General features: G+C 49.7%; 2 protein-coding genes and 1 pseudogene across 10 annotated transcripts; 1 reads left to right on the top strand and 2 right to left on the bottom strand.

Annotated features, from left to right (window-relative positions):
* Positions 1–2,650: 2,650 nt before the first annotated feature.
* ABCC6 (ATP binding cassette subfamily C member 6) lies at positions 2,651–50,457 on the bottom strand. Of its 9 annotated transcripts, none has more exons than XM_053672145.1 (32): positions 50,346–50,457; positions 48,770–48,952; positions 48,471–48,614; positions 47,263–47,388; positions 46,999–47,127; positions 45,432–45,557; positions 44,162–44,223; positions 41,306–41,437; positions 37,020–37,229; positions 36,121–36,298; positions 32,925–33,086; positions 29,686–29,778; positions 27,934–28,137; positions 26,702–26,848; positions 25,921–26,020; positions 23,622–23,697; positions 21,950–22,076; positions 21,574–21,750; positions 19,323–19,490; positions 18,706–18,880; positions 17,343–17,418; positions 16,250–16,370; positions 14,522–14,729; positions 12,526–12,836; positions 10,537–10,736; positions 8,679–8,805; positions 7,468–7,569; positions 6,525–6,671; positions 5,863–6,060; positions 5,619–5,785; positions 3,614–3,808; positions 2,651–3,338 (listed from the first exon to the last, which is right to left on the bottom strand). In XM_053672145.1, exons 1-32 carry the CDS (start codon positions 50,394–50,396, stop codon positions 3,230–3,232), a joined length of 4,731 nt encoding a protein of 1,576 aa, XP_053528120.1. In that variant the 5' UTR covers positions 50,397–50,457; the 3' UTR covers positions 2,651–3,229. The 9 variants fall into 9 exon arrangements, with proteins under 9 accessions (XP_053528120.1, XP_053528124.1, XP_053528121.1 ...); XM_053672149.1 differs by having other exon boundaries at positions 5,863–6,021; XM_053672146.1 differs by having other exon boundaries at positions 25,933–26,020.
* On the bottom strand, positions 31,302–31,385 carry LOC119037068 (uncharacterized; annotated as a pseudogene).
* A 2,600-nt stretch (positions 50,458–53,057) lies between the features above and the next one.
* On the top strand, positions 53,058–103,228 carry LOC119037059 (nodal modulator 1). Its single transcript, XM_037129090.2, has 31 exons — positions 53,058–53,332; positions 56,982–57,071; positions 58,671–58,716; positions 61,765–61,865; positions 62,542–62,648; positions 64,516–64,588; positions 66,972–67,124; positions 67,641–67,778; positions 68,098–68,187; positions 70,847–70,952; positions 71,149–71,299; positions 75,826–76,000; positions 77,568–77,709; positions 78,926–79,057; positions 80,194–80,330; positions 81,878–81,965; positions 84,139–84,202; positions 85,204–85,299; positions 87,035–87,253; positions 87,354–87,436; positions 88,301–88,460; positions 88,587–88,713; positions 90,197–90,310; positions 91,200–91,327; positions 92,257–92,398; positions 94,562–94,645; positions 95,854–95,964; positions 98,206–98,307; positions 99,724–99,843; positions 100,891–100,983; positions 102,614–103,228. The coding sequence occupies exons 1-31, from the start codon at positions 53,168–53,170 to the stop codon at positions 102,743–102,745; spliced, it is 3,669 nt and encodes a 1,222-aa protein (XP_036984985.2). The 5' UTR covers positions 53,058–53,167; the 3' UTR covers positions 102,746–103,228.
* Positions 103,229–113,882: the final 10,654 nt, after the last annotated feature.

Genomic DNA, 113,882 nt, shown 5'->3' with positions numbered 1-113,882 from the left:
ATGAATCTGTTTATTCTCTGTGGAATCCCCACTTGGGAGCAAAGGCACATAGCATGTGCTCAGTGACTGCACTTTCTAGTCCAGGACTGAGCCCTCTGTGCCAGGCCTTGGTCACTGGGGCTGTAGAACTTGACCGTCAGGAGGTGCAGCTTCCTCACTGGTATGACTGAGACCATCACATTCACCTGGCCGGGTAGTTGTGAGGATGAAAGCATCCAGATCTGGGGAAAGCACCCAGCACCATGTCCCGCCCTCAGGGCACCTTCAAATGTAGTGATGCCATTCGCTCATGTTTTTGACCATCTATGCATCCTTTCATTCATTTAGTCAGGCATTTGGCATTTGTCTTGTCCTGCATGCTCTGCACTGGGCTGGAGAGAAGGCACAAATTCCCTCGGCTCAGTTATGGGAGCCCTTCTCTTCTGATGGAGTTCTAGAAAGTTCTGTCTTTATCAGAGACCTGGTGTTTAACTGAAAGGGTGTGAGAGGCAGCATGGCCCAGTAACTGGGATGTGTGCTCTGGAGCTGGACCACCTGGCTTAATCCCTACTTAACCTCTCAGCTTTCTCTCTGTGAAAGGGGCCCAATGATAGCACGTCCTCACCAAAGCATCCTAGTGGCTGCGGAATGATAGCCCCGCCCTCCTCTGGGGTGAGGATTACCCGGAGGCATTTAGAGCAGGGCTTTGTGCGGGTTCACAGTGAGCAGTGGGACGCGGCTGAGGTGAAGGGCCTACTGACCAGGGAGGTCTGTGGGTGGCTTTCCTGGATCTGTGTCTCACTCCCCAGCCTGCTGGCAGCAGCCCACGGCGGGGGGATTAATGGCCTGGATGGCGTGCGGGCTGGTCTCTCAGGAGCGCTGGTGTGGGCCAACAGCAGCCTCGTTAGCAGGCTCTCGAGGGAGCTGGTTCCTGTGGCCCACACTCTGCTCCCCGGCAAACCACCTCCCTCCGTGAAAGTAGATTTTGTGACCCTGGAGCGATCCTAAGTGAGTTTGCCAAATACGCAGCTGCTGCTGCCTTTGCCTGCGGTCTCTGCCGGGATGTCGGGTGGCTCAGCTCCTGTCCGAGAAATGAGAAGTGCTGTGTCTGGTCCCTCTCTGCGCCTCCAAGTTGGACAGACAACCGCCACGGGCTGAGTTGGACTTCGGTGTTGGATGGCTCCAGGGGCACATCCCCACTCTGCCACTCACTAACTGGGTGACCTTGGCAGGTCACATCAACCATCTGAGCCTCAGTTCCCTCATCTGCAAATGGAGCTAGTAATGGTGGGGCCAGCACTTTGTAGACAGGACGGGGGACCAGCAAGACATGCAGATGCCCTGTCCGAATGTGACAAATCAAAATGTGCTTCTGGCCACATCTTGGCACAGGGAGGTAAAAGCTGCAATTAAATCTAGATTACTCTGGGCTGAAAACCTGTGTCAGGACTTTCCATTAGAAAGTCCCTGTGATCTGACTGAGACAGAGCAGGCTCTGTGTCCCGGCAGGCAGGTGGGGGTCCACGGGCCCCTCCTGACCCACACAGCTGTCACCCGAGCATCAGTGGATCATCGGTGGCAGTGGATCCGGTTTGCCCAGTGACTCTCAGCGGGTGACTTGCCAGGGTCTGGAGGTGTTTTTGTACATGACTGGAGGCATCTAGAGGGTGGAGGCCAGAGATGCTGCTAAACACCCTGCAGGGCCAGGACGGCCCCACAACAGAACCATCTACCCCGCACGTCGCTGGTGACAGTTAAAGAAAATCCTGGTGCACATACTGCTCCCTGCTGCCCATGCAGGCTCACAAATGCAACAGTAGTGATAACAGTGAACGTTTGTTGAGCACTTACTTTGTGCCCACCTTAGCTCTGAACATGCTTCCACATACTTACTTTATCCCTGTAGCAACACCATGGGGTCTATGAAGGACCTGGGGTGGTCCCTGTCTTGGTGCCTGAGGCCTGTCTCCTGAGCCTCACATTAGAATCATGATCACTGTCAGAAGTAGGACTGGATGTGCGCGCTGTGCACTGTCCTGCATGGAAGCAAGTGCCAGACCTTCACCACCCCTGACCTCTGACCTCCAACAGCATCTCCCACACGGCCTCCTCAGGAACAGACGTGTGCACAGAAATGCCCTGGGTATTCCAACTGCTTCTGGGGCTCCCTGCAGACGCTGGAATTTGGTCTTTAGCAAACAAATGCATGACACGTGCCTAGTCCTGAACAGATTCTTCCACTGGGGGCCGAGTCCCAGCTCCTCCACTCTCCCCTTGGTAACGACACCTGCTGGTGTGTGCTTGTGCCTGGAGGGACCCGTTCCTGGTGTGGGTCGTGGCTTGTGTGTCCAATTCAAGCAAGATGCCCCTTGGAGCTCACATGCAAGGGTTGGAGGAGCAGCAGGAGGCATGGAATTCAGTCCCAGGGCATGTTGGGATCTTACGGGGAGCTCTAAAAATACACGGTATATTGAAAGGGAGAACTCATCAGGGTTGTGGGGGTGGGAGGGAGGGGTGCAGTGACAAAATAGCGAGCCCGGGGGTCACTGTGGTGATGGAAGTGTTCAGCATCCCAGCTGTGGTGAATGCCACCTATGCACGTGACATAGCTGTGCAGAAGTCACACACACACACACACACACACACACACACACACACACACGAGTACAAGTGAAATGGGAAATCTGAGCCAGATCAGTAAATTGTACCAATGTCCACATCCTGGTGTGATATTGTACTAGCGTTTTTCAAGGTGTTGCTTTTTGGGGGGAACAGGGAAAGGGTACACAGGCATTCTGTGGATAATTCCTTACAACTGCTTGTCAGCCTGCAGACAGTCATCTCAAAATAAGGGTTAATTTGGAAAAGTACACACACCATTGCCCCAGCCCCAAGGATAACGATTTCACCGGTCCACAGTCAATCCTGGGTGTGAGCAGGTCCTTTGGTCCGAGAGTGAGCCCAGCGGGCAGCCAGGGCTGAGAGTTGCTGTCCACTTTGACTCCAGGATGGACAAGGCTGGATGGGCTCTGGTCAGGCCAGCCTTGGGGGTTGCTGCAACCTCCCAGGTCTGTGATGATTGAGCCTCCACCTTCCCTGCGATTCTCCCCTGCCCCTGCCCCCAGAGAGCAGAGAGGGGTCTGGACCGAACACCACAGTGCTGCCGATGACCCCTGGTCACTGGCACTGTATCTCCAGGGCATTGCACGTCTCTCCGGGTTGGCCTGGCAGGAGGACGGAGGGGTCCGGCTCAGACCAGGCCCGACTCCTGTGCCAGCCTGTAAAACAGGCCCCTCTGGGCCAGCAGCTGGGCGGGGCTGCCACTCTCCGCCACCTGCCCCTTGTCCATGACCAGCACCCTGCAGGGGAGAGGGAGATAGGATACACCCTGGGTACCCGGCCGCTCTGAGAGCCCAGCATGCCTGCCCTGAGGTTTGCTAACCTCCCTGAGGTTAGCCTTGGCCTTCTGAGCAGTTTCCTGGCCCCGACAGCTGGTGGGAGGTATCTGTGGGGTGTGTCCTTGGGCTCATCCCTCCCACTTTGGGCTTCAGTCCTGCCCCCTGTCCAGTGTCCATTCCAGCGCCTCTCTTCACCACTGCAGGGGCCCCTGGGGCCAGCTGCGTGGGGGACCTACCTGGCACAGCCCATCACGGAGCGCAGGCGGTGGGCAATGAGCAGCACTGTGCACCGGGCAAACCAGCTCCCCAGGGCTGCCTGCATCTGGAGCTCCGTCCCCGGGTCCACGGCGGCTGTGGCCTCGTCCAGGATGAGGATCTGGGTTTTCCGGAGAAGGGCCCGTGCCAGACACAGGAGCTGCTTCTGGCCCAGACTGGGAACGAGTGGGACAGTCAGGCCAGGTGTTTGGGTGCCCGCACATCAGGGTTTGCAGGGTGTGCCCCCGGATGGGCCCCCACAACAGCGCAGACGTGGCGGGGGGTGTGCACGTGTGTCCCCGCATACGGGTGCCCTGTCCACAGAGCTGGTAGGAGTCCCTGCCCTGCCATTTTGGCCTGAGTAACTTTAGGCAAGCCATTCAAACCCACCGTGCCTCCGTTTCCCCATCTGTGCAACAGCTCTCCGTGTGCCAGACACGTGCATCCTGTGTGCTGTGTATATACCGGCCCCACCTTCACAAAAACCACAGAGCTGGGTAGTGCACTGATGGTCTCTCTCTTCTGGGTTGTGAGGATGAGATAAACCACAAAAGTGCCTGCCACAGGGAAGGCCTTCAGCATGCAGTAGCTTCTCTTCCTCTAACTGCAAAGGGAGAAGTTGCGGCTCAAAGCCACGTGGCCGGTGACCCCAGGGTGTCCGCTCCCTGCCCTGCTCAGCCTCCCTCACAGTAAACACCAGCAAACCAGAACCTGCCACGGCTGTGCAGGCGCCGGGTGCCGGGGCCTTGCTGCAGCCTCAGCCCTGGACCAAGCCCTGGGTGCGTCTCCGGCCCCAGATGCTAACTTTGTGGAATGGGGTTAGTGTGAGAGCGCAGCTCCCAAGACTAAAACGAATGTGTATGGTTCTTACGTGCCAGACATGTCTCAACAACTTTACACATAAAACCCAATCCTCGTACAGGCGGGTAGGTACTAGTAGTCTCATTTTACAGATGAGGAAACTCAGGCCCAGGAGACTAAGTAGATCGCCCAAGGGCCTACCACTGGTAGGTGGGGGAGCCCGGATTTGAGGCCTGTCCATGCTCTGGGCCACCAAGCTGCCCTGCGTCTCCATCGCGTGGAAACCACCGCCACTCACGGCCCTGCACCCTCACGCCTTCGGGGGCAGGTGGGTTCTAGAACGTCCCTGTTTTTTAAAAAAAGGCACACACCTGTACCCCGTATCCACGACAGCAACATTGACAATCGTCAAAAAATGGAAGCAACCTAAGTGATCGTCTACAGGTGAATAAATAAGCAAAATGTGGCATAGGAATGCAGTGGAATATTGCTCAGCCTTAAAAAGGAAGGTACTCTGACACCTGCTACCGCCTGGGTGAACCTTGAGGGCATTGTGCTGAGTGAAACAAGACAGTCACAAAAAAGACAGAGAAGGTAACGTTCTTCACAGGGAAGTACCTAGAGCAGGCAGACTCATAGAACGTGGTTGCCAGGGGCTGGGAGGAGGGGAATCGGTTCTGTAAGGAGTCCTAAGTCTTAGTTTGACGAGATGGAGGAAGTTCTGGAGACGGGTGGCAGTGATGTGGACGTGCTCAGTGCTGCTCAACACTGAAGAGTGGGTAGGATGGTAAATTAATGGTGTGTGTTTTACTACATTAAAAAAAGGCTTTTTTAGGGTATGCTGGACACCCCCAGGGAGCGTGGGGTCAGCGCCCGATATCCTCCGTGTTGCTTCTCCAGGAAAACAAGTGCCGAGCGGGGCAGCTAAAGACCGTAAGTAGCCTCGCATCAGCAGAGGTAGGGTTTTGTCCCCAAATATATTTGGAAGCCGAGTTTAGGGAAAGAAAATGGGATATTCAGAGACTGTGTTGGAGTTTGGGACTACTGATAAGGAGTGGGAATCCACTGTGATTACTGACGGAATGGGGTTGATTATCTACGGGGAAAGGCACATTTCCAGGGCAGACGGCCCCTGAGGGGGGCTTTGGCCACGCTCAGGCCCTGGCCGTGGTGGGGCGACCCTACCTGAGGTCATCGCCTTGGTCGGCACACTGGTACTGCAGCTGGCCGGGCAGGCTGGCCACCAGGGCTCGGAGCTGCACGGTCTCCAAGGCCTCCCAGATGGCTTCGTCTGTGTGCTCCTGCAGCATGTCCAGGTTCATCCTCAGAGAGCCGGGGAACAGGATGGGGTCCTGGCAGGAGGGGCGGCGGGTCAGAGCTGGGCCCGGCTGTGCTCCCGCCTCCGCCCGCCCTGCGCCCCAGGCCTCACCTGGGGGATGACGGTGATCCTGGACCGCAGCACGTGCAGCCCCACTTGAACGATGGGGACCCCATCGATCCAGACCCCGCCCTCGGCTGCCTCCAGGAGCCGCAGCAGGCCCCCGGCCAGGGAGGACTTCCCGGCCCCCGTCCTGCCAACGATGCCCACCTGCCAGGGGATGGGAGGGCGAGGCCGCTGTGACCAGGCCTGGCCAGGGGAAGGCAGGTCAAAGCCTAGAGGGCTCCTGGGCGTCTCCGCGAGATGCCTCTCCAGCACCTAAGATCCATCTGTCCGTCCAGCCATCATCCTTTTGAGCATCCGCCCTTCCATCTATCCACCTTTCCTTGTATTTGTCCGTCTGTCCGCCCAGCTTCTGCCTGCATATTCTTCTTTATCTCCCCCTCCCCCCTCCCCCCTCTCCATCTTCCCATCTACTCCCCCAACCCTCCTTCCACACCCCTGCCCTCCTGTTTCTTCACTCTCCCCACCCTCCCGTGCACAGCCCTCCACCATCCTTCACCCTTCCTTCCTCCCCCTGTTGTCCTCTGCACGTCCCTTTCCGGAGACGAGGGGCCCTGAGGTGGGGATGTGGAGGGGGCCCCAAGGCCCCGAGCACCAGCTTCCTCATTGCCTGGCTCCCATGAGGAAGACGGTGTGGAAAAGCTGCCCACCTTCTCTCCCGCGTGGACCTTGAAGGACACACCCCGCACAGCCAGTGGGAGCTCAGGTCGGTGCCTCAGCCCCAAGTTCCGGAACTCGATTTGCCCCCCATGAGGCCAGGGGGGCTGGGCTGGACAGGTGGGCAGTGTCCAGGGTGCCTGTGGCAGGAAGGGACACCGGGTTAGAGGAGCCCTTCCCCCAGGTTTCTCACAGAAAGGTCTAGTCTTTAAGCCTCGTTTTCCTCTTCTGTACAATGGGCATATGTACTGCTATTTTATAGGGACCTGGAACAGAGCAAAGCTGAAAACAAGAAATAGCTGGTATCATAAAAATAACGATGGTGTTGGCTACTCTTTATCTTTTTAAATTATTACCAGCCACTATTGTCCAATAACATCCTCTATTCCTCTGGTAGGGCCAGGACCTCTTTTTTGTCTTGGTGAAGAGAGACTCCAACACAGAACAGTAGGGAGTCCAATGGTGCCATGGCCTTTCCCGTGACCTTGAATGGGTCACTCCGCCCCTTGAGCCTCAGCTGTGAAATGGGGTAACAAGAGTGGTGGCATGCATCGAGTGTTGTGTAAGGAGCCAGACACCGCACGAAGTTCTTTATTGTGGGATCTCATCTGACCCTCGCAGGACACCCAGCATTGCTAGTGGCCGTGTTGCCCTTCTGTTCCTGTTATGTTGCTCCCATGTTGCTGTTACATGGCTGTGACTCCATCCCCTGTCACTCAGAAGAATGACCTGCTGGCCCAATTGAGGAAGCAAAGAACCCAGGGTCTGACCTGGCTCCACACCCACGCTCTCAGCCATTACTGCAGCCCTGGCCCAGACTCTGGCCTGCAGTGGTGGGGGCTCCAGAGCCCCTGGCAGATGTCCACCTCGGCCCACTGCCCCCTGCTGTAAGTCCCAGGTGGGGCAGACCCTCCACCCCCAGCCGCTACCCCTCACCTCCTTGGGTGTCCGAGCGTAGTCCTCCATCCGCTCCACTGACACGATGCTGCTCTCCAGGTCTGTCCAGCTGCGAACAGCCCACTGCAGCGTCTGGGTCACCTGGTGTGAGAAGACACCTCAGGCTGGCTTGAGCAAAACCGCCCCACAGGCTTGCTCAGCTCCCCTGAGGCAGGGCCTGGGAGGCAGGGCCTGGGGCAGAGGAGGGGCTGGACTTGGCTGCAGATACCAGGACGCCTCTCCTTTCAGTACAACCAGAGTAAGCAGAGCAGACAGGAGCCCTGGGACACCAGCTTGTCCAACCTGTCTTGCCACAGGTGGGGAGACAGGACCAGAGAGCGTGCATGGCTCTCCCAAGGGCACCCAGCAGGAACAGGCCCGCTGACTTCTGTTCTGAGAGGTCTCCCTCCACTGACTGCTCTTCACATGTGGAACCGTGCCCGCCTCCTCACCAGGAGACACGTGTCCTCCCTCCTCTCCCCAAACTCACTTCCCTCCACCCTCTCCAGCCATACCGCCTGCTTGCTGTTCTTCCAATACACTGGCCGCGCCCCTCTCTCCCTTCCAGGGCCTCTTCTCCTGCTGTTCCCTCCCCAGAAAAGCTCCCCACCCTGCCTCCCCCCCTCACTTCCTCCAGGCCACCGCTCACAGCCCCTTCCTGAGAGACGCCTTCTGGGCCACGCACTAGAGTAGTGCCCACCCCGCATCATGCTTTGACCTTTCACCTTGCTGGATCCTTAAGCTTCATTGTCTCAACGGTAAAATGGGATAATAATAGTACCCCTGATAGGGTTGGGGGCAGGACTAAATGAGTTAATGTTTATAAAGCTTATAGAACAATGTCTCATTCATAATGAATGTTACTTACATGTATATTTTTTTCTTCGTAGATTTCATGACCTGACATCAAATATTGCTATTAATAGATAATGATAATTTAACAATGCCCTGGAAATGTACTCTGTCTACTTCATCTCAGCTAGTGAAGTGGAGGGATCACTACCCCATTTTTCAGATGAGCACACTGAGGCTCAGGGCCCGCAGACTCCTGCTCAGGGGCCAGCACTGTCACCTCAGCTAAGCTCTTGTAAGAGCTGCATTTTCCTCACTGGTTGTGGCTTGGACTCAGACCCTGGAAGGTCCTGCTGGCAGGACTCTGTCTGTCTTGGTTCTGCCTGCACCCAGAAGTTGGGTTGGGGTGTCGGGAGTACCTGAAGGGCGGCAGAGACAGAGAAGCCCACGAGGCCGGCGCTGAGATGGGCCTTGCTCAGCACAGCGCACACGGCAGCGGCAAACACCAGCCCGTTCCCCAGGAGCTCCAGATTGGCAGCCAGCCACCTGCGGGGAGGGGCAGGTGACAGCAGGGTCAGCAGGAGCCTTGTCTGTGGGACCTGCCCCTTTGGGCACAAGGACTGGTCACAGTGCCACCATGGGAGCCCACAAGGCTCTCCTCCACTCCCCAGGCCCCACCAATGCTCAGTGGGTGGGGGAAGTTACTGTCCTCTCTCACCTGTGCCCAACTCTGGGCTTAGTACATAGTAGGTGCTCTGGTAAAACTCTGCCATTCTGCCGGTGTTCTGTGCTTGGGGTATGCCAAGCCATATACCCTTGTGCTTCTCGACCAAACCCAACCTCCATGTTCACATGGCCAACATCTTATGTTTGTGCACAGTCAGCTCCAACATCACCTCCTCACAGAGCCCTCCTGGGTTGCTCCTCCCTTTCTCTCCAACACATCGCTGATTACTTCCTTCATGACAGTTATCGGTCTTTATAATGGAACCATTTAATCAGTCCTTGACTCTCAGTCTCCATCAGTAGATTGTGAGTTTGCTAAGGGCAGTGACTTTGTCTCGTTCAGGGCTCTGCCTCCACTACCTTGCATAGACCCAGCCCAGAGTAGGGCTCAACGAATACATGCTGAGTGGATGAATAAATGCTCACCCCATTGTACTGAATGTCTACTCTACCATTCATTCATTCATTCATCCATTCAACGGATACATATTGAGCATCTACTATGTACCATACCTATTGGAGGTGCTGGAGACATAGCCATGAATCAAACATTACAATCTCTGTCTTTAGGAAACTCTGGGCTTTACTACACATAACAGCTGGTCCTCCTGACAACCCTACAAAGGGGGACATTCCTGTCCCCATGTGACAGCTGAGAATGCTGAGGCTCAGAAGAGTTAGGTATTGGTTTAAGTCCAGACACATAACAAGCAAGCAGGCTTTGAAGCCACCACTGTCTGAATGATACCAGAAAGCACATACCCTTGCCAGCAGGTCATGCTTCCTTTCCATGAACCAGCTAACAAATGAGTAAATGAAGACCCACCTGGGGTCTCCCACTTCCTAGACAGCTGACCTTGGGGGAGTCCCTTTGCTTCTTTGAACCCAAATTTACCCATCTGTGGAATGAAGTAACATCTGATTCATCACAGTTGAGAGGTTTAAATGAGATGCCATATATAGCATAGAAATCACTGAGCCTTGCACATAGTAGGTACTTTCTAATTGTTTGCAAGGTTCCTCCTCCCTAGGCTTGGACTCCAGGAAGGGACAGGGCAGGTTACTCAGAAGGCATATGGCATTGAGACACTGTTCACAGATACGAGGCCTGAGAGCCCCAGCTGACTAGGGACCTGGGCAGAAAGGAGAAAATAATCCACATTTATTGAGTACCTACTGTGTGCATTACCCTCTCCATACTCTGGCATCAGACTCCCTGGGTGCAAATCTGGATTCCATATATTCACTGGATGCTTATGTAGCTGCCTTGTCACCAAAGCAAGAGAGGCTGGTCCAGTGGCCTAGCAACTTCCTTCCTTTCGTAGACATCTGTGCCTCCTTGCCCACCAGCAGTAGGCACAGTTGAGGACCCCTCAGGCCAGGTTCTGTCTGCTCACAGTGTCAGCCAAGTGCACCCAAGGGATCTAGCCTCAGCTTTATCCCCAACTCGCTGCATGACCTTGGGCAGGCCACATGACCTCTCTGGCCACACAGCATGATACTCTCTGGGGACCCAGAGGAATTGCAAGGCCTTCTCTGCCCCCTTCCTACCTGTCAGCCACCAGCCGTGGGAAACTGACTCGCTGGCTTTCATTCACGTGGGCATTGTTCTGAGCCACGAAGGAGCTCTGGGCCCGGAAGGCTCTGACCACTGCGCCGCCCTGGAATGTCTCTGCCACGTGGGAACACACGAAGGAGTGTCTGGCTGACTCCAGGCGTTTGAGCTGGCAGGAGGTGGCCACGTACAGGCTCTGAAGTGGGGCAGGTGAGGGAGGGAGAAGTCACAGGCACAGAGAGGTAGTTCGAGAAGCACAGGAAGCCCTACGTACAGGGTCCCAGACCAGGCTCTGTGGCTAGCTTACTGTGAGACCTAGGACCAGTTGCCTCCCCTCTCTGAGCTCCAATTTCCTTGCAAAATCAGAGTTCCATGGTCCTTTTAAAAATCATCTGGGAAGCTTCAAACATCTCCAATATCTCAATGCAGAACTATTCAATCATAATCTCTGGTGTTGCCACATTGGCCTTGATATTTTTAAATCACCTTCTGGGTAATTCTAGGGTACGGATCGGGTTGGGAAACCATTGATCAGTGTAAATGTCTCATTCCCAGCTCTAAGGCCAACTGCCTCCCTTAGGGCCAGTTACCATGGGAACAAAACTGTAAAGGGCAAGGAAAGTAGTCAGCCAAGTCAAATTCATTTATTTGACTTGAGGGTCACATGCCAGGTGCTGGGAACATAATGAAGCATGGGTAGTATATGTTGTTTTTTGAATTGAGATTACAAGTGTGTATAGCTGGCAGGCAGCGGGGAATGTGCATTTGCTGAACACCCAGGCCGCATGCCAGGCTCTTTACAAACATAACAATGGCATTCACAGTTGACAGGTGAGAACACCTGAGGCTCAGAGGGAGCTGGTCCAAGCAGCAGCTGGTTCAAGCCTCTGTCTCCAGTAAGTGGCAGGGCCTGGATTAACACCCACCTCTGCCTGACTCCCAAGCTCTCAATGGAGAAGCAGTCCCTCCCCAAGTCCAGAGGACCTAAAGAAGACCTGGGATACTTGTGGAGAACTGTGGTGGCCATGATTTTTGTCTGATCACCAAGGTTGTTCTACTCTACTCCTGATTCCAGGGGTGGGGCTGTCAATTGTGATTAGATGGTCACAGGACACAGCCCAACCAGTCAGAGTAGACTATCCCTTCAGTCCCAGTGATTGGCTCAGGGATGAGTATGTGCTCTCTAAAGGGCCAATCAGAATCTTCCCTGGGATTGATATACTCATAGGAATGCTGACCTGGAGAAAAGGTTTCTTTGTGTTGGGGTTGCTAAGGTGGGGTGCTGTGGGTATAGGGTTGCCAGAGGCTACCAGAGCTTCCCCCTGAAAAGAGAATGTGTGCACAACTGGGCCAAACAGAGCTAAGCCAGTGGTTCTTAAACATTAGAATGTATCAGAATTACCTGGAGGCTTTATTAAAACCCAGATTTCTGGGCCCAACTCCTATAGTGTCTGAGTCAGTAGGTAGTGGGCGGGGCCTGAGAATGTGCATTTCTAACCACCTCTTGGGTGATCCTCTGCTGGTCCAAGGCCACACTTTGAGAACCACTGAGCAGAGAGAGTGCCTGCATCTTGGTGACAGCTGGCCACTGCACCTACTGTACACAAGCCATTAAATTCTGTTCTCCTGTGTAAGCTAATTCAAGTTGGTCTCTGGCTTGGGCAACTGAAAGAGTCTAGCCTAATACCCAGTCTTTGAGACTCTGCAATGCCTTCTTGGCTTCCAGATAACTGGAGAGAGGAAGCTCATTTCAGCAGCAATAGGACAGAGGGTTAGATACCCAAAACTTGGACGTGAACCTCTGGGACACACAGACGGTAGAGGTGTTACAGACAGGCTGTGGAGTCTCTGCCTCTGGGGACTCTTCTCACGGTGCCCCCGACTGCCCCGCTGGGCAGAACCTCTTACACTGATTCCTGCCCAGGGACAGGGGGCTGGCTGAGGCGACCCCAGTGGCCCCAGGAGCCTCCCCGGCCTCTCCTTACCTGAAACCCAGTGTAGAGGAGCAGCAGTGGCAGGATGGCCACCATGGCCATTGGGGTGGCCACTGTCACCACCAGGGTGACCTCCAGGAGTCCAAAGGTGTAAGTCAGCAAGGACCGGAGTTTGTCTGGGATGTCCACATCTACTATGTCCGTCTCTTTGGAGAAGCGGTTCAGCAGGTTCCCGATGGGTGTCTGCTCAAAGAAGCCAATGGGAGACCGTGCCACGTCCCACAGGAGCCTCTGGAAGAGCAGGCTGGATGCCCGGATGCCCCCGAGGACCACTGTGGCCATGGAGGCAAGCAGCCCTGCAGCTGGGGGGGAGAGGGGGTCAGAGCGTGAGGGCTGGAGACCTCCCCCACCCCGTGGTGGCCATCTTGTGATCTGGTCACTCTCATTAGCCCTTGATGGAATCACCCTGTCCACTGGGAACCTCAGAGTGTGATCTTATTTGGAAAGAGCATCCTTGCAGACGTTATTAGTGAAAGATATTGAGACAATATTCTGGATTTAGGGGGGCTTCTAAGTCCAATGACTCGTGTCCTTTTAGGAAGAGGAGAAGCCACAGAGAGACACAGAGCATGTGTCGTGAGGACAGAGGCAGAGTCCGGAGTGACATGCCACAGGCTAAGGAGTGCCAGGACTGCCGGCAACTGGCGGGAGCTAAGACAGAGGCATGGGATGGATTCTCCTTCGGAGCCTTTGAGAGGAACCAGTCCTGCCAACACCTTGATTTTGGACTTCTGGCTTCAGAACTGTGAGAGAATAAATACCTGTTGGTCTAAGCTGGCAGTCCCCAACCTTTTTGGGACCAGGGATTAGTTTCATGGAAGATAATTTTTCCATGGACCTGGGAGCCAGGAGGAAGGTTTGGGGATAATTCAAGTGCATTACATTCAAGTTCACCTCCTGCTGTGCTGCCCTGTTCCTAACAGGCCCGGATGCGTAACAGTCCACAGCCTGGAGGTTGGGAACCCCTGGGTTAAGCTACCCAGTTTGTGGTCCTTTAGTTTATGGTAGCCCTAGGGAATGAATATATCTACTTCCTCCCAGTGCCAATCTATGTGCTTAGGATGGGTCTAACTTCACTCCCTGTTTCTGGGTGGGGGAAAATTTTATCCCTGGCCAACTCAAACCATTGCAGTTGGCTCAGCAATGAATACATGACCCAGGTCAGGCCAATGAGAGTGAGACCTGGACTTTGCTAGGGCTTTTGGGCAAGAGGTGCTTGCTGTTTTGAGGTAGCCAAACCGGAGCTGTGGGATACCATCTTATAACTAGGGGGAGAAGGCTGCCTGGAAAGGAAGCTATTACAGGAAGAAAATGGAGCCATTCTGATGGCCTCATTGGACCCCTGGGTCCAGCCGTACCTGAAGCTAGTTATCTATGGATTCCAGTCCTATAAGCTAATAAATTCTCTTGCTGCTTAAACAAGTTTGAGGTATATAGGTATGTAGTTGGTATATTAGAACTATGTAGTTAGTATCTTTATTAATTTCAAATGGAGCAGACTTCAGATTAAGGGAAATTATCAGGGAAAAAGAGGGGGCATCACCTAATGATAAATGGGCCAATTTTCCCAGAAGACTTCACAAGTTTGTCCCTAACAACAGGACATCAAAATACACAGGGCTTATCTGGATGTTTGGGCTGGGGGTGCTGAAAGTCACCAGCAGTCGGACCTTGGGTTTGCCCTCTGTGCAGGGGAGAGGAAGAGCCAGCTGCACTGCCGTGTCTGTCCCCACGTGAGTCTGGGGGCCAGTTATCTGCATTTGCCAACAAGTCTGGTGCAGACTCCGAGGATTCCAGAAAGGGAGGGATGTGTTGTGTCCCCCACGCCTCCCATCTTAAGGATGTAGGTCTGGGCTTGGACCGAGGACACTGGCCCAGGCCCTGAGGGGGGAGAGTGGATGCCAGGGATGGGTGGGCTGGGGAGCCCTGAGCACCACGGGGGAGAGGGATGGAAGGACGGAGGCTGAGGGCGGCCAGTGAGGGGTACCTTGGAGGCACCCCAGGAGCCCAAAGACCCAGCCACGCAGAGCCGCCTGTGTCTGCCGCCCGCCCACGGTGGGGTCGTCCGCCCACAGGCTGAGCCAGTAGCCGCGGCAGAAGGAGGCCACTTGCTGGCAGAAGAAGAGAAAAAGTGCGTAGAGGCAGAGTGGGGTGCCCACAGCCCGTACGTAGGTCAGGTACATGGCGGCCTTCACCTGTAACACACGTAGGGAGGATGGGGGCGGAGGGGGAGGAGGGTCCGGGGAAGGGGAGAGAGGAAAAGCAGGTCAGGCTCCCAAAACACACCCACGGGGCAGATGGAGCCACCGTGCAGACGGCACAGGCCCTCCCTCAGTACCTCCCAACAGGAGCACCTCTCTGCTACAGGCCCCACCTAGTCTCAGGACGCCCTACCCCTACGGAAGCCCCAGAGGGCCAGTGGGAGCCTTAAAGGTGATGGGCTGTGGCAGTTTCTGGCTTTGGAATGATTTATTGAACACCTACTATGAGACAGGCATGTGTCTTTATTCCCCTCTGATGGATAAGAAACGGAGGCGCACACAGGTCAAGCCACTTGCTGAAGTCCCGCCTCCTACCAACCTGCAATTCTCCTCACAGCTGCAGCCAGAGTGAAGTTTAAAAGCCCCCACCCAACCCCCATCCTGCTGTTGCCGGCCTGCATGTGGCTTTCTCTTGCTCTCAGAAGAAATTCCCCACTTCTCATTCATCTCTCTCATCTTACCCTCCCTTGCTATCTGCCAGCCTCTTGGGGTCCCTTCCTTTGCTCCTTCCCACCTCAGAGTCTTTGTACCTGCTGTTCCTTCTGCCCAGATGCCCTTCCCCCCGCCCCGATCAGGGCTCCTTCCTTTGCTTCCCTTAGGGCTCAGCTCAGAGGTCACTCCTCAGAGCATCCTATCCAAGCAGGCCCCCGACCCTCCGTTGGCTGCCATCTCTCTGTCCTTCTCTGTTTTCTTACAGCATTTATCATTATCTGATATTGCTTTGCTTGTTCATTGTTAGCTGTCTCTCCCCACTAGCTAGCAATCTCCACCAGGACGGAGACTTTACCTGGCACGTGATGGGCACTCTGTAAAGGCTTGCTGGGTGGAGGATGGGTGGGATGATGGGCGGTTGGGCAGATGGGTATATGAATGAATAAGGGGATGGGTCTGTGGGTGGGTGGGTGGATAGATGTGCGGATGGGTGGATGGAAGGGTGGGTGGGTGAGAGGATGGGTACGTAAGTGGGTAGATGGAAGATGGGTAAGTAAGCGACCGGGTGTATGGGGAGCATGGCTGGGTGAGAGGGATAGATGAGTGAACAGATGATGGGTAGGTGGCTGGATGGGTCCATGGATGAGTAGGTAACTGGGTGGGTAAGTGGAGAAACTTAGCAGAGAAGGACTAGTACAAGCTCCAAATTAGGACTGACCTAGACTCGAGGCCCAAGTTGGTCACTTGGTAACTCCGAGGACACAGGGAAGCCCCTCAACTCTTCGAGACCTCAGTTTCTTCGTCTCTAAAATGGAGCCGTCACAGTCTACTTTTAGGGTAGTTGTGACATTAAGGAAGAGAAAGTGTCTAGAATCTTACATTGCACATAGTAGGTGCTCGAGCTTACTTGCACATAGTAGGTGTTCAATAAAGGTGACTGCCTGCCCCCTGTGCTGTATCTGGTGGCAAGCCTGGCCCCTGAGGGCAGCAGTGGGTGCGCAGGGGAGGGGCAGCTGTGTTACCCTGCCGTGCTGCGCGCCGTCCTTCCCGGCTGGCAGGCCTGCCCTCTCAGGGTCACCTACGGGAGCCCTTGTCTGGGCCTCTGCGGCGGTGCTGTCCTTCTCAGGGATTAACTTCATGGACCTGTTATTTACAGGAAATGAGGACAAATCAGTGTCTCTCCACAGGGTGTGTGTGCCCAATCTTCATGGCCGCTGGCAGCCACGGAGCTCTGAGGGATGCTCTTCATTCACTCGTTCACTCCTTCACGTACTCATTCAGTCAGCGTGCTGAGCACCAGCCAGGTGCCATGCTGTGTCCTCCCTCCGTGGTGCCCCGCTAAATGCCACTTCTTACCCCAGGTCCAGCAAGTCAGTTCTTCCAGTGCCATCCTGCTGAGAGAGCTCATTTGCTCTTTAGAACTTGTTTTTCAGAATTTTCATTTTGCCCTAAGTTTTGCTGCAATCATTTCATCCCCACTGTTTACCCTCAGATTTGTCAGTCTAGGTTGGCAGAATGCCAGTTTTGCACAATTCACTCGTTGCAGACTTCTTGTATGTTCCTTACATCTGTGAACCAGTGTGCTGACTTAACCTCAAATGTGAATTGGCATCTACTAACTGTGAAACCATGACCTGGTTTCTGGCAGCTGACCTGACCTCTCTGTGCCTCAGTTTCCCCAGCTGTAAAAGGGAATAATCTACGTCTGTCTGTCTATCTATCACTTACTAACCTATCTATCATCTATTCACCCATCAATCTAACATCTATTTATATCTAGCATCTATCCATCCACTTCTATCTATTTCTATTTCTATTTATCCATCTATAGTGACAAACCAATCTATGTACCATCTATCCATCCTTCATATATCTATCTACCTACCTATCTACACTGGAGGCCTAAATGGTCATTCTGTTAACTGGGCATTTGGGGGCTTAATAATTTTGATGGTCAAACAGTTTTTGGTGAAGTATCCCACACTGCGCACCACGGTGGGTAGTGAGCAGGGTTCAGTCCAGGATCGTCCTGGCTGCCCCCGACCTGCCTGAGCTGCAGGTGGACTTCAGCCTCGGTCTGTGCCCTCCCCGTGCTCAGGAACACAGTGAACTCACCTCTCTAGTCCACCCATGGGCCTCCCGCTTCCAACAGAGCCTCTGGGGTCCTCGGTGCTGGAATCGAGTTCTGTTTCTGCAAGGTAAGGGGGTCCTGTCACACGGTGGGGGTCAAGACCTCAGGGTCCGGGTGCTGCCTTTGACACCCGCTGGCTAGTTGGCTGTGTGGCCTGAGCTTGTCGGAGCATCCGACTTTCCTGCTTGGGCTCCTGCAACCGCTCACAATCCTCCCAGGGTTTTTCCAGGGACATTATCCATTTGATGACTCATTCCTTCATTTATTCACTCAGCAAATATAATTGAGGACCTTCTATGAGCTTGGGGGTGGAAAACAGCAGTAAACATGAACATAATCACACTTCTGCGGCTTCCCCTGACACCCTTGCACAAGCAGCTCACTGGGGCTGGAACGTTCTTTTCACGCTTTTACTCAAGCTCAGGTGTGACCACCCCCGGGAAGGATGCTGGCCCCCGGCCGTCTCCGTAGGCTGGGCAGCTTCCATGTCCAGGCTCCAGGACCCGGACCCTGTGAGTCACCACTTCGGGGGCCCGGAACTCCACGGATACTTTCAGAAGAGGCGGAGCCTGGGGCTGGGGGGCAGCTGGCTGTGGGTCCTTGCCTCGCCCTGGAGGGGGCAGTGCAGAGCCTAGTGATGAAAAACCACACACTCTGGGCTCGAGTTGCTTGTGTTCAAATCCCAGCACTGCCACTTGTAAGCCACATAACTTCTGGCCGGTTCCCTATTCTGGGCCTCAGTTTCCTCATATGTAAAATGGAAGTAATTAAGGTGCTGACCTCACGGGGGCATAGCGATGAGTAAATGAGTTATTGCAGCGAGGTGCCAAGGGCAGTTCATCTTCACTCGCTGTGGGCAAGCTTGGGTTGGTGACTTCCCTTCTAGAACATCATCATTTTCCCAGCAGGCACTGTGTTCTCTGGATCATCAGAAGCCCCAGCTAACATGGCTTGGGTCTCCTGGCCTCTAGGCACCAAATGACCTTGTTCAGTCTCTGTAGCAGTGACAAGCATAAACTCAAATTCTAATCTTGCAACCTGGGGCAAATTATTTAACTCTCTGTGCCCCAATTTGCTCATCTGTAAAACTACAGCAGTAACTGCATGTGCGTCAAAGGGGTATCGTGAAGATCCAGTGAAATAATGTGTGTTTATAGATGCCTTTAGCACAGGCCCTGGCTCATGGGCAGTGCACTGGCTCTCACCAGGGGCACAGGTGGCCTCCCAGGAGAGCCGTCTGCCTCAGGCCTGGGCCTGCAGGGAGGGTGTGGCCAGAGCAGTCCCCTCAGGCCAGCGGGATCCTGGGCAGGAACCAGGGACGGAGAACCAGCAAAGCCCAGCCAGTACCTTCTTCTTCTCTACCTCCTGGCTGTCTGGCTCGATCCAGAAGGGCCACCAGAGCCCCTTTTCTGTTCAGAAGCTCCTGGTAGGAGCCCATCTCTGCAATGGCCCCATCTTCCAACACCACGATCCAATCAGCCTGCGGCAGGACGTGGAGGGCGTGGGTCACGAGAATCCGGGTCTGGGTGGGGAAGGGGCAGAAGTTACACTCAGGTGTTCACACACCTTCCAGAGCCGGGGGGTGGGGGCAGGAAGTACCTGGGGCTCAGAGCGGGGCAAGTTCGTCTCCCTGTGCTCATGCACTCTTTATTGAAAACAGCATGTCACAACAGAGAAATAGAGGGCCTCCTTCAGCCTGTGTCTCAAAACAAGGAGTTCGCCTGAACCCAGTGACCTGGGTGAGGCAGAGCTGCAGCAGTTTAACAGACTCCGTAAGCAAAAAAATAACTGCTATTGTAAGCCACTGAGGTTTGGGGGTTGTTTATTATGTAGCATTGCCACAGCAAAAGCTGACTGTTACAAAGAGGAACATTGGACTCAAGGAGGGTGGTGGTGAGCTAGACGTGGGTTAAAACTTTCTCTGCCCTTGCCCTGTGCCCTCTGATACATTTTCCCAAACTCACCGTTCCCCGGAGCAGCCCACTGGGCCCAATGACCTGGCTGAAGACGTGCTGGCCGACATGGGCATCCAGGGCCGCCAGGGGGTCATCCAGCAGGTATACGGCGGCCTTCCTGTACACCGCCCGGGCCAGGCTCAGCCGCTGCTTCTGGCCCCCAGAGAGATTCATGCCCTGTGGCCACAAGGGAGGGACAGAGCGGAGTCTGCATGCTGGGGAGGCTGGTATGACGCGGCCGCATCTGCTCATCGGAGCGAAGTACGGCTCCCTGTGGCTGTCCTCCGGGCTACCTCCCAGCTGTACACAGCTGCTCTCAAGCTGACACCCTCCCCAGGCTGTACCCAGCCTCCCGCCTCCCCTCCTCAGACAAGCCTCCTGGAGACTCCTTCCCTGGCTGCTCTCCTCCCACTCACTTCTTCCTCCACCGAACTCTGGCTTCTGTTCCCATTTCTCCACTGATAGCACCTTCCTCAAGGACGCCAGGCTTCGTTTACCCGTTGTCTAGTCCAGCAGCAGCTTTTCAGTCCGTATTTTCATCCATCCATCCATCCATCCATCCATTCCACGCATATTTACCACATGGCTATTTTACACCAGCAGCGTTCTAGGCTCTGGCAACACAGCGCTGAACAAAACCCCGTCCTTGCACTCACGAATGTTCCACTCAAATGAGGGTGGGGTTGGGAGACAGATATTCAATAAGCAAACAAGTAAAATATATCACCTATTGGCTGCTGTTATGTGCTATGAAGCAGGGGAAGGGTGCAGGCAGGGTGTACCAGTGTGAGCAGGGGTGCTGTGCTGGGTAAGGTGGTCAGGGAAGGTCCCTGCACTAAGAGGGGATGGACCATGTGGACTCCTGAGAAGGAGCTTTAGAAGCAGAGGGAACAGTAGGTGCAAAGGCCCTGCGGTGAGAGCATGCTTGGGGTGTTCAAAGAAGACCCCACAGAGCCGTGTGACGGGAGTGGAGCATGATGGGAGATGGGATCAGAGAGATGACTGGGGCCAGATGGAGGGCAGCCTTGTCAGTGATGGTCAGGGCTTTGGCTCTGACTCTGAGGGGGGCTGCTCTGGAGGATCTGTGCAGAGAAGGGACATGATCTGACCTACATTCGAACAGACTGCCTTTAGCTGCTGCCCTGGGATTAAGCCGGTCAGGGTGGAGGACAGAAACCGGGAGGGCAGCCAGGGCTGCGGTGGCAGTGTGAGGGGGAGTGGGCTGTGGATGGGACGAGGACACCCTGGCTCTGCTTCCACAGTGGCCCCGACAGGGTTGACTGATGATTAGATGTGGGGGTAAAAAAAGGAGTGGCTTCAACACCAGGGTTTGACACCAGGGCTTTGGAGCTCGCTCTGGAAGGGCGGAGCTTCCGTCACCAGGGGCGGGCGTGCTGGGGGGCGGGGAAGAGGGTCCTGAAAGCAGGTGTTTGGTTTGGGGTGGGGCGCAGCTGGACAGGCCCCAAGGACAGCGAGCACCCCCTTGCCATGAAGTGGCCTTCCCTTGGCCTCCGCAACCTTGTCCTCTGCTCTGGACACTCCTCTCATACAAGGGTCCCTCTCCCCTTCTTTCCAGAAAATCCACCCATTTTCTTAACTTTAACTCCTACTTTTCCACTCTCAATTCCCTAATCCAAGGGTCAGTAACCTTTTTCTATAAAGGGCCTGACAGTAACCATTTTAAGCTTTGCTGGGGGGGGGCCCAGTATCCATCACAACTGCTCATCTATCTCTGCCCTTGTTTTGCAAAAGCAGCCATGGCCCATGGGTACATAATTGGGCATGACTGTGTCCCGATAAAACTTTATTTACAAAAACAGATGGTAGGCCCGATTTGACCTGTGGGTCACAGTTTGCCAATCCTGCCCAATTCATAGCTCCAGGTGCAGAGAGTATCCTGTTCATTGGATATCTCTGCCCAGACCTTTTACTCAGGTCCAAAGAGGGGGAGCAATTGGACCAATGTCACCCAAAAATGCAGGACAGGACAGGTGTCAGGGTGTCCTCACTCCCAGATGGAGAGCCCATCTCCGCCAATCCCTGTCATGCCTTTCTGCCTCTCCCTGGTCTCTATTTTCATTCACTCATTAATAACAATTTATTGAGCACCTAGTATGTGCTTGGCCCTAAGCTGGGCCGCTTTTCCCCCCGACTTCCCTAGTCCCCCCTTCATCTCTCTCGCCACATGGCCCACAGCTCAGGGAAGCAAATGGCCCCAACCATAGCACCTCCCTGTCCCAGGAAGGCCCGAGCCCCTCACCTGCTCCCCAATTTGGGTGTGGACCCCTGCAGGAAAGCTGCCCACATCCGGCCACAGAGCACAGGCCTCCAGGACTCTCTCCAGCCACAGTGGGTCCAGCTCCTGCCTGAAGCACACGTTCTCCACCACAGACGAGTTCTGGACCCAGGCTTCCTGGGGCACGTAAGCCACAGGACCCTAAAACACAACTCACTTTGGCAACGTGGAGGCCACCGGGGATGGAGGTAGGAGTGATTATGGAGGGGTAGTAGGTGCCGGGCTCTTGCTGGTGGTGGAAGGCGGAGAGGGAATGGAGAGGAGGGGGAGGAGCAGGGAGGTATGGCAAGGGCTCTGGGATGGGGGACAATCTATCAGAAAGGCAGGGGTGCGGCCTCACCTTGATGTTCACAGACCCCTCCACCTTTGACAGCTCCCCAAGGAGGGCAGAGAGCAGGGAGGACTTCCCAGCCCCCACGGGACCAACGACAGCCAACAGACAGCCCTGCGGCACGGTGAGGTTTATCCTGGAGGGGAGACGCATTCCTGGGTAGGGCCCCGCCTGAGTCTGTGCAGAACCTCAGACACAACTAGCCCTTCCCACTGGTGATTCATCCAGCAGGTTGCTAAGAGGACGTTCCGTGGCAGTCCTTCCTTCTTCCAGTCCTTGGCTGGCTAGCAAGTGGCCATCATGTCCCACACACATGCATGGGAACACCTGTATGCATGCCCCACACTCGAATACACACAAGTGCACACAGAACACCACAATGTGTGCACACACCATGCACATGCTCACATGGATACACAGCACATGTACGTGCATACAATGTATGCACACAAGTGCACACGCTGGCAAACAAACATGCTCTTACATGTGCACACACACATGTACCACCAGGAGTTTATTTGGCAGGAGGATTTAATCAGCATTGTCTCTTGCCTCAGTCGTTGCAGTAGGCTCCTCACTGCTCCTCCTGCTTGCGCCCTTGGTAACTGTCCCAGTTCTTCTCCATCCAGAGCCAGAGGGACCTGAGTTAATCACGACACTCCCTTGCTGAAGCCCTCAGGCGCTTCTCACGTCACTCAGGGTTCTCACAGCCTTAAAAGATGCCAGCTTCCTCCTGCTCTGCATCAGCCACACTGACCTGGCATTTCTCAAGCACAGCTGCGGGAGACTGTGCCTCCAGGGGCCATTTGGCAATGCATGAAGATATTTTGGGCTGTCATGACTGGTGGGAGCTGTTGCTAGAATCTAGAGGGTGTATAATGGGGGTCCTGCCAAACATCCTACAATACACAGGACAGCCCCACAACAAAGAATTGTCCAACCCCAGGGTCAATAATGATGAGGTAGAGAAGCTGGGTCTAGGCATACCCCTGCCCCAGGGCCTTTGTACATGCTGTTTCTACTGCCTACGAAGCTCTGCTCTCAGACGTGTGCAAGGCTCAGCCTGTCTCCACCTTACGACCTCAGCTTAAATAACCAGAGTCCTCTTACCACACCTGACCGGGTCAATATCACACTGTCACTTTCCCCTCATTTCGCACTTATGTGTCCCTCATCACACTGTCAGCCCCAGTGTCCGAAACAGGGCCTGGCATATATAGCAAGTGCCACTGACAGACCCTGGCCAGGGTACTGTAGTTCCCTTCATAGGGTGTTTTGGGATTGACTGGGGGTCTTCTGGTGCAAAGACCCACCACAGAGTTGAAGGCTCGAGGTGACAGTGATGTAGGGATTGACACGGGGGGAGAGCAGCAGGAATGGCTGACGGCGCTGGGCTTCTTCCTGGCCAGGCCCCTCTTGTTGCGCCTTGACTGGTCTGGGGAGCAGAGACTGTCTTCTGCCTGACAGGGAGGCTCAGATGCCCTGTGCCCCGTCTTGTTCTCCCAAGACTCCCTCTGCCAGACCAGGTCCTGGGAGTCTCCCTGGTAGAATGCCTGCCCAGGCTCCCCCACCCTCCAGCCCAGCCTGCAAACAGCACCACCTCTCACCCAGCAAGCAGCACGAGTCTCTGGCATTTTCTCCCTGTTAAGGGGAAGGGAGTACCAGGGAAGCCCTACTGTACCTGTGCAGGCAGGGTGGGCTCTCCTGGGACCAAGCAAAGGTACCTTCTTGCACACTGATGCAGTCCTCCTTGGCACCTGCAGGCAAAAAAGACCAGTTACACCAGAACTTCCTAGTCCCACACACCCCCAGGCACTGTCTGCCCTCCCTACCCCAAGGCAGCAGGAAATCTCTCCCACTGAACAAATTGTCCTGCTACTGACCGCCCTGAGCGTGACCCTGTGGGATGGTTAAATAACTCACAGGTCCACAGACCACAGCCCAGGGGCCAGATCCTACCTGCTATTCATTGTTATAAAGTTTTATGGGAATACAGCCATGTCCATTTATTTATTTTTAATGGATCCTTTCATGTTGCAACAGCAGACGTGAGCAATTGCGACCTAGGCCAAATGGCCTGCAAAGCCTGAAACAAGTACAAACTAGTCCTTTACAGAAAAGTTACTGGGTTTCTGACATAATTTATCATCTGGCCAGGCACTCTGGAAAGTAAAGGGAGTTATTTATTTTACTGGGACAATGGTCCCAGGTGTGACAATGGTCGCTTTAGGAACCGGACCAATGGTTTGGGACCCTGAATGCACTTTAGAATAGCCCAGAAAGGTTAAAAGCAAAGCAAAACACAAATCTCTCCATGGCTCAGCCCAAACCCCCAAAGCAGAATCTCCACGGGGGGCGAGGCCTGAGCATCTATCTTCCGTCTATCGAGCTGTCGGCCCCTGACACCCGCTGGACCGCATGGTCTCTAGGGAAGCGTTGTAGATAAAAGGCACGGTGCCCAGTTTACTGTTAATTTCAGACAAGCACGTGCTCTTTTGGTATAAATATGCCCCACATGTGACATGGGATATACATATACTCAGAAGAATTATTCTCTGTGAACCTGAAATTCAAATTTCACTAGGAGTCTTGTGTGTCTATTTGTGAATCTGTCTACCCTGCTCTGGGGGTTGGTCCCTTCTCAACAGTCTGGGGTGTGGGAATTATCCCCCGTTCTCCATCTATAATATGGGTGGTGAGGAGATGAGGTCATCCCTATCTGGAGCAGTTTCAGTGTATACGTGGTGAGTCCCCATTAGGTGCTGGTGTTTGTACCAATCTCACCGCGTATACCTCTGTATACGGGGGGGGGGGTATACAGGGGAGAGTGGGGCTCTGGTCGCAGGCAAAGTGAGCAGGTGTGTCAAATGTGTGGCTCAAAAAAGACCCAGGGGTTTCTGGTGCAGGGTCCACTGGGCCCTCCAGTGGGGACAGAGGCACAGTAATCATGGACCCAAAGCTACTTATGGAGCAGCTCCTGAGAACTGCGGGCTTGCTGACTCTTGGTGGCCCTCAGGATATCCTGCCAGAGGTGGGGCGCAGCAGCAGGGAGCTGGAGGAGTTACTACTGGGGCCACCCAGCCAGAACGGCAGACCAGGCTCTGAACCAGGGCCTGCCCAGCTCTGACCGCCCGCATCACACGGGTTCAGCTGGACGAAGCTGTGCCCACCTAAAAACAAGCCAGAGCTTTGAGGAAGCCTCCGATACACCAACGTGGGGTTATTTAAAGGGCTCTTTGCCAACTTTCATGGTTCTTTTTCTCTACTAACATTTACAATGATAACCAAAATGCACTGGATGCTGACCTCATGCAGGGCCCTGCTCTCGGTATGGTACTTAAACTTATGTCATTTTACCCCAACTATGTCCCTATGCCAAGGTGCCATAAAGGTCATCATGCCCATTTTGCAGATGGGGACAGTGAGGCTCAGAGACTAAATTTTGGCTGGGGCAGCCCGACGCCACAAGGTGCACTTTTAACCACCATGTGGGTGTTTTCTAGGTAAGCAGGTTGGTGACGTCTGAGTCACAAGGAGGGGAGGGTCTCAACCCTGAGAGGGGTGGCCTCTCTCTGCGGCAGTGCAGCCAGTGCCCCTCGGCCTGTTGGTGCCAGGGTAGAAATGGGTGGGCCAGGCCAGGAGAGCCCAGCCAACCTGCACGTCCCATCCCACAGCGGCCCTGCGGATCTCTCCGGTTTCTTTTTCCAGCTTGGCGAACAAGCTGCCACGCTCACCTGCCTGACCTTGCACGTGAGGGCAAGGCCTGGGCAGTTAGGTGGTCACTGCTGCACAGAGTGCACAGCTGGCGGGCACTGAGTGACTGACAGGCAGCGGCATGGTGGTGCTAGTTTACGAGTCACGTGGTTGGTAGTGTGGCCGGCACGTGCCATCTTGCGCCAGGAGACGCCCCTCCCCCGACCCCTCTGGGACCCCGGGCCTCCTGCTGGACCCCTCATCCCTCCCACACCGCTCCTGCGGACCTCGGCACTCACAGCATCTGGAGGGACTTGAGTCCACAGCTTCAGGGTCAACCTCTTCCAGGCAGAGGAAGGCGGCCAGACGGTCAAAGGACACCCGGGCCTGGAGGAACCAAAGTCCCAGGTCACCCGTGCAGGAAGAGCAGAAAAAGAACTCAGGCTTCGGGTGTCGGGTGCCTCAAGATGGTTGGGAAGTCTCACAAGGCAATAGTGCAAAGCTTTTTAGGTGACAGAAAAGTGATGCACTTGAAGGTGGTGACAAGGATGGTGGTGGTGCCCTATTTCCTCCTCGCTCCTAATTAGCATAACTGGTACAGTGGAGCTGCCACTCTGCAGACCCTGCCCTGGGAGAGCATGGCGGCCTTTCCGATAGCATCATCCAGCCATTATCAGGAAGGATTCTAAACTTTGTCCACCGGGGGGCGCCCTCTGCTCCTGACCCCAAACCCAGCTTAGGTGCTGAAAAAGGGAGCCATTTAAACACGGATTGCTATCCCCTTTTCATCAGGCCCAAAGAGGCAGCAAAGGCACAGAAATAGGATAAAATTACTTTGTATAAAAAAAGAAGAGGAATGAATACTTGCACGTGGAATTGCTGGCCAGGTGAGGCTGTGTATCTTGTGGACGTTTGCTAACAACCTCCCTGGTAGCCTCTGCCCCCTCCCTCCGGTCTGCTGCTCTGTTTCATCCCCTTTCCCACCCCCTTTTTCCTCTGCCTCTGCCTGGACTGACCGTGGGTGGGTGGAGACTGGAAAGGCTCCTCCGGGCTGGCCTCTCGCCTCACCTGGACAACGGAGTGGATGGAAAAGGGCAGGAAAGCCTGCGCCTTGTTGAGGATGTTGAGAACCGTGAGGGTCACAAAGGCTTTCTCGGCGTCCATGGCATTCTCCTCAGTCACCAGAGTATGGACAGTAAACACAACCAGCGCCACCTGGGTGAGACAGGGGTGAATGAGCGGCCCTGAGCGGGGGGCGGGGCCAGGGCTGCCTGGGCGGGCTGCGCTCTCTCCAGGGCTCCGTGGGAGCCTCCGCCCAGGTCTGCCCTCGAATTGCATTGTGGGTGAAGGGAGCACACAACGGCCCGTGTCAGTGGGTACTGGACACTCGGTTCCAGGCACTGCAGGAACCACAGGTCTCCACCTTGGTAGCTTTTCTGTGGTTCTGGACGGGGCTGGGACTTGTGATTCGAGAATCCCTTGACAACACCAAGTACCAGCAGCACTTGAGGGCTCTAGGTATTGGTGGTGTTTGTGGTTGTAAATGTCACTCGGTGTGATGGCCACACTATGTGATGGTCCTCAGTGTGATGGTCACTTCTGGTCACTTGTTGTCATGGTGCATCAGGCATCTTTGCCGGGGAGCCCTCAGGTTGTAAGGGATGGTACATGCAGTTCTGAGTGGTAACTGTGTTGGTGAGAGCTGGTGTCATGGCAGACGGCCTCTGTGATTCTAGATCCTTCTGGAAACAGTGGTTCTGGCCTGCTTGTCGCCAGCCTGGATTGTTCTATGAAGAGTTTTGAGTTTTATCCTGGACATGGCGGCAAGTCATGGCAGGTGTGTTTGCAATGGCAAGACTGAAGTCAGAGTCATGATTCAGAAAGCTAACGTGGCGGGGATTTGTGAAATCAACTGGGAAAGGACAGGACAGGCACCATGCCCAGGGAGGGGCCCCGGCAGGGTGAGCGCAGGGCTCCACCTCTGCAGCCCCTGCACCTGTGCCACCTCCATGGCGGTGGAAGCAGCAGCTCCGCAAGCCTGGCCTTTCACAAGGAGAACGACAGACCTCGCCAGACACTGCTGCCCTCAGAGGGCAGATCTGGCCCCTTTGCTAACCAGCAAGGCGCAGGGACCCTGAGTGAGAGCAGGGTGCAGGAAGGCGCGTTTGGGTGGACAGGGGGCTCTGCAGAGAGAGGCTCCAGGTTCCAGAGGCCCCGCCGACCTCATCCCCCCACCCTCCTGGCCCTGCAGCACTCCCTCCCCAAGTCCACACTCTGCAGGGAGACCAGGGTGACGTCACCAGAAATGTGGACACTTGGAAGGACACCAGAGACACAGAGAAGAGGAGTCCAGAGGTCCTCAGGGCACCCAGCTCCTGGCCCCGGATGCGCAGGACTCTGTCCAGAAAGGCCCCTTCCCAGCCGTGGCACTTGACTGTCCTTATGTTTCGGAAGATGCAGCTGGTAAGCCGTGCCCGAGAGTCCTTCTGCCTCATCTGCTCTTCCTGGGACCAGAGGGAAGAGAGCGGGGAGGACAGGGTCAAGTCCAGCACTCTCCCTCCCTGCATCCACCACTCCACACCCTCAGCAAATCCCGCTGATTCAAATCAGGCCCCAGGCTGTCTGCCTCTCAGTCCTGTCCGCACAGTCCTGGCCCAGCCACCGTCATCTCCTCCTGGACCATGTCACCTCCCTTTGTCCCCTCTCCTGCCTTCATCACAGCAGATGATGCACCATAGCAAAGGGAGGCCCCCAGTGCACCGGAAACAGAGGCAGGGCCCTGACCCAGCTGAACGTGGTGCCATTAGGAGGGCTTCCTGGAGGAGGGGGTGACACATGAGCTAGGTCAGAAGTGATGTGGAGGTGCCAAGCACACGGAGAATGGTATGGGGTGGGCAGGGGACGATGGGGGGGCAGGGTGGCTCAGAGGACATCCAGTCTGGTCAGAGGAGGGTGTGTGCGGGGACTGAGAAGCAGAAGTGGCCTGGGTCATGGTGGCACATGGAGGTCAGGCAGAGGGGTTGGGGCTGCTCTGTTGCACCTTTGAGGGGCATCGTCGGAGGGGTGGCTGTGCAGACGGCATCTTTGAGGCCAGACCAGAGGCTGGAGAAACAGTCTACACGGCTCCTCCCTCCCTCCCAAGTGTTTATTGAGCACTATCCAGGACAAGCACTATTCTAAAAAGCTGAGGCTGCATCCATCCACAAGCATTTCCTACTCCTGGGACGCTCTCATTCTAACAACAGAGAGAAGACTATGGAAGAACTAGGTGTGTCCTATGGCAGGTTAGCAGGTGAAAGCCCTGCAGAACGAAGCAGCACAGGCCAAGGAGCTCAGCTGCGGGAGGTGGAGGGGAGGCCGTGCTAGGCTGTAACCAGAGACAGGAGGACAGGAGAGGCCGGTGCAGACTTGGGGAGGCGAAGGGGAGGGAGACAGACCTGACGTCTGGGGGGTGAGGGTGATCCGGGTAGACGGAACAGCTGGCACAAAGGCCCTGTGGTGGGAGCTGGGCCGGTTTGAGGACCCCAGGGAGGGCAGCCGGGCCGTGGAGTGAGCAAGGAGTAGGAGATGAGGAGGCCACGTCACAGTGGGCAGGTGGCCACAGCAGAGTCTCAGCTTTGACTCTGAGGGAAATGGGGCAGAGGCACTGTTTTGTTTTCCCAGGTGCCCCCTATTGTGTGGAGAGGCCTGGGTGGGGGTGAGGACAGAAGTGGGGGCTCAGCCGGGGGTCCTTGTAGGGACCCCGGTGAGAGACAGTGAGGTTTGGAGGGCCCGGGTAGGAAGGAGAGCAGTCTGGAAACAGTTTGAAGGTGAGGCCAATCAAAATAGCTGACTCATGAGACGTGAGAAAATGAGAGGCATTGATACTGACACCTAGTTATTCTGTGGCCTGAATGCTGGAGGGACAGAGCTGCCATCCACCGAGAGGGGGCCGTGGGGCCACCTGCTTGAGCGATTGAAAAGGCTCACGCCACTGCCGGCCAAGCCACCCCCCCCCCCCCCGCAGGCTCTTCCCCCTTTGCCCCAGGTGTCCCTGCTGGCAGATGCCGAACCTGATGGTGGTTCCTCTTCTTGGTGATGAAGAAATTCAGAGGGAGGAGGCTCAGGAAGACAGCGATGGCCGTGAGGGCAGAGGGCCCTAGGAGCTGGAGACAGAGGGGAGGGTGTCACGAGATACCCAGAGACACTGGGGGAGTGGGTCAGGACCAGGGGTCGGGGTTGGGGTCAGGGGTTCAGACTTGGTTCCGACGGCAGGGCGGTGTCAGGGAGTCTGCTGAGGGCAGCTCCCGGGTCATGGAGACCAGGACTCACGGGGCAGAGACCTAGAAGGAGACGCCTCCCGCATCAGGGAGTGGAAATGACACACTTCACATGACACGGGGCATATACCCAGCACAGATGTGCATCTGGATGGGCAGGACAAGGGAGTCGGTCAACGCAGTGAGGTCAGATCCCTGGATTCAGAACATGGGTTCAAATCCTGCCTGACTCGGACACTCCCTCTGTGGCCTTGGGCAAGTGACTTCCCCAAGGAAACGAAGCCGCAGTTCCCTCAGCTGTTAAGTGGAAATAGAGCTGTCCCCACAGCCCACGGTGAGTCTCACATCAGACATCCCATTGTCCCCTAGTCTTCCTTTCACCCCTGACAAGGGTGCCGCGTTCAGCAAATGGACACTCAGGACACCTGCCTGGTTAAACCAGGGTTTCAGATGGACAGTGAGTAAGTTTTCAGTACACGTATGTCCCATGGACACTGGGACATACCTATACTAAGGAATTATTAAATGTTTCTAAAATTCATATTTAACTGGACACCCTGTGTTGTGTGGCAGACCCCTCAGCTTTGTGACTTTGGGACAGTTGTATTCCTCTTAGCTCTGCTTTTTTTATATGGAAAATGTGGCCCTGGCTGGTGTGGCTCAGTGGTTTGGGCTTCGGCCTGTGGACCAAAATGTTGCGTTGCCAGTTCGATTCCCAGTCAGAGCACATGTCTGCGTTGCAGGCAAAGTCCCCATTGCGGGGGTGTGCAAGAGGCAACCAATTGATGTATCTCTTGCACATTGATGTTTCTCTCCCTCTCTTTCTCCCTTTCTTACTCTCTCTCTAAATGTAAATTTAAAAACCTTTTAAAAAAAGAAAATATGGAGGTAAGGGGCAGAATAAAGGATTTTTAAGTGGCTTTACTTTCTGAGATTCCTGCTGAGGTCATTCGGGCCCCTGCTCTAGAAGCCTCACCCTCTCTCCAGTCTGTGCTTTGGTTTCTTCTATTAGCCAAGAACAATTTTTGAAATTTCCTCCAGTACCCGGGAAGCCAGTTTGTTCCATTTATATAGCAATAGTGCCACTCAGTGGTAGAATAGAGAAATGCCCAGAAGGCAAATACCGGCCATCTCGACAGTCAAGGTTCTGAAGATACTCAAAGGTATGTTGGTAGAAGGTTAAATGTTACACATGCTAACAACAGCAATGTCATTGGTATTGTAATATGGGTTGCGCTGCATCTATAAATTGCTTCGGTATGGACATTTTGATGATGTTAATTCTTCTAATCCGTGACCACGGTGTATGCTTCCATTTATTTGTGTGTCTTCCTTAATTTCTTTCTTCAGGGTTGTGTTGTTCTCTGAGTATAGGTCCTTTACTTCCTTGGTTAGGTTTATTCCTGGGTACTTCATTTTTCTTGTTGCTCTACAGGTTCAGAGAAACTTCTCTAGTAATGAACTATAGAAATGACCCCTGAAAGTACAGGCTTCTAACTATAGCAACCTTGATGCCCCCCTCTCCTTAACCAGGGTCTCGGGGGTGATCCTCTGATGGTAGGAACCAGAGGCCAGGAAAGTGACGGTGTGCTGTCTGCTGACTCACTCGGGCTGTGGGTCGGCCCATGCAATTGCCCTGCGTTTTCCCAGGTCCATCCTCCCCCCCCCCCCATCATAAGAGCTGACATCTACGAACTGCACGTCAGCAACTGCTTGAAGTGCCCTGTGTGGACTTGCTGAGCGCTGACTGTGTGCCAGGCCCTGGAATACAAAGTACCGAGTCAGGAAGTTTCTCTTCCCCTGCGCTGCAGGCGTGAGGAAGCAGCAGCAGAGGGCCGGTGATGACGCCACCGCGCAGTGGGAGGCCCTCGGGAGCTTTCCGCACTCACTCGCAATCAGGAGGCCGCTGAGACCTCCGTCTGGGGCCTCCGAGCTATGGCGCATAGGCCAGGTCCCTCCTCCTGCTTTTGTACAGCCTGGAAGCTGCACAAACAATTTTAGTGGTTTTTTACATTTTTAACAAGTGGAAGAAAATTTAAAAAAGAAGACTACTTGGGGGCACATGAAAATTATGCAGAATTCAAGTTTCAGTGTTCATAGATTGTTCCCGTGGAACACACCACCTCGTCTACCTGCTTAGTGTTGTGTGTGGTCACTTTTGCATTAGAAGGGCAGGGTCGAATAGTTTTGAGAGAGAGCATATGGCCCCAGCATCTAAAATATTTACAGTTTCGTCCTTTACAGAAAAGTGTGTGAACCTTGCACCTGCACCTGGAGCAGAGCTGGAGTAAGACCTTCTGATGAACTGCCCCACCTTGGTGCACAATTAATAATATCAGCAAAAGCATCCAGAGCACTGCTGTGTGCCAGACACTGCTGTCAGTGGGCACAGGTGTCAGCTCACCGCGCACCTTAACATCAAGGGCGGGGACACTGTTGTCAGTTACGGGTCTCACCCTAGAGACGAGGAAATAGCACAGACCAGCTGCTACTTGGACAAGGCTTTGGAGCTAGCAAGTTGTGACAGCAGGGTGTGAGCCCAGGTAGTCCCACTCCAAAGTCTGTGATTTTAATTTAAAAAAAAAAGTCCTGCGCCACAAACTAGATGAACGGAGGTTTTTAAAATTGGTTTGGCTTTTGTTTTTTGCCACGTGGCCACTTTATGCTTTTCAAACACTAGGTAGCCAGTTCTTTTCCCTGAGATGTTTTGTCTTTTTGGTCGATGGTGCTGGGGCCCCAGTGTTACAGGCTTAATGTATCTCCTTGGTACCCCGAGAGCAGAGCGTACCCAAGGCATCATTGTCGTCATTATCATCCACATTTTACAGATGAAGAAACTGGAGCCCAGAGAGAAAGAGCATCCTGCCCAAGGTCACGTGAAGGCCATCCTTGTCTAAGACTTTGCCCATTACACCAGCAAACTGTGCAGATGGAGAGAGGCGTAAGGGAAGAAGAGGACGAGATGGAGGAGGGGGAGGGGGAGGAGGGGGATGGAATTCAGCTCAAATCCCAGCTCCCTCTGCCCAGCACACCTGCCACAGATACACAAAGCAGACGATGATCCAAACGAGTGGCAGCCACAGCCCGTTGAGATTGAGGATGTTCTCGGTCAGCCTCGGCACATCCACAGACACCAGGTTGACCACGTCCCCAATGGCGGTGGTCTTTTTGGAGCCGCTGGACAGAGCCAGGACCTGGGTAGAACCGGAGGAACGAGACCTGAATCTGAGGGAGGATCCAGGCGATCGGGGATGGGGAGGGCAGGGAGGCCCACGGCGCAGAGGGAGCGAGAGCACAGCCGCACTGTCCTAGCTGAATGAGGCGGGCTTCTTTACCACCCTGAGCCTCCCTCGCCTTGAAAGTGGGTTAACGAAAAACCCCTCAGCCAAAATCTCAGGGCCTTTGTGAGAATCCAGGGAGATGACAAAAATGGAAATACTCTGAGATCCCAAAGCATTGGAGCAATAATCGCCAATCACATAATACATGAAAATCTTGGATTTGTGATGACAGTTAGTGGTGGCCGTGTGCCAAGAGCCAGTGTCACAGTCACTGTGTTCGATAAATGGTGACGTCATTTTCTGTGATGAGCACACCACATAGCTGTAGGGAGCAGGCTCTGCCATATTTCACTCGATTTAAAACACCGTGAATAAAACTTTCTCTATTTTTGCATCATTAAAGAAAAATATTCCAATTAAATGAAGACAGAAAGCATCTTGATTTCAGAAGTGTTAAAAAAGTGAGACTAGAATCAGTCACCTGCAGAATTACTAACCCATTTTACAGCTAAGGAAACTGAGACATGGAGGGCTTGTACTGGGCTGGCCAAGAAAGCTTGTTTAGTTTTTTCTGTGCTCTGGCAGTGCTTGGTTGTCTTTAACTCAGTCAAATGATTTTGTTGGAATGTATTGTGAGAGCTGTCATATCAGCGTGCATTTAAAAACAACCATCAAAATCGGTGAATTTTTGTGCAGCCATTTTGATATTGAAGAGGGAAGAAATTATGCAACATGTTTGGTATGTTATGCTTTATTATTTCAAGAAAAGTAAAAGTGCAACTAAAATGCAAAAGATTGGTGCAGTGTATGCAGAAGGTGTTGTGACCAACTGAATGTGTCAAAAGTGGTTTTCAGTGTCTCTTGGTACAATTATTGGCATTTTGGCCAAATAATTCTTTGCTGTGGGGCTGTCTCGTGCATTGGAAGATGGTTAGCAGCTCCCCTGGCCTTTGCCCACAAGAAGCCAATAGCAGGAGAGAAGCAACATACTCAAAATATTCAAATGGATAAAGTTACTTGGTAAAAATGGAAAATATGTCTGTTATTTTATGGAAAAAACTAAAAAGACATTTTTGGCCAACCCAACAAGTGACTAGCGCAGGACTGGGATCGAGGACACCTGAGGCATGCCCCAGGCCCAGCAGGGTGTTAGGTGGGCCCCTGAAGGCATTCGATGTGTCTCTCAAGTACCAACCTGATTCTCTGGCAGCCCCGAATCTGCCCTAACCCTTGGTTCCTGGGGGGAGGGACCCCTTCCAGCCTGTTGAATGCTAAGTTTGACTTGCAGTCCTCTCTCTATTGAGTGTAAGGGGGAAAAAGTGAGGGGGTGAAGGAAGAAGCCCAACTAAACGAGTGCAGAAATTCTCCAAGGAATCTCTGAATCTCTGTGCCTCACCCGAGCTGAGAACTGAGAACACAGTTGTGGACACTGAGGCAGGGGGCTTGCTCCCCAGGGAGTGGGGTTTGAGTGGGGAACCAAATTAAATGAAGACTTACATAGCTCGTTCTTTAATGGCAGTTATGACGAGTGCCATGACGAAGTGATAGAAAATATGGGGCTTATTATTCAGATACGGCAAGGCCCACAGATCAGGAGATGGCCGTCACTGACAGGAGAGCTTTTGTACTTATAAATCTCAACAGGGGAGAGCGCTCCCTGCCCAGTCAGGCACACACCGGGGTTGGGCAGAGGGAGGCTCAGGAAGCTGGGGGCAAAAGCCTGCACTGTGGTCTTCACAGGAAGGAAGGCCGGGCAGGATTAGGTTGGCGTCTTTCAATACTTCCAGCTGGCTCTTGGGCCTGGGGGCTGTCTCTAGTTGTCTGGCCCTGGAGTGATTAGGGCAGGGTGGTGTGGATAGTGGAGCAGAAAGTGCGAACCCCGTCCATGGGGGGTGGGGGTGAGGGGTGGGCTCTGGATTGAGTGGTGTGCATATGAAAAGTATGCTCTCAGCTGAGTCATTTACCATCTCTAGGAACTGGCTAGCCAGGGAGGCACGGTCCCTCCCTCCTGGGTCAGTAAAACACCAGATGTCAAAACATAAGCTGTGTAAAATAAGAAGACAGTTCACAGAGAAGCAGCCCAGAGAGGACAGTGAGGAGCCTGGCCTCATCAGGAGATGAAGAAGGCTTCTCTAAGGGTGTGAGGGGGACGAGTGATGCCCTTAGGCCGTTGTCTAACCAGCCTCAACTTAACAGGCGGACTCACAGGACGGGGCAGGACACATAGACAAAGCTCCAGTGTGCTCAGGGGACAGGGGCCCGGAACACAGCGGGCAGACAGGGCAGCAAAGGGAGCCATTCTTGAGGCCACTGAGGAGCTGCTCCCTTGGCCCCCCTCCTTCACCAGGTGACAGCTCAGGTGTGAGAGGAGACTCACGGGGGACAGAGCCACCCTGGCTTGGATGCTCCAGACCCAATGGAGCCAATGTCTCCTGTGGCAACAGTCCCATGGGTTTCCCTTCCAGGGCTCCCCAAGGGGACGAGTCCCGACACAGGGAGGAGCCCAGAGCTCTGGCTCCCACTAGGTATCCCCAGTTCCTTGACAGAGCTTCCAGTCCAGAGGCAGTTTTCCAAAGGGTCAGGGGACATCTTTACCACAAGCGGTGTTGCCTGGTAATGTAGCTGACAGTCCACTTTTATCTGGTTTCTGCACAGCCCAAAGGTTAGTTCTTTCTCCTCATGGGGGTGCGTGGGAGCCGACTACATGCAGGGCTGTGAAAAGGGTGTCCAGGCACATGCACAGGCCCTGAGGTAAGGGGTGCTCAGTGTGTTTGGGGAAATGACCAAGAACATAAGCAACTATTAGTGAATTAGTGAATGAGCGTGTTTTCAGTCACAGATTATATGAATGGTTCAATGAGGTGACCCTGCCTGGCCAGAGCATTTGCATGTAAACCAGGACAGGGTGGAGAGAAGGGAAAAGCCCACGCCTGTCCCTGGGGCTCACCTTCCGGTAGACCAGGCCCGTGATGGCCGTTCGAAGCCTTATCTGCAGCACCTTGAGTCTGTACATGTGCTGCTGCTCGAACAGCGTCTGCAGGCAGGCGGCGATGAACATCAGCACCGCGATCAGGTAGCCCTTCCAGGCCGGAGCCTCGGGATTGCCAATAAACTCCAGAAAAAGGCTTGTGGAAGAGGAAGGGAGAAGGTACAGCTCGTGAGAAAAGGTGCTCGAGATGTTGCCCTTGCCCAAACCTGCCCCAGTCTGGAGGACCAGCCAGTGTAGCAGACTTTCCTCCCTCAAATGACCGTAATTATTTTCTCCACTGTCCATGCTCATTTTCAAAGTGACCTGCAGCAGCACTGGTCAAGAGGTGACGTTCTTATTCCCTCCTGTTATGGGCTGAGTTGTACTCCACAAGAGTCTTAGGTTGAAGTCTGAACCACTAGTACCTCTGAATGCAGCTGCACTTGGAGATGAGGTCTTTCAAGAGGCAAAGAAGTTAAAATGAGGCTGTTTGGGTGGGCCTTAATCCAATGTGTCTGGTGTTCGTCACGAGGGATATTTGGACAGACGAAGAGACATGGTGCACGCTCACAAACCACATTGCTGACCCACGTTATCGTAAGTAAATTGGTGGTTTAAAGCCCCTCCTTTTTGGGGTGTTTTGTTATACAGCAAAAGCTAACTGATACAGTCAGGGTAGAGGTCACCCATTTTCTTTTCCCCAAGGTCAGTCACCTTCTCATTTATTTTTGCCCTTGTCACTGTCCTTTCTCCCACCATCCTGTTCCCTGAGCACCAGGGGTCGAGGCAGAGGCAGGAGAGCGGAACCCCTGCTGGCCCTGGAATGGCACCAGTGTGGGACCACCGGTCTTAGCAAGGCACCCAAGGCCTGAACCCACCTGAGGAGCTTGGGGACAGTGAACCTGAAGACGTCACTGATGACAAGGCTGAGGGTCCCCAGGAGGAAGGTGGAGCGGGAGACCTGCCAGATGGCCCTCAGCAGCGGGCCCCTCCTGCTCTCTTTCTGCGGCAGGAAGGCCTGGGTCTCGGAGGCATCCCGGCCGCGATGGAGGCTTCCTTTCCTTTCCAGCGCTGCCCTCTCGGTGTGCCTTCGGGGAGAGAAGACACTAGTCTCCTCACTGACGCAGGAGGAGACAGTCCTTGCAATAGACTAAACGCGTTTCCCCAAATTTCTAAGATGCAATCCTAATCCCCAATGCAATGGCACTTGGGGGTGTGGCGTTTTAAGAGATGACGGAGTTGTGAGGGTGGACCACTCCTAAGTGGGATTAGTGACCTTGTAAAAGCTGCTTTACTCCTTGGGCCATGGAAGGACCCAGAGAGGGGACAGTGTCTGTGAATCAGGAAGCGGGCCCTCACCAGACAACGAGTCTGCTGGTGCCTTGATCTTGGACTTTCCAGCCTCCAGAACTGTGGGAGATAGAGTTGTTGCTTATAAACCACTCCGTCTATGCGACTCTGTTACAGCTCCCAATGGACTAAGACAACCTTTTTAATATTCTCAGAGGTGGCAGCTGAGCTGTCAGCAGCAGCACCCAGCATTTCAGGGTTCATCCTCAACAGGGGGGTGGGTGGGCGAGCATGCATCCAGCCTCACCTCCTCACCTCTTCTTCCTCATCCCCCAGATCACCCATGTATGAGAAATGAGGCCGGGTAGGGGTGGGCCGGGCAGGAGGGCAGCCCCAAGCCCTCCTGAATGGTGATGGGTATGTACATGCTTTCAGCACCTACTATGTACCAGGCACTCTGTAGCCCTCCGAAGAACCTGGTGAGCCAGGTCTTACCCCATTTTGCAGATGAGGAAACTAAGTCACAGAGGGTGAACCTGTCCAAGGACATGCAGCTGAGGAGTAAAAGAACCCAACTCTGCCTTGAGGCTCTTTTGTTCCAATGTGCAGCCTTCCCTTCTTCCACAACTGGCCGGCCCTCGCGTTGTTTAGAACTGGTTTGGAACGGGTTTAGAATCCTGCTGTTGCCCTGGCCCTAGCCCCTGGCCATAACCGGGGGCCACAGGGAGAGCCAGGGTGACGGAGGATGAGGAGGGAGAAGCCAGAGGACCCCTCCTGAGATAGGAGGTCCTGCGCCATCGGGAGCAGCTGCTGACAGCCGGGTTGTTGTGTGGCCTGGGGCAGGCTGCTTCCCTCTGTGTCTCTGTGACCTCGAGTGTGACAGGACGGAGCTGGTCTCACTCTGTGTCCCGTCCAGTTCTGACGGCTGGTGGGGTTATCATTAATGTCAATGCCCAGCCACAGAGCTGGGACTGGGACCAGGCGCGGGGGTCAGCCCCTCACATGCACGACTGCGCTGATGCCTCTCAACCTGTCTGCCTGGCAGGTGTCACAGGCCCCCCACTTGACTTAAGACAAGACTGAGGCTCAGAGAGGTGGTAACTCTGCCCGAGGTCACACAGCAAGGACAGAGCAGGGATCTGAGCTCAGCTCTCCATTCACAGTTCACACAGTGCCTCTTTGTGGCCTTCACCACCCAGCAAAAAGGAAAAGAAAAAAACCTTGGGTGGCCAGACTCACTGACAAGATCAAAGGTCTTGCCCCTCATTCCTGGCCTGGCTTGTTGTCTGGTTTCGTGTCTCAGAGGGCTGCGGATTGGTCTTTGTCACTGAGCTGTGCATGGCCTGATGCTCACAAACATTTTGGTATTTGGGTCTCGAAAACCATAAGGATGTCACCTCCTTGCAGATGCCACCCTGACCGCCCTTCCCCGTGGGACCCCATCACTGAATTATTTGCCTTCACAGCCATGCTCACTCGCTCCAGCTCTCCCTTTACTTACTTATCTTGTTAGAACTCCAGGTGGGGACGCTTTTTACTTATATTTCCCCCAGCACCTAGTTGAGCTCCCGAAGGCAGTAGGCCCTCAGTTAATACTTGCCAAACGATGGGGGAAATAGGTGTGATGTGGACAAAGGGCCTAACAGGAGTGCCTGGTGCATAGTGTTATGAAGATTTGTGGAAGCAAGGAAGCAAACAAGCAAGCAGCTTGGTTTGGTGGACTGAAGCTGGCCTTGGAGCCAGAAGACTGAGGTTCAACTGCCAGCTCTGTCCCTTCCCCTCGAAGCCTCAGTGTTTCCATCTGTCAAATGGGGCGGGTGAAGAGGTGACTGTGAGGACTTCTTTTCAGCTAGATGCATTGCTCGGTTCTGTTCTAGCCGCCTGCCCCAGAACTCTCAGTCATCGAGGTCAACCTACAGGCTCTGTAGCAAATGTTCTCCTTTCCAGTGGGTTTCACTTTTCTTCAAGACAAGTCTCTAGATTGGGGTCTAATCTTTCTTCTCTGGGCCACAGGCCTTTTGTGCAGGACTTGCCTGTGACCACAGCGTGAGGCAGGGGTGTGAGTGAGTGGCCAGGTGTAACTTGGGGAATACAAAAGGGAGTGGTGGAGGCTGTGGCAAGCTGGCGAGCATCTGCCTTGTCCGATGGGGCAGCTGCCACCCAGGTCCACTCTCCCGTTGCCCTGTGGGGGGCTGTGACCCAGTCTACATTAAGAGAAATCAGAATGCCAGACTTTTAAGTGATATCTCCAAGTTTTCAATGTTGGCAACTTATTAAAAACAAAAACAAAACAAAAAATCCTAAAGAGAAAGAAGAACATTACACCCTGTGGGCCAAGCGTACCTTGGGAACCTGAGCTCTCAGGATGACATCCTCTCCCTTCCTCCCAAAGTTGCAAAATAAAGATATTTCAGAAACAGAAGCAAAGTTCCCTGTGTGAATAATCAGTCATCTCAGAAAACGACTGAGCTGGACCTTTGTATAACCGTGCCTTCCTCCTTTCTTTCTGTCCACTCTTCATGGATCCTCAGTCTCCTCTGAAAAGCACCTTTCTATCCACTAGCTCCAGTGTTCTCATGTGGGCAGGGGAACCCAGAGCTGGAAGACAGTGGGTGAGACCTCCAGGGCTTTTCTGAATGAATTCTGTCACTCGAAAATCATTTAAAAGTGGAGAGGAAGCTCAACAAGATATGTCTGGGGTGAGAGAGGGCTGTTGTATTTGCTCAGACTACCCCTTTTGGAGCAACACACCCCCTTGTCTGGGGTGTAGCCCCTCCTCTACCCCCTCCTCTACCCCTTCTTCTCTTTGTGACTCTGAAGGAACCAATCATGAGGCCTGGCCCCTGGCTCTGGGAGTGGCCCCTGATGGGCACATGACTTGAGCCAACCAATCAGAGATTTTCCTTTGAATTTTCTGTATGGAGCTAGGAGTGATGGCTCTATGGACAGACCAATACACAGATAACAGCTGAGCTGAGAGATGGAGGGAAAAAATTGGGACACCATGTGAATCTCTGGATCCAGCCAGACTCAGCTGTGTGAGCCAATAGACTCTGCGTCTGTCTCTCACTTCTGCTAATCTGTGGGATTCAGCCATCTGCAGCTACCACCACAAAATCCTAGAGTTTGCAGGGGTACCTTGTAATTCTTCCCACAGAGCTAAGTTACTTTCATCTGTCCCCTGAGACACCAAGGTCCAGTGAGGTCAAGTGACTTGTCCAAAATCATCAACTACTTGATGGCAAGTCTGCATTTGACCCCAGGTTTAATTAATGTTGTCTGCTCATTTCTCTATAAAAACGGTTCTCAAAATGGTTCTTCGGATGGCAAGGGTCCCCCAGAATTTTCCAGAGATGCCACAGAGGACAAAAGGGAGGCAGAGTGGACAGGACTAGAAAGAACATGAAATCCTCTGGGTAACTGGTTTTGCTCGAGCTTTTGCCATTTTCGAGGAATTCGCTAAGTTCTTTTCTAAAATCATTTTTTTATCATCTATAAGTTATGAGTTAATGACATGCCCATTGAACAGGTAAGAAAACCAAGGCCCAGGAAACTAATCACTCAGGTGACATAGTAAGTGACTAGTTGCTTGCATTTATGACTCACCACCAAACTCTGCACGCCCCACCTTGCCTGCCATTTCACCACTCGAGCTTCCCTCCGAGGAGCTGGTGGAGCTGGCAGAGCTGCCACTTTGTCCATCTCCTTTGGAAACCTGCGGAGCACTCTGGGAGGAAATACACCTTGAGCCTGACCAGTCGATGCCTAGTGAGATCAGCTGGCAAGAAGGGGACTGTGGAGGTGGAGCCCAGGGTAGGGTTGGAGGCTGTGTTTGGGCTGCTGCTGAGCTCTCTCTCCACTTCCACACACTCACCGCTGGGCTGCGCTGCGGTTCCTCGTCCAGGCCCTTTCCAGCTGGGAAACGAGTTCTTCTGAGGAGTTCTCTCTTCCAAGTGACCACAGGTCTTTTGGTCCCAGTGGCCTCTTGTAGCCCCTCCAGACCAGCCTGTAAAAGAGGGTCACTAGGGCAAGCTCCTTCTGCCTCTGCCCCTTCAACAAAGTCCTGGTCTGGTAGCTGTGTGACCCTGGGTGAGTTGCTTTACCCCTCAGTACCTCTGCGGGCCCCTCGCTAAAATGAAAGCCATTAACTGTACCTAATATTTGCTGGGCACTTTTCAGTTTACAAAGGTCATGTCATTTAATTCTCACATGAGCCTACAGGATAGATTACTATTGGCCCATTTTACAGATGAGGCAGCACAGGCTCAGAAAGATTAAGTGATTTAACCAAGAGACACCCTGTGTAGAAGGGCAAGTAAACCTCCCTAGGACTCAGAAGTTTAGAATTAAAAACTATCGCTGAGGAGCCCTGGCTGGTGTGGCTCAGTGGGTTGGCTGTCGTCCAGCAGAGTGAAAGGCTGCAGGTTCGGTCCCTGGTCAGGGCATGTGTGGGAGGGGGCTGGTCAATGCTTCTCTCACACGTTGATGTTTCTCTCTCTCTCTTTTCCTCTCTCTCCCTCCCTCCCTTCCCCTGTCTCTAAAATAAGAATCAATAAGCAAACCTGTCATTGGGGGAGAGTTTTTAAAAATTAAAATAAAAACTACCACTGTTGAGAAAACCTGAACTCTTCTTTCAATGTTAGATGTTCCCACTCTCCTCCTCACTCACTGCTTCAGCCACCTGGCCTCAGGACCTTTGCACATGCATGCCACTCTGCTCAAAACTCTTTTCCTATACTTCTCACTTGTCCTTCCCCGTGGCTCAGGCAGGATTTCTTTAGAAGCCCACCTGATGACACCCCATCCAGGTAGATTCCCCCATTATAAGATCCCATAATCCTGAGCTTTTTTTTCTGTTCAAGAATTGGTTTTGGAAGCTCCATGGGGGCAAAGACAGTCCTTGTCTTTGTCCTCACCTCCTGGCACAGGGCACAAGGTTTGTCACCTGAGGCTACTTATCAACTCTGTGATTTGGGCATGTCACTTCTCATCAGTGGGCCTCCATTTCCTCACCTTAAAATGACAGTGTTTCTCAACACGTGGGACTGGTATATGAGACAACTGCAGGAGGTCGTTGAGAGGATGTGACCACTGGTTGACCCAAGAGCTAGACCTGGGCAACTGGAGGCTCCTCCCCCTCCCTTGTGCCTGGGTTGTGCACGCTGCCCACTCTTCCTGCACTAGGAGCTGTTGCAAGGAGCCTTGAGAGAGTGAGATGTTGTTGAGACCATCTGGATGGTACCCGTGACTGAGCCCCAGTAAGGCCTCCGTAAAAACTGTTAAGATTCTGACCAGCGGGGGTGGGGGTCTCCTTGTCCAGCCGTGCACAAGGGGAGCCTTGCAGGTAACTTCTCTTGCTTGTTGAAACCGCCCCCTACCGTTCTGGAGCCTGTCTCTCCCCTCTCCCTTTGCCCTCTGGGTGCAGGGCCAGGATGAGAACCAACACGCTTACTCAAGACAGTAATTAATACAGACTTCCGCAGCAGGAGCGCTGCTTTCTTTTCGGGTCTCCGTAATCTTTCTAGTGGCACCAAGGAGAAGGTCTTGTTTGGTGCTGCTCTTGTGCTCCTCTCCGAGATTTTTCCAGTTCCCTTTCTTAACACAGAGCAAACTCAGGCAAGCAACACTTCTGGTTTAGAAAGTATTCATATCGCTTGCTTTTTCACTGAAATTACGTTTGGAGTTCTACATGGAAAGTGACTCTGTAGATTTTTCCCATTTGGCAATGATAGAAAGTTTCCTTTTTTAAAAAGGCTGTTAGAGTGGAAAAAACTGAATTGCGTTAAAGAAAAACACCAGATAAATAGTGTATGAATGTTATCCTAATGAGGAAGAAGGGTTGAAGGAAGCCATGTTTGGGAGACAGAGGGCTAGGTCTGTTTTCTTCTAGCACTTCTATGCTCTTTCCACCAATTCCATATCCCCAGAGCATTCTATTCTGCATTTAATTGGTAGCTATTTTATATAATACTCATTATGGGCCAGACCTTGTTCTAAGCACGCCACAAACTTTATCTCATCTAATTCTCACAACCCTATGAGGTAGATGCTATTCTTACCCTCATTTCACAGGTGCAGAGACTGAGGCACAGAGAGGCTAAGGAGCCTTCCGAGGTCACACAGCTAGGAAGTGGTGGGTCTAGGATTCAAATGTAGGTACTGTGAAATCTGACCATAGTGTGGTCAGGAGGGGGCCCAGCAGGCAGGGACATCCTCGGTGCCCAGCACGCTGACCCTGGAGAAACATCTGTCTTCTCTACCAGCCTGGGAGTTTCCAGGGGACAAAGATTGGTCTTCACCTTCTCACCCTTGGTGCTTAGCACATAGTAAGTGCTTATGAAGTGTTAATGGAATGAATGAAGCCAAGTAAGAGATGAGTTTTATGGAGCACCTGCTATATATAAGCACTAAGCTCTCCACATTCAATGAAGGTAGAGTTGTTCCCATTTTACAGAGTGGAAAATTAAGACTCCCAATATTTTTGACATGGCTGGCTAAGAGACAGAGCCAGGGTTCAAACCCAGATGTCACTCCAGCGAGGGAGTAGGAGTGGGATGTGTGTGACGGGCGCACTGAGAGGGATGCACTGAGGCTGGAACGGAGAAAGCCCGCGGACCTTGGCAAGATTGGGTGGAACCCCGGGTAGGGGAGAGTTGCGGTGACAAATCAGGGCAGCAAATGCAAGTAGGTGGAGGCACCACCCCAGCCCCCTCCCAGCTACTTTACTCACCCAGAAACCCACCAGAACATGGCCTTGGAGGGAAAGGACGCCCCAGCCTCTGGACATGGATTCTGTACGGACAAAAGATGGGGCAGAAGGGAAACAGTCTCACATTCCATGGTCAGTATGTGGCAAGGGGAACCAGGGACAGGAAGACGCGGTGAAGTGACCGTCAGCTTAGTACTAAAAGTGCACACTAGTGTGCACTGCCTACTAGTCAGAGATAGACACGAATGGGCTCAGTGCTTCCTAGCAGGCAAGGCAAAAAGGGATTGGGCCATAGGACTGAGAGCATCCACGAGGCAAGACCCAACAGTTTCCCAGGACAACTGTCATTAATACAGAGCCCAGACGGTTCTCAAAGCAAGGACCGTGAATGACATAGACAGCACTCTGAGCCGTATCCCTCGGTGAACGTGGTGAGGAAGTGGGGAGTGATCTGTCCTGAGATTTTGCCACCTGCTCTGGGAAAACTGCACAGGCCTGTGTCCTTCCTTCACGGATACAGCATGAGAATGCCCATTTCACCACACCTTCGCCATCACAGCTGATTATCACTTTTTATTTTTTCCTGCCATTATCGTAGAAAAAAAAAGGTCTTATTATAGCTTTAACTTGATTACTTAAGCAGTTGAGCATCTTTTTAGATGGACTCAGATCAACTGTCTCTTCTTTAGAGAATTCTTTCTGGATTTCACAGACTAGTTCAATGTCACCTGTTACTCTCAGGGACCAGGAGGTGCTCCTGCAGAGCATTTGCCCCACTGTAATTTTCCATGCATTTGTGTAATTATGTGATTAATGTTTGGTTCTCTGACTCGGGTGTTCGCTGCATGACAAGGCACAACCTCTGCTTCTTCAGTACAGGTCCTTGGTACCCTGCTGGGCACAGAGCAGGCCTTGGCAAACTACAGCCCTGGTGGCCGAATCCAGCCCACTGCTTGTCTCTGCAAGTCAAGTTTTTATTGGAACACATTCATGCCCTTTTGTTGACATACTGTCTGTGGCTACTTTTGTGCTACAGCAGCAGAGCTGAGTAGTTGCCACAGAGGCCATGTGGCCCACAAAGCGTAACAGTGTATCTGTCTTGCTCTGGGCAGAAAACGCTGGCCAGCCCATGGCCTAGACATGCAACACACATTCTACTGAATGATGGAATGAATAAAAAAAAAAGCAAAGGCCTGTGCTGTAGTCAACTCTCTTCAGTCACGTGGTAGGATTGAGACCAGAAGTAGAACAGGGACAAGGGAGGCACCGAGCGGGAGACATGGAAACTTACAGACGGCGGGGGTTCTTTGGGGAAGAAGGGGGGTTGGTCAGCCAAGCAGGACAGCACAAACTGGGTCACCACCAGACACAGGCACAAGTAGGTCGACAGGTGGAGGAAGGGGTCGCTCTGGAAGCCCTGCAGGAGAGAAGGCACGAGTCCCTCTGAGTCTAGGCGGGCAGAGTGACAAGTCAACCGTGGGAAGCCACCCTTTACGAATTAATTAGAGGATGGTCTGTGGAAGTTCCTCGATAGTTACAAAGATTACTTTGTAAAAATCTGTCCTTAAGGACAGAAGGGCGTTTCTCTGTCTTCTTTTAAAAAGGAGCAAGATGGAGTAACCATTTGGCTCAAAAGGTCTTTGGTGAGCTCCCTCTAGGCCAGTGGTTCTCACCTGGGGGCAGTTTTGCCCCGGGTGACACTTGACAATCTCAGCAGATATCTGGGGCTACCACAATGGGGGGACAGTACCACTGGCACCTAGTGGGTGGGGGACGCTGCCCAACATCCTACAATGCACAGGATGGCTTCGCCACCCAAAAGGGGATGATGCTGAGTACCGAGGTTGAGAAACCCTGGTCTAGGTTACATACTTTTTCTCTTTGCAAATAAAACGGTCCATTGTGCCCCCTAACATGAAAATGCTGCATCTCCAGATGAGGATGGTGGAGGTACAACGTGAGTGTGGAGATACAGATGCATGGGGACATGGGTGAGAGACAGGACAGGTGAGAATGAAGGGAACCTGCATGCACGAGGGGGAGTGCGTGCAGGCGTGTGTGGGGGGAGGTCACCACTGAGAGGACGTGACTGCTGCTTGATCTGTGAGCTGGACCTGGGCAATCAGAGCCTCCTCACCTTCCTCCTGTCCCCTTGAGAGAGTGTGGTGTCACAAGACCGTCTGGACCGTATCTGTGACCTATCCCCACTAAGGCCACTGTATCAACTACTTAAGATTCTGGTGGGTGGGTGTGGAGATCTTGTCTTGTGGTGCTCAAGTCCAGCCTTGTGGGTCAGTTCCCTTTGCTTATTAAACTGCCAACCACCGCTCTGCTGTGACTGCCTGTTCCACCTCTGTGCGCCCTCTCTGTGGGGCCGGTGTGGAATTTCATGCAAGAGCTCCGAGCTTGCGAGCCCAGTGTGTCTGTGCTGGGCAGTGTGGAGGGGCTGTGTGAATACGAGGGTGGTGTGGGAAGTCTGTGCCGGGGTCGTGTGGGAACTTGAAGGCACAGCCACTACTGGGTGGCAATGAGTGTGAGTGGATGTATGCAGGTGTGTGTATGTGAGATGTTTCAGAGTCTGTGGTTGTGTGACGCATAAAGTGTGTGTCTGGTGTGCAAGTAAAGGGTGTGCCATGAGTGTGTAAGGCAATGAGAATCTGTATTGAAAAAGACATGCGGGATGATAGGTATGTCTGTGGGAGGGACTGTGCTTGTGAGTTGCTAGAGTTTAAGCAACTGTGGTGTTTGTGTCTCTGTGTAGAGAGGAAGTCGTGTGTGGAAAAGGGAGGAGGAAGGAAGGGACCCGAGGCCCGAAACTGCCACATTGGTCCCCCCAGGTGGCCCAGGCTCCCACTTACCTCCTGCGAGGCCTGCTGGGTGGCACTGATGGCTGGCAAGAGACAGCAGAGCAGCCAGTACCCAAATAGTACCCCAGACGCCTGGACCCCTTTCTTCCTCTCCACATGGATGAGGAACACGGCAAAGGTCTGCACCAGAGAGTCAGGACACACCCTTTAAGGTGGGGGAGGGCTGGGAAGGGAGGACCCCCCCCCCCCACACCCTCCACCTCGGCAGGAAGACCAATAGCCAGGCACAAGCCAGCAAGCCTGGGACGTCCTTACCGTGGTGGCGAGCCACACGGTGGGATGAATGAGGAATTCAGGGGCCTGGGGCCTCCCCTGCTGGATTCTCCAAAGAGCGACAGACACACTGGAGGTGAACAGGATTATGAGGGTGAACCCAAGCACCTGGGGACACAGGCTTAGGTTAGGCTGGTGGGTGAAAACAAAAATGGTGGCAAGCTGCTCCGTTACCCCAGTCACTGTGACTCTGGACGGGGCGCTGTCACGTACCGATGTCATAGTTTCACAGTGCCAATGTGGAAGATGCCTAAGAAAACGCTGTGAAGGATGTTACAGATAGAGCTTGACCTATAACTGTCATGTAGTAATGACCACAAGGGTCCGAGCCAAGCCTGTGTTTTCCAAAATGCTGGCGGTGCCCCAGAGTGCACAGGAGGGATGCTGAGGTACAAAGGGGCGGCGTGCAATGAAATGGACATACACTCGCCTCAAGTCTCTCTCGATCCCTACTATTAAATCTAGGGGAAACTCTCTCGGAACCTGTGTGTCCCTAGGCCCTCTCTAAAGTGCTTCAGCATCTCTTCTGAACAAGAGAAAGTGAGAAAGTGAGAGTGCGGGTGCGCGGAGAAAAGGCTGGGCTGGGCCTCAGTTATGCAAAGTGGTGGTCGTACTGGGTCTCACAGGCGGAGTTTGGCACGCTGCTTGTTTTTGTCTTGCTTGTGAGGTAAGGTTTTGATGTTTTCCAATCATTGAACAAAACTGAGAAAGGGAAATATGTCGTGGCATGTGAAAACTATATGAAATTCAAATTTCAGTGTCGATGAATTCTTTTTTTAATTGAAACACGGTCATGCCTATTTGTTGCCTGTGGCCTGTTGCAGCCTTTTCTGCTGCAATGGCAGAACTCGGTAGTTGGGACAGAGACCATGTGACGCCCACAGCCTCCAATATGTGCTGCTGGGGCCTTCCCGGACGGCGTGTCAACAACAGAGAGATGGCTGGCCACAGGAGAAAAGGTGACGAGGTGGTGCGGGAGTGAATGAGCCTTGAAGGGCGTCTTTGTAGCAGTCTGGGGGAGAAGGGCGCAGTTGAGCATAACAGTCCACACTTCGAATGCCAGCGTTTTTCTCGCTCTCTAAAATAAATGCCTAGCAATTTTAAGAGCCGTGCTTTACTACAAACAGCAGGGAAACATAAAAAATCAATACAGAACTGTTAACAATGTAAAGTGTTTATCCTAAAATTACCTTGTGCACCCCACGCTTTGTGGAATGCCCGGTCATGGCGGCCAGACGCCGTTCAGGAACCCATGAGTGTCTGGGTTGTTTGTGGACTTCATTGTTACCGGTCTGTTCGGGTGGACCTTGTTCCCCTGAGTTCACCTCTGTATGCTGTGCAGTGTTGCTCTGTTTAGTTAACAAGCTCCCTTCTCATTGCCACCCTGTGTGCTCCTTGATAGGAGGAATGTCCACTTTGGGTTCCAGCCTGCTCCTCCCCGCCCCCTGCCCAACCGCTGCCTGCTTCCAGGTTCCGAGGCAGTAGCTACCATTTTGGCCTTGAACAGGGAGGACATGCGGAGGTAGCCCTTGCCATGGCGGTGGATGTAGAGCAGGTAGATGGGGCCGAGGACCCAGAGGTACATGGCGGGCACCCAGACTCCTGCTGTTTTCAGGAAGCACAGGCTCAGTAGGCTGTCGGGGGTGGGCTCGGGCTCCGTCTGGTTCCAGACCTGAGGGAACACCAAGGTGACCCTTATGACGGGAAAGCCCAAGGGACCCAGACTCACCTGTTTACAGGGCCAGGCAACTTTTCGGACCCGTACCATTTACATGAAAACCTGCCAAGTGCTCTTTGGAACACCTTATAACTCCCAACACCTTTCATCCTAACATCAACCCTAGGAGGTAAATGCAATGATCACACTGATTTTGCAGATGCGGAAGCTGAGGCTCAGAGAGGCTGAGTAACTTGGCTGATGTCACCCAGCTGGAAGGTGGTGGTGCTGGGATTTGAACACAGGTGGTTGGGTCTGGGAGTCTAGGAGACCTGGGTTCCCTGATGAGTCCTGAGCACAGAGTCACTTAATCCTTATAGCAACTCTAGGAGGTAGGCATTACTGTTCCCATTTCACAGACTGGGAAACTGAGGCACTGAGAGGGGACCAGCCTTCTTCAGGCTCACACAAGTAGGAAGAGACAGAGCTGAGTCCATGTAGGCCTGTCTGACCCCAGACCTCGTGGTCGATTTGTGATTCTTACCTTAGCCACTCGGGGCGCCTGTCTCTAACCCTAGAAGTCTGAGTATGAAGCAGAGAGAACATGGCCTCTTCGGTTCTCTCCCTACTGTGTTAACAGCCCCCCAGCCCCTTCCCACTGGTGATATTTACTCCTCCCACCTCACCACCCACCAGCTCTGTAAGCTGCAACCTCCCTGTGCCTCAGTTTCTTTCCCTGCAAAGGGGGGATAATAAGAGATTCAACCTCTAAAAGCTGTATAAATGGGTCAATACTAGTAATAGCATGATGCTGGGCATAAAGTAAGCCCTCATTTAAACATCAGCTATTGCCCTGGCTGGTGAGGCTCGGTTGGTTGGAGCCTTGGTCGGTAAACTGAAGGCTTGTGGGTTTGGTTCCTGGTCTGGATGAGTAGGAGAGGCAAGGTATCGAGCAATCACATCAATGTTTCTCTCTCTTTCTCTCTCCCTTTAGAGAGAGGAAGAAAGCCTCTCTCTCTAAAAGCAATAAGCATGTCCTCAGGTGAGGATTAAAAAAACCCTAAAAATACATAGGCATCAACTATTATTTTTGCCTTACCTACCTGACCCCTGAAATTCTGGAATTTTGTGACCCTCACTGCCACCCCATGAACTCCACTCCCTGGAGTCCTCTGCAAAGAGCCAACATCAGAGAAATGGGGGTCCTAAAGCCTTAAGTAAATAGGGGTCGAAGTCCCTGTAGCCCGGAGGTCTGGAGGCCTCTTTAACCCGGCTGGGCTCTTCTGAGCCCGGCTAGGAAAAGGGATCGCTTTCCTTGCCATTGGTTCATCTGACCTGAAATTTGGGGTTATCTCCTGAGAGATCTACTAAGGTGGGAAAGGGTAGTGGGCAGTCAGGGGACACTCACTCTGGGTCCCACGCTCAGTTCTCCTGGAGTGGCCATCAGGGTGCTGTCCATCCGTCTGTTTGTCTTTAGGTCTGTCTGTCAGTCCCCGGCAGCCCCCTAGACCGGGAAGGGGCGGAGCCTGGCAGGCCCGGGCCGGATTCCAGCTTTGGATTGCGAGGCCCGGGCAAGGTCCAGCCTTGCGGCAGGGGTGGAGCGAAAAGGGGTGAAACGTGGCTCAGAAACATCCCCCAGCTCCCAAAAGTGCAGTGGCATCTCCATATAATCTTCCACCCCTGTCACCCCAAACTTCCCGAACACTGGGCAACAGCGATTCCAGGAACTTAGCCTAATGGAAGAACCCAGCAGGTGTGCACGTGCTTAGTGTCCAACAGCGTGGTGGGCGGCGGAGCTGTCTGATTAAGCTGCAGTCTTCTCTCTTGGGGTGGACATTGTCTGCTTCTATGGTGGTGGGAAGATTTTAAGAAGACTACTAGTAAAGAGGTTCGCACAGTGCCCAGGGCATACGACAGATGCTCAGCAACTTAGTTATTAGCATGAATATTATTATTTCATTCATAGGTTATTAAGCAGTGGTTCAAAGTGCCATTGCAAAAATATGTTAATTTGGAAGGACAGCTGCTAAATGCTAAGTGAAAAAAGAGGTCATAGTACAAAATAGGCTATAATTTTGCAAAAAAACAAAAAGGTATATGGTGGAGAAAGTGGGAGAGTCATGTCATTTACCTTCTTCTCCTGGGTCTTAGAGCCAGTTGTGTCTTCAGCCATGAGTTTTTTTTTGGAAATGACTCTTTGTGACATACATGCACAAATAAAAAGATAGAAATGCGCTACAGCAGTATCGTGGGAGTCCCAATTTTCTTTTCCTTTCCTTTTCTATTCTCTTTCCTTCCGCAGTGGGCATACATTCCTTTCAGAACAGGAAAGAAAGACTCAGCTTTTTCAGACAGACAAGCATGGGTGCTCAGTCTGGGTACAAAATTGAAACCCTCTGCTCTCTCCATGCTGCCTCATTATTTCTCGGGCTCTTGCCCTCATCTTTCTTCTGCCTCCTACAGCCTCAACCACATGGGTTCCCCTGGCCTAATTTCCCCCCTTCTTTTTGTTTCCTTTTCAGCCATCCTCTTGCCTGGGACTTCTTTCTAGAAGGGACACAAGGAACCCAAGGATTTGTCTTGGAGTGTGGCAGACCTGCTGTTTACATTTAAATCATGTCTGTTTATTCGAGGTGTTTTGGTGGAGGCTGCTGGAAATTATGGGGAGGCCTGAGCTCCCCCTCTGACTGCAACCTCCTCCCCATTGGCATTGCCATCGTCCCAGTCCTTTATTTCTTTGTATATTTGAAGATGAATTTGAAGGGAATGTTGGAAATTTAAGGGAGAATTGTCAGTAAAGCAGGAAAAAAAATAGAGGAAACCAGTTGGTGAGCCAAAAACAGAACTTGGGCAACTCCGAATCTACTTTCCAGCTCTCTGAACGTCACATGGCTGCGTGCAGAGCCTTAGACAAGGCCCTTTCCTTCTCCGGGCCTGCTTCTCACTCTGTAAGATGAGAAGTTTCCATAGGCCAACATTTCCTAATTGGTGGCTTTCGACCCCTGGTGATTTGCCAAGACAGATCAGGGACTCATGTTAGGGAGGGTAAAGGTCATATATTTCAATTGTAGTTATATAAATAATGAACCTCAATCAATATAACAATTATTTAAATATTTTCTCTCTGTAACCAAGCAGTTGAGAGTTTCACTATAATTCATGTGAGAATTCAGCCTGAGAAACTGAAATCAGACACTCTCATGCTTGAAGTCCTTGGTGGGTGGTTTGTCGCCAGTCTGAGGGCTCTGACCTCTGTGTAGTGCAAGGTCACTGCGATTCATAGTTTTTACTACTGAAGTCTTAGCCACAATGGCAACTTCCAGTGGGAAATTCTCTTTTGCCTTGTTATTTAAAAACCAAATATAAAAACCACCAAAATAAGGCACTTGATGTTTTTTTTTTTTAGGAGCAAAATGGAAGGATTCCAAATGCCAGACCAGAAAAAGCAATTTTTGTCTGTTTCAATGTAGTGAACTACAGTTAATTTCAGTCTATGTGATAGTATATATTCAACCTTGGGACAAAATACAGCATACTGAATCTAAACTTATTTTCAGACAAATCAGGCTTTATCTCACAGGAGAAATTCAAAGTAAATTAACTGCATACATGTCTGGCTAATGGGGAAAACCCCTCGAAATTTGTTTCTATGCAGATATTATTCGAGCTGAGATTAAAATAGATTTTAAATACCTTTTAAATGTTGTGATGAACTTAAATGACCTATATTTTGCTTTCAAAAAGCTTTATTGATCCTTTATCATGGGAAATGCCCCAATTTATACAAATTCCTAAAGTAGTTTTTGAGATTACGTATCACCTGTGGGAACATGGGTCAGAAAGACTTGGGGAAACTATTGAATACTTCGATCAACAGTCTCTTGTCCTTTCTAGTTTCATGGATATTGCATTCCAAAAGTAGAATTATTTGCCATTCGTACCTTTACTTAACACGCCTTACAACTGCACCTGTCAGACGGTGCGCGGAGTCCTCCAGGCCTCCAGAGGGCACAAATGGCCTTTTTTTGTTGAGCTTGTGCGGGAGTCATTTTGCCTGGGGGGTGGGGTGGGGTGTAGACGAGGTCTTGAGTGCGCACGCGCAAGGAGGTGGAGGGGTGTGGCTTGGCTGTCAGCCACCCCCAGAGAAGGAAGAAGTGGGCAGCGTGCAGCGTGCAGTGTGGGGAGCGGGACCCCAAGGTCTGCGGAGGGTTGGGCAGCAGGGGCTGGGCCATGCGGGTGTACCGGAGCGGTAGGCCACCGGGGCCCGTCGTGGTGGCTGCCACCCTGTTGCTGCTGCTGAACAGCGTGGGACTGGTGCACGGCTCCGAGGACATCGTGGTGGGCTGTGGGGGCTTCGTTAAATCTGACGTGGAGATCAACTACTCGCTCATCGAGGTGAGCGCCCCACCCTGTGGCCCCGGCCGGAGCTCACTGTGTGACCCCGAGCCACTTACTCAACCTCTCTGGGTTGCAGTGGTCTTTCTTCTTACACCAAGCGGTTGCTACAGGTCCCACGTTCTGGCAGTCCTTAACCTTTTAAACGCGCCGCTTGCCCTCCACCCCTACCTCCGCAAACTCGCTAGAGTGGAGGTTTTTACCGTGGGGTCAGCCGTACAGTCGGGATGGGGGCAGAACCTATTTGCGCAGGGGTGTGAGGGACATTTGTGGTGATGGTTGTGCATAACTTTTCAAAACCAAGGATCCTCCAAATAGAGACCTTCAGATTTTTAAAATACCTAAACTCCAGATCCCCAGAATCCAGATTCAAGATAATCCAGGACCCACACCATCTCCAGAATCCAGGCCCCAGATCTCGAAACACCCAGGCCCAGCAGGCCGCAGGCTCCAGGCCCCTCGGGACTCACAACTCAGGTCCTCAAAACTCAGACCCCCTAAAACTCAGATTTCCCAAAAGCCGTATACCAGAACGTAGATACCACAAGTCTTTCCCTCTCAAACCCCACAACTCAGCCCCCAAAAGTTATAATCCACTGAACCCCTCCAAACCTACTGGGGTGCTTTTAAAGAGTGTCAGTTCTTATCCCAGATACTTACCCATTAGATCTCTATTGATATCACTGGGGCTAGGAATCTGTATTTTTAATCCATGGCCCCCTTTTCTTACCCCCTTGGGACTTCTTTTTCTTTGAAAATGGAGAGTTTGGAGCTGCCCTGATTGCCTTACTAGGTAGTTACTGGAATTTCACTAGAGATTTCTGCAGACGCCTTTTTATTAAGTTGCAAAGCCCTCGTGAGATGATTATCAGCCCAGTGGGATTATGACCCAGAAAGCTTTGTGAAGAGGAAGGGAAGATGGTGGAAGTAGGGATAGATGGTCACTTGCCAGGGTGGATGGGAAGGTACCCAAGGGAGAAGTGGCCTCTATTTTAGGAGGTTACTGATGATGGGGCGGGAGAAGGGGTTTGAAAGAGAAAAAAGGAACTGGCTGGAAGGTGCCAAAAAGAAGGGACTGTGCCCTGAGAGCCCACAGGCTGCCTGAACGTACATTTGAGCCTCCCCAGCCCTGGCAGCTGGAGGGCTGTGGGGAAGTATAAAATCAGTGTGCTCTGCAAAGGTTGCTGAGGCTTGGGGCAGGGGGCGACATAGATTCCACACCCACAGTTCTTTGACTTGGCCTCCCAAGTCCCAGTTTCTGATCCTGTCTGATGGGGTTGTGAGAGAAGCAGCAGAAACTAGTGCCAGAAGATAATTACTACCTTTAAGGGCCCTCTGTCTGTGGTTTCTCCACTGTTTTTGATTTGAAGAAGTTGGGTGTTTAATGAATGACTGTAGCTGGTGGCAGTGGCAGGGCTCTGAAGGACAGCTGGGTGCCCATGCTACCTCCTGGACAGCCCCCCAGTGTGTGGGCACAGGGCATTTTGGAAGCTGCCTTGATAGGCCTTTTGCAGCTTGTATTTTTCCGTGGCTCTGGGAGGAAAGTGAAGGTGGTTAGGGGCACTCCCACCCCAAATTCAATAGTGACCCTGAGAGCCGAGGGCAGGTGTTGTGGCCCGGTATGAAGTGTGTTCCTGGAGCCCCAGGGCTGCCTGTCCAGACGGTCTGACACATTTATTCTTTCATAATTTCTGATTATGAAATCAGACACTTCATATGTGTAATGCGTATTGCCACCCTGTGTCTTGATCTGTACTTTATGAAAGACATGCAAATAATCAAGATATTTCACAATCATTTCTTGATTGTATTTTCTGTCTCCTAAAAAAACTACCTTTACTCTTCTCCAGCCTTCTTCCCTTCTGTGTGTTTTTCCATCATATTCACTCAGACAGAAACTATTGAGCAAGCCCCCCTGCTTATACTGAAACTGTCCAGGGTGGGGATGGTTTAGCAGTGTAGCAGTATAGAGAGCACAACAGACAAAAACCCCTACAAAAGAAAAATTATGGCTTGCTAAAACTTTGATAATCAGGAGGTTTCATTTTAAAAACTGGCTTCCCGATTTCTCTTGAAAACCAACTGATCTTTGGGCTGCAAAACTTGGCTCGGGTTGAGTAGTGATCTGTCTCCCTTTAAATCTGTGCCCATTGGTGTTGCTTCCCTGGCCCCTCTGGACAGGTGGATTTTTAAGCCGTGTTTTATGTTGGTGCATCTGATTTTCTTCATGGCCTGTTCACAGAGTCACTGAGTGTTTATTTATTGAGCACCTGCACTAAACAAGACACCATTCCAGGCACTGGGGAGTGTAAGCTGTGGTCACACCCATGGGGCACTTACAGTTCACGTGTAATTTCACTCTGTGCCTTTGCCAAATGCACACATTGCGAGTTTGCTGCTTTTTACACCTTTTTAGCTGGTATGACGTGACTGTCATTTCCATATTGTGGTCTCAGCATTAACGTTTTAGAGGTGAGATCCAATGCTTCCTTTTACAGATGTAGAAACTAGGCTCAGAGTGGTTGATTTATGCAGGTGGGTTTAGGACATTTTTTTTGATCCAGTCTCTGTCCTGACAATGACACCACTTTTCTTTATTCTTCAGAGAGATGTTAGTAATACAACACTGTAATGTACTGTATTTTTTGGACCATAAGACACACCTAGGTTTTAGAGGAGGAAAATGGGGAAAAAATTTTCGAAGCAAAAAATGTAAAATATTTAGTAACATAAATAACATAATATTTCACCAATGTAAGTGTAAACAGAACTCAGTGGCAGCATTCACAACCCATTATTCCTTGCCAATTTGCTGGTGGGGGTTGGGGGAGGAGGGGATAGATGATGCGTCTTACAATCTGAAAAACACGGTAGTGAAATAATAATAGTAAATAGCAATATGAGGTATTTTTTTTTCAGTCCATATTCAGTACCAGGTGCTTAATATGCATAGATGTGAATTTGTACTAGCCACCATGAAGGGGAGTGGCTCTCTATTTACCTATGAAGAAACAAAGGGCCTCAGGAGGGTAAATGGCTGGTCCAAGGTCATACTGTATGTGGGAGGCTCAGATGTTACTTGACCATCTTAACGGGTTGACAGTTTATGCCTGGGAATGCTCAGGATGCATGAGTTTTAGAGAGTCCTTGAGGAGAGAATATATATTAAATGTCTTTTGATATGTTTTTGTCCCGAGAATCAAAATACAAGAGAAAATGGAGAAGTCTGTAGATGAGTGCACTGTAGGTGCTGGGAATCATTGGGGTTAACAGTGCGGAGACCTGGCCTGACTGTAGCCCTTCTAGTGTGGAAGCAGAAGTGGGAGCTCAGGAATCGCTTTTAACAAGCACCCTACTAACAGTAAATTTGAACATTATAGATCCAGAAACAGCATAGAAACAGTTACTAACATTTAAAAAAGCATGAAAAATACAACTTTTGGAGTAGACTTCAGATGGTTTCTAACCTGAAAAGTGTCGAGTCACGTTATATTTGGGGTACTTGTCACTCTGTTGCATCTCCAGTGTTAATAGCAGCACGTAGTAGGTTCTCAGCAAATGCATTGACTGAATGCATTCAGGTGTAATGTACATTGCTAATTCTCAAAAGGTGAAATTACGGCATCTCTTTTCTTTCTTTTCTTTCTAGATAAAGTTGTACACCAAGCATGGGACTTTGAAATACCAGACAGACTGTGCCCCGAACAATGGTTACTTTATGATCCCCTTGTATGATAAGGTAAGAGGACAGAGTCATTTCGTCTTTTATAATGGGAAGTGCTGTGGCCCACAGGGCTCTGCTAACCAGGAGAATGGCCTTTCCCGCAAAAGCACGTGCCCACCTGATTTCTAAATTATAACTGGGATGTGATCATTCTGGCCACATCCTGGAGGAGGTGATCGAACATGGTGTTTCTCCAGGTCTTCAGAGACAGCTGTCGAGGCCCACAGACATTCGGGTGGCTGCAGCAGTGGGGGTGGGGGGCACTGCAGTTCTCCAGGGAGCAGAGGCCTGGAGGGACCCACACGCCCGTGATGCTGCACAGGACAGATAGATGGCCACAGCGTCAGGGTTGGGAAACCCTGACTTGCTAGAACCCTTTGTTTGCAAGCAGCTTAAAATGTTTCAAATAAATGATACAAATAATTTATGAGCTTCGTGGAAAAAAAAAAAATCAAGGTCTTGAGAAGTATCGAAGTAAATTTTATCTTTAATCCCCCAAATGCCCCTCCTTGTCTAGTGATAACCTTTGATAAAAGTTTTGGTGTGCGTCCTTACAGACTGCTTTCTCGTATTTGCAGTTACACAGATATCTCAGAACACACATGCCTGTGCTTACGTGCACACACACACACACACACACACGTGCCCTGGATGGGCGTCTGTGCAGATTCATACTTCCACCCTCATCTTCCCCACATTCCAGTTTTTTTTATTAAAAAATAGAGTCACAGGAAGTTGCAAAAATAGTCAATATACGTAGTTTTCGTTTTGATGAAAAAATACAAGTGAAATCAAACCACAGGAATCACGTTGTAATCTGATTTTTTCCCCTGTGGTGATGTCCTGGCCCCCTCCAACATCAGCACGTTCGGATCTAGCGCCTTCTCTTTAACGGCTGCGTAGCACGTCACAGTCAGACAGAGCAGCTCTGCATTCAACAGCTGCTCGATTGAGAGAGGCTTTCCCAATTTTTAAAACTATTAATATAACATAGCAATAAATATTTTTGAACTTGCATCTTTATGCACAATACAAGGTGGGGAAAAGTAAGATTATAGTTGTGAGTATGCAAAACACAGTTTGTGCTTGTATTATTAGTTATTAATTATTGTGTCATGTCCCATATGAACAACTGTAAACCTACTGTGGCTCCACCCTGTACACGAGATTGATTTCCAGACGTGGACAGCAGGGTCTTGAAATCTTTTGACATTTGTTATTATTATTATTATTATTATTATACTATTAAAACAATCTAAAGAAACCAGGGTGTATAAGTAAAATCTAGTTTTGAGAAATGACTTTAGTTCTGGAAGACATGTGCTGACCCTCAGCAACCTCAGGTGTATGCAGGGTTAATAGGAGATTCACTAATAACATCTTTGGTATCAAAAAACAAGAAGTGGCTGGATATGGTGCCTTCAGAATCTTCCCCAGGCCTTTCACATGGTGTCTTCTGATTGGTTGGATGGCAACGGCTGGTGATCAGCTTCAGCTTATGCTTGGGATTTCATTTCCGGTGTAAAAATTCTGGATTAAATGGTAGCACTAAACTAAGTTAAGCTACGTGAAGGGTCATCAGTTCTCATTCCTTTACTTTTTTCCCCCTCTTAGGGAGATTTTATTCTGAAGATTGAGCCTCCCCTAGGGTGGAGTTTTGGTAAGTTAACGGAATAATTAGACATACTCTGTAAATGATTAGATCGTATGCTGGCTATTAATTTAAATTGACAGAGTGCATAGACTGCCAAAATATCAAGGATTCATGTCTAGTGTAGAAGAGGGTCCCTTGCGTCGTCACTTTAGAGTACATTGGATTTACCTTACATCTGCCTGTAAGGTTTTTGGGTCATCTTTCTTAAAATAGATGTCTTTTTAGCACCTTTCTCAAGAAATTCTACAGTTGTGGTTTCATTGATGAAACAGCAGTAGAATTGTATGTCGAGGTCAGGATCGGGGACGTGGTTCCCGACCCAGCGTGGCTTCGTTCTTAGCTCCCTCAGTGCTACTACTATTATTATCATCATCATCATCATTATTATTATTATTAGTGAGTTAATTGTAACATTAAACATTGTAAGATTTGGTATAAAAGTCCAGCTTTACTTCTTCAAGAGATCAGAAGATCTGGCAGCCTCGGGCCCCACCATCTCTGTGAAGACCTCGGACAGGTTCCTTCCCCTCTTTCCGTGTCCATCTCCTCGCTAGGGGGTCAGGAGAGTGACAGCACCTGCCTCACAGGCCACCTGGAGGATTAAAGGGCCAGTGTGTTTATCTGTTCAGAGTGGCTGCTGCATAATTAGCAACTACTTAGTAGATGCTTGAAAGCAGTCCTTCTGCACATGCACAAATAAAAGCTCAAAACTTTTTTTCCTGAGCTTTTAGCAAAAAGTAACTGCCTTTGAGCAAAGTTGGACAAGCGGGAATGGGGTTGAGATCAGAAGAGAGGGTTGTGCCTCGACCTGGACGATTTTGGAGAGGAGAGAATATTGACTTTTTGGTAGAGATGTGTGTGATCCCAGTTCCGTAGCTTGGGCGTGGGAGGGAGTTGGGGGCCACGGTTGTTCTGTCAGGCTGGCTTGTGAGTTAGACAAGGGAGAATTGAGTCCCTGCCGTCACAACAGGTAAAGGGAAGCTCACGTGCCTAATTTGGCTGTGTGGGAGAAGTTCTTTTTTGTTTTGAAGTCAGAGTGTATCTGGCTGGTGCATCCCACAAAGCCGGAGGGGAAATCAAAGCCAATGGATGGCTAATGTCGAGGTTACAGATTGACAGCCAGTCAGGGTATTGTGTTGGAGCCCCTCCCTTCCTGTCAGTGTTCTTTCTTTTGACAGGCTTTTTTCATTGAATTGTAACACACTTTCAGGTAAGTGTTATACTTCTCATAAGGGAATTTTCACCAAGTGAACTCACCTGTGTCACGGCTGCCCAGATAGGGAGATGGAATGTATGAGCACACACAGGCACTCGTTAACTGCTCTGCCCCAGCTGACCCCACAGGTGGCCACCACCCTGACCTAAAATTATAGGGTGGTTTTTTGGTTTTGAACTTGATAGAAACTGAACCACACAGAGTACATTTTTGAATCTGGTTTCTTTCAGTGTTGTTCCTGAGATTCATTGAGCTACTGAGTATCTCTAGTTACTTCATTCTGTTGCCGTATGAATATAAAGTGATATAACTTATCCCTTCTACCTTTGACGAACATGTGAGTTCCTTCGTGATTTGGCCACTGAGAATAGTGCTCCTGCAAACGTCCTTGTACACGCTTTTTGGCACATATGTGTTTGCATTTCTGTGGAGTTATATACCAGAGATGAAACTACTGGGCTCAGCTCTAGTAAATAAGGCCGAACATCCAAAGTGGATGTAGCAACGTCTCTCTCATCAGCGTGTAAGAGTTCCAGCTGCTCCATGTTCTTCCCAGCGCTTGGCGCCGTCAGTGTTTTCCATGGAGGCCATTCTGGTGGGAACGTGGCGGTATCTCGTGGCGGTTTCGATTTGCATTGGTCATTGAGGTTGAGCATCTTTTATGTTTGTTGGGCATTTGGATATTCTTTTTTGTGAGGTACCTGTTCAAGTCTTCTGTCCATTTTTTAAATAAGATTTTATTTATTTACTTTTAGAGACAGGGAGAAATACCAATGTGTGGTTGCCTCTCACAGGCCCCCTGTTGGGGACCTGGCCTGCAACCCGGGCATGTGTCCCAACTGGGAATGGACCCTTTGGTTCTCAGGTCAGCACTCAGTCCACTAAGCCACACTGGCCAGGGCTCTTCTGTCTTTTTTAAATTGATGTCTTTGCCTGTGTGGGTAATTTTTTGTTTCACCTGAAATTCTTTTGATTTTCCCACTTTTCTCTCTGCTTATCACTCCACATTCTTCCTAACCTTTTCAAAACCTCAATTTCATTCTTTAAAAAAATTCAATTACCCATAGTTTTAATATGGAGAAGTCGGGAGGTGGCACCTATAACCTGGATTGCCAGTTTTTCTCGAGAAGTTGGAGGCTGTGGCAACACTGGGCCCGTGGCTGTGGTCCATGGAAGCTGAGCGGTGGCTTCCCCTGTCCCAGGCCCCATAGTCCGCACTTGGCCTGCCAGCTGGCTTCTCACCCGTTTGTTTCTTGCTGCACTGGGGTTCATGGCCCTGGTTTAATATGGCTGAACCCATGTGCTTGGTCAGGGGACAGAACTGGGGCCAGATTTTTGGGGGTTGAATTGGGGCCCTGTAACTCATAAGCACTGTGACTTTGAGAGATTCATTAACCTTTCTGTGCCTCAGTTTACCCCTCAATTCTAAATGTTACCCCCTACCTCTTAATGTAGTGAAGATTAAATGCTCTTGGCTCGGTGCCTGGCCTGCGGTAAACAGTCAGTGAATAAAACTTTTGAATATTTGGTGCTCACTGAATCTTTCGGGACAGGTGCAATCTCACTGGGACTCCGAGATGCATCTCGGTGAATGACTGTTATATGAGTGTGTTACCCTCTGGGGCAGGAAACTGAGTGTCCAAGGAACACGGGGTGGGAGGGAGACTCTCCCTGCCTACTTGCTGTACTTTTGGATTTTGAACCGTGTGACTGTATTAAGTGCTCAGAAAGCAATAAAATGAGTTAACCAATGAAATGTATTTTGCCTGGACAGTTTCCCCTTACCCCAGAACTGAACTGCTCTTGTCTTGTACCCCCGTTCCCGTCTGCATCCTCAGAGCCAACGAACGTGGAGCTCTTTGTGGACGGCGTCAATGACATCTGCACGAAGGGCGGGGACATCAACTTTGTCTTCACGGGCTTCTCAGTGAACGGAAAGGTTTGGTTTCTGGACTTTGTTATTTTTAGCTTTGCTCTGCAGTGCACACTGAGTCTTCTCTTACCTTTAAAAAAGCAGGACTTTTAAACCTGGGGAGCTTGGATTGCCCAAGGTACCTGCACATAGGCTCTAGGAGGATTTGGAAACTCCATAAAATTGAGTGTAAAGTGTAGCTGGTGTTTTTAGGGGTCAGATCTAGGTTGCCGCTCTTACCCTGTAGGAGTAGAGGGTGTTAGCGTGTAAGTGCCAGGGGTGGCCTTTTACAGCGACAGATTCTCCGGGGAGGGTGTTCTTCTTCCCTCCCTCCAGCATCACGGTGGAGATGTGCACCGTCCTCTGCATGGTGGGTCTACTTCTTCACCCTGACATTGAGAGTGAGGCCTGCTCGTTTCCTGTTAAAGAGGATCATCTCCACACTCCCAACTTTGTAAAATAACTGTGCATCTTTAACTGATGATGTCTCAGATTCAATGAAACAAAGTATTATTATACTGCGACTGTTTCCTCTCGTAGCCCCTCCACCCTCCCCGGGAAGGGTATCCATGATCTCTATCACTTTTTCAAAGGAATTTTCACTCAGAGCATGTTGGAGGCTCCATGTAAGGAGCATGAGCAGGGTCTGCTGAGTGGAGCACCAGGCTGCTGGGCCAAGTTCTAACCTCCTTCTCCACGACAGGTTCTCAGCAGAGGGCAGCCCCTGGGTCCTGCCGGCGTTCAGGTGTCTCTGAGAAACACGGGGACCGAAGCAAAGATCCAGTCCACAGTTACACAGCCTGGCGGGAAGTGAGTTGTGCTCGGGTTGGCTTGCCTCACAGCCAGAGCAAGGCTCTGACGGGGTTGCAAGTGCTTTGGATTTAGGGAGACCTGGGTTCAAATCCTGGTTTGGCTTCTTCACTTGGGACAAGTTCATGCCCACCAGGGCCTCAAGTTCCTCATCTGTAGAACGGAAGTCCTGGACCCGTGGCATCTAGTGTTGATGGTATAATACCTGTCAAGCATCTACTATAGGGCCTGGCACATAGTAGGTCTTCATTTAATAGTTGGCCTTGGTTCTGGAGCCTGACAGCCTGGGTTTGAATCCCAGTTCCCCTGTTTGCTAGCTCTTTGACCTGGGGCAAGTTACTTAATGCCTCTGGGTCTCCGTTTCCTCATTGTAAATGATCATGATCATGAAATCTTCCTCCGAAGGTTACTGGGAAGATCAAATTACATTAGTGTTCCAGACTCTGTGGCATGACATATGTGCTTAATAACTGTTAGCTCAATATAGGTTAGCTCAGTTACGAATCTTACAAATCATTTTATCACAACTACATCAAAATTGTTTTGTAGTTACAACTGATCATTACTTAATTAACCTTGTTGAGTCAAATTTAAAGCATTTATCTAATGGATTTATATTGTTGAGTTGTAAATGTTAACAGATGTGTCAAATTTAATACCAGAATAGTTCCAACTGATAATTTTGAAAGCATTCAGATCATTGCTAACTACTTTAATACACACAATGGGCTAAGCTGCAAAATTGAAGTTGATAATGAGTCTGTCAGTAAGTCATTCAATTTTTAGATGATGAGCATTGAAATTATTTTTGGAATAGCATTTACTTCAATTTGATTAATGCCTCTCCAACGCTGGTCTGTCGAGGAATGTGGAGTTTCCATTTTCTCTGGGCTTGTAGTTTGCTGTTGATCTTGCTGGGGAAAGTGACCTTGCTGAAGCTCCATTCTCCCGAACTGAACAAAGACAGTCACTTGCAGGATGGGGTTGCCATGCGTGCGAAGTGTAAGCTACATCTTACGAAGACCAAAATCCAGTGGTAGTTTCAATTTTATTGTAGCAAAATGACTGCCCTGCCCTATCCAGTTATTATAGGCAGCATTTGTAGAATAAAATAACACCACAGAAGAAGAAATTGAATGTTTTTTGTAACTCATTTCATTAGAACCAGCCCTCTAATTGTCCGGTGCCTTGTGGATTTAAAGGGCTACATGTGCCAGAATCCTTCCATTTCCAACCTCAGCTCATCTCATTCTGGTCTTGGTTAGTCTGTAGGTTCTCGAGCGATCTGCATTGGCCTCTGCCTTCGTCGCTGTTGCTTTGAGCCCAGATGTCATACTTGTTTTTGGTAACAGATCCAAACTGTCTTGCAGTGGATTCAAAGGTTGTTACCACGCACCTTCCCATATCATTGCCATCATCTTGGGTTAGTGTCTGCCTGGCCTACTGGATCTGTTTCTGTTTTTACATGTGACTCCTCCCTCCCCACTTCTGTGCCTTCGGACACACCACTTCCCTCCTTGTCTATTCATGCCTGTTACCTCTGTCAAAACTCACCTGCCTCTTCTGTGACCGATCCCTGCTGAACCACAGGGACTGGTTTTTCGGCCAGAAGCCGTTGAGGTTAAGGAAAACATAAACCTTTCTGTCAGCGCACGGAATACCAGTCCTTGCACACAGTCAGTGCTGAGTAAGTGCTGTCTGGTATGGATTCACGCAGTGGAGGGCTCCATTCTGTTCATGCTCACTCAGCCAGCTGATGGAAGTTTGTGATAATTCAAACATTTTCATGTGCTTCCCAATATGAGTCATACGGTTAGAACTACTCAGGTTGTTGGGAATATGTTAAGTGGTATTTTGTATTTTTTAGGTTTGCATTTTTTAAAGTTCTTCCTGGAGATTATGAAATCCTTGCAACTCATCCAACCTGGGCATTGAAAGAGGTAAGCCTTTCTGTCAAGTCTTCAGGGTGCCCACGGTGTGCTGGTTTGGGGGCAGGTGCTGGGGTTTCCAGTTCAGGATAGGAAATGAGTGTATGTTTTTTCTGGAAATAGATAAAGAAACAGTGGGGCTGCTGGTGAGGTGGTGGTATTATAAGGTAAAACTCCCTCACTGTAGCAGATGTGGTTTACGTTTGTTGGTTTCAGTTTTAGTTGAAAATATTGTCTTCCTGCTGTGAAATGGGTTCGATGTTAATTATAGCTATTCTAAGCTCAGTCAACACCAGAAGGACCTAACTTTATTTTGAACTCAGTGAACACTAGAGTTAGCCAGCAACTTCAGGCAGCCTCCCATTGTGCATCCTTAAGGTCTGGCAGCAGGTCCGCTAACTGGCAAAGCCCTCTACGTTGTCACTGTGAACTTCTAAACGAAAGCCTGAGTACATTCTTTGATCGAGAAGTAGAATACATGTATAGGGTTCTATGAAGCTGATACTGATTACACGCAGTACAAAGGGGTTTATTTGTTGTGCTTTTTTCAGTCAAAAACAACACTATAAATATACCTAACATTCTAGAGACTGTTGTAAATGTGCCCAAGGAGAAGGTGTAAGAATGTGTATTGCGGCTTTGCTTGTAATAGCAAAGTCTTGTAAGCAACCTAAATGTTCATTACGAGGAGGATGGGTTGCAGTTCTATCACATACTAGAATTCTGCACATCAGTCGTCACGAAGGCACCAGAGCCACATCCATCAGTATGACTGCACTTAAAACACAAGTTGAAGAATAAGGCAAGTTGCTCAAGGATAAGGAAATACGGTAATGTTTATATGGTAGCTAAAAATACTCCTGATAATACCAGTTGTGGATATACTCATAGGTAGAGAAATTGCAAAGATGTGTGTGGTAATGGTGAATACCGTGTTCATTGATGTCCGTAGGAGGAGGAGAAGGAGAGACACGGGGTCTTGAATTGTATTTCTTTTTAAAAAATTTTATTGTATTTTTTTCCATTACCTTGTAGTCCCCTTACACCCTCCTCCCTCCAGCAGTCACCGCCCTATTGGGTAGTATTTCTGCTCTTTTATTTTTTATCTGGTTAGAGTGTGTAGAGGTGATTTTTAGAGTATTTCTTTTCTCTTTTCGTTTGAAATAGTTTGTAATAAAAGATGAGAAGAAACGCAGTAGCTGAGATTTTGTAATAACTGTGGGAAAACAAATCAAAATAAGACTTAAAGGACATTTCGACATGTTAGCCGTTGTATTAGTTTTGAGGCTGTGTCTCATTTTTGCTCAAGAAGCATCAGGATCAGTATTTCAGTTTTTATTCTGTAGCTTTTATGCAGTTATAATCGATGTTATGGTTTCGGCCTAGATCTGTGTGTATATTGTTAATGACTTTAGGTTTTTAGGACTTCAAAACTGTCTTACTTGCTCTGGCCCATGTGGCTCAGTTGGTTGGAGCATCATCCTGTAACCGAAAGGTTGCAGGTTTGATTCCCAGTCAGGGCACAAACCTAGGTTGTTGTTTCAGTTCCAGTCTGGGCGTGAGAGTGTGTAACCCCCCGTGTGGGCACAGTCCCCAGTCTGGGCGCGCATGGGAGACAACCAGCCGATGCCTCTCCCTGGCATTGATGCGTCTCTCTCTTCCCCTTCCTCTCTCTTTTCCTCTTCCTCTCTGGAAGCAATGAAATAAATGTCCTCGATTTAGGATTAAAAAATGCTTTCTTTAAAACTCACTGGCTTACCCACTATACGAGTAGAATAAATTTTAAGGCTTACATTGTTCATTGTATGCATAAAGGAATTTTATTTTATTAACATAAAATTCTGTTTCAAAGTAAAGCGTGCTGTTAAAAGTCAGGATGAGGGCTGCCCCTGCTGGGGGTCGTGCCTGGGAAGGAGCACGGACGGGCCTTCTGGGTGCTGGTTCTGCTCTGGCTTTGGCACTGTCCGCATGGTGTGTTCACCTGGTGAAAATCCCTGCCCCGGGCTCTCAGCATATGTACACTTTTCTCCACGTAAATGGTACTTTAGTTTAAAAAATAGATGCATGTATTCCATTAAACATAGGAAAAAAGTAAGGCATGCTAATTTTCAAAGAATTGAAACACACAGAGTAAAGGAGTGGAAACAGAAAATTTGGAAGGTAGAAAAGTGTCAAGGATGTAAAATGTCCACATGCAGCTGAAGTCATCATTATCTACATTTTGCCACATTTTCTTTTACTTCATTTTGCATGTGAAAAAAATAGTGGTCATATTACATATGTGATTTTACATGTTCCTTTTTTCCTAGTTAACATTTTAGCTCAAGCATGTCCCCATGCTCCTGAACACTTCCTGAGTATTTCACTTTTTGGAAGTTACAACCTTCTTTTGCAGGCGAGCACCACTGTTCGAGTGACCAACTCCAATGCCAATGCCGCCGGTCCCCTGATAGTGGCTGGCTACAACGTGTCCGGCTCTGTCCGCAGTGACGGGGAACCCATGAAAGGGGTGAAGTTCCTCCTCTTTTCTTCTTTAGTAACCAGAGAGGTAAGCAAAGAAACGTGAGTGAAGGAGACTGAGGTGATACTATTTAAAATGCAGTCAGGGTTGATTCATAGTCTCCACAGTTGAGAGCATTGTGTTTCTTGGTTGACTTACAGGACACCGAATGTCCACACTGGGAGGTGGAGGAGTTTGGTGTGAAGTGCACAGGTTTTGAAATCAGGTTCATTGCAGACCAGTCTCAGCTCTGCCTCTTATTAGCTGCGTGGCTGTGGGCCAGGCTCTTCACCTTCCTCAGCTCCGCATTCTTGTCTGGAGAATCGTGACCCATTGCGGGGAAGGATGATCATATTGTTTTTTTTTTTTTCCCCAAGAAGATTAAGCCATTTTTCACTTGAGTGTAAACATTTTTGTTCTTTTATCTCTGCTCTGTCCTGGACTTCAGAAATACATGTTTTGTGACGTAACACTTGTGGAAGTTTTCCTATAGTGGGCCTACTTGATGAGAACCAGAACATGTAAGTGGAAAGGGAGTCACGTGTCTTGATTTTCCCGGCGTAGGATGTCCTGGGCTGTAACGTCTCACCAGTGCCCGGGTTCCAGCCTGAAGACAAGAGTCTGGTGTACTTGTGCTATGCTGTCTCCAAAGAAGATGGCTCGTTCTCCTTCTCTTCCCTGCCAAGTGGGGGCTACACTGTGGTGAGTGAAGCAATTTCCATTCTGTCTGTGTTTGGGACTCTTATGGCGCAGTAAGAGCTGATGCCATTTGGGTGGTAAGGATTAAGTGTTGGCTGGTGGTTTTGTGGACATTTTATTTAGCAGTTAGGATAAGACTCTGACCCCTCTGTGATAGCTGCAAAAATGCAAACCTTTCTCTATTAAAATCGGCAATAGTTAGAATAATTTCTCTTGGCCCGCCTTGAAGCCCTTGTTGTTTGTGGGCTGCTGAATTGGTAATTAATATTGATGGTTGAATCATGTTATTGGCTCTTAGTAATGAGTGCACTCTTCCTTTCAGATTCCGTTCTATAGAGGGGAGAGGATTACCTTTGACGTTGCTCCTTCCAGACTTGACTTTACAGTGGAACATGACAGCCTGCGCGTTGAGGTGGGAACTCCCCATCTTCTGGAGGGGCAGGTGTTCCAGTGCCCATCCCTGGGCACAGGTGTTGCAAACAAGTTTTTAAAGAAATCGGTATTTTATCTAGGTGGACTGTTGGAAAAACCAGAGCCTTGTACTCTTCCAGGCTGGTGGGAATCCACTAGATACCTCGCCCCTATTACATGTCTCTGTCTTGGAGAACTGGAGCCTTAGTTACATCTACTTCTTTCAGGGACATGTGTTTACTGAGTGCCCTTGGTGTGTGTTAGAGGTACTATTCTAGGGATGGGCGTATAGCAGTGACCAAAAGAGGCAAAGATTCCTGTTCTATGGAATTCGTGTTCTAATGTCAGAAAAAGAACACTTTTAAATAAGTATATTAGAAAGTATATTAGAGGGTGATAAGTGTTCTTTAAAAAATAAAACAGGAAAGAAGATCACACAGTTTCAAGGTTGAGATGGCCTGCGTCTTGTAAGGTATTCTCGGGAAGTCCTCACTGTGGAGGTGACATTCGAGCAACACCCTGAAGGGGAAGATGCAGTGAACTATACTTTCATCCGTGGGAAGGGTATTTTAAAACAGAGGGAATGGCAGGTTGTAAGGTTCTGAGGGTCCCCCAGGAGGCCAGGGTGGCTGGGATGGAGGGAGTGAGGAAGGGAGGAAGAGGAGAGAGGGTCAGAGAGATGATGGGGCAGGGTGTGCAGGGCCTTCTGGGCCACGCTGGGCGACAGTGGGCCCCACTGTGGATGGGGTTCTGAGCAGAGGAGAGGTGTGTCCCTCCGTGCTGAGAAGAGTTCCCCGGGGCAGGGTGGGAGTAGGGGACAGTTAGGAGGCTGTGCCGGTACACCGGGCGAGAGCTGGCAGGTCTTGGGCCCTGGCAGCAGGGATGGATGGGATGATAGGCCGTCTGATAAGCTCCCTAGACCCTAAAAGAGATGGTAAGGATGATTAAGTGTGGTTTTCAACACACATCTTTATTTACTGAATTTAAAAATGGTTACTGTAGCAAATTAGCTAGATAGAGCAAATCCCAAAAGAAAATAAGTCTTTCCTAAAAAGACCACCCAGTGCTACAGCTATTGAAAAAATTAGATTTTAATCACTTTCTTTCAATATTACATTTGCAAGTCGCTCAAGGTGGTAGGAGCTAGCTCGTGTTTAGGTGACGTGCTCCATGGGGGGTCCCTACCCTGCTCTCTGAGACTCAGTAAAGCACGTGGCTGTTGTGCTGGGCCCTGGCGGGGGGAGGTGGGAAGGGAGAGCAGATGAAGCCCTTGCGGGGCCTGCGGAGACGAGTGGGCACAGGGGAGCAGGGACAGGCATTCCGGATCATGACCAAGTACAAGTCTTTCAACAGAGATGAATTTCAGGAGTGAGAGAGCCTGTGAGCTGCATGAGGTCGGTCTTACTCTTCACTATTCCTAACAATGATTTAGTGCCTGGCACATTGTGGGTTCCTAATAAATGTGTTTGTTGAATGGATATATGGATTAATAAGTGGATAAACCACATCTTTTTAGAAGGATCAAGAAAGGCTACCAGAATAAAAAGGAAGCCATTTTATTTTATTCAGGTCCTCCTAAATGCTGTGGCATATTTGCTTGCATTCATTCATTCATTCATTCATTCAGGACTTGCTTATTGAGTACCAGGTGACTAAGAAAAGGTCCCCATGTTCACAGACCTTACCTTCTAATAGGAGGTAGACAAAGTGTAAGAAATCAAACAAGGACATTTCAGATTTTGGTCTTTTATTAAAGCTAATAAAATAGGTTAGTGTGATGGACAGTGACTGGCTGGGGTGGGAGGCAGGGGCTACAGAGACAGGACAGCCAGGGAGAGCTCCTCAGAAGTCGTGACAGTTTGAACTGAAACCTGAGTGGTGACAAGGAGTGGCCTCCGGCCAGATCTTGTCCAGGTGTGGGAGAAGACCTGGGCCGAGGGAGCAGCTGGTGGAAGCCCCACGTGAGGAGTGCATGGGGTGCAGTCCTGTGGTCAGTTCGGGGAGCCAGCGATCAGGGCGCTGGAACGTGGTGACTGCGGAGAGAGCAGAGCCATGGCACTCCCGAGTGGGGCGGGCAGACACACACGGAGTAGGTGGTCAGTGTAGCAGCTGGGTCGAATGAGCTGGTCTAGTTGGAGTTAGTGGGGATGTGAATTCAGGTTGTGGTGGGAAGAGGCAGGGGAAGGGCTTGGGAGACCCTGAGGCAAAAGCCACAGGACTGATTGATGTTGGGGTGTGTGGGGGTTTGGGGTGGGGGTTTAAGGTGACGCTGGGTTTAAGTTTGGGAGAATGGAGGACAGCCTGGCTCACCAAATGGGAGCATCTGGAGGGCAGGAAGCAGGAAGGGAGAAAGGGTATGGAAGCTTCCACCAGTCTGACTCAGTGACCTTTAACTGGGGGAGTCAGTCTGTCATAGATCTGCTTCATTCAGTTATTCGACATACACCCATGTGTTGGGGACATAAGAAAGAAGACAGACTCGGGGAGTATGCTCCTGGTGAGGGGGGCCATGTGTGTGGGTGAGCTGGGAAGGTGCCTGGCTGGCATGCGGACTGGGAGAAGCCAGTGAAGGCAGCCGTGCGGAATGGTGGCCTGAGTGGCAACAGGGAGGCTTTTGCAGCTCCAGCACGAGAACCGTCTTCCTGTTCTTTATCTTCTAGCCCGTGTTCCACGTCATGGGATTCTCTGTCACTGGGAGGGTCCTCAATGGGCCTGAAGGAGAAGGTGTCCCGGAGGCAGTGGTCACTCTGAATAACCAGATCAAAGGTGGGCAGACGTGTTGGCCCAGGGCTGTTTGCTAGTGCTAGTTTTTTTCTTATCACAGAGAGAAATGGAAAGGGAACAAAATCTTAATGTCTCTATAAAAATGTGCCCGCTTTTTGCCTCATGTATTCTTGTGAATATGGAGGGCTATGCACTTCTTTTGTGGCTCATGTTTTGTTGGCGTGTTTTTGTGTTGCAGTCAAAACCAAAGCTGATGGCTCATTCCGTCTGGAGAATATAACGACCGGCACATACACCATCCATGCGCAGAAAGAGCACCTCTACTTTGAAACTGTCATGATCAAAATTGCACCTAATACACCTCAGCTGGCTGACATCATTGCCACGGGGTAAGGTTATCCTGTTTGGGTCTGGAAGCACCAGTGCTTACATCAGCAGCCAGCAGAGAACAAAGGCACCTTCACTCCGACTGTGTTTCTGCCAGGGATCCACTTTCAGCCTCAGATACCTGTCGAGAAATTCAGGCCAGCTTCTTTAGAAAGATTAGTGCTAAATCTCATCAACGGAAGGTATTTACTTACATGTTGAATGGTTGAAGAAAACGAGCTTGCTGTAAAATTCAAATGCATTCAGATCAGAAAACGATCTTTTGTGCTTGACTTCATATGTATGGGGACGTCCTTGGCTTAGTTTTTGAGGACTTCAGAAGATGTTATAGTTGGTTGAGAAAGTTTGTTGTAAGATGCTTTGAGCCGTTGTCATAGTTCTTCCTGCTTTGTTGTGTTTATCGTATGTGAGGGGACATCCCGTGGTTGCATTCGCGTAGGCTTCTCAGGTAGAGGTAACGTGCGGTGTGCACAATCCAGACCTTGCAGCCAGCTCTCGGCCCTTCCTCTCGCCTTGTGTAACCTGTACAGTGGGGATGCGCCGTCTTTCTCTTTTTCAGTCCTCACTTGAAGATGTTGTTTATCATTGATTTTTAGAGAAGAGAGGGAGAGAGACAGAAACACTGATCAGCTGCCACCCACACAAACCCCACCTGGGGATTGAACCCACAGCCTGGGTAGACCAGGAATTGAACCCATGACCTTTTGGTGTACAAGATGACACTCCAGCCAACTGAACCACTGGGCCAGGGCACTGGCATCTTTCTTGAGACAGCAATAGGTGCTCAATAAACAGTAACATAAAAGGAGAGGGACAGAGTCTGCTTGGAGAAAGGCGGCGTGAATAATGACGCGCAGTTCCTGAGTAGCAGGTGTGGATGGCAGTGTAAAGGCTGGTGCTGCGGGCACGTGGTATACTGGGCAGGGAGGAGGAGCAGACCTCTTCACACCCCATTGGAAGGTGGGGGCTTTCTCCAGTAGGGGCCGAGGGGCCAGTGAACAGTGTGAGCGTGGGGGAACACGGTCAGACTTTTGTATTCAGTGAGGCATTCTGGTGGCATGGTGGACAGTGGCTTTGAAGGGGACAAGACGCCTAAAAAGAAAGTTGGTGAGGGCTTGCCTTACAGGGAAGTCAAGGGCAGATTGGAAAAATATTTAGGGGTTCCCATTTTGAGGGGCAGGATTCCTGTGGTGCCACCAGCTGCGGGCAGGGAGAGGAGCCAGTCGGAGGACGAGGGCTCAGTTTCGGGGTCTGTAGGACCACCAGGTGGCGCTCTCCAAAGACGCCTGGATGGATTGCATGCAGGATTTAGCAGCGGGCGTGGCAGCCAGAACCCTGAATGTGTAGAAGCAGTAGACTTGGGAAAGCAGTAGACCAAAAACGAAATGCCAGTGAGGGGTGGTCTCAGGAGAACCTGGGGTGGGGGGTTTTAGGTATGGTAGTGCCTGACTGGCAGGGAAGTCTAGGTGCCGAGCCATGAAAACACAGTCCATTGGCTTGATCACTGAGGCAGCTACTGTGACTGTTTTCTGTAGAAAGGTGGTACGGGTCATAGTTAGAGTTCAGTGTTAAATGGGAAATCAGGAAGCACATCGCCTGTGGAATCTGGCACTGCGTCTCTGTCGTGGAAGTCAGAAACCAGTTCTTGGACTTAAGTCTTCCCTCTTTCCCTTCATAAACATTTTGAACAGCTACTCTGCATTGTGAGGCACTGTCATAAAAGCTGAGTACGTAACAGTGGAAATATACCTACCATTCCAAAACAGGGCTTTCATCTTACTGGAAAGGCAGACTCAAGATGAATAACTTTGTGACTGTAAATTATGGTAGGTGTTGTACAGGGAAGAGACTGGGTGGTCTGGGAGGACTTGACTTATTTGGGAGTTCTAGAAGTCCCCTCTGGGTCGCTGAGACCTTCTGGAGGACTAAAAGTTAGCTAAGTGAAGAATTTTCTGGGCAGGTGGAACAGCATGGTCCCAAGCCCAGAGAGGAGAGAGGGAGGGAGCTCTCTGGAAGACAGCCAGTGCGGCTGGAGGCAGTGGTGAGGCTGGAGGGCTGTGTGACCTTGCAGCCGTCTTGCGCAGGTGGGAAGATGGGGTTCTCCGCAGGTGCGTGGAGAGCCTGTGAAGAGTTTTCAGCAAGTGAGCATGTGGAGCAGGTCATTTCAGAAAGGTTTCTCTCTCTGCCTCCCTTTTTGTTTTTTGGTCTTTTTTTCCTCTGGCTGCTAAGTGGAGCACAGACCAGAGGGAAGCCAGAGTATATAACGGAGGGACCGGACAGGAGGTGGTGACAGTTGTCTGGAGGACCTGTGGCGGCTGGGGGCTGTGGTGGCTGGGCCGGGGTGGTGGCCTGGCCGAGGGGAGTGCGAAGTGCTGTGTGTGAAGTGCGGGCCTGGTAGGTCCGAGTCCCAGGTTTCTTATTCGAATAATCACGAGTTAGATGGAGGAAGCGCTGCTCATGGGGATGGAGAAATACATTTATTTCCTTCCAAGTAGAATGTTTGGGTCAAAGAAAGTAAAATATTTGTTTAGTATCATTGAAAAAATTCATCATTTTCCTTTTGGGCCAACATAGCACATTTGCCTTTCAATTCATTGCTATTTGTTATTTAAACAACTCAGCTTATTTGAAAAACAAACTCTTTGACTTGTCCAGATGACTTTGAGGATATAGTTATTTCACAATGCACCAAAGTTACCAATTTCTGTAAGCCCCAGTGAAAGAATTTATTGACCCAATTCAGTGTTTAAGGGCTTTGATATAACAAACACTCTCCTACCACTTTTTTAAAGCTTATTTTTCTTAACTAAACCGATATGTATTTGGCATTTGCAGTAGCTGGACACTTATCTTTTTAAAAAATTAATTTTTTTAATTACAGTTGACGGGCAATATGAACACTTTTTTAAATTGGGAATATGAGCTAAAACAGATCCTATGCTTATAATATTTAAAACATAGGGAAGCAAAGAGAGTCGGCTTGGAATAAATAAGGTGACAGCCCCCTGGTGTGGACATGAATCAGGAGAACATGAAGGGTCCTTAAGAATAACTTCTCTGTGTTCTCTCATCCTTTCATTCTGAAAGTACGCACTAGGGGGAGTATGAGAACCAACGTGCGTTCCTCACCTACTACACCAGGGGCTCGCACACTTTTTCTGTAAAGGGCCAGGGAATTAATGTCTGATGCCTCATAGGACTTGGGGTCTCTGCAATGAAACGTGCCCTAGATAATTTCTAAATTGAGCAGGTATGGCTGTGTTCCAATAAAACTTTATTTAGACACAGAAGTTTGAATTTCATATAATTTTTATGTGTCACAAAATATTCTTCTGGTTTTTTTTTTTCCTTTTAACTTTGTAAAGGTGTGAGTGAAAGTGTGAAAACCGTCCTCCACTCAGGTGCATATGGAAAGCGGTAGCTGGTGGGACGTGGATTTTGGCCCTCACACCAGGTTGTGAGTGCATGTGGCTGGGCCAGACACTAAGGAGTGACTTTTTATCATTCCCTGATTTCACACACAACGGGTTCCACCACATTGTTGTTCTTTCTGTCATCTTTGTATTTGTGACACAGCGGCGTCTCATCATTTGGTGTACCCAGAGTTGCCCAGTGTTGAACCCAACATTTTACTATCTCTCTGTCAAAATTGACAACAAATCTTTATCTAATATGATCCTTTACGATTAGAAAATTTAACCTTTAATCCATTAAGGAAACAACCCTGGCCTTCATCTGTGGCACCTTATTATACTTCAGCACATCAACTGACAGAAAAGTGAAGAACATTACTGAGGGCGATGATCTTTGTTGGCCTTCCTCAGAGCGTGGACGTGCCTCTCCCTGTGTTTCATGAGTCTCTCGAGACACACCCTGGAGCAGTTTACGTGCTGCTCCTGTGGTCTCTAGTCTGAGTCATTACCTTAATAGGGCTTGTCAGTGTTAAGTTGCTTTTCTGGCTCCTAACTTTTAAGGAGTTCACCTTTAGCTTTGCATTTTTCTCCCTTAATTACCTTTTCTGTTCAGATCTCCCAGATTGCTTTTCTTATCCACACATGATACGGCACCGCAGGCGAGGAAGGTATCTTTGATAACTCCGCCTTGTTTTATGTCTGGGGTAGTGCGCACTTTCTTAGGCACCGTGCAGCTCTTGCTTTTAAGGACTGGCCCACTTTCTCAGTCTGAGGCTGCTCCACTGTCACTGATTCAATTACCTGAAACGTTTTTTTATCATCTACAGATTTTCTGAAAATCACTTCCACCGTGAGGGGTTGCCAGATGTCACCCAGAACACACGCACAGCCCTGTATTGGGCCCTCACTCCGCCTTTCCCCTTATTCAGAAGGTGGTCCAGTCTTTCTGAAGGTTGCTTTTAAAACTGGAGCCATTTGGGCTGCATTCCTGTCTATTAAGATTAAACGAGTCTCAGGGACAAGGACTAGAAGATGGACGTGTAATTTTGGTTGATAAGTGCCCTTCCTGTTATAATTGAGTTCTCATGCTGGAATGAATGGTCCCCTTGTTGCAGGTTCAGTGTCTGTGGCCAGATATCAATCATTCGCTTCCCTGACACTGTCAAGCAGATGAGTAAATACAAAGTTGTCCTGTCGTCGCAAGACAAGGACAAGTCTTTGGTCACTGTGGAGACGGATGCTCATGGATCATTTTGTTTTAAAGCAAAACCAGGGGCCTACAAAGTCCAGGTACGATGAGTTTTGTTTTGTTTAAGATATTTGAAAAAGAGCAATGATTATTTAAAAATTTACTTATTGCTTTTAGAGAGAAAGAGGAAGAAAGAGGGAAAAAAGAGAGAGAGAGACATTAATTTGTTGTTCCACTTACTTATGCATTCATTGATTGACTCTTGTATGTGCTCTGATCAGGAGTTGAACCCACAACCTTGGTGTAGTGGGACGATGTTCCATCCAACTGAGCTACCTGGCCAGGGCTGAGCAATGATTTTTTAAAAAGGGTTATTATTAGCCACAAAGGGTTAGAGAAGGAGCATTTCCATTTCCAACTTCTTATTTTGCAGTCATTTCATTTCTGCATGTTACTGTTAGAAGAGCAGATAGGCAATCAGTTTAAAAATGATGCAGCAGGCATTTTGCTTTTCCAGTGTGATGTTTGTTAGGGGTTAGGTTCAGGCTGCCAGTAGCGCCTCCACCTTCTCAGGCTTTTGTCAGCTGCAGAACATCCATAAGTCCCAAAGGAGTTAAAATGAACTCTTTAGTAATGGCAGCTCAGAAATTTCCATAGTGCATGGCTTCTGGAACCCGAGGCCTTTTCCTGCCTCACTCTGAATTGAAGATGCTGGGCAGGCACCGTCTGATTTCTCTGTCTAGGCAGGTAGAGAAGCTGGGGAGACATTGGCTGTTGGTCTCACTGCAAGGGTGAAGGCCTGAGCACGGATGAGGCTCGCGGGCAGGAGACAAGACAGAAGCAGAGGTCAGCCCACAGTGCCTTTCAGTGCAGTGGCCCGGCGCACGGGGCAAGACCCTGTCTCTGTGGATCTCAGACCCTCACTTATCAGGTCAGCCGCTGCTCCTCCTCCCTGAGAATGAGCAGGTGAAGGAAGGTTCTTTTTAAGACTTGTTCTCCTCTAGGGCAAGTGGGACCCCCTCTGAGGAGCTGGAATTGGAGAACAGTGTGGTGTGTGGGGGCTAATAGCTCCTTTACTAGACAGTAGCCTCTTGCAAAGTTGTCCACATTGACAAGCCTTTGGAAGCCCTTTTGGAAGCATGAGTAGGGACTTATCTGAGGAAGGGCAGTTCCGAGGTGTTGTCTTTACTATGGGTGAAAAATGTGACCATTGCCTTCTTTCCCAGTCCTTGTTAGCCTGAGAAAGATCCCTAGAAGACCAGAAGAACGTGGCCTAATGTCTCTATTGGGCATCCACACAGCGTTGGCAAGTTTGTAGCTCATGTCACGTATGACCTCAATTCAGGCAAAGGTTCTGAGACTCAGTGTGGTCCCCACCCAAGTGTTCAGGTGGTGGCTGACAGCTTGTGCGTCTCTGCGGAGAGTTGTGCCCGACAGGCTCGTGCACACCGCAGCGCTGCTGAGGATCAGTTTTTAAACCTGATTAGAAATGTGTTGTCTTCACACCGGCTACTCGCAAATTTGTTGTGATTTTAAACTTGGCCTAGAAACGAGCCTTCTTCCTTTGAAGTCTGTTTTGCCTTGGGCCCAGATGCCTGCTCCGGCACCCTGCAGGCCAGGGGAGCGGCAACCCCAGTGCAGCTGCTGATGGTGCCTGCATTCCCACAGGTGGTGCTTCCTGAGGCAGAGACCAGAGCGGGACTGACCTTGAAACCCCGGACGTTTCCTCTTGCTGTGAAGGACAGGCCTGTGATGGACGTGGCCTTTGTGCAGTTCTTGGCATCAGTTTCTGGGAAAGTCTCTTGTTTGGGTAAGGTGTCCATTGAAAGCAAGAACAGATAGTTATAAAAAGCAGGTGGGTAGAAGTGGGGTTTTGGGGAGCTTGTCCTCACGGGGCAGCGGTTTGGAGAGTTCATGTCGCGTCCAGATCTTTCTGAAGAATGGCCACAGCGAGTCACAGAGGGATTTCTCTGGGGGTAGTTCTGCTTTGGCTCCCCCCAAAATACGTGGGTCTCTTTTTTCCCCTCCTCTGATCCTGAAAGGAAGGTGGACTGAGGCCCAGGTTTCAGTCCCGGCTCTGCTGCTCACCAGGTACGAGAAGATAAGCATATACTTGCCCAGACTCTGATTTTCTTCTGTTAAATAGGAACACTACTGCTTTCAGAGGGTTTTTTTCCTTTTTTAAAAAAGAATTTATTTATTTATTTATTTCCAGAGAGAGGGGAAAGGATGGAGAAAGAAAGGGAGAGAAACATCAATGTGTGGTTGCTGCTTGTGCGCCCCCAGCTGGGGTCCTGGCCTGTAACTCAGGCATGTGCCCTGACTGGGAATTGAACCAGCGAGCTTTTAATTCAGAGGCCCGCACTCAATCCACTGAGCCATACTGGCCAAGGCCAGAGGATTTTACTGAAGCTCAAATGTGGTCATCAAGAGTCAATATAGCACAGTGACTACCTGGACTCTGGAACCAGACTACATGGGCTTGAACCTTTGCTGTGGGACCTGGGGCAAATTATTTATCCTCTCTATGCTTTGAGTCCCTTGTCTGTATGGAGATGGTGATAGTAACTGCCTTAGGGGCTTGTTGTATCAAATGAGTTAGTGTATGTAGAGCCTTTAGAAGTACCTCGAACATAGCAAGAACCATTTAAATCTGCTATTATCAGGAATACTAATGTTATTATTATGCAAAGGGGCCCAGTGCTATGCCTGGTTTCAAGTGAGCATTAAGTAAGGTTTTATCACTTTTCTCACGGGCCCCTCTTGGTGCTCCACAAATGTTACTTTCCCCATTTCAGTAAGTGGCGGAGCCCCTTTCACCATTGGTAGCTTCCTTGCTTGGCACTGATGGCCTGTGTGGGGGGCACTTTGTAGAATCCAGTAGCTGCACATCAGCTTTAAAGGAGCCCTGGCACTGCCGCTCAGGAGACGAGCGGTAGTGTGCAGCACACACAGGTCGAGGGTTCGAACGCATGCTGTGGTTCACGAGGGCCCTCAAATCAAACCCTCTGGTCTTTTCTCTGTAGACACCTGTGGTGACCTGCTGGTGACCCTGCAGTCTCTGAGCCGCCAGGGTGAGAAGCGGAGCCTCCAGCTCTCTGGCAAGGTCAACTCAATGACGTTCACGTTTGACAGTGTTCTCCCTGGAAAATACAAAAGTAAGACTTTGAGACAGCCTCTCGTGGCCCTCACACATTTCCTGTCTTCCTAAACGTTCTAAAACCCAGCTCTCAAATTGCATCCCATCTGTGTACCTTTACTTGTTTAACTCTTCTTTGGCCCCTGACCTTAAATGTGCTGTGTTTAGCATTGGGCAATAATGCAGGAGCTGAGGCTCTGGGAACCAACTGCCACCTTATCAGGGCAACGGCACATTTCTTCTTCAGGAGGGTGCCCTCATCCGTGCCATTTTATTTCTGAATGCTGAAAAAGAGAGTGAAATAATACAGTGTGTTCTGTCACTTAGCAGCTGTGTGACCTTGGCAGTCCCTGAGACTCAGTTTTATCTGTAAAAGAGGAGTAATAGGCTTTCTGCAGAATGTAACACTAAATGAAACACAATGGTAAGCCTGTGTACGGTGCCTGGTGAGCATGAGGCGCTGGCAAACACTGGTTCTCTTTTCTCTGCCTCTCTCAAGAAGCTACCCATTGTCCGTGTTCCTGCTTTTTCAAAGCTTACCTTGGAGTAGCTGCCAGTGAATAGCTTGTAAAGTCTACCGCTTTTTCTGGGGAATTATAGTTTCCATTTATATATGTGTGTTATATATAAGTTTCCCGTGGCCTAAGGGCCAACAGCCTGTGTTCATGCATTGTGTGGTTTGAACACAGCGTGCCCATTTGCGTAGGTATTGTCTGTGGCTGCTCGTATGCTCTAAACATAGAGTTGACCAGTTGGGACCCCATGACCTGCAAAGTGGCGAATGTCTGCTCAGTGGCTCATTACAGAAGAAGTTTGATGATCTCTGAGTATCTTACATACAGCCTGATGTTTAGATGCAACTGAATTTCTTTCCTGGTCATTTTAATGACCATTGGTTTCGATTTTTCTTTAGTAGTCTTCCAAGCATTGTTATTGGGTTGTTTATAATATTTATTGGTATGTTTGTATATATACATGTATGCATAGTTAGATATTTAGTATACAAATGTATGCATGTTTAAAATATGTATGCATATACACACACGTGTTTTTAAAAATTAGTGACTTCCTTATAGTTTTTTTCTGCTGGTATGCGGGGGGGGGGGGGGACGTGCTCCACGCCCATGGGTTTCTTGGTGTTGCGTGCTTTTGCAGTAAGCATCGTGCATGAGGATTGGTGCTGGAAGAACAAGAGCCTGGAGGTGGAGGTTCTGGAAGACGACGTGTCAGCAGTTGAGTTTAGGCAGACGGGCTATATGCTGCGATGTTCCCTTTCTCACGCCATCACTCTGGTAGGTACGGGCTCTTGTTCGGAAGGGCCCTTGCCCTTGGAGAGCAGGAAGGACTAGCACGCCAAGCAGATTATAATCATACTCTAGTCCAATTTCTTTTTCTGCCCCTCAGCTCAGCCACCTAATAGAGAAAGTATCATCAGGAAGCATTTAAAATCCGTCAGTGGAAGTTGCCTTTATTTGGGAGATTTCCTGGCTTCACATTACATTCTAACTCTGGTGATTTGGGGAAGCCGTTGAAGTAGTACAAAGCGTGGTGGTTCTGTATCCTTGGGCAAGTGCATTTAATGTCTCTGAGCCTCAGTTTTCTCCTCCAAAACTGGGATCATAATGTCTACTTCTCAGGGTTATAGGGAGGATAAAGTAAAGCTTTTGCACATCTAAAATTTCCTTGGCAGATGCTACTATTATTTATTACCAGGTGCAGCTGGGTCAGTTTCCCGGGACTCATACACTTATTTTGGTTCAGAGGACACAGTCGTCAGATGGGATCTTACTGTCTTGCGGATGGGTCTCCATGGCCTGATAGGTGGTGTGCCAGGTGGACTTCTGGAAAGGGAACACCTGTGCAGGCCTGTACAGGTCCATTTATGAATTTTATATAATTTTTTGACTGAAGCAATGATATGTGTCTTTGTCAGGTACCAGTAGAGAAATTCAGGCAAATGTCAATTAAGTGACTGCTCATGTTAGACATTGGAGTAATTGAAAGTGGTATTTTCCTTGGCTACTGACTGCTCCAACTGGTTAACTACAAATGCTCAAAAAACAGCTTTGTTCGAAGAAATGGGTAAACTAATTTCCAGTTGAGAACAAGTGATAGACATTTAGGAAATCATTCCTCTCCTTAAATCCTACAGTATGTTTGTTTCCCTTAGAATAAGATCCATATTTCTTAGTAATAGCCAACAAGGCCCCCTCCTGACTCCCACCTTATGTCCTACGCCGGCCGCCGCGCTCACTGAGCCCCAGCACACCGCCTTCTCCATTTCACAGTGTGCTCATTCCCTCCTCTGCGCTCTTGCACATGCTCTTTCCTCTTCTCGGAACTCTGTCTTCTCTGAAAATGCTTGTGGTTGGTTTTCCTCCTCACTCAGGCTGCAGCCCCGTGTTTCCTGTGCAGGGCAGGACTGCCCTGAGACCATCAAGCTAAAGATGCCCCTGCCAGGATCATCCTGTGCGCTGAGCTCCCGCTTATTTTCCTTGTGCTCTAATACTTACTGGTGGAAATCCACCCGTTTCTTTGCTGACCACATTGATTTTCTGTCTGCTTATATTAGAACGTAAGCCTCCTGAGAACAGGAGCCTTGCCAGCCCCTAGCTCTGGGCCTGTCACGTAGCAGGTGCTCAGTAAATATTAGTTGACTGAATGAAAAAGAGCACATTTCTGTTGGACGTTTTTGAATGTTTTTAATTTTCCCATGGCACCCAACTGTTCAAATGATTAATGGACAAAACAGATGACTGGTTCTGAAACAGAAATATTATTAATCATCTTGTGTCTCTGTCTCCCCCAGTAAGTCATTGTATTGGCTTTGGTCCCTTAGGAATTCTATCAGGATGGAAATGGGCCTGAGAACGTGGGGATTTATAACCTCTCCAAAGGAGTCAACCGCTTCTGCCTGTCCAAGCCTGGTGAGTCCGGGAGGATGGACGTGCTCTGCGTTGGGGAAACAGAAAAGCACCAGAGGGTGGTTATAAAACGTTTACGTCTTCCTGTCTCAGTCTCCTCGCATCAAGTTTCCAGTTCTGGTTGCGGTCCGTGTGCGCTTGGTTGTCCATCTCCTCTGGAGGGAGTGGTGTTCTACCCCAGGATTGGGAGCTGGGGCCGGCCAGTCCTTGGGTTTGAGTTGGGTGGAGACTGCTGGGCCCTTTCACTTGTATTTCTTTAAATTTATTTTTCAATTACAATTGACATTTAATATTATATTAATTTCAAGTGTAGAACATAGTGATTAGACCCTTTCACTTTAAAAAATATTATACCATTTCTCTTTAAGAGCCATCCTCTCTCTTTTAACAACTTTGTGATGTAGTTTGCAGATCAGAAAATTAACCCATTTAAAATGTACAATACAACTTTTAATAAATTGATCAGGTTATACAACCGTCGCTATAAACTACTGTGGGACATTTTCATCAACCAGTAATATCCTTCATATGTGTTTATAGTTAATTTCCTCTCTAGGCAGTAATGAATTTTTTGTTTTTATGGATCTGCCTTTTTTTTTTGATATTTCATATAATTGAAATCATGTGATACCGGTATTTAGTCTGGCTCCTTTCCCTGTGTTTCAGTTAGGATGCCTTTGGCTGCAAGTAACAGAATTCGTGCAACAGTGCCATCAAGAAGTGGGGCTTAATTTGGCTTAATAACAAAGTCTAGCAGCATGTAACTACCAGCGTGGGTTCAGTGGCTGGTAGATGTTACGGTTGCTGTCTTTGTGATTCTTTTAGACCGTTCCCTTTATTAATTCTTTGTGTTTTCAAGAAAATTGCCATTGCTTCAGAAAACTTGTTATTTTTAAGGCAGAAAGACCAGGAAAGGGATAGGCAGTCATTTTTTGTGCCCCACTCTTCTGATAAACTTTCTTTATGTCTTATTGGCCAGAACCATATCATGTAGTCACTTCTAGCTTCAAGGCAGCCTGGGGCAGTTTAATATGTTGCCGAGGCTAGACATGTTGCCCCCTAAACATAACCCAGGTCTTTTGTCAAGTAAGGAAGGACAGCTGTTGGAGAAACAACTAGGAAGCCTGTGGTTCAGGTGTTCTCTGCTCAAGTGCTCTCCCTGCTCCCTACATCCCACTCTTCACCCAGCTGTGCCTTCCTGCTGTCACTTCTTGTTCACATGTACTTTCTGAGGGTGGGAGGGTGCTCTGTTGTCCTTTATGTCTCCCTGTTGCTCACAACACTCAGTTCTTTCCTTTACTGCTCTTTGCATAATAGGTCTGCTGTGGCTGTCAGATGCCTCTCTGTGTATGTAGATGGTAAGCCCCGCGGCAGCAGGGGCCGTGTCTGTCCCTGCTGTGGACCGGTACCTAGCATCATACCTGACTTGTAGTAGGTGCTGGTGCATTAATATTTGTCAAGTGAAAGAACAAACAGAATCAATGTAGAGATGTAATCATTTTTTCTACGAGGAACTGCACTGGGGCTTACTCTGTGTGATACACACAGCAGAGATAGTTTGAGGTAATGTCAGTTTCTGTAGGACGTACGACAGAAATGTGGGTTAATGCTCAGTTGTGTGGAATACATGGTTAGACTTTGCTCCTTCCTGAAATTGACTGGCAGTGATGACATACGCCCCTGATCCACGGTTACCCTGCGTGATCCTCTGGCATGAACGTGTTTTCTGTGATTGTTTCATAATTTTCTGGGCCTTCCCCTCCCCCATACCCCCCTTTAGGGATATTTTATATGAAGGAGTTCAAGCTGTGGTTACCTTTAGAATTTTCGGCAGAATCTGTTAAGTAGAAAACTCTCCATCCCAGTTGCAGAAGTGTACTTTTGTTCCTTCTCGTGCGCATAATCCGTCAGCTTGGTTTGTGTGGATTAACCTGCTGTGAGTTGTTAAATTATAGAAATGAGAATCCCGAGTTTGTCAGTAGGCCGTTAAGGGCTTTGGGTTAAGGGAAAGATGCCGTCAGTGGCAGCAAAAATGGCATTTCTGATCTCACTGTTGCCCCTCTGTGCTAGGTTGTGGGTCTTCAACCAAGGCGCTGCCTTCGGATTTCAGATGCTGAAATTGCTTAGCGTAATAGATGCCCTTCTCTGAAAATGACTTTAGCTTTTCTGGCTGCAGGCGTGTACAAGGTGACCCCACGCTCCTGCCACCGGTTCGAACAAGCGTTCTACACCTACGACACGTAAGCTGGGCGCTCCCTGCTCTGGTGTTCGTGGGGCTTCTGTGCAGGACGCATGTGCGTTCTCTCCTTCAGTCATCTCTGAGAGCAAAAGGAGTTTTTTTGTAGCTTTTCTGAAAGACGTACGTTTAGGCTTTAAAAAGAGTTTCTACATGAGGATTTGAAGACGCTTGGGTAAATTATTACTATTTTTTTTAATTTTAAATTTAAACAGGTTCAATTATAGCTGACATTCAATATTATATTAGTTTCAGATGAACAGCATAGTGATTAGGTATATAATTTATGAAGTGATTCCCCCAGTAAGTCTTGCACCCACCTAGCACCATGCATGGTTATTACAGTACTACTGACTGTATTCCCTGTGCCGTACTTTCCATCATTGTTGTCACTGACAATTTGTACTCCCTGATCCCTTCCCCTTTTTTCACCCCGGCCTCCAGCCCCACTCTGGCAACCCTCAGTCTGTATTTATGAGTCTGTTTCTGTTTTGTTTGTTTGCTTATTTTATTTCTAAGATTCCACATTAGGTGAACTCATATGGTATTTGTCTTCCTTTGTCCGATGCATGTCACTTAGCATAATACTTGGGTAGATTATAGAGAAAACGGAGATAGGATCTCTTTCTCAAGAATATTCTGTAAGCTGAGATGGAAGGAAGGCTGTGGTTTTGAAGTGGATTAAATGTATCTTGTGTTAAGTCTTCCTCCAGCTCTCACTGATGGAAATTTCTCAAGCTCAAGCCCATCATTTCTTTACTTTTACAAATGCTTGTGGGTTTCACTGGGAATTGGAGGTATAAAGATTTGGGGAGGAAAATGAGTTTATTCTTTAAAACCCTGATATAGGTAATTCAGAGGTTATTTCAGCCCAAACGAAGAGCACTTTCATGTAGTATATTTTAGGGTCGGGAAGCTGGCCTGCGAAGGGTGTCGTTTGCCATCCTTTGAGAATACTAGGTGATATTGCTAGTGTTTTTCTCTCCACTTCTTTGATTTATACAGGTCTTCACCCAGTATCTTGACATTGACAGCCATTCGCCACCATGTCCTTGGAACTATCACCACTGACAAAATGATGGATGTCACTGTGACCATCAAGTAAGACCGCTGCTCCATGGTGGGCCGAGCGTGGGAGGGTGCGGGCGAGGCCTGAGGGCTCCTTTGCCAGGCTCTGTGAAAAGTGTTTTTGATTTCTTATCTCTAGGCGCACATACAAATGGCCTTCTTTCTTGTACTTACTTGACGTAGCCATAAATTTACAGCAGCCTTGCTCCTTCCCTTTTATGATTCAGGAATTAACTTTGGGTGAGGAAGAGCATCCTGACAGCTCTTCCCAGTGTCTTAAATTTCGGTTTGAACTCTATACTTCCTGTCTTTGCTAGGGGAGAAGACACCTCTGGTTTGATCATTGTATTTTGAGTGCTTTAGCGAATTCACAAATCCTGCCTGTTTTTCTTAGACCTTTCCTCGAAGACTTGGAAAGTGAGACGGAAAGGCTGGGAAAGGCCGCCCCTCACAGGGGGTTGGCTTTATGTCAGTGCCGCCTTTAAGAGGAATTTTTGCAGTGTGGTGTGGCTCATCTGAGACCCTGATTTTCTTGAGAAATGAAAGTGTTTTGGCAGTACGACCAACTCTGTCAGACGGAATGAAAGTCTGAGTAACTGTCTCTGCCCTTGCCTCGATCAGGGTTACCTTCCCAGCGATGTCTTCATCTTTCGCTCAGCCCCCTTGGCACCCGTCCGTCCTCTCAGACGGTATTGACTGAGAGTCTGCAGTGTGACTGTGCGTAGGCCCAGCTCCTGCCCTGGTCTTGGGGGGCAGGCATGTAGTTCAGGAACCAGACCCAGAACTGTAAAATTAAGTGCGATAAGTGCACTGAATTTTACCTTGTCGAGGATGGGGGCCATTCGGGAGAGGCACGCTGGAGGGGGCCAGCCCATGTTAAGCCAGAGTGATCCTTTAATAGTAGAAGTCATATCATCCCTCTACTTAAAACCCCAGGAGTCTTCCATTCCACTCAGAATGAAATCCAAGGTCCGCGCCAAGATCTGCGAAGCCCTAGGCTGACGTCTGCTTCCCCTGGCAACCCCCTGGCCCATGGGCTTTTCCCTGGGTCCTCTGCTGAGGCTGCCTCGGTCCCCTTGCTGGCCCTTGAGCATGCCAAGGGGGCTCCCCCTCCAAGACTCCACAGACTTTTTACCTGCCCTCCCCTTGCTTGAGATATTCCTCACCCAGCGAGCCTCCTGGCTCTTTTCTCCTTTCTCTTAGGTCTTGGCTCAATGTTACCTGATCGAAAGGCCTTGGCTAACCCCCTAAAAATAGCACCTCCACGCCTTTCTCCTCCTATGCCACTTTATTTTTTTTCATTGTACTTGTCCCGTGATGTCATTGTTCATTCCATTATCTGCCTCGGCTCAGCAGAGCGTGTATTCCACAGAGTTAGGGGCTGTCGTCTGTCCTGTTTGTGGCCGTGTCCTGGCGCCTGGTTCTCCGGCAGAGGATGTTCTCACTAAAGGTCGAATGGAGGACTGAGGATGGTGGCGTGGGGGGAGCTCCGTGTCCTCAGGAAATCCGACATGTTTTCATCAAGTCATAAAGTCAGTAGTGTTTCATCCCAGCCCAGATGTGCCAGATACTACTACCATCACGCAGAAGTTCAGTCTTTATTTTTGGAAAACTTTTAGTTTATTCAGATCAGAAGACTGGGCCATGGAGTGGTATTATCACGTGTTGGGTTTTGTTACTTATGATTAACCACTTGCAGGTGTCAGATTTCCACCAACAAAAGGGACAAGTGACCACGTCCTCTGGGCGGCTCCTTCCTTTCCTCCAGGTCTTCCATTGACAGTGAACCCGCCTTGGTCTTAGGCCCCCTGAGGTCTGTGCAGGAGCTGCGGAGGGAGCAGCAGCTGGCCGAGATTGAGAGCCGCAGGCAGGAGCGGGAGAAGAAGGGCGAAGAAGAAGGTGGCGAAGGAAGGACCAAGCCCCCTGTTCAGGAGATGGTGGATGAGTTACAAGGCCCCTTCTCCTACGACTTCTCTTATTGGGCCCGGTACGTTCTCTTGGGCTTTTCTCTGCAGTGTCCTCTGTTCTGATATTCTTCCCGATGGAGGGACAGAACCTGCCAAATTGAAGTATTTTTATTATTTCAGGTCTGGAGAGAAAATCACTGTCACACCCTCGTCTAAAGAGCTGCTCTTTTATCCCCCGTCCATGGAAGCCACCGTCAGTGGAGGTAGGTGGCCACTCATTGAGCCGATGACACAGCTTTGTAGTTGTTTCTCTGCCTGCATTTGAACATTTCTTCTTCGTTGCTGTTCCAGTGAAGGTGTCTTTGTAAGGCACATAGATGTTACTCTTTGATGCACAAATGAATGAAATGCATAAAAGCAACTTTTACTCTTAGGAAGGGGTGATCTTGTTGGAAAAGGACCTTTTTGGTTTTTCTTGACATGACCAGGTTGACACCAGAGGTCGGTGGAAGGCAAAGCCATCAGTTGCTAAAATGTGAGCATTAGTCGTCCTGTGTTTGAACTGTTTACGATGTTTGTATTTTTTGGTAGGAGCACTGGGAGGCGTCTTTTTAGGGCTGGGTGATCAGAAGTTGCTTGCTGAAGGAGCATTTGCCTTTTGTCTGCTGATTGGTTTTTTAGCGTTATGGGTGCGTTAAGTCCTGGGCATGTATGGGGTTCGTGTGTGGATGTAGGTGCACCCGAAGAGCCTGGCTTTCCAGTGGCAGCCTGCTTGGGCAGCCGTTTGTTTTGGGACCTCTGAGGTCCAGCCCTGGCCTCTTACCTGCCCTAAAGGCCTCTCTCCCCATTTGCGGACTTGTGAGAACCAAGAGAAGAGGAGTAGTACAAACTTGGCCTTTGTTAGGTTTACCTGCTAATGTCATCAGCAGTTAAATGAGGCCTTTCCAGGATGAAGAGAGGCTTGGGCCACTTTTAGTCATTGAAGTTTCTGGAACATTGAACAACCTCATTTGGAGGTTAGCTCTGAATATCTCAGTTTTAGGCCCTTTATCGGGAAGCCCCCAACCAGAAGGGCCCCTCCCTCTGCAGCTAGGTCATGTTCTTCTCTTCCCTTCTTCCCTTCTTAGAAAGCTGCCCGGGGAAGCTGATCGAGATCCACGGGAAAGCAGGCTTATTCCTAGAAGGCCAGATCCACCCAGAGCTGGAAGGGGTTGAGATTGTCATCAGCGAAAAGGGGGCAAGTTCACCCCTGATCACAGTCTTTACTGATGACAAAGGTGCCTATAGGTAAGTCTGTGGTAAGGAACATTTGCTTGGGCCTGGCTGGGGAGCCCAGACTGCCTTGCGGTCAGGTGACGCCTCCTCTAGGAACGTGACGCAAAGCCATCTCTGCGTTTGCTCTCTTTTATTCAGTGTTGGGCCCCTGCACAGTGACCTGGAGTACACTGTGTCCTCACAGAAGGAGGGCTACGTTATGACTGCAGTGGACGGAACCATAGGAGACTTTAAGGCTTATGCCTTGGCAGGCGTAAGCTTTGAGGTAACACTGTGTGCTTTTAAGAAGCAGTTTTACTGAGGTGTAATTGACATAAAGTACACTGCACATAAAGTGTGTAATTTGATATATTATCAGCATGGTTTCAGCATAAGGGCACACCCATGAAAATACCACCACACTCAAAACAGTGAACACATCTGTCACCCCCTGCCCCCAGTTTCCTTGTACCCTGCGGTAATAATCCATCCCCCCAGCAGATCTGATCTGCCCTCGTCACTGTAGGTTAGTTTGCGTTTTTCAGAGTTTTATAAATGGAATCATACAGGACATTCTCTTTGTGTGGCTTTTTCACTTAGCATAATTTGGGGATCTGTTACTTTAGCTTGTTTGCATACCTTTTGTGAAGTGCTTCAAGCTTTTCTTCTCAACCTTTCTGGGCCGAAGGACGCAGCACGTTCCTCTCCTGGTGTTCACTGTCTTTCTCTCTGCCCTCCATCCTTTTTGGGGAGATGTGTGCCATGAGATGCACAGAGGGAGCCTGCAGAGCCAGGGTGTGAGTATTTTCAACAAGGAGGACGAAGGGAGAGAATGGCAGATTGCCTCACATAAAGAATGAAAATTCTAGATTGCGGGATACGTGTGAAACTAAATGGAAAGGTAGTCAAACTGGGAAGAAATATTTACACCATGAATAAGATCCCCAGTTTACCAGGAACTTCTAAAATTGATAATAAAAAACCCAATCGAGAGATAATAAACAAAGGATGGAAGGGGTGATTCACAGAACTAACACAAATGTCTAATAAACTTAGAAGAAATGCAAAGGAAGTTACCTTTGAAATGCTGGGTTTTGAGTTAGATTTGCAATGATTAAGACAATATCCGTGTTTTGGAGAGTGTGTATTTTCCCATGCGTGGATGACTTCTGGAGCTGTGAACAGTGACAACCACCGTGGAGAGCAATTTGGTGGTCCCTTTCTGAATTCAAAATGTGCATACCCAACCATTCTACTAGGAAGTGATTATTCAGGAAGAGAGAAAAAACTAAGTGCACAAAGATATACATGTCCAGGGACCTTTTGATTGTCTCTCCTTTTCCACCACAAAGATGGTTTGTGAGCCTCTGCCTGAGAATGACATGCAGCTGTTAAGCAGGGAGGCAGATCTCCGTGGGCTGATAGAAGAGGAACGTCAGGATACGCGGTTGAGGGAGGAAAGCATGTGTATTGTGTAGCGTGCCATTTTTGTCTCACCTTCTCTCCACATGGTCCCCCAGTAAACCTGCCAGTCCGTCAGCAGTAGCCATAATGTTCATAAGCTTTGTGTGGGCAGCGAACAGTTCTGGAAGACTGCACACCAAACTGTTAGCGTCAGTTATCCTTAGAGATGAAGAACAGACCTTTTGTTCCCCCAACAAATAACAGTAAAGGAAAAGCAACCCATAAAAATAACCTGTTGACAAATACAATATGTCTTCGTGGTTAACATGAATTCACCTTGCTTTGGTGTTTTTTCTCACCCCCAGATAAAAGCTGAAGATGACCAGCCCCTTCCTGGGGTCCTCTTATCCCTCAGTGGGGGCGTGTTTCGTTCCAACCTCTTGACTCAGGACAACGGCATTCTGACTTTCTCAAACCTGGTAAGGTGCCCTGTAACCTAGCGCCTACCTCTGTCCCCCATGAGGGAGCAGGGACTCGGTGTGTGTAACTTACATATTGCTTGACAACGTGAGAACAGAACACCAGCGTGGAGTGTGTGAGATTTCTCAGGGGACCAAATGTAATTAGAGTATTGCTCTTACCAGAACTTAATGCGGCTGATTCATGTTCCCTTCTGCACACACTTCTTGTTTTCTGGTCACCCACTTGTCACGAAGACAATGTAATTAATGACCCTGGTCACAGCAGCTCCTGTCTTAGGAGGCCCTTTGTTTTACTACGGGATCCTGTTTATAATGCTGAGCCTTGTTCAGCATTTAGCTTGTGTTTCTTGTGCAAAGCACATTCGGCATGGTGTAAAGAAAGCACCAGTTTTTCATTCCAGTTGTAGTCTGAGCCCTGGGCTGATGGGGACTCAGGAAGTGTATGTTAATTGGCCATCTTGTCAGTCCTGGGAATAAAGCGAACTATTACAGGGATGTCACAAGCAGGCAGTGAGGTATATCCGAGAGGTTGCACGCTGTGCGGCGATGCGTGCCAGGGTTCACATCTTCCCTCTGCCCGTTGCTGTGTCATCTCGGGCAGGTTACTTGAACTCTCTGCTCCCCAGTTTCTTCATCCCTAAAACCCAAATGATTGCTTCCTTTCACAGTTATTGAAGGCATATGGTAATGACAGCTGCTATTGTTAGAATTGTAATTGTTATTACTGTAACTATTTATGGTAGAGTTAGTGGTGCAATTTCTGTCAGTCTAGGAATTGCTGGAGCCCTCATGGCACAATTCTAGTCCATCGTGACTTTATTTTCCCTGGTTTAAGCCTGACCCAGATGTAGTCACAGAGGTTCAGTTTGTGGTTATCTCTCGGCAGAGCCCTGGCCAGTATTACTTCAAGCCCATGATGAAGGAATTCCGATTTGAGCCATCCTCCCAGATGATTGAGGTGCAGGAAGGGCAGAACCTAAAGATCACTATCACCGGGTACCGAACGGCCTACAGGTAAGCAGCCCCTGCCCACTTCCCTGTTGTCCAGGCCCGGGCTGTGGAATCACCCTCATGGTTCTGTCATCAGGATGCTCATTCCAGCCTTCATACGGATTTTATCTGGGAGCCCAGTGAGATGAGATACGAGGGTCAGAGGTTTTTCACTGCCGCCCTTTCCTTCTAAAATCGCAAACTAGTGATTCAGTCACAAAGTTCCCATTTTGAAACAGGTCTGAGAGAGCCTATATAATTGCTTAAAATATTTACTTTTTAAAAAAGTTGGAAACTTGAATTAAATTTTCAAAAGGAAGACATGGCGTTCACTTGAGTAAAACTTCAAGACGTTAGAAAGAGTTTGCAGTGTAAAATTTCCTCCTGTCCTTGTCTGTCAGCCACCCAAGTTTTCCACTGTCTTAAATACTTCCAGAGATGGTTTGTGCCGATGCTGGTGTGCGTGTCCGTGTGTGTGTTTGTATATGTACACACATACGTGTTTATACACATTTACAAATGCACTTGAGATGAACATTGACTAATCAGAAGGAGGGCGTTCAGAAAAATGGACCATTTTCAATAATGGAATAAAAGAGGAAATTATTTAATGTTATTGAATGCTTCATTATTTAAAATAAAGCTTAAGAAAAGGAAAGTGAAATGGAATAAAAATAAAACTTAGCCTTTTGAAATTACAATTTTCTGGAGCATCCCTTAAAATGTATGAGAAGAGATACTGATGGTACTGGTACTGGCTTGAGCCTGCTGTGGGAAGGCTGGGTTGGCAGGTGACGGCTAGTCTGCATTGGCCGGGTCCTGGCGCACAGTTCTCCACGGAGCTGTTTTGCGCACTAATTCGTTGGTAAATGCAGGACACTTTACCTGAAATCCTCATGTGTTTCAGAGAAGCACAAGAATATCGTGTTCCGTCTCTTCTCTCGTTACTCTAGTTGCTACGGCACAGTTTCTTCTTTAAATGGGGAACCAGAGCAGGGCGTTGCCGTGGAAGCGGTGGGACAGAACGACTGTAGTATTTATGGAGAGGACACCGTGACAGATGAAGAGGGAAAGTTCAGATTACGTGGCTTGCTGGTGAGACTTTGAACATGTTTTGTTAGGGGATTTTTTCATACTGTCTTATGGTGCCCCCACCCCAGACTGCTAAGAATGGGCTTAGGCCAGAGGGCTGGGGAGGTGGGTCAAGGTCTGGAACCCTCTCAATTTTTCCTTAAAATTGAGGAAACTGACACATCTTATCTTTCACCTAGCTGACGTATTGGGTTGGGGTTTTGTGGCAAAGCAGACTTAGAAACCCACAGATTTGGTGTAACTTTTGCCTGGCATTGGGTGGTTACAGCTTAGGCTGGGGCTCTCAAACCAAAGGCCTTTGAGACCAAGTGAGAGGTGGGAACAGTTGAAGAAGGCTGGGTGGACAGTAGGGAGTGGAGAGGACTGTGGGGACCTGGAGAAGGCGTGGCCCATGTCGAGGTCTTGAGAAGCTACCGCCCAGCCCCAGCTCATTAGGGCCATGTGGGAGGACAGTCTGAGAGTGACCACATTTTTTTGTTTTTAAAAGTGTAGTCAGCCCTGGCTGGTGTAGCTCAGTGGATTGAGCGCGGGCCTGCAAACCACATGATCGAGGTTCGATTCCCAGTCAGGGCACATGCCTAGGTTGCAGGCAGGCCAGTTCCCAGCAGGGGACTCACGAGAGGCAACCACACATTGATGTTTCTCTCCTTCTCTTCTTCCCTTCCTCTCTAAAGATAAAAAGAAAAAGTGTAGTCAGATATTCAGATTTCCATATGAAAACGCCTGATCTTTAGATGTTCACAACTAATTTAACAAAAAATTCTTTGTGTGGGCCAGACAACCACCTTATTTGTCCTTTTGGCTGTTAAATGGCAACATTTGGTTTCAGATTTGTAGTGTTTTTTCCTAATTTTTATTTGTGCATCCATTCATATGCTCATTCAACACAGTGAGTGTATACTATAGAAGTCACAGAGAGAGAGTGGGTTGGTGGCAGCCAGTGGACTGTGTCACTTGGATTTGGGGTTGGGTCACACAGCCTTTCAGACTGAGAAACTGTGTAGTCTCAGGCGACCCCAGAAATAGTCACATATATCTAGGCGACAGGTGGGTGTTTGCCCAAATCACATGAGCTGAGATGCGCATCAGTCTGCCAGTTCATGTAGGTGCATTGGGGCGATGCTGTTTTCCCCAAGGCAAGAGTGGTCATGTCCAATGTTCAGGGCACCCCACTGTCAGATGTCAGGGGACCTGGAAGTCAGTCAGGTCAGGAGCCCAGGGAAAGATACTGATCTTTTTTTTCCCAAATAAATGTGTAAGGAAAAGTAAGCAGAAGTTTATAGACAAAGGGTTCATTTATACTATTCAAGCCTTGCTTTTAAGCCAAATTTATCTGATTTGCAGCCTTCCTAGAAATTCTTCTTTGAACTCATCTCTCTCTTGATCAGAGTTGCCGCTAACCCACACAGCAGTGTAAAGAAACAAAGAACTTCATTTCACCAAGGCAGTTCACCTCCATCTGTTGGAAAAGTATCATCATGTGCTGGCTTTCTTAGAACAAAATACTGCCTGCCAAAAAATAATTTGAGTAAATACATGAGGTCTGTACAGAAGATATCCAGCCATGTAATATGACAAATAAAGACATTTGTTGAAGAAGATACAAGATACAGGAAACGTTGTACATAGGACGGTGACGCCTCAGTCCCCTTCACAGTAGGCACGTTTTTGGTAAACATGATATATGCCTATAAATTTGAGCAATAGAATAAAAAGTATAAAGAAGAAATTCTTAAAAAGGATAAACCCCAAATCACATTTCCCAGAAATAATATTCATGGTAAGCATTTGGGAGTGTCATTCCAGGTGTCACTCGGGACATGTGTACAGCAGAGCAGAGGGGTGGGCGGCAGGAAAGAAGAACTCTGTCAGACTAAGAGCACATTATGTTCGCAGTTTTGAAATAAGAGACCACATTTAATTTTCCTTGGGCAGAAGAAACTGAATGGGGACGGAGAAATTGCAGAACGTCAGATGAACGTTTCTTCGTCAGGGTGCTTTTTAAAGGAACTCTTTAGAAGGTTGACAGGCCGCAGACTGGAACATTTTGAAATGGGGGAGGCAGAGAAGCTCTGTCCTGGTGAGGACCTGCAGTCAGTGGGGCTCAGCTCAGGTTGCATGCGACCAGCCTCTTTCTAGAGAAGTGACGCCTGGGTTTGTCTGCAGCCAGGATGTGTGTACCATGTGCAGCTCAAGGCAGAAGGCAACGATCACATTGAACGGGCCCTCCCCCACCACCGGGTGATTACGGTAAGGCGTGAAGGTCTTCAGCGACACTGTGGTATGATTGCTTCTCTGATCAAAAATCCTTTAGTGCTCCTGTGGCTGTCTGCGTGTCCTCTGTCGTGGGGAGGGGGGACTTCAGATCCTAATTAAGGGCCCTCTTAGAATGGTGTCATCTTCCAGAGCAGCATCTTGTGGGGTTTTTAATGAACAGTGTGGCCGTCAGGCATCCAAAGTAGAAATTTGATCTGTTGTTTCCCCGCTTCCCCTGCAAGCTCCGATCATTATTCTGCAATTTAAGGATCTTAAGGCACACTTAGCTTTTCCAATCAAGGGAGTGTAGTAAAGAGAACATGGGCTTAATTGGTAGCAGGGCCACCCAGTTTCCTTACATTCATTCGGATGACCCTGTTTTTCTCATTTGGTGGACAGAGTTTTTGATATGCCAGATAATGACTTAGCTAATTGACCCCTGAAGAGGCAATCCTCCAGGCCACAGGAAGCAGCGTGAATCACTTAAAGTGGAGCATTTCTCCCACAAAAGAACTCTCATTTGCTAGACTGGAGGACTTGAGTGGGACACTGAGGGACTGCCTCTTGGTGTCTTTAGTAGGTGGCTTTTGAGTGCCTCATCCTGAAGGCACAGAGTTTGTGGGGGGTTAAAGAGGGGGGTGCCGGGCCGCATAGCACTTTTTAGCCTAGAAAGTGGATTTTTTTAGATGTCTGAATGGCATCTAGCCTTTTAAATGGCTCCACCTTACAGCTGCGTGTCTCCTTGCTGTGGTAACTTAGGCCAGGATTGCAAGCAGTCACGGGGACTGCAGCCTGGCAGACAGGAAGGGTGACAAATGGGAGCGCACAGGCCCCCCACAGGGGGCAGCTGTGGCTCGGCTCTTGCCGGTCGCTGCCAGGCAAGAACATCTTTCTCTTTTTTCAAAAGGAACCAGAAAATATGGATTTTTTTGTACATGAAGTTTTGAAAAATGTTGGCAAGTAGTTAACACTCAGGAAACAAATGCTGCATTTGTCAAACAGAATGTGTCTGTGGGCCAGGTGCAGCCCATCCGCTTATTGTCAGACTGGGGCCTCAGACTCCAGCTCCTTCTGTGGCAAACCCTGTTCTCTTAGTACAGGGAGCAGAGTTGGTTATGAAATAGCCCCTGGGGCATCACACAGTTAGCGTAGAAGTTCTTTTTTCAGCTTCCTTAATACCAGCATTCCTTCTTTCTTTCTAGGTTGGCAATAACGACATCGATGAAATAAATATCATAGTTTTCCGGCAGATTAATCAATTTGATTTAAGTGGAAATGTGATCACTTCCTCTGAGTACCTTTCTACTTTATGGGTAAGGCCAGCTTTTTAAGGTGAAAATGCCATGTTATTTTCAGCTCTGAGATGAGCAGGAACAGGACGTCTGGGCCTCCCTGGCGCTTGCTGCAGCATCCTAAAGGTGCAGACGCTGAGCGCCGAGGTCAAGATTTAAGAAGCGTCGATCCCAGCATGTATCTGGGAGAATGATTGCTGATTGCTGGGGAGAAACGTGTTCTGCTTTCAAATAATTGTTTTGCTAGCAGTATGCATCTTTGGAAGTATTGCCGCAGAAGCCTAATGAATCATCAGTACAATCTAGAGCAGTGCTTTTCACCCCGTGCGCCACAAGAATTTTTAAAACGTGCCCAACCTGACCGTTTAGTCAGGGGGACGCACCTCTTTCCCATGAGAGTGTCAAATAAAAAATTGAAACAGGCAACACAGCAACAGCCATCCAGTGTGAGCGCTGTTCGAACCATAAATATATAGAGTTGTGTCTGATTGGTCATGTCATATAACAAGGTTGCATCTGAATGGTTGATTCTTGGTACCAGAAATACTTAAATATGGGTATAGGCACCTGATTTTTTTTAAAAGTTTGGAGCAAAAAGGTTAGGTTGTTATTATAATGATAAATCACTCAAAATAATCCCTTATTTTTCAGATTGGCAAAAATGATTTTTTGGTGTGCTGCAGAAGTTTAGTAATTAGTTTAAGTGTGCTTTGAGATGAAAAGGGTCGAAAATCACTGACCTGGAGTCTGAAACAAATACAATTTTAAGGCAGAGTTTTTTGTAAGTGTTTAAATTCTGTGCAGGGTGTTGGCGGTGGGCAGTGGACTAGAACTCAGACGGTCTGGGCTGTCTCCTGTCGCGGGTGGTTACTCACCTTGCTGCCTTCAGCAGTCACTTCATTCCCATGGACCTTGGTTTTTCCCGCTGTGAAGCCAGGGTGTTAGATTCAGTGACCTCTGAAGGTCTCTGAGCTCTAACAAAATGTCATGTCTGTAATTAATGAAGAAATGTTTATACAGTGCCCTGTGATCCCTTGAAAGATGTTAACGAATTTCTTTAGGAGTATTATTTTCAGAGGCACTTGTACTTCGATGTACAGCGAAGTATTAGACTTGGGTGAGAATGCGTATTTAGGTGTTAACTTACCTCTTATCTGCCCTTCAGGCCCGGGGTCTCAGGCATGTTGCCAGGGAGTTGGGAGGGCCAGGACCCAGGGAGGCGAAGGGGGCAGGTAGGGGATGATGGTGCGTCTCCTCTGCTCCCTTTGATTATTTCTGCGCTGGGGACTCTGGCCCAGGGTTCATACCACTCTTCAGTTTTCCAGAGAAGATGGAAGTTAGAGCTATTTGAAATCACCTGATTTTTAAATACAGAGATGATTTCAAATATACTTACAGCACTGCACAAATCAGAAGAACATATATTTGGTCTTAGGTGTGACCTACAGGTCTCCAGTAATTCCTGTGACTTTCATTTTAGGAAAACTCCTCTCGACTTGTGTGTTATTTAGAAAAGCCTCTCAACTTGTGTGTTATTTAGAAAAGCATCAGTGTGGGCCCTGGAGAGGGGCGGCTCTGGCAGTCTCCTGGACAGGTGCAAGGAGGAGCCCCCACAGCCTTTGGCGTCAGCCAGGACTGTGCCTCCCTCTCCTCATAGCCTGTCCCATATGTTGCGACAGGCAGCAAACCTGGGCTGGAGAGAAAGAGAGGCCAGAAATGAACTACATTGCCGGATGCAGCCCGGAGAACCAGATGCACAATGAGAATGTGTTTCAGGTTTAATGTTACAGCATATGGAGAGGCAGTGCCAGGGTGGCAAGACCTCAGTGATGTGGGTTGAATCTCAGACTCCACCATACATAAATTGTGTGACCTTAAGTGACCTTGAGTCTCTTCAGGGATAACAGGGATGAGGGATTAGTGGTCAGGATCGGTGACGATATGTGTAAAGCACCTGTTGTGTGCCTGGTGTGTTATAGGTATGTTAGAAACTGTTCTCTTTAATATTATCATTAACCATTTTGAGTGTTAACAGAAGTTGTCAGAATCTACATCTTGCATTTCTTCACATGTCACGTAACCGGAGTCTTGGGTGACTGAGGGATGTATTATGTACGGCCTGAAGGGAGAGGACAGTTTCTCTGTCAGATATTTCCAAGGGTCCTTTCCCCCCAAGGGATAAGCTATCCTGAAGAAGTCTGAAACGAAAGGCCTACCGCGTTTCAATTCAAAAGCCCATCTTGCTTTGTTTCTGTTTTCTAGGTAAAGCTTTACAAAAGTGAAAACCTCGACAACCCAATTCAGACGGTTTCTCTTGGCCAGTCCCTCTTCTTCCACTTCCCCCCGCTGCTCAGAGATGGCCAGGTGAGGGCCCCCGCGCCGTCCCTGTCTGGGTTTGATGAGTCCACTTTGTAGTTTGAGGAAGCAGTTCTCTCGTTTTCTCTCTAATACCACTGATGTTGTCCTCTCTGAACCAAAGGAGACTGGGCCCTATGGTGATTATGTTTCTTAATTAGTGTTTTTCTGTTTACAAAAATAACCCCTGTTCACAGCAGGAAAGTTTGGGGGAAAAATCAGGCCTAACTCACTCAGCCAGAAATAACCACTGTTGATAAGTATCCTTTTGGTCTTTTTTTAATGTGCGTGCACATATGTATTTAAACATAGTGACATATTTATTTTAGTAATTCAAAGCTGGGACTTGTGTCCATCATTCTGTACATCATTTTGTAATCTGTGCTTTTCAGTGAAGAACATGTCACAAATCTCTTCCCATCATAAATTATTTACAACATGGTCGTACAGTAGTTCACAGTATAGGAAACCCTGTAATTGGTTTAACCCAGGTGCTAATGTTGGACATCATTTATTGATCACAGAATGTTTATTATCGATTCTAACTGGGCAGAGAAAACTGCTGCCGTTGGCACAGTGGGAGCAACCTTTGTAACGAATTGGGTTCCTTTCTGGGGGACTTGGCCTGCAGGGGTCGCTAGTGCGCCTGTGTGTGCCCTTTCCTCTCCTGGCTTCCTACCACCTGCCAGGAAGGCCTTTCTTGTCATGAAAAGGCTGTGAAGTAATAAAATCGGCTGAGGTGGAGTTTGGGGGTTCCTCTTTCCTTCTCTAGATGCCCCCTGAAATGGATACTATATGCAGCACAGCACTGTACGAACAGCTTGAGCTCACCCTGGGCAAGTCACTCTTAAGGTCTCTGGGGCTTGCTCTCCCCATCTGTAAAATGGGGGTAATCATCCGGACCTTGTCAGTGTTTGAGAGCAGAGCAGGCATTGACCTGGCACACAGGGCCTGGCGCGCAGGGCCGCTCCCATCACTGGCGCCTTTCCAAAGGTGCTGCGCTCTTAGAACGTGCCAGGTAGCGAGCCACCGAAGTGTTGTCCCCGGGGAGTCTTCCTGCAGACAGTCTTCCTGTCTGCAATCCAATACCTCCGTCACTAGGATTGGCTCGTGAGAAACTCTTGTGTTTCATAAAGTCCCATTCTCAAAGGTTCCCGATTGTTGTGGTTGAATATGCTCCTAAAAAGTGCCCCAGCCTGAAAGCTTTCTGAGAAGGTACAGCCTCGGAGAGCCTGGAGACACGCGGCTGTCACCGATGGGGTAGCTCACTCTGAAGGCGGCCACCTTGGTTTTGGATGTATGCACTCAGGGATTTCACTGAAAATGTAAAAAGTCCTTTGTATTGCGGCTCTACGTTAGGTTTTAGTTTTCATTTGCTCTGCTCCAGCTGCCCTTTATAAAAAGATGACTTTTATTTGTGCACAGAACTATGTTGTGCTTCTGGACTCCACGCTCCCCAGATCCCAGTATGACTACGTCTTGCCGCAAGTTTCTTTCACTGCAGTGGGCTACCATAAGCACATCACCTTGATTTTTAATCCCACGGTAAGGAGGAGGGGGAGGGTCCATTACATGCTCCGGACCTCCCAAAATGCACGCGTACTTTTCCAAGCACTGACTCCTGAGCCCCCTTTGAGAAGGAAACTGGCCATAAGGGCATCGGAGTTGTTCAGGTCAGTGTTCAGGTGTGACTTGTGGGAGGAAGGTCACCACTGTAGCACTACGTCATGATTGGTGGCATTGTGGTCCCTCAGGAGGCTCAGGATACCTGACCCACCCAGACCTCCAGAGCCAGCTGCCATGTTCCAGGACGTACACAGAGGCCTCGAGAGCATGTAATAGACACCACCAAATTAGGTTGTGGAGAACTGCAGGACAGCCGTGTGAAACCTGACTTATGTGACAAATCGCAAAAGAAAAAAAAATAAGTTACGGAAGAGACACCTGTAGATAAAAAGAATTTATTCAGTTAATCAGTCATTTGCCATGTGTAGACCTTATTGGACCTTGTGCCAAATGACTGCAAAAAAAAAAGAACTGACATGTGGCCTGTGTTCTGACTGGCCCAGATCAAAGCTGAAAGTTCTACTGGACGAAAGGGCGAATGGCCCCTGGAAAACAAGTAGCAGCTGCTTCGTCTCCTCACTCGGGGCTGAGTCTCTGGGGCTGCTGCCTTGTGCATCACTGTGTGTCTGAGCCTGGAGCAGAGGGTTCTCCATACTTTCTTGCAGGGAAAAGCCTGTGTGTAGCTGGGACTCAGCCACACCGGACCCGTTTCCTTTTCAACCGCAGGGACGCCCTGCTCTCCACAGTGCTTGTTTCCTCAGTTTAGACAGTGGAAGGTTAGGGGGTGAAGAGTAGAGCACCTTGTGATGGATTGTTTGTTCCTGAGTTTCACAGAGCAAGTAATGAGTTTGGATAGCGGAGGGTGCACCTGAGAACTGATCCAAGTTGCCTCAGTTTCTTCATGTGGACAGTTTGGATCGTGTGGGAATAGCCGGGTGTTTGGGGGTAGCTGATTCAGAGGGCTGGTGGGTTGTGGCTGCGTCTCGGTGGAAGGCAGGTAAGGGACGGTGCTCTTTGTGTTTGCAGAGGAAACTGCCTGAGCAAGACATTGCGCAAGGTTCCTACATTGCCCTGCCTCTGACGCTGCTTGTCCTGTTGGCTGGCTACAACCATGATAAGGTAGGAAACCCAGACACCTCAGGAGAAAGCAGGTGTGTCAGTGAGCGAGGTCCTTCACAGCTTTGAAGTGACAAAGAACAAAGTTTAGTGTTCCAGAAATGACAACATTTTAGGGGTGGAAGGGAACGTAAAGGCCTTAAATCCAACCCCAAGGCCTCCTTTCAAGGCCATAAACATCCCTAACATCTCTCCTAATCCTTCAGCCTGGAACACTTCTAGGCGTGTGTGGTTGCTCAGAGAGCCAGCCGTCTCTGCTGGCCCTCTCTAGTGCAGAGGCCTGCCTGGTCCTGAACCCAGGCGCCCCCCGCCCAGCGCACAGCGGGTGGTGATGGTGCCTGAAAATGGAGCTGTGCTGATAGGCAGGGCCCTCGTGTGCACCTGGACGGAAGTCCTCTGGCCTCTGCCAGGGTCCAGTTTCGGCAGGGTCTAGAGATCTCTAAGGTGGGTAAGGCGTCGGCGATGGGTAACAGACGGCATCACACCTCAAAGGACAGTGAAGCTCTGTTCTGTTTATTGCAAGTACAAGCAGGTTTTTATGTTTTCATTTTAGGTAGTGATTAACATTTGCAGGTGTATAGTGTGATCAGTTACGCAGAAAAATCAATACAAAGGTAACCAGGAAAAATATGAAAGTTTCCATAGATTCAGTTATAATAAACAAAGATTACTTTGACCAGGAGAGCCATAAATCAGACAATTAGAAATAGCTGTATGTACAGAATTTGAATGTCTTATTGTATATTAAAGTTTCTCAGAATTTGTCATGGGGCAAAAGGATATGCTAGATTGAGTACAGGTAGTAGGAGATTTATTATAAGGGCTTTGTGATGTCTAACTTAGCTATCTATCCTTTTCTGTCTAAAATGTTTCTCTGTGTACTATAAACTCTGACTCCTTAGTAACTGTTTCTATGTGTTTAGTTTGTAATAGTTAACCAGCCTTTTTTTTTATTTCTTTGCCTGTCTAATTGAAATATATTCTTATTCAAGGTAAGGGAGGGGCTGTTACTCCAACAACTTTTAGACATTCAGGGACTATTTCATTAGAGGGAACTTTGTTCTCTGGTCAAGAAATTATTTTGTACAACTTCATAGGAATTACGCGAATCAATGAACCTGAAATATAAGTGTCTAACAATCCCACCACCTTTTGATCACCCAAACAATCATGTAACTTGTTTTTCTTATTTCTGGTACACTATGGCGGTCCTGATCGCTTTAAGTTGCTCAAACCAGGGTAATTTATACAACTTGACATGTTTTCCCTTATGGTTAACAATTATATCACCCTGGCTGTCCTACTCCCCTATATACGGGAGAGGGGAATCTGTGGAGATTTTTCCATCCTTTCAGGCAGTTCCGTGGGGAATACTAATGTTTTCCCCTGAACTGTTCCCTCCTCTTTGGTGATTTTCACAGGAATAAGTAAGTACAGTACAATGTCCATACTCAGTAGCAAGAGTAAAATAATTAAAGTAAAACATCCAATTGTTAACCCATTTTGGAAGCCACGTTCTCCTCCGGGGAGACGAATCCCTTGAACTCCACTCCTCCACGCCCGGACCTTGTCAGGCAGCACGGCTGGAAGAGGACGTGACACCCTCCCTCTCACACTCTCTCTCTCTCTTCAGCTCATTCCCTTGCTGTTGCAGTTGACAAGTCGACTGCAGGGCGTCCGGGCTCTTGGCCAGACAGCCTCTGACAGTGGTGGCCCAGAAGATGCCAAGAGACAAGCCAAGAAACAGAAGACAAGGCGGACGTGAGAGCAGGGGCAGGGAGGTCGCATTTCGGGACAGGCCACCGCCACGGGCCCCGCCGGCACGAACGTGTGCGTGAGACTCACTTCGGACTGTGCTCCTTGCCGTGCCCTCTGCCAGCTGAGCCGCCTGTCCCCGCCCCCACCCTGGTCTGGCCCCTGGGTGCAATGCAATGAACGGACCCTCCCGTCACTCTGCTGAGCACAGTTTATTTTCTGAGTTGAAGATAATTTATTATTATTATTTTTGTCAAAGAGGGTATTTAAGCTGTGCTGGTGGTATGAGAATGTACTCGTTCATCTTCAGCGTTCATTTGCAAGAAACACGATTTCGGCCCCTCATGAAGTACCTGTTGGAATGACCTTTTCATTTAATGTGTCTTTGTATCCAAGATCCCTGCTGGAAAAAACAAAACAAAACGTGTGTCTACTACGAGGAGGGTATGTTAGGAGGTAAAATCAATAAAATTGCCCGTTCATTTGTGTTGTAGCTCATCTCAGATATATTGCTTGGGTGATATTGGCATAATGCCAGGGCTACAAATTAAGATGCCTAGAGGGGCCCGCGGGTCCTGAGTGAAGGGCCGGGGCGCGAGAGCCCTCAGCGAAGGCAAGGTGATACACGGCAGCCGTCTTGGCTGCTGTGGTGGGAACATGGGGGAGGGGGGGCTCCTGCAAGTGAAGCGTACCCACCCTGTCTGAAGGCGCTGTTTCTCCAGCTCATCGGGGCTCTGCGGGAATGTGTGGCTGTGTTTCTAGAGAAGCCAGAAAGAACATTTTATGTGAAATCTTTCAAGTTTTAAATGTGAGCAGCAAATTAAATTAAGAAGACCACGTACTTTTGGCCAAACAAAACGCACATGAAGGATGGGTGAGGCCCGATGGCTGTCGTTTGCTCAAGGGAGTCACAGGAATTCTGGCAGTTGGACCACATTTATTCGGTTCTTACAGGACTTGAATTCATGAAGTTATATTTCAGGTGGGGACACACACAGCCTTTGAACATTTATTGAGTACCACATATGACAGGCCCTGGGGATATAAAGAGCAGAGGACACTGTAAATGGAGTTGGCAGAGCTGGAGGTCAAGTCTGTTTACTTTCTTATAGCCCTGGTGCCTGGCGTGTAGTGAGCATTCTAACGAGTGAGTGAGTGAGCGAATGAATGTGTGGATGAATGTGGGGAGACGGTGCCTGCCTTCAGAGAGAGCATGACCCATCGCTGGGTGGAAGACCAGCCAGGAAGTGGACGAGGGCAGGGCAGGAAGCAGGGCCTCTTGGTGGAAGAAGCCCACGTGGCTGCAGGAGCACTGAGCAGAGGTCTGATCCCCCTGACGTCTTAGGGAAGCTTCCCGGGGAGGAGGGGGATGTTTGAGCCACGTCTGGAAGAATGCAGGATGGAGAGAGGATGCATAGGGTGGGAGGTCCTGTTGGGTGTCACTACCCGTGCAGAAAGTCCGCTTGAGGACTTCCTGGCTCTTGGCCACCTGAAGAGTTGGCTGTGTCCAACCGGTGGCTCGGGCTGTTTGCCACTTCACTGTTTGCTTTTTGACCCTGGAGGGAAGTAAACTCTTGGAGATGTGGGACCGATGAGATACATAGTCCGTTTCTGGGAGTGTTTTCTTACTGTTATTCCAAGTGGACATCTCGTAACATCCCTTTTAAATGTTAATGGGGCTTTTTATTGACACGGTGTAAAGGTTAAGAGCTTGTAAAAGATACAACTAAATGTCAGTATATTTCATCCAGTTCCTGAGGCTGCCATTGAGTGGCAGACTTCCCCCAGGGCTGCCTACAGGTCACTGCTGGTGTTGGTGGGACGTCAAAGGGCTCTCTGCTCCTGGAGAAAAGCGGATGTGTTCCTCAGTCCGTTTGGAAGTTGTCTGGAATTTTCTTCATTTTTCTGGCAGTCACGGAATAGAGCCCTGATCCCCTTGGGAGGTGCAGGCACTGTTACAGGATTTTGAATGGGGCAAAAGTTCCAAGAGACAGATTTTTCCCCCTGGTGAATTTTTTAAAAATGTCCCAAAATAGTAAGCTCTTGAAAAACTCCATTGCTTGCACATTTTTGCTTATTAAAATGGCCATAAAATCTCAGTGAAGGCACTTTAAAGACCTTTAAGAAAGTGTCATTCTAAGATGCTGGCTTCATCTTAGTATTCTTTGGGTTTTATTTATTTATTTTTCCTTACCTGAGGACATTTTTCATTGTTTTTTTTAAATTTTTTTATTGATTATGCTGTTACAGTTGTTCTATTCCCCCTTTCATTCCCCTCCACCTTACCCCCCCATCCCCACCATTACCCCCCCTTTAGTTTATGACCATGTGTCTCAAGTCCTTTAGGTTCTATATTTCCCATGCTATTCTTGCCGCCCCCCCCCATCTATTTTCTATCTACTGTCTATGCTACTTATTTTCTGTACCTTCTCCCCCCTTCTCCTCCTCCCACTCCCCTGTTGCTAACCCTCCTCGAGATCTTCATTTCTATGTTTCCACTCCTGATCTAGCTGTCCTTTTAGTTTGCTTTTGTTTTAGGTGTGGTTGTTAATAACTGTGAGTTTGTTGTCCTTTCACTGTTCATGTTTCTTTAACTTCTTTTTCTTAGATAAGTCCCTTTAACTTTTCATAGAATAAGGGCTTGGTGATGATGAACTCCTTGAATTTGATCTTATCTGAGAAGCGCTTTATCTGTCCTTCCATTCTAAATGAAAGTTTTGCTGGATAGAGCAATCTTGGTTGTAGGTCTTTGGTTTTCATGACTTGGAATACCTCTTTCCAGCCCCTTCTTGCCTGTAAGGTCTCTTTTGAGAAATCCACTGACAGTCTGATGGGGACTCCTTTGTAGGTGACTGTCCCCTTAGCTCTTGCTGCTTCTAGTATTCTCTCCTTCATTTTAATCTTGGCTAATGTAATGATGATGTGCCTTGGTGTGTTCCTTCTTGGATCCAACTTCTTTGGGACTCTCTGAGCTTCCTGGAAGTCTATTTCCTGTGCCAGATTGGGGAAATTCTCCTTTATTATTTGTTCAAATAAGTTTTCCACTGGTGGCTGTGCCTTTCCCCCTTCTGGTACCCCTATAATTCGGATATTGGAGCGTTTAAAGATGTCCTGGAGGTTCCTAAGACTCTCCTCATTTCTTTGAATTCTTGCTTCTTGACTCTTTTCTGTTTGGCCATGATTTGCTTTCTTCTGGTCCACTCCATTGATTTGAGTCCCAGTTTCCTTTTCATTGCTATTGGTGTCCTGTGCAATTCCATTCATTTCAATTAGTTTTGCCTTCATATATTTGTCTAATTTGTGGCTATAATCAACCAGTTCTGTGAGGATCCTGATGACCAGTGTTTTAAACTGTGCATCTGAGAGTTTTGCTATTTCTTCATTGCTTAGATCTATAGGCTCTGGGGCTTTGAGATCTTCTTGCGCCATTTTTGGTCTGTTCGCACCCTTTAAGTGTGAGGAGCGGGCCTTGGACTCCCAGGTCACTGGGTTGTGATGCTGTATGTGGGGGTGTGGTCAGCGGGGAAATGGCGACCCCCTCTGCTGTTTCGTGCTGCTGGGTGAGGAGCAGATCCTTAGGTGGTTCACCTGGGCCAGTCCACTCAGAGTCGCTGGGTTATGACGCTGTATGTGGGGGCGTGGTCAGAGCAGGGAAATGGCGGCGCCCTCGACTGCCGCTTGCCGCGGGGACCCGCCGGCCCGGTCCAACCGCCCACTCCCTCGCCTGTCCACCGGCGCACAAATGCGCGACCACAGTCAACACGCAGCCCCGCTCCCCCACTGTCGCTCGCCTGGTCGCTGGCTCGGTCGCTCACTAGGTCCAACCCTGCGCCTGGATTCCGCGGCCTGGATTCCGTGCGTCTGGATTCTGAGCACGTGAGTCCGTCTGACCGAGTCCTCCCGTGCAACCCCGCTTCACCAGCCGCTGGTTTCGCCCCTTACCGGTCAGGCTGAAGAATTTGTTGTTAACGGACTTCCAAAAAGTTTAATTTTCCGTGTTCTGGCTGTGTTTTCTGTTGCTAATATTCAGTTGTCTCTAAACTTGGTTGTTTGAGAAGGCAGGGCACATCCACCTATGCCTCCATCTTGGCGGAAGTCAAATGTGCATTTTTCATTGTTTTGAGGGTGAGAGAGAAACATTGATGTGAGAGAAAAAACATCAATTGGTTGCCTCCTATGCACCTGGACTGGGGATTGAACCCACAACCTAGGTTTGTACATTGACCAGGAATTGAACCCACAACCTTTTGGTTACAAGCCAGTGCTCCAGCCAACCGAGCCACACCAGCCATGGCTAGGTATTCTTATTTTGAATTTTCTGAACCAGCCAGCAAGGACTGTTGGAAGTGGGAGCATGGGAAGGGCTGAGAGTGGGCAGGAGTATGTGCGTTCACATGTGATTGTGTGTGCACGAGGGGAGGGGCTGCCCCTGCAAGAAAAGGGCAGACGGAAGAGGCAGAGCTTGTGCTTAATGGTCCAGTTGTGAGGAAAGTAGATTCATGATGTTAGATAAACGTGAATGATCGCCCTCCTGAGTTAAGAGCACCATCAGGAACTTCCTGAGTAGTTGACCATGTATGTGCCAGGCGCTGGGCCGATCCCTTTCACACCTGGTCTGCTGGCCCTTCATGACCTGAAGTACGTCTCCTTTTAGTCCCATTTTATGGAGGAGGAAACTGAGACCGAAAGATCTCGGTCCAAGAGTTTTTAACTACCGGACTATACTGCCCCTGCTGTACAAAAATGGGGCTGCAGTTACATGCCAGGTTGTCTGGGGATAATTCAGGGGTTTAGAAAATGGATCGTGCAAAATATGTGGGCATAGGCTGTAATGAAGTTAGTAAAGCCACAGCGATGTGAAGCCATGCATGCAATGGAGGGTCGAATCATGGGAAAGATCTGGATGCCAGACAACCTGTTAATTTTTCCTTCCATTGTTTCTAGAACCCAAGGGCTAGGTGGCTAACCACTTAAATTCAGTTCCTTAGTAGCAGGATTCCCCTTTTCTTAAAAGCTGGAGCAACCCAATAAGCAAAGTTGAGAAGGATTTTGGGAACAAAGTTTGCGTGACTGCGTTCTATTTAGTTTAGGGTAGGTATCCTTTTGGGGCGAGATCTGCACCTGATCGTCTGCATTTCCAGTCCCTAGTACATGGTGGGTGCCTGGGATAGGTACCAGTTTCAGGGTGGTCTTGAGCGACCCACATTGCTCGGTGTGGTCCCCTCCCACAATGAATCAAGGCTGGCCCTAGGTGGCCAGTGGAATCTGGCGAAAGTGGGTGGTGATGTGTGACTTCTCAGGTGGAGTCATAAAAGGCACTGCACTTCTCACTTTGGCTTGGGCAGCAGCCAGCTCCCTGGCTTGAGGATGCTCAGGCAGTCGTCTTATGGAGAGGTTGAGTCTGTGGCCAGCAGCCAGTGCAGCCTGGCAGCCACATGCGTGAGGCACCTTGGAAGTGGACCCCCAGCTCCAGTCAAGCCTTCTGATGACTGCAGCCCCAGCGGACCTCAGGCTGCAGCTGCTTCAGAGAAGAGCCCAAGTGAGTACTCCCCAGATGAACTCTCTGCACAATCCCTTCCCGCAGAACAAGTGCACACGATACGTGACTGTGTTGGCCTCTAAGTGTGGGGGCAACGTTACACAATGTTCTGGAACTGTACTCCATAGATATCTGCTACGTGAGTGGACAGGGACTCAGAAACATCCAGAAAGGGGTGCATTTCTACTTGTGTATCAGTCAAGGCTCTTTTGGTTTCAGGTAATAGAAATGCAACTCCAACTAGCTTAAGCACAATGGGGCATTTGACTGATCACATAATTGAGAAGTACAGGTGTGCCCGGCTGTGTGCATGGCTGGATCCAGGGTCCGTCTTAGTTCCCTGGCTCTGCTTCCCTCTGTGTGCTGACCTTGTTCTTTCCTCCACCACGGCTCTATGCCAGCTCTCAGGCATCAGCCCTGAAAGGCCATTTGCTAGAAAGTGACAGACATTTTAAGCAGGTCCAGGGCTGTTTGGTCAGTCACTGCCCTGAGGCAGGCGAAGGAGCAGGGGCAGCGGCAGGCGCTGGGCACACACTGATAAAGGTGGAGACGATGACAGTTAACTGTGAGCAGGGTTTGGGCAGACTGGCTTTTGGCTTCTGCTGACTTGTTCTGCTTCTGTGGAAGGTGTCACCTGGCAGCTTTGGGCCCTATATCATCTCAATTTGCAGGATAAACTGAAAGAGAACTTCCATCTCATAGCACCATGTCAGTCCTGGGGAAGGTGATGGGCAAATTGCAGACCTGCTGGGGCCTGGCCAGACCCAAGCTGCACCTGCGTCCATGCCGCAGGTAGCTCCTGTGACCTGGGACCCTGCACTCCCCAGAGGAACAGATGGCCCTGGATGTGTAAAATTAATAGAAGTCAGATCCACTTGGTACAGGCTTGACAACACCTGGCTCAAGTCACCCACTGGTTTTGGCTTTATCTTTTTGTGAGCAAAATGACCATGATCTTATCATGATATGCCTCGATGAGGGGAGAGAGTAATGTTCTTGTAGGCCTACTGTGTGGTAGGATGAGAAGCTCTTTTCTGGCCCTGGAACTTGGTGGCATGCAGGGCGGTATGACGTTGCCCTTTTCTTGCCTCATTCCCAGTGGGAGTGGGTGTTTATGCTTCATGATACAATGGCGGGATTGTGGTTGGGTCACGAATATTGTAACTACACCCCTGTGCCTGGGGTTCATATGCCGCCGTTTTACACATCCTTTTGGATAAATGAATTTTTTCAGTGTCCCACTATGTGGGTGAAACAGCAGCCTATCTTGCCATTGCCTTTTGGAATTGGAAGATTTTGTAAAATAGATGAATGCATTGGAACACTTGGTCCCTGGAGCCTGTGCAGAATCCACGCCTCCAGAGATTGACGGCTGCCCCTCCCTGCCTGGCCTCCACGGGGAAGGGGGCTGGCACGAGGGGGGGAGCGACAGCCGCTGCGTGTTCATCCTGTTCCTGCTGCACGTGCAGAGGGAGGGGTGGCTAACAGCCACTCAGGCAGCAACCTCGGGACAGGGCTTTCTTGCTTCCTTTTCACGGGCTGGGGCAGCGGGAATATGCAGAAGGCACATTTTGCTGCCTGCTCAAAATGCTTCTTTCCTCACACAGTTTCAAGAATGCCTCATCTACAAGGACTGATAGTTATGACGGCAAAGAACTTCACATGTGAAGATGGGGGATAAGACACACTGGTTGAGTGCAGGGCTAGCAAACTGGCCCTGGAGGCACCTATGCTTGTCAGTGAAGTGTCCAGGGAACACAGCCGTGGCCTTGCAACCCCGGGTCGTCCGAGCCTGTTTTCACCTGCAGTGGCAGAGCTGGACGGCTGTGGCACCGACAGTGTGGCCTGCACAGCCTTCAGTAAGTACTTTCTGGCCCTTTGTACAAAAGCTTTACTGACCTCTAGTCTAGTGAGCACTTTGTAAAGTCTGATCTTTGGGGAGGAGTTGTTGATTCATTCAACAGCTCTTAGCCCAGCATGTAGCCTGAGCTCTGTGTACCGCGGATTCCGTGGTGAGAACGTGTGGCCAGACCTCCCCTCTCCTGCAGTGTGATGCTAATCAGGGAGACGGGCACTGCACGTCTAAATGAGAACTTCTCGGATAATTGGTGTGTTACGGAACAAAAAAACAGAACCGGTCGGTGTGGTAGAGAGTGACCGGCGCCAGGGAAGGCCTATCTGAGAAGGTGACTTGAGCTGAGACCTGAAGAAGAGAAGGGGCCAGTTATGCAAAGATCTGGAAGAGCTGCCTGCTGGAGGGGACAATCGTGACAAAGCCCCTGAGGGGGAAATGCACTTCGTGAGTTTGAGGAACAGCAAGGAGGTCAAGTCCAGGGAGAGGAGCCTGCCAGAGACCGAGAGAACATGGCCATGAGGCGGGGGAGATGCAGGCATAAGTTGAGCAGGTGCAACAGGGATCGCAGGGCCCACAAAATGTGTACTATCTCCCTGCCCTTTACAGAAAAACGTTTCCAACCCCCAGAAAGGGGACGTAAAAGTCTGTCACCATCCTTAGCAGGAAGGGCTAGGAATACCATCTTTGGGTAAATTGGGCTTTGACAAGAGCTCACTTCTCTGGGACGGAAATGGATCATTAATTTTGAATGATTATGACCTCCCTGCTTCAGATGGTTCAGTTTAATTTCTATGGCCTCTTGTCATGGGGTCTTCGTCAGCTTCGTGAGGCTTCAGAGCATATTGATGCAGAGAAATGTACGTTTCTCTGAAAAGAATGTCTCTGGACGTGACAGGAAATCACACCTTGCTTGTTTCCTGTCCCTTTCCTTCCTCTCAGAACATGATAAATTCGTGACCCCAGGGTCACTGAGGAACCTTTTGTGTCTGGGAAGCGGAGCTTCTTTTCTCGCTTTCTTTTTTCACCTCTCTCAAGCCAGTGAGGCAGCGTAGAAAATTTGTACTGGCTTTGGAGGCAGACAGGTCCGAGTGTGAGTCCTGCCCACCGTCGGCCAGGCCCTGTGCTGCTGGGTGAGCTGCCCCGTGCCCCTGAGCCCCAGGCTGTTCTGCATTAAAATGGGGGTGACAGTGGCGTTTCAGGCAGTTTGTGAGGCTCCCGTGGAATGCAGCTCATGGAGCAGCGGCGGCGGGGTTTGGTTCATGGTATGATCCCTCGGCAGAGATGGAGTTGGCATTCAGCTGAGACCCGCTGCCGTAGCTCTCCCACGTTCACAGCCAGTCCTGGGACTGCTCACAGTGTCGACCGGGTGGGGCCCATGCCTTGACAGGTGTTCAGTGGTTGGAAAGCCATTCCTGGAGATGAATTCTCCCCTTCCTTTCAGGGCCTCGGACAGTTAGGGTGGTGTACCCTGGGGCAGAGACTGTCAGGGTCCCACCCAGACCTTGACCTAGCCAGCGCACCTGCCGGCTGCTGTGCGTGCTGGCTGTTCAGAGCTCACAGCTGTCCCTCCCTGGGGACTCGCCGTGTCCAGATGGGAGATGCCTCACCCAGGAGGGGGTGCCGTGGCCCAGTGACCCACCGATTGGGCAGGAGGGACTGCTGCCCCTGCCTCTTGGTGGTGCGGTCTTTACACCAGAGCTCCTGTGGATCGGGCTCAGGCAAGACGTTAGAGGCCATGTGCTTATTTGGCTCTTTCCCCTTCTGCTTCCCATGGTCCTCATTTCCCCCTGGAAGCCGTCCCTCAAAAACCCACATGTTCCCACGTCCCTGTCTCTGGCTCTGCTTCCAGGAAACCCAGCCATCAGTGCCCGAATCTTTCTGTGATGTCGCCGGAGCAGTGGTTGACACTTAGGGACCAGCAAGGAGGGGTCTGAGGGGCCATCTGGGTGGAGCTGGTCTGTTGGGGACAGCAGGCAGGCAGGGATCCTGTGAGTGACACACGCAAAAAACTGTGGTCTCCTCCACGCCACACTGTGGCTCTGTTCTGTCTTGTGCTATCAGCTGGTGTTGGGTTTGGAAAGAGTGTCTGTGTGTGTGCATTTGTGTGTGTGTGAGAGAGAGAGAGAGAGAGAGAGAGAGAGAGAGAGCCTGTGAGCCCTACTTCTGGCTCAGTGCCCCCACCTGGGATGGCCCTGCTCGCCTGCTGCTCTGGGCCCCTTGAGTGGTGGCCAGCTGGCACAGGAGCACGCTGGGATGCCTTGTTTACTGGGACCCTGGACCGTCCCTGCCAATTTGGGCCTCTTGGCCTCTTGGGCATGATGCAGCCTCTGCTGGTTTTGAGGGCCTGCCAGAGATGCCATCTGGCCTGGGAAAGGTCTCAGCCTGGGCATAGCCCACTAACTACTGCCTGTTCTTCTGTCCAGGAAAACAGTCCAGCCTGACCTGAGTGGGCACCAGGGATGGGGCCATGTCTTGGGAAAGGCAGCCATGGGGTCTTCTTGGCTTTGGGACTTGGTCCTGCCACTTAGGTGCAGAAGACTTTGGGTTAGTTACTGCTCACTGGTCCATCTTAAGCCTGCCTAGGGTTCGAGTCAGCTTCTCCCTGGGTTTGCCTAGGCTGGACCACCTCTGCCCGGGTGATGCGTTGGGACAAAGACTGTAATGTTTGCAGCTCTGTTGTATCAGTCAGCATGCTTGTTTGCGAAGGTTAGAAACCTGGCTCGAGCTAGCTTAGGCACACGTCTCTGGGATCAAAGAAGGGCAGGATGCAGCTGGCTTCAGGAACACCTGGAAGCAGTGACCAAGCCCCTTCTCCATCTTAGGTACAGCATGAAGGACTTTCTAGTGATTTTCTCTGTTGATTCTCAAAAACAAACTGATGAGGAAACTGAGGCTCAGAGCAGTTATGTACCAAGGTCACACAGAAAGGGATGTCACTGTGATTCGAACTCAAGTCTTTCTGACCCTAAAGCCTGAACTCTTACCCATCAGGCATTGTGTCAGGGTATTAGTTAGGGTCAGCTAAGCTGCCGTAACAAACAGGCCCAGACTGAATGGCACACATATGACCAAAGTTTTTTTGTGACTCATGTTACAGTTAAGGGTGGTTCTAGGTGAACAGGGAGAGACAGGTCTATGTTATGCACAGTTGTTTGGTGGACAGGCTAACAGAGTTTCTGCCATCTCCAACATGTGGCTTCTAAAGCCACCTTAGAGTCACAGGATGGTGAAGTGTGCATGGTAGGGTTTCATGGGCCAGAACAGGGAGCGGCACGTGGCTTCCATTCCCATTCCACTGACTTGGACCTAGGCATGCAGCCCCATGTCGGTGCAGGGACTGCCGGGCGGTCTGGGGAGCTGTGTGCCTGGGGGAGGAAAGGACCAAATGGATGGGCATCCAGCAGCCTCTACCCCATGTGACAGGTATTTCCATTATTTCTTACTTTCTCCTAGTCCTTGTTCATAGTAGTTTTCCTACTCAGAGCCATAATACGTATTCTCATTTTTATTTGCGTTCTTTCATTTATCATAACCCATTTTCTGTGTGGCTCCACTGAGTTTTCATAACAATCATGGTTATAAGCTGTGTATACCAGTTGTTGGACAGTTAGCTTGCTCCAATTGTTTTCAACTAAAACAGTAAACAATGTTATGGTCCAAACCTTTGCTACTGTTGAATTATTTCTTTCAATTCTTAGGAGTAGGAATACCAAGTCTAATGAGTAAACATTGTTATGGCTTTTGACACATACT

The sequence above is a fragment of the Artibeus jamaicensis genome, unplaced genomic scaffold (assembly GCF_021234435.1).
Source record: "Artibeus jamaicensis isolate MK-2021 breed Jamaican fruit bat unplaced genomic scaffold, CSHL_Jam_final contig_729, whole genome shotgun sequence".
NCBI lineage: Eukaryota > Metazoa > Chordata > Mammalia > Chiroptera > Phyllostomidae > Artibeus > Artibeus jamaicensis.
The sequence above is the reverse complement of the archived record's forward strand: the minus strand, read 5'-3'. Positions and strand labels throughout refer to the sequence as shown.

Bases quoted from the DNA above. Each gene is read 5' to 3' on its own strand.
- ABCC6 (XM_053672145.1), bottom strand. From the start codon at position 50,396: ATGGACAGCACCCTGATGGCCACTCCAGGAGAACTGAGCGTGGGACCC. The intron at 36,299-37,019 runs GTGGGTTCAGGC...CTCTTCCACAAG, and splicing joins ACTGTCCCCAAGCTCCTCAG to CCTTTTTCTGGAGTTTATTG. The intron at 28,138-29,685 runs GTTCGGCATCTG...CTCTGGTCCCAG, and splicing joins AGAAGAGGAACCACCATCAG to GAAGAGCAGATGAGGCAGAA.
- LOC119037059 (XM_037129090.2), top strand. From the start codon at position 53,168: ATGCGGGTGTACCGGAGCGGTAGGCCACCGGGGCCCGTCGTGGTGGCT. The intron at 68,188-70,846 runs GTGGGAACTCCC...TTTATCTTCTAG, and splicing joins ATGACAGCCTGCGCGTTGAG to CCCGTGTTCCACGTCATGGG. The intron at 87,254-87,353 runs GTACGTTCTCTT...TTATTATTTCAG, and splicing joins GACTTCTCTTATTGGGCCCG to GTCTGGAGAGAAAATCACTG.